At 46.7% G+C, this 144,179-nt stretch overlaps 7 protein-coding genes and 2 pseudogenes across 8 annotated transcripts; 5 read left to right on the top strand and 4 right to left on the bottom strand.

Moving 5' to 3' along the window:
• The first annotated feature begins 14,377 nt into the window (after window positions 1-14,377).
• On the top strand, window positions 14,378-15,313 carry LOC140897368 (olfactory receptor 51G2-like). Its single transcript, XM_073309964.2, has one exon. It carries the CDS (start codon window positions 14,378-14,380, stop codon window positions 15,311-15,313), a length of 936 nt encoding a protein of 311 aa, XP_073166065.1.
• Window positions 15,314-27,795: 12,482 nt separating this feature from the next.
• Window positions 27,796-28,799, bottom strand: LOC140905605 (olfactory receptor 51G2-like; annotated as a pseudogene).
• Window positions 28,800-42,072: 13,273 nt separating this feature from the next.
• On the top strand, window positions 42,073-43,008 carry LOC140897410 (olfactory receptor 51G2-like). The gene has a single exon (XM_078849328.1). The coding sequence runs from the start codon at window positions 42,073-42,075 to the stop codon at window positions 43,006-43,008; it is 936 nt and encodes a 311-aa protein (XP_078705454.1).
• A 6,330-nt stretch (window positions 43,009-49,338) lies between these two features.
• Window positions 49,339-50,274, bottom strand: LOC140897462 (olfactory receptor 51G2-like). The gene has a single exon (XM_073310218.1). The coding sequence runs from the start codon at window positions 50,272-50,274 to the stop codon at window positions 49,339-49,341; it is 936 nt and encodes a 311-aa protein (XP_073166319.1).
• A 17,835-nt stretch (window positions 50,275-68,109) lies between these two features.
• Window positions 68,110-75,284, top strand: LOC140897546 (olfactory receptor 51G2). 2 transcript variants are annotated; one of them, XM_078849349.1, is made up of 2 exons: window positions 68,110-68,143; window positions 74,380-75,284. In XM_078849349.1, exons 1-2 carry the CDS (start codon window positions 68,110-68,112, stop codon window positions 75,282-75,284), a joined length of 939 nt encoding a protein of 312 aa, XP_078705475.1. The 2 variants fall into 2 exon arrangements, with proteins under 2 accessions (XP_078705475.1, XP_073166424.2); XM_073310323.2 differs by lacking the exon at window positions 68,110-68,143 and having other exon boundaries at window positions 74,349-75,284.
• Window positions 75,285-89,863: 14,579 nt separating this feature from the next.
• On the bottom strand, window positions 89,864-90,730 carry LOC144929549 (olfactory receptor 51G2-like). Its single transcript, XM_078849381.1, has one exon. It carries the CDS (start codon window positions 90,728-90,730, stop codon window positions 89,864-89,866), a length of 867 nt encoding a protein of 288 aa, XP_078705507.1.
• A 20,239-nt stretch (window positions 90,731-110,969) lies between these two features.
• On the top strand, window positions 110,970-111,905 carry LOC140897603 (olfactory receptor 51G2-like). The gene has a single exon (XM_073310447.1). It carries the CDS (start codon window positions 110,970-110,972, stop codon window positions 111,903-111,905), a length of 936 nt encoding a protein of 311 aa, XP_073166548.1.
• Window positions 111,906-125,862: 13,957 nt separating this feature from the next.
• LOC140897652 (olfactory receptor 51G2-like) lies at window positions 125,863-126,798 on the bottom strand. Its single transcript, XM_078849409.1, has one exon. It carries the CDS (start codon window positions 126,796-126,798, stop codon window positions 125,863-125,865), a length of 936 nt encoding a protein of 311 aa, XP_078705535.1.
• A 16,954-nt stretch (window positions 126,799-143,752) lies between these two features.
• LOC144930136 (olfactory receptor 51G2-like) overlaps window positions 143,753-144,179 on the top strand; it is a 922-nt pseudogene continuing 495 nt past the window's right edge.

Below are 144,179 nucleotides of genomic sequence, written 5' to 3' on the forward strand. Positions count from 1 at the left end.
CTCAAAGCAGGACCAACACCAACTAAATCATCCCAGCCATGGTTTTGTCAATCCAGGCCTTAAAAACCCCTAAGGAAGGAGATTCCACCACCTCCCTAGGTAACCCATTCCAGAGCTTCATCACCCTCCTAGTGAACTAGTGTTTCCTAATATCCAACCTAGACCTCCCCCACTGCAACTTGAGACCATTGCTTCTTTTTCTGTCAGCTGCCACCACTGACAACAGCCGAGCTCCATCCTCTTTGGAACCCCCATTCAGGTAGTTGAAGGCTGCTATCAAATCCCCCCTCACTCTTCTCTTCTGCAGACTAAATAACCCCAGTTCCTTCAGCCTCTCTCAGTAAGGCATGTGCCCCAGCCCCCTAATCATTTTCATTGCTCTCCGCTGGACTATCTCCAATTTGTTCACATCCCTTCTGTAGTGGGGGGAACCAAAACTGGACGCAATACTCCAGACGTGGCCTGACCAGTGATGAATAGAGAGGAATAATCACCTCCATCTGCTGGCAATGCTCCTACTAATACAGCCCAATATGCTGTTCTCCTTCTTGGCAACAAGGGAACACTGCTGACTCATATCCAGCTTCTCATCCCCTGTAACCCCCAGGTACTTTTCTACAAAACTGCTGCTTAGCCAGTCGATCCCCAGCCTGTAGTAATGCCTGGGATTCTTCCTTACTAAGTACAGGACTCTGCACTTGTCCTTGTTGAGACTCATCAGATTTCTTTTGGCCCAATCCTCCAATTTGTCTAGGTCACTCTGGGCCCTATCCCTACCCTCCAGCGTATCTACCTCTCCCGAAGCTTCTTGTCATCTGCAAACTTGCTGAGGGTGCAATTCATCCCATCATCCAGATCTTTAATAAAGATGTTGAAAAAAACCTGCCCCAGGACCAACTCTTGGGGCATTCCGCTTTCTACTGGCTGCCAACTAGACATCGAGCCGTTGATCACTATCCATTGAGCTGGACAATCTAGCCAACTTTCTATCCACTTTATAGTCCATTCATCCAATCCATACTTCTTTAACTTTCTGACAAGAATTCTGTGGGAGAACATATCAAAAGCTTTGCTAAAGTCAAGGAATAACACTTCCACTGCTTTCTCCATATCCACAGAGCCAGTTATCTCATCATAGAAGGCAATCAGGTTGGTCAGAATTGACTTGTCCTTGGTGAATCCATGTTGACTATTCCTGATTAGCTTACTCTCCTCCGAGTGCTTCAAAATGGATTCCTACAGGACCTGCTCCATGATTTTGCCAGGGACTGAAGTGATGCTCACCAGTCTGTACTTCCCCGGGTTCTCTTTCTTCACTTTTTTTTAAATATGGCAGTATATTTGCCTTTTTCTAATCATCCGGGACCTCCCCCAATCGCCACGAATTTTCAGAGATAATGGCCAATGGCCACTTCATGGAGTCAACAAGCTGGTGGACAAGGGGCATTCAGTGGATATAGTGTCCTGAGTTTTACCAGGGTCCCTCAACGAGGAGTCCTTGTGGCACCTCAGAGACTAACAAATTTATTTGGGCATAAGCTTTTATGGGCTAAAACCCACTTCATCAGATGCCTGGAGTGAAAAATACAGTAAGCAGAATATATATCAAAGCACATGAAAGTTGCCTTACCAAGTGGGGGGGGGGGGTCAGTACTAACGAGCCAATTCAATTAAGGTGGAAGAGTTCTATTCTCAACAGTTGACAAGAAGGGGTGAATACCAAGGGAAGAAAAATGCTAATGAGGCCAGTGGAATCAGGGTGGCCCATTTCCAACAGTTGACAAGAAGGACAATTCTTTGTGTAGGGTATTTCTTTTCATGGATTGGTAACTGGTTAAAAGATAGGAAAAAAGGGTAGGAATAAATAGGTTCAGAATGGAGAGAGGTGGTGTCCCCCAGGGGTCTGTCCTGGGACCAGTCCTATTCAACATCTTCATAAATGATCTGGAAAAAGGGGTAAAGGGTGAGGTGATAAAATTTGCAGATGATACCAAGCAGCTCAATACAGTTAAGTCCCAAGCAGACTGCGAAGCACTTCTGAATGATTTCACAAAATTGCATGACTGGGCAACAAAATGGCAGATGAAATTCAATGGTGATAAATGCAAAGTAATGCACACTGGAAAACATAATCCCAACTACACATATAAGATGTTGGAGACTAAATTAGCTGTTACCACTAAAGAAAGAGATCCTGGAGTAATTGTTCTGTGAAAACACCCACACAATGTGCAGCAGCAGTCAAAAAAAATGATATCAAAATGTTGAGACTCATGAAGAAAAGAAGAGATAATAAGACAGAAAATATAAATCCATGGTATGCCCACAACTTGAATACTGTGTGCAAATGTGGTTACCCTATCTCAAAAAAGATATATTGGAATTGGAAAATGTTCAGAAAAGGGCAAGAAAAAGGAATAGGTGAATGGAACCGCTGCCGTGTGAGGAGAGATTAATAAGGTTGGGACTTTTCAGCTGGAAAAGAGATGACTAAGGGGGGTATGACAGAGGTCTATAAAATCATGACTGGCATGGAAAAAGTAGATAAGGAAGTGTTATTTACTCCTTCTCATAACACAAGACCTAGGTGGCAGCAAATGAAATCAATAGGCAGCAGGTTTAAAACAAACAAAAGAAGTATTTTCTTTCACATAACACACAGTCAACCTGTGGAACTCCTTGCCAGACGATGTCGTGAAGGCCAGGACAATAACAGGGTTCAAAAAAGAACGAGATAAATTCATGGAGGATAGGTCTATCAATGGATATTGACCAGGATTGGTAGAGATGGTATCCCTAGCCTTCTTTTGCCAGAAGCTGGGAATTGGGAGACAGGAGATGGGTCACCTGATGATTATCTGTTCCATGCACCGCTACAGGCTGGGGACCGACTGGCTAAGCATAAATTCTGCAGAAAAGGATCTGGGGATTACAGTGGACAAGAAGCTGGATATGAGTCAACAGTGTACCCTTATAGCCAAGAAGGCCAACTGACTATTGGGCTTTATTAGTCGGAGCATTGCGAGGAGACCGAGGGAAGTGATTATTCCCCTCTATTTGGCACTGGTAAGACCACACCTGGAGTATTGCCTCCAGTTTTGGTCCCCCCACTACAGAAGGGAAGTGGACAAATTGGAGAGTGTCCAGAGGAGGGCAATGAAAATGATTAGGGGGCTGGGGCACATGACTTATGAGGAGAGGCAGAGGGAACTGGGATTATTTAGTCTGCAGAAGAGAAGAGTGAGGGGGGATATGATAGCAGCCTTCGAATACCTGAAGAGCGGTTCCAAAGACAATGGAGCTCGGTTGTTCTCAGTGGTGGCAGCTGACAGAACAAAGAGCAATGGTCTCAAGTTGCAGTGGGGGAGGTCTAGGTTGAATATTAGGAAACACTATTTCACTAGGAGGAAGCTGAAGCACTGGCATGGGTTACCTTGGGAGGTGGTAGAATCTCCATCCTTGGAGGTTTTTAAGGCCCGGCTTGACAAAGCCCTGGCTGGCATGATTTAGTTGGTGTTGGTCCTGCTTTGAGCAGGGGAGTGGACAAGACAAAACTCCTGAATCTCTTCCAACCCCAATATTCTATGATAATTCTCACAGATTGGTGAGCCATATTTTCCCTTTACAAAAAACATGTTTACTCTTCCTCCCCAAATTATATTCACCTAAATGTTTGACAATTTTGTTCTTTACTATTGCTGCAACCAGTTTGCCCACTTCTGAAAGTAGTCTTACCAGCCTGTAATTGCTTAGATCACCCCTGAAGCCCTTTTTAAGAATTGCCATCAAAATTAGCTACCCTCCAGTCTTTTGGTACAGAAGCTAAGTGATAGGTTCCAAACCATAGTTCATAGTTCTGCAATATCACATTTGAGTGTGTGGTAGGGTGCCCATTGGTCCCATTCTGGCTTGTACAGTCCCTTAGTTAAGTCCTGTCACAGCTGACCTGACATTTTTTTTCCAAAGAGGCTTTTGTCCCATATGCTCTTGCTGCCTTTGTAAGCACTAACAGGAGAAACGTCCATTCCGGTCAAAACGGTGGGGAGCAGAGGAATGTTTGTTGGAGACGAATGGAGATGCCAGCTCCCCGTATGGGTAGGGCTGGAGGCAGGGTTCCAGCCACCGCTGACAAGACAGGGTTCCAGCCACAGGAGACAGCCTTGCACAGGAGGGGACAGGGGTGGCCTCTGGCGAGCAGCTGGGTGTCTGCTGTTTTCTCCTTAGGAAATATGGTAACCCTAAAGAACTGCCCAATGTGGGAGTGCTGCCACCCAGGGGTGTATCCTATAGCACAAGGGACAGAGGCTGATGCTGGGCTGGAAAACAGACACCGTAAATAACTGAGATTCAAACTGAAATGTTCCCTTTCACCCATTTATTCAGGAGGAGTTTTCATAGGAAAAGGATCATTTTTCTCTGAAAGCTCAGCTGCCATGATGCTGCCCAGCTGCAGCTTCCTGGAACCCCAAGACAAATTGGAGGCTTTTCACCTGCCTGATCCTTATAACGTCAATGAAGGTTGCACTGACAGAGTCTCGGGCTGCACTCTGGGTATGGAAATGTCAGAACCTCCTGACCAGTCTGTGGCTGGGGTACTGTGCCCCTCAGCTACTCTCCCCAGCCCTCCCATCTCTGTGCAGTCCCCTCCACCCTGTACCATACCCCTTCAGCAGATCCTGTGTCAGTGGCTGCTGTGACAGGCCTGGTAGCAGATCTCTGATGAACCTGTGCTAGCAGGGACCTGAAGAGGGTCCTAGAGCAGTTGTGGAGGCCCAGAGACTGTGGTGGGTGGGCCTGTCTACCAGTGGATCACTGAGATCTGTGCCTAACTTTTGGGGATCCCTGGAGGCTGGGTTCTCCTTTTCATTCCTCAGGGAGAAGGGAAGGAAAGCTCTCCACAGACCAATCTGAGGGAAATTTCCCTGTACTGAGCCTTGTGGAATCTCCCGTCCATGGCCTGCACCCTGGGTTTGTAATGCAGGAAAGGGGGCTGACGGGGAGAAATCAGGTCCCATATTATTATTCTATTTTAGTTTATTTCAGCACCATCACACCTCTGGCAGCATCATCAGTGCCACTTGGCCACCCCGAGGTAGCCATGTGACTAATCGGAACCATATGAAGAGTGATGACCAGGAGTGGATTAACCACGGAAGAAACCGTGTGGTGACATGGGTCCCCCAACAACAGGAGGGGCTCACAAAATGCAGGAGAAATCTCATCTAACAACGTGTCCCCAAGTCCTGGCTGGTGGCGTAGCAGGGCTCAGGCAGGCAGCCTGCTTGCATGCTATGGATGGTGGTCCCATGCCACGCCCAGTAGCAGCCGACTGCTGGCACGTCTCTGTGCACCCCTGAAGTAGGGTGGGAGGTGTGATGGTGCCCCCCATAAGGCTTCATGGAAATATGCTTATAAATATATATGACATAACTTGAATATATTCTATGCCATGTATGCCATGTAATATATCTATGTTAAGGTAATAATCTACTGAATCTATTAATCCTATTTGTATGCATGTCTCATTTCTGTATTCGAAGTTATGAATATTGGCCTTGTACTGGCTTGATTTCTAAATAACCTTAGTCGAGCATTTGGTCAGTCCCTGAGAAAGGAATTCGCAAAGTTAAGTGCCCAATCAAGAAGCATTTAAGGAACAATGCATCTTGGAAGGCTCCAGTCCAAATAAGAAGTCTTCCTGGAGATATTCAAGATGCCATGTGGGCAATGGCTACTGCCTGTAAAAACTGAGAGTCACGCATGGACCTGTGACTGGCCCAGGTGACTCCAGAACTCCATCTTGGAGCTGGACTGTGCATATGCTAGAGGAGGGGGTCTCCACCCACAAGAGAAAGTCTAGTTAAGCCCATGGGAGTCTCCTCCATTTTGTATTCAGCTGGCTAAGGACATAGCGTCTCCACCCCAAAGGATACTTGAATGAAACTGGAATAAAGGACAGTAACTACAGGGGCTGTGAGAGCTTCCTGGACCCAGACGAGAAGGAGGCTGGTCTGTAAAAGAGAGCTTTTGGGAACTGCTGAGGTTTTTGTCTGTATTCTGTTTGATTCGACACAGACTTGCCTATTTTATTTTATTTTGCTTGGTAATTCACTTTGTTCTGTCTGTTACTACTTGGAACCACTTAAATCCTACTTTCTGTATTTAATAAGATCACTTTTTACTTATTAATTAACCCAGAGTATGTATTAATACCTGGGGTGCGGGGAGCAAACAGATGTGCATATCTCTCTATCAGTGTTATAGAGGGCAAACAATTTATGAGTTTACACTGTAAAATCATAAATGGTGGGCATCTGAGTGCGAAAGGCAGGAACACTTCTGTAAGCTTCATTCAGTTGGCGTCCAGCTGTTAGGGGACATGGTTCAGCCCTGGGTCTGGGTTTGCAGCTGGCTATCAGATTTGTCTCAGACCAGACCAGGCAGGGCACTGAAGCCCTCAGCTGCCAGGGCAAGAAAGCAGGAGCAGAAGTCATCTTGGCACATCAGGTGACAGCTCTCAGGGGGTTTCTGAGATCCAACCTGCCACAGGAGGCATTTCTATGTGCTCCCCTGCCCCACAGACCCACTCCCCCGCTCCCCTCCAGGGGCACACAGAGATGTTCCAGCAACCTCACAGCAGGCCGGGGTGTAACGATGTTGTCTCTGCCGGGACTCAACTGAGAGTGTCAATTCGGGACAAATTGCTTCGAGCAGAGCAGTCACAGCCCAAATCTGGAGGTCCTTTACATCTAAGGCACGCCAAACCAGCAAACAGAGAGGACTTTGGTTTTACCCCACTGGCTAACCTAAAGTCACACAAGCAATTCCCTTAGACACTCCAGTTTCCCAGTATCACCTCCAGTGCCACTCATTATGAGGGTGAATGGTTATGAAAACCAATGCCCCAGTAAAAGAAAAAAGGTTCCCCCAACCCCAAAGGAACAAGCCCCAGACCCAGGCCAATATGCAAATCAGATCTTACCCACAAATCACGCTGTTGCCAATCCTTTCGAATCTAAAACCTAAAGGTTTATGCATAAAAAGAAAGAAATTCATAGATAAGAGATAAAATTGGTTGAATGGAATCAATTACAGACAGTTCTTGGTTCAGGCTTGCAGCAGTGATGGAATAAACTGCAGGTTCATGTTAGGATATAGATATTCAGGCCTGTCTGTAAAGGCCTATACTCTAAGAATTTAGGTGTATTCTTATCACTTGGCTAGTGATAGAGGTATAAAAGAAAGAATCAAGATCACTGTCTGCTGGTGTAAGGGCCTTCTCTTACTGTGACAGTCTGAGGCCCTGTTCTTAGGCTCAGGCCTTTGGCTAAGCAGCAGAGGCAGCCATAAGCTGGGAAGCGAACGGTCACATCCTCACATTCCAAACTAGTCACATTGAAATAAGGTGCTATTGGGCTGTTAGGCACTATCAGGACAGGATTGTATTCCTATCACCTCCAGGGAAAGGGAAGTGCCTAGAAAATGTAAAAGGAAACTTAGTTTGATAGCATCCTGTCTGGCAAGAACTCACTTATCAATAGCTGGGATGTGAAATCCTCACTTCTGCATTGTTTTGTCATTATAGTTCCCACTTTGCTGTTGTTTGTCTGTATAATCTCTGTCTGGTTCTGTGATTGTTCCTGTCTGCTGTATAATTAATTTTGCTGGGTGTAAACTAATTGAGGTGGTGGGATATAATTGGTTACATAATCATGTTACAATATGTTAGGATTGGTTAGTTAAATTTCAGGAAAATGATTGGTTAAGGTATAGCTAAGCAGAACTCAAGTTTTACTATATAATCTGTAGTCAATGAGGAAGTGACGGGGTGTGGGTGGGGGTGGGCATGGGCATGTGGGTGTGTGAGATGGGAACAGGGAATGGGGGTAAGAAAATTGGAATCATGTTTTGCTAAAGGGGGAGATGGGAACAGGGAATGGGGATAAGAAAATTGGAATCATGTTTTGCTAAAAGGGGGAAATGGGAACAGGGAATGGGAGTAAGGAAGTTGGAATCATGTTTGGCTAAGGGCAGGAATGGGAACAGGGACACAGGTGTAAGGCTTTGTGGTGTCAGAGCTGGGAAGGAGGATACTAAGGAAGGAAACTGGAATCATGCTTGCTGGAAGTTCACCCCAATAAACATCGAATTGTTTGCACCTTTGGACTTCGGGTATTGTTGCTCTCTGTTCATGCGAGAAGGACCAGGGAAGTAAGTGGGTGAAGGAATAAGCCCCCTAACAGTTCACATCAAGTCTCTGGAGTCCATCCACAGCTGGGATGGGTCTTTCAGTCCATTCTTCAGAGCTTCAGTTTGTAGCACAGTTCCTCCAGAGGCAAGAAGCAGGATTGAAGACAAAATGGAGGAATTTCCAAGGCCTTTTATATTCTCTGCCATGTAGAAGGACACCCCTTTGTTCTTACTGTGGAAATCACAGCAGCAAGATGGAGTTTGGAGTCACATGTCCATGCATGACTCAGTTCTTTGCAGGCCAGTGCCATTGTTTACATGATAGTTTGAACGTTCCCAGCAAAATTCAGATGTGCTTTGGAGTCTCTCAAAGTCAATTGTGAGTTAAGTGTTTCTTGATTGGGCACTTAGTCTGCAGAGTCCCTTCTCAAGAAGCTGACCAAATGCTTCACTTATGCGACACATTGAGACACAAGTACATAGCCAATATTCATAACTTCAACTACAAAATGATACACACATACAGATAGCATAATCCTAACCAGCAAATCATAACCTTTTCATAGACCCCTCATATGTCAACTTTTGGACAATATTTGCTGCAAATATATAACAGTGGCTGCAACAATGATCTATACGGTCACAGTTTATGTCAATAATATCACAAAGGGAGATGGCGGCTCCCTCCCCACTCTGCTTCCCTCTCTCTACCCCACTCCGAGAAGTGGCGGGCATCTCCCTCTAGCCCCTGTGGGGGGTGTCACTCTGTGCTGCCCTCACCCCGAGCGCAAACTCCACAGCTCCTGTTGGCCAGGAACATCTGCCAGTGGAAGCTACTGGGGTGGCGCCTGCCGCCAACTGCCCCCTCCCCGCCCCGCCCGGCCTAGAAGCTGCTGCCAGAGGGGTGTGAATACCAATCACTTTGGGAGCTGCGCCACCCGAGGTAAGTGCTACGCCCCTGACCCCCTCCTGCACCGCGAAGCCCTGGCCCAGCCCAGAACCCACACCCGTCACCCAAACGTCCTCCCAGAGCCCGGCCCCCCACCCCATTCCACACCACAACCCCATTCCCCAGAGCCTGACCCCCTCAAACTTCCTCCCAGAGCCTGACCCCCTCACGGCCTCCCACACTCCAACCCCCTGCCCCAGCCCAGAACCCACACCCAAACTTCCTCCCAGAACCTGTCTCCCCACAACCGCTCCCATACCCCAACCCCCTGCCCCAGGCCAGAGCCTGCACTACGCACTGAAACATGCTCCCAGAACCTGACCCCTCACACCCCTCCCTTACCCCAACCCTCTGCCCCAGGCCAAAGCCTGCACCCCGCACCCAAACAACCTCCCGGAGCCCAACCCCCACACCCCTTCCCACACCCCAACCCCCTTCCCTAGGCCAGAGCCTGCACCCTGCACCCAAAGGTCCTCCCGGAGCCCAACTCCCACACCCCAACCCCCTGCCTCAGCCCAGAAACTGCACCCCGCACCCAAAGGCCCTCCCGGAGCCCAACCCCCACACCCCTTCCCAAACCCCAACCCCCTGCCTCAGCCCAGAAACTGCACCCCGCACCCAAATGACCTCCCGGAGCCCAACCCCCACACCCTTTCCCACACCCCAACCCCCTGCCTCAGCCCAGAAACTGCACCCAAACTTTTTCCCAGAACCTGACTCCCCACACCCCCTCCCATACCCTAACTCCCTTCCCTAGGCCAGAGCCTTCACCCTGCACCCACACGCCCTCCCACACCAATGAAGGTACCTCACCCCCTCCCTGCGCCAATCAAGCTACCTCACTTTATTTTCATTTACTTCCTATTACTTATAACAGAGGAGGAGGAGGAAGAAAAACAGAATGAAAAATGGGAGGGGCAGATAAGAGAGAATGTTCTTTTCTTGGCTGGGTCCCAAAGGGGGGGACCCAAAGATAAAGCGACGCATGGGGGGCCCCACTAACTCTATGTCCCCCACTGGTAACGACAAGCCCAGATTCCAGGAATAGGGCCTTTGACAGGGCTGGAGCTGCCGTCCAGTTGGGCAGCATCACCGGGCGTCCCCTGTGAATTGGCCTCCGGCAGTTTGCCATTGGTCACGCCAGGGGTTAAAGCTGGTGCGTACAAAGCCAGGCAGCTGACATTCCCTGATGGCCAAGAGGCCCCCGAGGGACTGTGCCGGCAGGCTTCATAAAGACAGTTGCCTCCCAATCTGAACAGAGACTGCCTGCTGCTGATGCAAACGCTCCGATGACTCCTTGTCCTTTAGGGTGAAGACCTCAGGTGTCAGCGGCTCCCTTCTAGCAGGAACTGGGTACGTTGGCAGGTTTCACTATCTTTAAAACGTGAAGTGGAGGGGAAAGGCTGGAAACTGTTTCCATTGGCAGATGTTCTGTGCAGTGGCAGAGGACACAGCGGGGCTGTCGGGTGACTCAGTGAGGGATTTGGAAGACAGGCAGCGTTAGGCAGCTTGGGAACCGTGCTCCATGGTGGGCTCTTCAAGCTACACAGAAATCTGACATTCACGGTGAGCTCAGACTATGACAATTCCCATGCACCGCATCAGGATTTCTCAGTGGATGCTATTTCTAGAAGTGCCATGTGCTCTGGGCCCGATCCTGACTGATCTCGATCAGTGACTGAGCGAGAGGAGATCCCACCGATTATCAGTGACTAGTTCCCAAATCACCTCAGGTTTCTTTGCTCCTGGAATTTTATTCAGCAAATGCATTTTGAAAGGTTTTATTGTCTGGCTCGATAGTGAACGCCGGAATTCAGAGCTGCGTTGCTCTGTGGTAACAGGTCCGATAGGGTGTATGTCTGTTTCCTGAATGGCTGTTTCTAGAATCTCTGCCCTGTAGAAACCCCATAGAGTTACAGGGCTCCCGGCATCTCTGTCCTCTCTCTGGTTTCCTAGTGCCATTTTCAAAGATTTTACTCTTTGGCTCAATTGTGAATGCAGGAATTCAGAGCTGCAGATTCTCCGTGCACAGGCTGCAGACTGACAAAACAGAACCTGAAGAGACCCAGTCAGCTATTAACCTAGGGACAGGGGAGCTACTAGACTTTTGTTTGCTGACAAGCGACTGAATGAGGGTTGAGACACTGCGATCTTTTCAGATTCTGAAGAAATCCAGATGACAGACGCTCCATTTTAAGTCCCACTGTATCCTGAGAAATCAAAGAATATTAGGGTTGGAAGAGACCTCAGGAGGTCATCTAGTCCAATCCCCTCCTCAAAGCAGGACCAATCCCCAACTATATCATGCCAGCCAAGGCTTTGTCAAGCCTGACCTTTAAAACCTCTAAGGAAGGAGATTCCATCACCTCGCTAGGTAACTCATGCCACTGCTTTACCACCCTCCTCGTGAAACATTGTGTGTATGAAAGTACAGATGTGTAAATGTTATGCCAAAACTTCTCATTGTAATACAAATATTACAAATCAAACTTTCATGACATTCCTGTGTATTGAAAGCCAGCAGTAGAGTTGTTGGAATCTCTACAGGAAAGAGTAGTGGAAACTATACTGCTTAATGGCTTTTGCTTTAGAAAGTATTTTGGAAATACTCCACATACTGTTTGCAATGGGTTTCTGCTATGGACTCTTTGTTCAGTGAACAGTTGTCTGACAGTGTCTCCTGGTAACTGACCAAAAGATGTTTCTAACACTTACATTCAGGGTCATGAACACAATCCCTCTGCAAATCTCTGTTCCAGCAGTAGAGAGCTGAGGTGCAGGAAAGAGGAGTGTTATAGGGGTTGTATGAAATTTACAAATATCACCTCTTACATGAGCATGGCAGAAGTAACTTGGACACTCGACTGGATATGAGAGGAAACCTAGTGTTTGCACGGCGTCAGATGTTGGTGACGCCAACTCCTCCCCCATCCAGCTGAAGTAACTGTCCATGTTAGCTTATAACTTGCCAGATAACTACAATCCCTTGCATGGGGAGAGGATGCAGGTCCTATGAGGATTAAGAGAAGGCTGTAGGATGATCCAAATCTCTGGATTCAGGCAACACTATTCAGGCAAAACACTTCAGCTTCTCTTGGAGGGATTCTTAGGGCTCACATTGTATCACCAGGAGCATTTGGTAAGGGAAAGTTAATAGATCCCAGTTCTGATCAAATTTACACATTTAAATCTGGAATGATGCAGTTGAAGTCTCTATTATTGAATTAAGATCCTGGCCCTAAGAATTTATCCCATGTATCTTAAGAGAGTGGCATAATTTGGACTCTCAGGAGGTAAAAAAAAATTATATATAATGTCACCCTTCTGCCAATCAGAGTTGGCAGCAACAAGGGCCAGGTTCAGTATCTAGGGGTTCCATTCCAATAACACAATGCAAAACCGGCTCAAGCCCCACCCAGTGACCTGGGACAAATATATACCACCCCCTCTAGCAAGCACAGAGTCTGAGTGTATCAAAAAGCCTTTTAATAACAGAGAGAAATAAAGTGGCATTATGTTGGGGAAACACCACCAATAGGATTCATAACACAACCCATGAACAAAAAACCCACCCCAAGCAAATTGGGGCGTGTCCTTTCCCTTTGGTTCTTGAGTCCAGCAACCCAAAATCACCCAAAGTCCCAAAAGTCCAAGAACCCAAAAGTCTCTGTCCCTGGTGAGGGCAGTCCCAGAGTTTGAATGTTTATCTGCAGAGTTTTACCTCCCAACCTGGGTGGAGACGTGGGTGGGAGGGGGGTTAAGAGGCACCTTAAGTAGTCCAAAGCTGATTGCCCCACCTCTCCATGGGGCTCTGCTCTGCCAGCCACCCCCATGAGCTGCTCCAGACATCCAACAAACTGCTCTGCTCCACCAGCCGCTCTCCTCTGCCAACCAGCCGTCCCACAAACTGCTTTGCGATATATTTTCAGGCTCCCCCACTACTTAACACAACGCTCAGTGATTTCAGCTCTTTGTAAGTTTAGCTCTTTTGTGGTTTCAGCTTGTAGTAGGGGAACCTCAATGCTTGTACACCATTAGTCCAAAACGAATTCAGCTTAACAGCCTGTAACTAGACTCCTAATAGAATCATAATTAGCTCTGATAGTCTACAATAGAAAGAAAAGGAGGCACAATCAGCATGTAATACCCTCACTACAAAGACCCATACAACCAAGTATTAACACCTGTCCCAATCCTCTCTCCAGTCACTGGGTTTTGGAACCCATGACCCTTGTCTAGCGAGTGCTGCTTAGTTGATGGTGAGTCACTCCATCATAACAAAAGGCCAAGTACAGTTCCACTGTCCTTGATTCACATAATCAGGATAATAACAGTTTATTCCTGCCCCAATAACAGAGAAACTGGGGCTCTTAGAGCAGCCAAAGTGACCACTAGGCAGGGTGGGTGTGCCTATGCAAATGAGATCAGCCACTGAAGTTCTTTTCCACAACACACCATGACTCGCCACCAGATGTCAGGGTAGAGCTCATTCTGACTCTGCTTACATATATATAGATATAGATATAGATATAGATATAGATAGATAGATAATGAGGCAATGAAACACGTTTATGAATGGCTTCTATGCAGGGCAGATAAATACAATGACCTTTTTCACCATGCACTTTCCATGTGTTTACACAAATGTCATGATACAATGGGCCACACTCAGAAGTTAAGAGCCAGAAAGGGTGTCTCTTCGAAGGTCACAATTGTAAAATAACAGCATTCAAGTAGGCTGCGGAACTCAAAGCCACAAGATATCAGTGGGGCCAAGAGCTTAGACCCTTTCAAAGAGTGACTGGGTGTGTATATGGGTAACAAGAATATACAATTCCAGTGTTGAGGATTGTTTTAAAAAGTCTTGGAAGGGCACACAACCTTCCTGATTTATACCACAAAATATGTCTTACTTGTGGGTGTCGAGGGAAACTTTTCCTGGGAGCAGGTTGTCTCATAGCTGCCTATTATAGGGCTTCTTCCACCTTCCACTGAAGCACCGAGAACTGGTCACTGGATACTGAGCTAGATGGACTGCAGGTCCAGTCTGGCAGTGCCTATCTTCTCCACCATGGTGTAAATCCAAGACTATGTTTTTGCTGATCTTCCTTGAGCTCCTGGGAGACTCTAGGTTTGCACAGAGAGCAGAATGATGTCTCATTAAATATCACTTTGTCACCTGTACTTTTTCCTTTCAGGAAGGAAAGTCCAAAACTCTTGGGACCTGTCCTGTACATTATGTCAGCTGTCAATGACACCAAACTCAATTCTGCAATGTTCCTTCTCACCGGGATACCTGGGCAGGAAGAGGTCCATCTCTGGATCTCTATCCCCTTCTGCTTCATTTATGTTTTTTCAATATTGGGAAATTCAACCATTCTGTTCATTATAAAAATAAATCCAAGCCTTCATGAGCCCATGTACATTTTCCTTTCTATGTTGGCAGTCACAGATCTTGGCTTATCGATATCCACCATACCAACAATACTGGGTATATACTTGTTTAACTCTAGGGAGATCAGCCTCGATGCCTGTTTTGCCCAGCTGTTCTTCATCCACTCATTTGCAATGATTGAATCCTCCATACTCTTGTTGATGGCGTTAGACCGCTTTATCGCAATCTCTAACCCACTGAGATATGCTTCCATCTTAACCCTGCCGAGAATATTCAAGATGGGACTGGTATGCGTCCTAAGAGGGGTGGCCGTATCATTCCCATTCCCCTTTCTCCTGAAACAGTTCCAATACTATCGAGTCAATATCCTCTCCCATTCCTACTGCCTGCACCAGGATGTCATGAAGCTGGCTTGTTCGGATATCACAGTCAACTACATCTATGGCTTGTTTCTTACAGTCTCCACGGTGGGGTTGGATTCACTGCCCATCTTCCTCTCTTATGTGATGATCCTCAAAACGGTGCTGAGTGTTGCATCCCACACGGAGTGCCTCAGGGCCCTGAACACCTGCGTCTCCCACCTCTGTGCCGTCCTGCTCTTCTACACACCAGATGTTGGCTTAGCTTTGATACACAGATTGGGGAAGGGCTCTTTTCCCTTACTACAGATTGTCCTGGGCTACATCTACCTCCTCGTCCCGCCCCTGATCAACCCAATCGTGTACAGTGTGACAAGCAAACACCTTCGTGGGAGGATAATCAGAGTGTTCGTCAAGTGAAAGGTCAATGCTGGCTCCCATGCTGATGACCTGGGAGATGAAAAACATGTGCCACCTATTTCTTGTTGGACCCTTACATCTGAGACGACATGAGCTACTGATCTCCAGTCTGTAGAGAGAGGTTCAGACAGTGTTTAAGGCCTGGAGCAATGGGAGAGGGGCTGTTGAGGAAGGACAGCTCACTGCGGGATGGAGACCAAGGCAGTCAGCAGCATTTACAAAGGGCTTTTCTGCACTGCCAAGTTTTGTGAATGAAACTTATGTCGACATGAAAAAATTGACAAAAGCAAAGTAACCAAAGCGAGTCTACATTTGCTCCCTCTGTCAACAGATTGTGTCCACATTCGGGGCACCATTGTCGGGGGCGATGCATTGTGAGTATGTATCCCACAGTGCCTGGTGACACCATTCTGACCTTAAAAGAAAAGGAGTATTTGTGGCACATTAGAGCCTAACCAATTTATTTGAGCATAAGCTTTCATGAGCTGCAGCTCACGTGAGCTGTAGCTCATGAAAGCTTATGCTCAAATAAATTGGTTAGGCTCTAAGGTGCCGCAAGTACTCCTTTTCTTTTTGCAAATGCAGACTAACAAGGCTGCTACTCTGAAACCTATCATTCTGATGTTGCACCCTATAATGCTTTCTGGAAATATGCTCATGAATGTAAATATGACATAACTGGAATATGTTTGGTTCTACCTATGACATGAAACATATCCCTGTAAATGTTGTGATCTCCTGAATATAATCATCCTATTTGTATGCATGTGTCATTATTGTGTTTGAAGTTATGAATAGTGGCTGTGTACTTGTTTGATTTTAAGTAGCCTTCGTAAGGCATTTGGTCAGCTTCTTAAGAAAGGAATTTGCAAGAGCCCAATCAAGAAACACTTAATTGACAATGGAACCTTGGAAGACTCCAATCCACATAAGAAGTCTACTTGTGACGTTCAAAGTAGCATGTGTACAATGGCTGCCACCTGTAAAGTTCTGAGTCATGCATGGACATGTGACTTGCCCATTTCACTCGAAAACTGCAGGTTTTAGCTGGATTCTGCATAGGAGAGAGAAGGGGTTTCCACCCATGAGAGAAAATCTATTTAAGCCTGGGGGAGACCACTCCATTTTGTCTTCAGCTGGCTCAAGAGATAGCCTTTCCACCCCCAAAAGAATACCTGAAATAAAATGCAACAAAGGACAGGAACCAGAGGGGTGTGAGTGATTGCTGGACCCAGACTAGAAGGAGGCTAGTCTGTCAAAGAAACTTACTGGAATATCTCTGAGGTTGAGATTTCATCCTTAATCATTTTCTTATTGTACTAGGTTTAGACTTGTGTGCTTTATTATATTTTGCTTGGTAATTCACATTGTTCTCTCTGTTATTACTTGGAACCACGTAAATCCTACTTTTGGTATTTCATAAATCCACTGTTAACTTATTAATTAACCCAGATTATGTATTAATACCTGGTGGGGGGGGGTATTTGAAATACAGATATATAGTCCATGTTGATAACTTCAGGTACAAAAATGAAACATGCACACAAATAGGATAATAATATTCAGCAAATCCTAACTTTTCCAGTGACACATCACAAGACATATCTTATAGAAGATGCAACATAATTGTGTCATAATCATGTCATAATCATACCACTATCATCATATGGGATGTAGTGTCACAACCTCCTTTACTGACCCCTCGATGTGGGACTCAATTTGTTTCCTAAAAAGAGGGACTCGGGTGTGGGAAACTCCCTCACATCCTCTGCAGTGAACACCAATGCAAATAATTCATTTAGCCTCTCCACAATGGCCTCATCTTCCTTGAGTGTTCCTTTAGCACCTCAGTCATCCAGTGGCCCCACTCATTCTTTAGCAGGCTTCCTGCTTCTGAGGTAATTTAAAAAATTGTTCCTAATTTTTATGACTTTTCCTAGTTTCCCTTCACATTTTTTGAACTTCTTGCGCAGTATTGCTGAGCCCAATTCAAAAACTATGAGCCACACCCCAGAAAATCATCACATGGTTCAAAATAATGAGATTTAGAAGTATAGTTATGAGAGCACCGTTACGCCACAGACCTCCAGACATAACAGTGACTAGCTCGCAGAGCCACTTGGTACCTGATACACAACTCAGTCTCTCCCCTTCTTCACAAAATGGGGAAGAGATGGCCAGCCCTCTGTGGAGATAGAGGTGGTTAGGGACTATTTAGAAAAGCTGGACATGCACAAGTCCATGGGGCCGGACGAGTTGCATCCGAGAGTGCTGAAGGAATTGGTGGCTGTGATTGCAGAGCCATTGGCCATTATCTTTGAAAACTCGTAGCGAACCGGGGAAGTCCCGTATGACTGGAAAAAGGCTAATGTAGTGCCAATCTTTAAAAAAGGGAAGAAGGAGGATCCTGGGAACTACAGGCCAGTCAGCCTCACCTCAGTCCCTGGAAAAATCATGGAGCAGGTCCTCAAAGAATCAATCCTGACGCACTTGCATGAGAGGAAAGTGATCAGGAACAGCCAGCATGGATTCACCAAGGGAAGGTCATGCCTGACTAATCTAATCGCCTTTTATGATGAGATTACTGGTTCTGTGGATGAAGGGAAAGCAGTGGATGTATTGTTTCTTGACTTTAGCAAAGCTTTTGACACGGTCTCCCATAGTATTCTTGTCAGCAAGTTAAGGAAGTATGGGCTGGATGAATGCACTATAAGGTGGGTAGAAAGCTGGATAGATTGTCGGCCTCAACAGGTAATGATCAATGGCTCCATGTCTAGTTGGCAGCCGGTATCAAGTGGAGTGCCCCAAGGGTTGGTCCTGGGGCCGGTTTTGTTCAATATCTTCATAAATGATCTGGAGGATGGTGTGGATTGCACTCTCAGCAAATTTGCGGATGATACTAAACTGGGAGGAGTGGTAGATACGCTGGAGGGGAGGGATAGGATACAGAAGGACCTAGACAAATTGGAGGATTGGGCCAAAAGAAATCTGATGAGGTTCAATAAGGATAAGTGCAGGGTCCTGCACTTAGGATGGAAGAATCCAATGCACTGCTACAGACTAGGGACCGAATGGCTAGGCAGCAGTTCTGCGGAAAAGGACCTAGGGGTGACAGTGGACGAGAAGCTGGATATGAGTCAGCAGTGTGCCCTTGTTGCCAAGAAGGCCAATGGCATTTTGGGATGTATAAGTAGGGGCATAGTGAGCAGATCGAGGGACGTGATCGTTCCCCTGTATTCGACATTGGTGAGGCCTCATCTGGACTACTGTGTCCAGTTTTGGGCCCCACACTACAAGAAGGATGTGGATAAATTGGAGAGAGTCCAGCGAAGGGCAACAAAAATGATTAGGGGTCTAGAACACATGACTTATGAGGAGAGGGTGAGGGAGCTGGGATTGTTTAGCCTGCAGAAGAGAAGAATAAGGGGGGATTTGATAGCTGCTTTCAACTACCTGAAAGGGGGTTCCAAAGAGGATGGCTCTAGACTGTTCTCAATGGTAGCAGATGACAGAACGAGGAGTAATGGTCTCAAGTTGCAGTGGGGGAGGTTTAGACTGGATATTAGGAAAAACTTTTTCACTAAGAGGGTGGTGAAACACTGGAATGTGTTACCTAGGAAGGTGGTAGAATCTCCTTCCTTAGAGGTTTTTAAGGTCAGGCTTGACAAAGCCCTGGCTGGGATGATTTAACTGGGAATTGGTCCTCCTTCGAGCAGGGGGTTCTACTAGATGACCTTCAGGGGTCCCTTCCAACCCTGATATTCTATGATTCTATGATTCAGCCATGAGACATACAAACACTGGGTAAGCAAGGCTATGTACATTCTGAATAGAAAGAGGCATGACCCAAATACAGCTACAACTCTCTGTTGGACCCAAACAACCCCTTCCCCCTGATCCAGCTACCCCCAAACTGGGTGATAATGGAAATTTGGATGCAGAGTGTGAGGTCTATCACCAGCACTAGAGCGGCTCTCACTGATCATGGAGCAGGTGGGGGTCAAGAACAAAGTGAGGGGCAGCCCAGCAGGGCTCTGTTTGCCCAGGCAACACTCTCCACATCCTTCACTCTCTGAAACCACGTCCTGATTCTCCCTCTTACTGCCGAGCTGCAGGAGGGGCCCAGATCTCCCTCATCAAAAGGCGCTGTGCTAATGACAGACTTCATCACCACGGGGTGTTGGGAAGAGTTCAGGTTCTCCACCCAATACTCCAAATCGTCCTTAAGAGGCATAGAGCTGAAATCTCTCTAAAGCTCTTAACTCCAGCCCCAATTATCGTAGCATCCGAGCGCCTGTCAATCTGTGATATATTTATCAGTACAACACCCCGTGCGGCAGGGCAGAGCTACGAACACCACTGGGCAGATCCCAAAGCCAGAAGGCACCACTGCTATCTCGTAGTCTGACCGCCTTTACAGCACATGGCAGAGACCTGCACCAAAATAAGCTCTAGAGCAGTGCTGTTAGAACTACATCCTGACTTCATGTAACAATTGTCAGTGACGGCAAATCTACTACGGCCCTCGGTAAATTCATCCAATGCTTAACTACTCTCATTGTTAGAAAATATTACACCTTAGTTCCAGTTTGAATGTGTCTAGCTTCGACTTCCAGCCACTGGACCCTGTTATAACTTTTTCTGGTAGATTGAAGAGCCCAATGTTAAATATATGGTCCACATGCAGGCACTTACAGATGGTGATTAAATCACCCCTTAACCTACTCTTCCTGATGCTAAATACATTGAGCTCCTTCAGTCTATCACTCTAAGCCCTGGTCTAAACTAGGATTTGACGTCAAATTTAGCAGCATTAATTCGATTTAACCCTGCACCGTCCACACAATGAAGCCCTTTTTTTCCACTTAAAGGGCTATTAAAATTGATTTCCTTAGTCCGACACTGACAAGGGGATTAGTGCTGAAATCGGCCTTGCTGGGTCGAATTTGGGGTATTGTGGATGCAATTAGACGGCATTGGCCTCCGGGAGCTATCCCAGAGTGCTCCATTGTGTCCGCTCTGGACAGCACTCTCAACTCTGATGCACTGGCCAGGTAGACAGGAAAAGGCCCGCAAACATTTGAATTTCAATTTCTGGTTTGGACAGCATGGCAAGCTGCGTGTGAGTACAGAGCTCATCAGCAGAGGTGACCATGATGGAGTCCCAGAATTGCAAAAGAGCTCCAACATGGATTGAATGGGAGGTACGGGATCTGATTGCTGTATCGGGAGAGGAATCTGTGCTATCAGAACTCCGTTCCAGTTTTTGAAACGCCAAAACATTTGTCAAAATCTCCCAGGGCATGAAGGACAGAAGATATAACAAGGGCCCGAAGCAGTGCCGCGTGAAACTTAAGGATCTGAGGCAAGCCTACCAGAAAACCAGAGAGGCAAACGGCCGCTCAGGGTCAGAGCCCCAAACATGCCACTTCTATGATGAGCTGCATGCCATTTTAGGGGGTTCAGACACCACTACCCCAGCCATGTTGTTTGACTCCTTCAATGGAGATGGAGGCAACACGGAATCAGGTTTTGGGGACAAGAAAGATGATGATGATGATGAAGTTGTAGATAGCTCACAGCAAGCAAGTGGAGAAACCAGTTTTCCCAACAGCCAGGAACAGTTTCTCACCCTGGACCTGGAGCCAGTAGCCCCAGAACCCACCCAAGGCTGCCTCCCAGACCCGCCAGGCACAGAAGGGACCTCTGGTTAGTGTACATTTTAAACTACTATACATGGTTTAAAAGCAAGCATGTTTAATGATTAATTTGCCCTGGCCTTTGCGGCTCTCCTGGATGTACTCCCAAAGCCTTTGAAAAAGTTTCTGGGGAGGGCAGCCTTATTCCTTCCACCATCGTAGGACACTTTACCACACCAAGCCAGTAGCACCTACTCGGGAATCATTGTAGAACAAAGCATTGCAGGGTATGTTTGCTGGCATTCAAACAAAATCCGTTCTTTATCTCTCTTTGTTATCCTCTGGAGAGTGATATCATTCATGGTCACCTGGTTGAAATATGGTGCTTTTCTTAAGGGGACATTCAGAGGTGCCCGTTCCTGCTGGGCTGTTTGCCTGTGGCTGAACATAAATGTTCCCTGCTGTTAGCCACGGGGAGGGGGGCAGGGGAAGCGGCTAGCCACGCACTGGTGGGAGGCAAAATGCGACCTTGGAATGGAAGCACATGTGCTGTGCATGTAATGTTAACAGCAAGGTTTACCCTGAAAGAGTGTACCCCTTGTTCTATAAAATGTGTCTTTTTAAATACCACTGTCCCTTTTTTTTCTCCACCATCTGCATGTGTTTCAGGGTTCACAGGATCTTCTCCTTCCCAGAGGCTAGTGAAGAGTAGAAGGTGAAAAAACACACTTGTGATGAAATGTTCTCTGAGCTCATGCTGTCCTCCCACACTGACAGAGCACAGACGAATGCATGGAGGCAGACGATGTCAGAGTGCAGGAAAGCACAATATGACCAGGAGGAGAGATGGCGGGCTGAGGAGAGTAAGTGGCTGCCTGAAGAGAGGGCTGAAGCTGAAAGATGGTGGCAGCATGACGAGAGGAGGCAGGATTCAATGCTGAGGCTGCTGGAGGATCAAACTAATATGCTCCAGCGTATGGCTGAGCTGCAGAAAAGGCAGCAGGTGCACAGACCGCCACTACAGCCCCTCTGTAACCAACCGCCCTCCTCCCCAAGTTCCATAGCCTCCTCACCCAGATGCCGAAGAATGCGGTGAGGGAGCCTCCGGCCACCCAGCCACTCCACCCCAGAGGATTGCCCAAGCAACAGAAGCCTGGCATTCAATAAGTTTTAAAGTTTTAAACTTTTAAAGTGCTGTGTGTCCTTGTCCTTCCCTCCTCCACCACCCCTCCCGGTGCTTCCCTCCTTCACCACCCCTCCCAGGCTACCTTGGCAGTTATCCCCCAATTTGTGTGATGAATTAATAAAGAATGCATAAAAGTGAAGCAACAATGTCATTATTGCCTCTGAAAGCGGTGATCGAACGAAGGAGGGCAGGGTGGTTAGCTTACAGCGAAGAAGAGTGAACCAAGGGGCAGGAGGTTTCATCAAGGAGAAACAAACAGAACTTTCACACCACAGCCTGGACTGTCATAAAACTGGTTTTCAAAGCTTCTCTGATGTGCACCGTGCCCTCCTGTGCTCTTCGAACCGCCCTGGTGTCTGGCTGCACGTAACCAGCGGCTAGGCGATTTGCCTCAACCTTCCACTCCACCATGAACGTCTACCCCTTACTCTAACAGATATTGTGGAGCATACAGTAAGCAGTAATAACAGTGGGAAGATTGGTTTCGCTGAGGTCTAACCCAGTCAGTAAACTGCGCCAGCTCGCTTTTAAACATTCTACCACCATTTTGCACTTTCACAGGCTGTAGTTGAACAGCTCCTGACTACTGTCCAGGCTGCCTGTGTACGGCTTCATGAGCCAGGGCATTAAGGGGTAGGCTGGGTCCCCAAGGATAACTATAGGCATTTCAACATCCCCAACGGTTATTTTCTGGTCTGGGAAGAAAGTCCCTTCCTGCAATTTTTGAAACAGACCAGAGTTCCTGAAGATGCGAGTGTCATGTACCTTTCCCGGCCATCCCACGTTGATGTTGATGAAACGTCCCTTGTGATCCACCAGTGCTTACAGCACCGTTGAAAAGTACCCCTTGCGGTTTATGTACTCGCCAGCTTGGTGCTCAGGTGCCAAGATAGGGATATGGGTTCCGTCTATAGCCCCACCACCGTTAGGGAATCCCATTGCAGCAAAGCCATCCAGTATGACCTGCACATTTGCCAAAGTCACTACCCTTGATATCAGCAGATCTTTGATTTGTTGTCTACTTGCATCATAGCAGACTCCACAGTAGATTTGCCCACTCCAAATTGACTCCCAACTGACCGGTAGCTGTCTGGCGTTGCAAGTTTCCACAGGGCTATTGCCACTCGCTTCTCAACCGTGAGGGCTGCTCTCATCTTGGTATTCATGCACTTCCGGGCAGGGGAAAGCAAGTCACAAAGTTCCATGAAAGTGCCTTACGCATGCAAAAGTTTCATAGCCACTGGGAATCTTCCCAGACCTGCAACCCCATGCGGTCCCACCACTCTGTGCTTGTTTCCCAGGCCCAGAATCGGCGTTCCACAGCATGAACCTGCCCCATTAGCACTGTGATGACTGCATTGCCAGGACCCATGCTTTGAGAGAAGTCTGTGTCCATGTCCGCAACACTCTCGTCACCGTGCTGACGTCACCTATTCGCCCGGTTTCGCTTTGCAGGTTCTGGTGCTGCATATACTGCTGGATAATGCACGTGGTGTTTAATGTGCTCCTAATTGCCAAAGTGATCTGAGTGGGCTCCATGCTTGCCGTAGTGTGGCGTCTGCACAGGTAACTCAGGAAAAAAGGCGTGAAACAATTGTCTGCCATTGCTTTCAGTTCATTCTCATGGTTCTTCTCTGAACTGTCTTCAATTTATCAATGTCTTTCTTGAACTGTAGACAAATGAACTGGACACAACATTACAGCAGTGGTTGCACCAGTGCCAAATATAGAGGAAAAATAACCTTTGCTCAAACTCGAGATTCCCTTGCTTGTACATCCTGGATTGCACTAGTTTTTTCATTCTTAGTGTCACACTAGGAGCTCATGTTCAGCTGATTAACCACTGTGACCCTCCAAGTCTTTTTGAGGATCACTGCTTCCCATTTATGAAACCCCCATCTAATAGGGATGGCTAGCATCCCTTCTTCCTAGATGTACACCTTTACATTGAGCCGGATTAAAACTCATATTGCAGAGGACCAGATGGACTAAGTGAGTTGCCCAAAGTCACAGAAGAAGTCTTTGGAAGAGCATGGAACTGAAGCCACTTCTTAGTAGCCCCAGGTTCGCACTTTAACCCTGAACCATCCTTCCTCTCTGGGGCAAGTGACTGAGTGGGGGCAGCTGGCAGCTCAGCATGCTGCGATTACCAGAAACTCATGCAATTACACTCCTGTGACAACACTCAACAGGAACCCAAGAACAATTCCTTTTCCAGACAATAAGGCTGAGTCATGCTTTCTCCTGAATCTCCTGAGGGACAGATCCATTGGCCAGGGCACAGAGCAGGGTCTTAGTGGACAAGCAATTCCACAGGAGCTCCAAGTGGGACTCAGAATGGGCTAATGTGATCCATAGGGACATGAGACTGGAAGGGACCTCCTGGGTCAATGAGCCCAGTCCCCTTTTATGGCAGGCGAGCCTGACATATCACCCAGTGCATAAACCTGTCAAACTCTATCTTCAAACGTTGTTTCCCCACCTTTCTGTTGGGCAGCAGTTTCAGAACCTCCCTACTCTAATGCTCAGAAACCAGCTTCTCATTTCCAGCCTCAGTTTGCTTTTGGCCAGTTTCTTCTCATTTGTTCTTGTACCAATGGTGTCCTTTAGCTTCAGGAGCTTGGCTCCCTTCCTGGTGTTTCCCCCTTCCCCGACCCGATGTATTTATAGAGCAATCTGATCCCCATGCAGCCCGCATTGTCTTATGCTGAACCAGCCAAATTCTTCCAGTCTCCTCCAAAAGCTGGGACCTCCATTGCCCTGACCATCCTAGGAGCCCTTCTTTGCACCTGTTCCAGTCTGAATTCGTCTTTCTGTAATACGCATGACCAGAATTTTACATAGTTTGCCAGAGGAAGTCTAACCAGTGTCTGTTATAAGGAAACTACTACTTCCCTATCTCGCCTCACACATTCTAGGGTCTCATTTGCTTTGTTCACTCCTGCAGCACACTGGCACACATATTTTTGACTGTGTTGTCATTAACCAGGGGAACAAACTCTCAAAGGACGTTGTGGATTCTCCTGATGTCTCCAAACCAATATTACATGCCTTCCTAAAAGATACGCTTTAGAGAAACAGAAGTGATACTTTAGTCAGATACAAGTCATTGGGCTTAATATGGGAGTAAACTGGGAGAAAGTCTCCAGGAGGTCAGATTCGATAATCTAATGGTCCCTTCTTTCCTTAACTTCTAGAAACCTATCATTTATTCTCTTGAGTGAATTTCTATTTTGGATGCAACTGAAGAAAGTTGCTATTCTGAATGTTTACAATCACTCAACAAGAATATATACTGGCCTAGAAGACTCAAGACTGTAACAGTGAAACAAGGATATATGTTCTCTTTACCCTGTAAACAAGATCCTTTCCTGTCATGAGAGGAATCTCACAATGTAATAATAACAGGTGTGGAGAAAGTGCACAGGGATATGTTATTTACTCCTTCTCATAACACAAGAACTAGGGTCACCAAATGAAACTAATAGGCAGCAGGTTTAAAACAACAAAAGGAAGTATCTCTTTATACAACGCAGCCACCCTATGGAACTCCTTGCCAGAGGATTTAGTGAAGGCCATGATTATAACAGGGATCAAAAAAGAACTAGGTAAATTAGTGGAGGAGAGGTCCTTCAATGCCTATTAGCCAGGATGGGCAGGGATGGTATATCTCGCTTATGTTTCCCAGAAGATGGCAATGGACGACAGGAGAAGGATCACTTGATGATTCCCTGTTCCGTTCATTCCCTCTGGGGCACCTGGCATTGGCCACTATTGGAAGACAGGACACTGGGTTAGATGAAACATTTGTCTGACCCACTATGGCTGTTCTTGGATCCTGATGTTTTTAATTGTCCCACTGTGTGAGCTGGGAACAACATCCCATCGATGATAAAAGCTTATCACCCAGCAGCACTGAATGGACACTTGACACTCTTACTTGTGACCAGAGCTATACAGTCACTCCCAGCCTCCTTGAAATGAGGAGCTTTAGTAGCAAACAGAACTGCCCCAACTTACATTCTTTTGGGAAGACAAGAAGCTCTTGGGACCCAGCCTAGTTTCCCTGTGGCTCTTAGAGCATCGTCCCATCTGTCTTCCTTTTCGGTTGGAAGCAACCTTTGCTGAAACCTGTGTGAGCCTAGGCGCAGCCACCATAGTGCTCAGCCTCGTCTGTGTTACAGGGCCGAGGTGTGAAGCTGACCTTTGCCCTCAGACTGCTTTCTCTCAACCAGACAATCAAAGAGGAGGCCCCCGAGGCCATTGATCCATAGTTTGGTAGTGAGACCCATTTAGCCTCAATGGCTTACAATCACTGGTTCTGTGACTGTGCTGAACCTCCCTGGGACACTCCAACATTTCCCTCAGAAATCCACTACTTAACCTTCACTGTCACCCCCACATCTGCCACAGACACTAAGGGGCTGGAGTCATGGGGCTTCCCAGAAGCCAGCTGTCACAGGAGGCTGAGGTAAGAGGCCTTTTATAGACAAATGTCAGAGGTGTTGCTCTGTGGAACCCTGACACCACCCTGATCTTAGGGTCTCAGAGTATCAAACTGCATCGAATGTATTTATCCTCCCACCACCGCTGGGAGGCAGGGCAAGGCTATTATCCACCTGTGCAGAGATATGCAATAGCTTGTCCACAGTCACGCATGGCCTGGGAATCAAACGCAGCTGTCTAGAGTTGCAGAGCCGTGCCCAGACAACAGGACCAGCCTTCCAGACACCTGAGTGGTGACAAGCCTGGTTGCATTCTCTGCTGCACCAGCAGACCTCCCCGCTGCGCTGTATAGAGTGTGGATGGCCATGGGCCAGTTACAGGGGTTTTATTCACTGGCCTGTTTTCTCCCTCCCTCAGCAGAGTTTAGAGCAGCCTAGGGCCTGGGATGACATCTGCCCGTTGGTAACAACTTCGAAGAGCACAGCCCACTATGGCCAAGCCCTGAGGATGTAAACATCCCAGAGTGCCTCTTGGGGTCTGAGGTGGCCCTGAAGGAACCCTGTCTATCCCTCTATGGTCCTTGCAATCACTTACTGTCGGCCTCGGATACTTAAAACAAGAGCCCTCTTTGTGGGGTTGCATTTATTTAGTCTTCTCCAAAACACAAGGTCTCTTACCCTCCAGCCCCAGCCTTCTCCTGCACTCAGGATCACCCCCACGGTCCTGATTACTGCAGTCAGCATTGGTTCAGACCCTACTCTCCTTTTTCCCCTGAAGCCCTATCCTCTGACCTATATCTTCTCACAAAGCCCACCCTCTTGCTCCTCCACTTTCCCCAAGGCTCTGCCTCTGAGCCAGGCCAGAGTCGGGCCATTTCAAGAGCTGCCCTGGCTGCAAAGGTTGCTGTGGGGAGCCCAAGACTCTCCACATTCCCTGACTTGTACATCCTGGGGGATAAAATGTAGAGGGTGTAGGGCACCTCACAGTGGCTCTGGTTCCCTGTGCAACTCTAAGCAAGGTGTGACTCTGGCAAAGGGGGCAGAGTCTTGGGTAAAGGGGAATAGGAGAGGTGTGGTCTTTGGAGAAGAGATGGGGCAGAGGAAAGGGCTTTGTGGGAAGAGGATCCAGGATGGAATTCGTGGCCATGCCCATCGCTCAACTTTTTCCTCCCCCATGTCACCAGCACTGGAGCCAGGTGATGAACTGACCCTTCACTGGACAAATGCCCTGATCATCCTCTCACACAGGTGTTTGCTTTTCACACTGTACACAATTGGGTTCATCAGGGGCGGGACCAGCAGGCAGATGTAACCCAGGATAATCTGAAGCAAGTAAGTAGAGCTATTTCCAAATCTGTGTATCAAAGACAGGCCAATGTCTGATATGTAGAAGAGCACGACAGCGCAGAGATGGGAGACACAGGTGTTCAGGGCCCTGAGGCACTCTCTGTGGGATGCGATACTCAGCACTGTTTTGAGGATCATCACATAAGAGAGGAAGAGTGGTGGGTGAAATTCTGTGGCCTGCATTGTGCAGGAAGTCAGACTAGATGATCATAATGGTCCCTTCTGACCTAAATATCTATGAATCTATGAATCTATAAGATGAGGAACGAGTCCAACCCAACCATGATGACTTTAACAAACAAGCCATAGATGCTGTTCACTGAGGTGTCTGAACAAGCCGCCTTCATGATGTCCGGGTGCAGGCAGTAGGAATGGGAGAGGACATTGTCTCGACAGTATCAGAATCGTTTCAGGAGAATGGGGAGTGGGAGTATTAGGGCCACCGATCTTACCACAGCCACCAGGCCCATCTTGGATATTCTCGGTGGAGTTAAGATGGAGGTATATCTCTGTGCGTTATAAATTGCGATGAAGCGGTCAAAGGCCATCAACAAGAGGACAAAGGACTCAATTTTTGAAAGTGAGTGGATGAGGAACATCTGGGCAAAACAGGCCTCGTGGCTGATTCTCCTAGAGTTAAACAAGTATATGCCCAGTATCGTTGGTATGGTGACAATGGATAAGGCAAGGTCTGTGACGGCCAACATGGAAAGGAAAATGTACATGGGCTCACGGAGTCTTGGATCTGTGTTTATAATGCACAGAATGACTGAATTTCCTACGATTGAAAGAACATACATGAAGCAGAAGGGGATAGAGATCCAGAGGTGAATGTCTTCCAGCCCAGGTATCCTGGTGAGAAGGAACATTACAGAGTTGAATTTAGTGTCATTGACACTGACACAATGGACTGGGCAGGTCTGGGGACTTTGGACTTTTCTTCCTGAAAAGAAATAGAACAGGAGACTAGGTGATAGTTAGCGAGAAATCTTTCTGCTCTCAGTGCAAGTCAAGAGATTCTCAGGACCTCAAGGGAAAATCAGCAAAAACATTGTCATGGATTTATGCCCCCAATAGGAAGGTAGGCACTGCCAGACTGGATCAGACCGACAGTCTTTCTAGCCAAGTCTCCAGTAGGCATTACGAGATGCTGCAAAGGAAGGTGGAAGAAGCCCTGCAATAGGGACCTAAGGGATACTCTGATCCCAGGGAAAGTTTCTCCCTGACGTCCACTAGTTAGACATATTTTGTCATGTAAATCAGGAAGGTTTAGAATACTTACATCTGTAGTATGCAAGGTCTTGGAGAAAATTTTGAAGTTAAGGACATTGAAGTCAATGGTAAATGGGACAAAATACAACATGGTTTTACAAAAGGTAGATCGTGCCAAACCAACCTGATCTCCTTCTTTGAGAAAGTAACACATTTTTTAGACAAAGGAAACTCAGTGGATCTAATTTACCTAGATTTCAGTAAGGCGTTTGATACCGTGCCACATAGGGAATTATTAGCTAAATTGGATAAGATGGGGATCAATAGGAAAATTGAAAGGTGGATAAGGAATTGGTTAAAGGGGAGACTACAAAGGGTCCTACTGAAAGATGAACTGTCAGGCTGGAGGGAGGTTACCAGTGGAGTTCCTCAAGGATGGGTTTGGGGACCAATCTTATTTAACCTTTTTATTACTGACCTTGGCACAAAAAGTGGGAGTGTGCTAATAAAGTTTGTGGATGATACAAAAATGGGAGGTATTGTCAATTTAGAGAAGGACGGGGATATCCTATGGGAGGATCTGTATAACCTTGTAAACTGGAGTAATAGTAATAGGATGAAATTGAATAGTGAGAAATGTAGGGTCATGCATTTAGGGATTAATAACAAGAATTTTTGTTACAAGCTGGGGACTCATCAATTAGAAGTAACGGAGAAGGAGAAGGACCTTGAAGTTTTGGTTGATCATAGGATGACTATGAGCCGCCAATATCATATGGCCGTGAAAAAAGCTCACGGGATCTTGGGATGCATCAGGAGAGGTATTTCCAGTAGGGATAAGGAGGTTTTAGTATCGTTATACAAGGCACTGGTGAGACCTCACCTGGAATACTGTGTGAAGTTCTGGTCACCCATGTTTAAGAAGGATGAATTCAAACTGGAACAGGTACAGAGAAAGGCTACTAGGATGATCCGAGGAATGGAAAACTTGTCTTATGAAAGGAGACTCAAGGAGCTTGGCTTCTTTCGCCTAACTAAAAGAAGGTTGAGGGGAGATATGATTGCTCTCTATAAATATATCAGAGGGATAAATACCGGAGAGGGAGAAGAATTATTTAAGATCAGTACCAATGTGGACCCAAGAACAAATGGATATAACTGGTCACCAGGAAGTTTAGACTTGAAATTAGACAAAGGTTTCTAACCATCAGAGGAGTAAAGTTTTGGAATAGCCTTCCAAGGGAAGTAGTGGGGGCAAAAGGTCTGTCTGGCTTTAAGATTAAACTCGATAAGTTTATGGAGGAGATGGTATGATGGGATAGCATGCTTTTGGTAATTAAATATTCATGGTAAATAGACCCAATGGCCTGTGATGGGATATTAGATTGGGTGGGATCTGAGAAACCCAGGAAAGAATTTTCTATAGTACCTGGCTGGTGAATCTTGCTCTTATGCTCAGGGTTTAGCTGATCACCATGTTTGGGGTCAGGAAGGAATTTTCCTCCAGGTCAGATTGGAAGAGGCCCTGGAGGTTTTTCACCTTCCTCTACAGCATGGGGCACAGGTCACTTGCTGGAGGATTCTCTGCTCCTTGATGTCTTTAAACCACGATTTGAGGACTTCGATAGCTCAGACATAGGTGAGAGGTTTTTTGCAGGAGTGGTGAGTGAAATTCTGTGGCCTACATTGTGCAGGAGGTCACACGAGATGATCATAATTGTCCCTTTTGACCTAAATATCTATGAATCTAAGCCATTTTTTTCAAAAATACTCAGTACTGTAATAAATGTTAAATTTTCTGAATAGAGAGGGATAACGAGTGGTGTTCCCCAAGGGTCAGTCCTACGACCAATCTTATTCAACTTCTTTATAAATGATCTGGAGAAAGGGGTAAACAGTGAGGTGGCAAAGTTTGCAGATGGGACTTACAGTGGGACTTAAAATATAGGGATTGTCATCTCGATTTCTTCAGAATCTGAAAAGATCAGTGTCTCCGCCCTCATTCAGTCCCTTGTCAGCAACCAGAAGGCGAGAAGCTCCTCTGTCCCTGGGTCAATAGCTGACTGGTTCTCCTCAGGTTCTCTTCTGTCAGTCTGTAGCCCATATCCAGAGTGGTAACAAGCCTTGGAGTCAGGATAGAAAATATTCATTCCCTGAGCTCTGACTCACTCGTACATAGTAACCCCAGCACCGGTTATTCATCCATGATGAGGGTTTGCAGGAAGTGGATTTGAAAGTCAAATGCATGAGTATTCATGGAAATGGAACTTCATTTCCCATGTGAAAGTAGTTCATTGCTCTCTTTCTCGCTTGCACTTTGACTGTCTCTGTCCTGTATTCATAAACTATGTGGCATCTGGGAACAGCATTGTGACAGACATGGAGCTGAGCTGCCATAATGAATGTGTATGTTAAACCCAGTTCTTGGGATGTTTGCTGCAGAGCTATACTGTGTAAACATTTGGGATGTTTATATTATGGCTCTATTGGGTGAAACCAATATGGATCTTCCTAGTTTCATAGCAGGCTGCTGGAAAACAAGCAAGAAGGGAAGCAATAGCTCAGGAAAAGCCATCACTCAGTCCCCACCCCAGGGAGGTCAAGAGAAGCTAGAAGCTGGGAAGAGCCCGTTTCTGAGTTCCAGCCGCATTCCACAGCTTGTTTTGCCAGTTCTGTCAGTCTGTCCAGAGGTGGGGCAGCTGTTGTGAGAATCTCTTCAGACTGACAGGCACAGACACTGCTGGGAAGTCTGAAGGTCCTCAGCCTGTCTGGGTCCCCGTCAGAGCAGAAGGACTTGGGGTCAGAGATCTGTACAGATTGCTGTTTTAAAACCCTCTGATTCACCCATGTTCCACTTTCTTCCTGCTGTTCGGATTCAACAGTATTTTGGTTCTTGAAGGCTGGCTGGTCACTCGTCTCACCACTGGACACAGACTCCCAGAAGGGAGAACCACAGACACTCGGACCCGCTCGCCAAGCACAGTCGACCCACAGTGTGTTGTAGCCCAGAGCCTAGTCTGAGGGTGGGAGAATCGTGGAATTCCACCCCATGAGAGGGAAGACTACAAGGCCTGACATCTGGCACTCAAAGACCAGAGCGGGGACAGAGATACTGGTAGCCCTGTAACTCTGAGGGATAGCTACAGTATAGAAATGCTGGAGCCCCCAGCCAGTCAGAAAATGGAAATATGCCCTAACATTTTGTGGGTGAGGAATGAAATTTGGGCATAGGAGGAAGGATTTCCAGCAATTTGCCCAAAAAAGAGGTGACCCACCTCGACAGAGTACTCCATTTTCTATTCTTACTTATTCAATTTCTACTCTATCTCTCTCTATCTATTCTATCGATCTGCAATGACTGCTACTATTATTAGGCTATACTTGTTCTTCTTAAACTTTAAGTTTCAAAGGAAATAGGCGAAGCTTGGTTTCCCTAAGTTTTTATTCTTTGTTAATTAGGTTTTGATTTTAAGTTTAAGTTAGTCAAGTAAACCCTAAGTTCGCTTCAATAGCTCATAGAATATGTGTCTTCTACTCACTGCATCCCTCACTCAAGAATTGAGAAACCTGAACCGCAAAGCTGTTCCTGTGTCTCTTACCACCAGGTTATCAAGGAAGGGTGTGAGTATATTAACCAAAGCTTTGTTGCATATAATACCATATTATCAAATGTATCTTTTGAATAGCAGTAATGCAATTGTAACTTTGAAACTCTGAGTATTGACTTACTATTATTGATTTTAAGAAAAAGTCTTTAAGGCTATATCTGTCTCAGCGTGAGCTTCCTGTCATACCCCAAGAATCCTTTGTAAATTCTGTGGAGCCTGATTTAGAACAAGAACTTTTATCTTCTGATCAAACAGATTGGCAAGCCTAAAATCCATACTATTAATATTTGTAATTAATTAGTATTAATATTATTAATCAAATTAAATTAAATTACATTAAATTAAAATTGAGCAGATGTGGGGGAGGGGTTCCCAAGCTATCTAGCGCTGTCTGCCCTTCAGCCCCCTCACTGAGTCACCCCGACAGCCCCGCTGAGTCCTCTGCCGCAGAACATCTGCCAATGGAAACAGTTTCCAGCCTTCCTCTTCACTTCACGTTTTAAAGACATTGAAACCTGCCAATGTACCCAGTTCCTGCTCGGCGTGGAGCTGCTGACACCAGAGGTCTTCACCCAAAAGGACACGGAGTCATCGGAGAGGTGGCACAGGCGGCAGGCAGTCTCAGGGATGCAGGTGTCTTTATGAAGCATGGCAGCACAGTCACCTGGGGGCCACTTGGCCATCAGGGAACCTCAGCTGCTTGGTTTCATGCGCATCAGCTTTAACCCCGTCATGGCCAATGGCAAACTGCAGGAGGCCAAATCACAGGGGATTTGTGGAGATGCTACCCAACTGGACTGCAGTGCCCGCCCTGCTGCAGGCTCTGCTCCTGGACTCCGGGCTTGTCATCACTGTTTATCCCTGAGTGCTGAGTACTCAGCCCTGGTGAGGCCACACCTGGTGTATTGTGCCCTTGTAGCCAAGAAGGCCAAGGACCATTGGGCTTTATTAGTCAGAGCATTGCCAGCAGATCAAGGGAAGTGATTATTCCCCTCTATTCGGCACTGGTGAGACTGCACCTGGAGTACGGCCTCCAGTTTTGGTCCCCCCACTACAGAAGGGAAGTGGACAAATTGAAGAGTGTCCAGAGGAGGGCAATGAAAATTATCAGGGGGCTGGGGCACATGACTTATGAGGAGAGGCTGAGGGAACTGGGGTTATTTAGTCTGGAGAAGAGAAGAGAAGAGAAGAGAAGAGAAGAGAAGAGAAGAGAAGAGAAGAGAAGAGAAGAGAAGAGAAGAGAAGAGTGAGGGGGCATTTGATAGCAGCCTTCAACTACCTGAAGGGGGGTTCCAAACAGGATGGAGCTCGGCTGTTCTCAGTGGTGGCAGCTGACAGAACAAGAAGGAATGGTCTCAAGTTGCAGTTGGGGAGGTCTAGGTTGGATATTAGTAAACACTATTTCACTCGGAGGGAGGTAAAGCACTGGCATGGGTTACCTAGAGAGGTGGTGGAATCTCCATCCTTGGAGGTTTTTAAGGCCTGGCTTGACAAAGCCCTGGCTGGCATGATTTAGTTGGTGTTGGTCCAGCTTTGAGCAGGGGATTGTCTAGACAACCTCCTGAGTCTCTTCCAACCCTAATATTCTATGAGTCTATGATAATTCTCATAGATTGGTGAGGCATGATTTCCCTTTACAAAACACATGTTGACTCTTCCTCCCCAAATTATATTCATCTAAATGTCTAACAATTTTGTTCTTTACTACAGTTTCAACCAGTTTGCCCACTTCTGAAATTAGTCTTACCAGCCTGTAATTGCTTAGATCACCCCTGAAGCCCTTTTTAAAAATTGCCATCAAAATTAGCTACCCTCCAGTCTTTTGGTACAGAGGCTAAGTGATAGGTTCCAAACCATTGTTAATAGTTCTGCAATTTCACATCTGAGTGTGTGGTAGGGTGCCCATTGGTCCCGTTTTGGCTTGTACAGTCCCTTAGTTAAGTCCTGTCACAGCTGACCTGACATTTTTTTCCCAAAGTGGCTTTTGTCCTGTATGCTCTTGCTGACTTCGAAAGTGCTAACAGGAGAAACGTCTGTTCCTGTCAAAACGGTGGGGAGCAGAGGAATGTTCGTTGGAGACGAATGGAGACGCCAGCTCCCCGCATGGGGTAGGCAGAGTTGGAGGCAGGGAGGCAGGGTTCCAGCCACAGGAGACAGCCTTGCACAGGAAGGGACGGGGGTGGCCTCTGGCGAGCAGCTGGGTGTCTGCTGTTTTCACCTTAGGAAATATGGTCACCCTAAAGGACTGCCCAATGTGGGAGTGCTGCCACCCTGGGGTGTATCCTATAGCACAAAGGAGAGAGGCTGAAGCTGGGCTGGAAAACAGACACCGTAAATAACTGAGATTCAAACTGAAATGTTCCCCTTTCATCCATTTATTCAGGAGGAGTTTTCATAGGAAACGGATCATTTTTCTATGAAAAAGCTCAGCTGCCATGATGCTGCCCAGCTGCAGCTTCCTGGAACCCCAAGAGAAATTGGAGGCTTTTCACCTGCCTGGTCCTTATAACGTCAATGAAGGTTGCACTGACAGAGTCTCGGGCTGCACTCTGGGTATGGAAATGTCAGAACCTCCTGACCAGTCTATGGCTGGGGTATTGTGCCCCTCAGCTATTCTCCCCAGCCCTCCCATCTCTGTGCAGCCCCCTCCACCCTGTACAACCCCTTCAGCGGATCCTGCGGGCAGTGGCTGCTCTGACACGCCCTGGTAGCACAGGAAGAAGGGAAGGAAAGCCCTCCACAGACCAATCCGATGGAAATTTCCTTGTACGGAGCCTTGTTTGGAATTTCCCTTCCATGGCCTGCACCCTGGGTTTGTAATGCAGGAAAGGGGACTGACGGGGAGAAATCAGGTCCCATATTATTATTCTATTTTAGTTTATTTCAGCACCATCACACCTCTGGCAGCATCATCAGTACCACTTGGCCACCCCGAGGTAGGCATGTGACTAATCGGAACCATATGAAGAGTGATGACCAGGAGTGCATTAACCATGAAACAAACCGTGTGGTGACATGGATCCCGCAACAACAGGAGGGGATCACAAAATGCAGGAGAAATCTCATCTGACAACCTGTCCCCGAGTCCTGGCTGGACGCACAGCAGGCCTCAGACAGGCAGCCTGCTTGCATGCTGTGGTTGGTGGCTCCATGGCAAGCCCAGTAGCAGCCGACTGCTGGCACGTCTCTGTGCACCCCTGGAGTGGAGTGGGAGATCTGACGGTGCCCCCCTTAAGACTTTATGGAAATATGCTTATAAATATATATGACATAACTTGAATATATTCTATGCTATGTATGCCATGTAATATATCTATGTTAAGGTAATAATCTACTGAATCTATTAATCCTATTTGTATGCATGTCTCATTTCTGTATTCGAAGTTATCAATATTGGCCTTGTACTGGCTTGATTTCTAAATAACCTTAGTAGAGCATTTGGTCAGTCCCTGGAGAAAGGAATTCGCAAAGTTAAGTGCCCAATCAAGAAGCATTTAAGGAACAATGCATCTTGGAAGGCTCCAGTCCAAATAAGAAGTCTTCCTGGAGATATTCAAGATGCCATGTGGGCCATGGCTACTGCCTGTAAAAACTGAGAGTCACGCATGGACCTGTGACTGGCCCAGGTGACTCCAGAACTCCATCTTGGAGCTGGACTGTGCATATGCTAGAGGAGGGGGTCTCCACCCACAAGAGAAAGTCTAGTTAAGCCCATGGGAGTCTCCTCCATTTTGTATTCAGCTGGCTAAGGACATAGCGTCTCCACCCCAAAGGATACTTGAATGAAACTGGAATAAAGGACAGTAACTACAGGGGCTGTGAGAGCTTCCTGGACCCAGACGAGAAGGAGGCTGGTCTGTAAAAGAGAGCTTTTGGGAACTGCTGAGGTTTTTGTCTGTATTCTGTTTGATTCGACACAGACTTGCCTATTTTATTTTATTTTGCTTGGTAATTCACTTTTTTCTGTCTGTTACTACTTGGAACCACTTAAATCCTACTTTCTGTATTTAATAAGATCACTTTTTACTTACTAATTAACCCAGAGTATGTATTAATACCTGGGGGCGGGGGCAAACAGCTGTACATATCTGTTCATCAGTGTTTAAGAGGGCAAACAATCTATGAATTTACCCTGTATAAGCTTTATACAGGGTAAAGCGGATTTTTTTAGGGTTTGGTCCCCATTGGAACTTGGGCATCTGAGTGTTAAAGGCAGGAACACGTCTTAAATTGCTTTCAGATAAGCCTACAGCTGTTAGGGGATGTAATTCAGGCCTGGGTCTGAGTTTGCAGCTGGCTAGGAGGTTTGGCTCAAACTATGCAGGGCACTGAAGTCCTCAGCTGCCAGGGCAGGAAAGCAGGAGCAGAAGTCGACTTGGCACATCAGGTGGCACCTCTCAGGGGGTTTCTGTGATCCAACCCGTCACAGGAGGCATTTCTATGTGTTCCCCTGCCCCGCAGACCCACTCCCCCGCTCCCCTCCAGGGGCACACAGAGATTTCCAGCAGCCGCACAGCAGGCCGGGGTGTAACGATGTTGTCTCTGCCAGGACTCAACTGAGAGTGTCAATTCGGGACAAATTGCTTCGAGCAGAGCAGTCACAGCCCAAATCTGGAGGTCCTTTACATATAAGGCACGCCGAACCAGCAAACAGAGAGGACTTTGGTTTTACCCCACTGGCTAACCTGAAGTCACACAAGCAATTCCCTTAGACACTCCAGTTTCCCAGTATCACCACCAGTGCCACTTATTATGGGAGTGAATGGTTATGAAAAATAATGCTCCCGTAAAAGAAAAAAAGGTTCCCCCGATCCCAAAGGAACAAGCCTCAGACCCAGGTCAATATACAAGTCAGATCTTACCCACAAACCACGCTGTTGCCAATTCTTTAGAATCTAAAATCTATAGATTTATTCATAAAAAAAATTCATAGATAAGAGCTAAAATTGATAAAATGGAATCAATTACAGACAGTTCTTGGTTCAGGCTTGCAGCAGTGATGGAATAAACTGCAGGTTCACATCAAGTCTCTGGAGTCCATCCACAGCTGGGATGGGTCTTTCAGTCCATTCTTCAGAGCTTCAGTTTGTAGCACAGTTCCTCCAGAGGCAAGAAGCAGGATTGAAGACAAAATGGAGGAATTTCCAGGGCCTTTTATATTCTCTGCCATGTAGAAGGACACCCCTTTGTTCTTACTGTGGAAATCACAGCAGCAAGATGGAGTTTGGAGTCACATGTCCATGCATGACTCAGTTCTTTGCAGGCCAATGCCATTGTTTACATGATAGTTTGAACGTTCCCAGCAAAACTCAGATGTGCTTCGGAGTCCCTCAAAGTCCATTGTGAGTTAAGTGTTTCTTGATTGGGCACTTAGTCTGCAGAGTCCCTTCTCAAGAAGCAGACCAAATGCTTCACTTATGCGACACATTGAGATACAAGTACATAGCCAATATTCATAACTTCAACTACAAAATGATACACACATACAGATAGCATAATCCTAACCAGCAAATCATAACCTTTTCATAGACCCCTCATATGACAACCTTTGTACAATATTTGCTGCAAATATATAACAGTGGTTGCAACAATGATCTATATGGTCACAGTTTATGTCAATAATATCACACAGGGCGACGGCAGCTCCCTCCCCACTCTGCCTCTTTCCATCCATCCCGCTCCCAGAAGTGGCGGGTATGTCCCTCCAGCCCCTGGGGGTGGGCGGGTGTCACTGTGTGCTGCCCTCACCACGAGCACAGACTTCACAGCTCCTATTGGCCTGGAACATCTGCCATTGGGAGCTACTGGGGTGGCGCCTGCCGCCAACCGCCCCAGCCTAGAAGCTGCTGCCAGGGGGGTGTGAATGCCAGTCACTTTGGGAGCCGCGCCACCCGAGGTAAGTGCCACGCTCCTGACCCCCTCCCGCACCGCGAGGCCCTGGCCCAGCCCAGAACCCACACCCGTCACCCAAACTTCCTCCCAGAGCCCGTTCCCCCACCCCATTCCACACCACAGCCCCGTTCCCCAGCCCAGAGCCCGCACCACTACCGCACCCAAACTTCTTCAGAGCCCACACTCCTCACCCACTCCTGCACCCCCAGCCCCTGCCACAGCCCAGATCCTGCACCCAAACATCCTCCCAGAACCCGACCCCCCACGCCCCCTCCCATACCCCAACCCCCTAACCCAGGCCAGAGCCTGCACACTGCACCCACCCCCCCCCCATACCCCAAACCCCTGCCCCAGGCCAGACCCTGCACTCCGCACTCAAACGTCCTCCCAGAACCTGAGCCCTCGCACACCCCGTCCCATACCTCAACCCCCTGCCCCAGGCCAAAGCCTGACCCCACACCCAAACATCCTCCCGGAGACCAACCCCTACACCTCTTCCCACACCCCAACCCCCTGCCCCAGGTCAGAGCCTGCACCCTGCACCCACACCCCCTCCCACACCCCCACCCCCTGTGCCAATCAAGCTACCTCACTTTATTTTCATTTACTTCTTATTACTTATAACAGAGGAGGAGGAGGAAGAAAAACAGAATGAAAAATGGGAGGGGCAGGTAAGAGAGAATGTTCTTTTCTTGGCTGGGTCCCAAACGGGGGGAGGACCCAAAGATAAAGCGACGCATGGGGGGCCCAACTAACTCTATGTCCCCCACTGGTAACAACAAGCCCGGATTCCAGGAATAGAGCCTGTGGCAGGGCTGGAGCTGCCGTCCAGTTGGGCAGCATCACTGGGCGTCCCCTGTGAATTGGCCTCCGGCAGTTTGCCATTGGTCATGCCAGGGGTTAAAGCTGCTGCGTACAAAGCCAGGCAGCTGACATTCCCTGATGGCCAAGAGGCCCCCGAGGGACTGTGCCGGCAGGCTTCATAAAGACAGTTGCCTCCCTATCTGAACAGAGACTGCCTGCTGCTGATGCAAACGCTCCGATGACTCCTTGTCCTTTAGGGTGAAGACCTCGGGTGTCAGCGGCTCCCTTCTAGCAGGAATTGGGTATGTTGGCAGGTTTCACTGACTTTAAAACATGAAGTGGAGGGGAAAGGCTGGAAGCTGTTTCCATTGGCAGATGTTCTGTGCAGTGGCAGAGGACACAGCGGGGCTGTCGGGTGACTCAGTGAGGGGTTTGGAAGACAGGCAACGCTAGGAAGCTTGGGAACCGTGCTCCACGGTGGGCTATTCAAGCTACACAGAAATCTGACATTCAAAGTGAGCTCAGACTATGACAATTCCCATGCCCTACATCAGGATTTCTCAAGGGGTCCTATTTCTAGAGATGCCGTGTGCTCTGGGCCCAGTCCTGCCTGGGGCTCAGTGAGAGGAGATCCCAACGATTATCAGTGACTAGTTCCCAAATCACCTCAGGTTTATTTGCTCCTGGAATTTTATTCAGCAAATGCATTTTGAAAGGTTTTATTGTCTGGCTCACTTGTGAATGCAGGAATTCAGAGCTGCAGATTCCCCGGGTACAGGCTGCAGACTGACAGAACTGAACCTGAGGAGACCCAGTCAGCTATTAACCAAGGGACAGGGGAGCTACTAGACTTTTATTTGCTGACAAGCGACTGAATGAGGGTTGAGACACTGCAATCTTTTCAGATTCTGAAGAAATCCAGATGACAGATGCCCAATTTTAAGTCCCACTGTATCCTCAGAAATCATAGAATATTAGGGTTGGAAGAGACCTCAGGAGGTCATCTAGTCCCATCCCTGCTCAAAGCAGGACCAATCCCCAACTAAATCATGCCAGCCAGGGCTTTGTCAAGCCTGACCTTTAAAACCTCTAAGGAAGGAGATTCTACCACCTCCCTAGGTAACCCATGCCAGTGCTTTACCACCCTCCTCGTGAAACATTGTGTGTATGAAAGTACAGATGTGTAAATGTTATGCTAAAACTTCTCATTGTAATACAGATATTACAAATCAAACTGACCAGAAGCTGTTTCTAACACTTACATTCAGGGTCATGTACACAATCCCTCTGCAAATCTCTCTTTCAGTAGTAGAGAGCTGAGGTGCAGGAAAGAGGAGTGTTATAGGGGTTGTATGAAATTTACAAATATCACCTCTTACCTGAGCATGGAAGAAGTAACTTGGACACTTGATTGGATATTAGGGGAATCCTAGTGTTTGCACACGTCACCCATGTCTGACGCCAACCCCTCCCCCATCCAGCAGAAGTAACTGTCCATGTTAGCTTATAACTTGCCAGATAACTACAATCCCTTGCATGGGGAGAGGATGCAGGTCCTATGAGGATGAAGAGAAGGCTGTAGGAAGATCCACATCTCTGGATTCAGGCAACACTATTCAGGCAAAGCACTTCAGCTTCTCTTGGAGGGATTCTTGGGGCTCAGATTGTATTACCGGAAGCATTTGGTAAGGGAAAGTTGATAGTTCCCAGTTCTGATCAAATTTACACATTTAAATCAAGAGTGATACATTTGAAGTCACTATTATTGAAGTAAGATCCTGGCCCTAAGAATTTATCCCATGTACCTTAAGAGACAGTGGCATAATTTGGACTCTCAGGAGGTGAAAATATATACAATATATATATATATATATATATATATATATATATATATATATATATATATATATATATATATATATATATATATATATATAATAAGGCAATGAAACACGTTTATGAATAGCTTCTATGCAGGGCAGATAAATACAATGACCATTTTCACCATGGACTTACCATGTGTTTCCATACATGTCATGATACAATGGGCCATACTGATTTAAGTTAAGAGCCAGAAGGGGTGTCTGTGCGAAGGTCACAACTGTAAAATAACAGCGTTCAATTAGGCTGCAGAACTCATAGCCACAAGCTATCAATGAGGCAAAGAGTTTAGACCCTTTCAAAGAGTGACTGGGTGTGTATATGGGTAACAAGAAAATACAATTCCAGTATTGAGAATTGTTTTAAAAAGTTTTGGAAGTGCCCACAAACTTCTTGATTTATATCACAAAATATGTCTTACTAGTGGGTGTCGAGGGAACCTTCTCCTGGGAGCAGGTCATCTCATAGCTGCCTATTATAGGGCTTCTTCCACCTTCCACTGAAGCATCGAGAACTGGTCACTGGATACTGAGCTAGATGGACTGCAGGTCCAGTCTGGCAGTGCCTATCTTCTTATCTGTGGTGTAAATCCAAGACTATGTTTTTGCTGATCTTCCTTGAGATACTGGGAGTCTCTAGGATTCCACAGAGAGCAGAATGATGTCTCATTAAATATCACCTTGTCACTGTTGTTTTTCCTTTCAGGAAGGAAAGTCCAAAACTCCTGGGACCTGTCCTGTACATTATGTCAGCTGTCAATGACACCAAACTCAACTCTGCAATGTTCCTTCTCACTGGGATACCTGGGCAGGAAGAGGCCCATCTCTGGATCTCTATCGCCTTCTGCTTCATTTATGTTTTTTCAATATTGGGAAATTCAACCATTCTCTTCATTATAAAAACAGATCCAAGCCTCCATGAGCCCATGTACATTTTCCTTTCCATATTAGCCTTCACGGACCTTGGCTTATCGATATCCACCACACCGACAATACTGGGTGTGTACTTGTTTAACTCTAGGGAGGTTAGCCTCGATGCCTGTTTTGCCCAGCTGTTCTTCATCCACTCATTTGCAATCATTGAATCCTCCATACTCTTGTTGATGGCATTTGACCGCTTTGTAGCAATCTCTAACCCACTGAGATATGCTTCCATCTTAACCCTGCCGAGAATATTCAAGATGGGACTGGTATGTGTGCTAAGAGGGGTGGCCGTATCATCCCCATTCCCCTTTCTCCTGAAACGGTTCCAATACTGTCGAGTCAATGTCCTCTCCCATTCCTACTGCCTGCACCAGGATGTCATGACGCTGGCTTGTTCGGATATCACAGTCAACTACATCTATGGCTTGTTTCTTATGGTCTCCATCATGGGGTTGGATTCACTGCTCATCTTCCTCTCTTATGTGATGATCCTCAAAACGGTGCTGAGTGTTGCATCCCACTCGGAGTGCCTCAGGGCCCTGAACACCTGCGTCTCGCACCTCTGTGCCATCCTACTCTTCTACACACCAGAGATCGGCTTGTCTTTGATACACAGATTGGGGAAGGGCTCTTCTCCCTTACTACAGATTGTCTTGGGCTACATCTACCTCGTCGTCCCTCCCCTGATGAACCCGATCGTGTACAGTGTGAATAGCAAACACCTTCGTGGGAGGATAATCAGAGTGTTTGTCAAGTGAAAGGTCAATGCTGGCTCCAGTGCTGCTGACCTGGGAGATGAAAAACATGGGCCACCTATTCCTTGCTGGACCCTTACATCTGACACAACATGAGCTACTGATCTCCAGGCTGTAGAGAGAGGTTCAGACAGTGTTTAAGGTCTGGAGCAATGGTAGAGGGGCTGGTGAGGGAGGACAGCTCACTGGGGGATGGAGACCAAGGCAGTCAGCAGCATTTACAAAGGGCTTGTCTACACTATCAAGTTTTGTCAATGAAACTTATGTTGACACGAAAAAAGCAAAGTCGCCAAAGCGAGTCTACATTTGCTCCCTCTCTCAACAGATTGTGTCCACATTTGGGGCACCATTGTCGACAGCGTGAGCGATGCACTGTGAGTATGTATCCCAGAGTGCTTGGTGGCACCATTCTGATGTTTCCCCTATAATTATTTCTGGAAATATGCTCATGAATGTAAATATACATAACTGGATTATGTTTGATTCTATGTATGCCATGTAAGACAGCCCTGTAAAGGTTATGATCTACTGAACATATTCATCCTATTTGTATGCATGTGTCATTATTGTGTTTGAAGTTATGAATAGTGGCTGTGTACTTGTTTGATTTTAAGTAGCATTAGTAAGGCATTTGGTTAGCTTCTTAAGAAAGGAATTTGCAAGTTAAGTGCCCAATCAAGAAACACTTAATTGAGAATGGAACCTTGGAAAACTCCAATCAACATAAGAAGTCTACTTGTGATGTTCAAGGTAGCATGTGAACAATGGCTGCCACCTGTAAAGATCTGAGTCATGCATGGACATGTGAATGGCCCAGGTGACTCCAACACTGCAGCTTGCAGCTGGATTCTGCATAGGAGAGAGACGGGGTTTCCACGCACAAGAGAAAATCTATTTAAGGCTGTGGGAGACCCCTCCATTTTGTCTTCAGCTGGCTCAAGAGGTAGCCTTTCCACTCCCAAAGGATACCTGAAAGAAACTGCAACAAAGGACAGGAACCACAGGCGTGTGAGTGATTGCTGGACCCAGACTAGAAGGAGGCTAGTCTGTCAAAGAAACTTACTGGAACATCTCTGAGGGTGAGATTTCATCTGTAATCATTTGCTTACTGTACTAGGTTTAGACTTGCATGCTTTGTTTTATTTTGCTTGGTAATTCTCTTTGTTCTCTCTGTTATTACTTGGAACCACTTAAATCCTACTTTCTGTATTTCTTAAAATCACTGTTAATTTACTAATTAACCCAGATTATGTATTAATACCTGCTGGGGGCGGGTATTTGAAATACAGATTTATAGTCCATGTTGATAACTTCAGGTAGAAAAATGAAACATGCACACAAATAGGATAATAATATTCAGCAAATCCTAACATTTCCAGTGACACATCACAAGACCTATCTTATACCAGATGCATCATAATTATGTCATAATCATGTCATAATCATACCACTATCATCAATATGGGGTGTAGCATCACAATCTCCTTTACTGACACCTCGATGTGGGACTCAATTTGTCTCCTAAAAAGAGGGACTCAGGTGTGGGAATCTCCCTCACATCCTCTGCAGTGAACACCAATGCAAAGAATTCATTTAGCCTCTCCGTAATGGCCTCATCTTCCTTCAGTGCTCTTTTAGCACCTCAGTCATGCAGTGCCCCCGGTCATGGTTCCTTCCCCACTCTGAACTCTAGGGTACAGATGTGGGGACCTGCAGGAAAGCCTCCTAAGCTTACTTTTACCAGCTTAGGTTAAAACTTCCCCAAGGTAGAAACTATTTTACACTTGGACTTCCACTGGCGCCACCAAACTTTATCTGGGTTCCTGAAAAAACCTAGTTTGGAAACGTCTTTGCCCCCAAAATCCTCCCACCCCTTGCACCCCACTTCCTGGGGAAGGTTTGGTAAAAATCCTCACCAATTTGCATAGGTGACAATAGATCCAAACCCTTGGATCTGAGAACAATGAAAAAGGCATTCAGTTTCCTTACAAGAAGACTTTTAATAGAAGTAAAAAGAAAAGAATTACCTCTGTAAAATCAGGATGGTAAATACCTTACAGGGTATTTAGATTCAAAACATAGAGAATCCCTCTAGGCAAAACCTTAAATTACAAAAAAGACACACAGACAGGAATATTCATTCTATTCAGCACAGCTATTTTCTCAGCCATTTCAAGAAATCATAATCTAACACATACCTAGCTAGATTACGTAATAAATTTGAAGACTCCATTCCTGTTCTATCCCCAGCCAAAGCACGATACAGACAGACACAGACCCTTTGTTTTTCTCCCTCCTCCCAGCTTTTGAAAGTATCTTGTCTCCTCATTGGTCATTTTGGTCAGGTGCCAGCGAGGTTACCTTTAGCTTCTTAACCCTTTACAGGTGAGAGGATTTTTCCTGTGGCCAGGAGGGATTTTAAAGGGGTTTACCCTTCCCTTTATATTTATGACAGCCCCACTCATTGTTTGACAGGCTTCCTGCTTCTGAGGTACTTTAAAAAATTGTTCCTAATTTTTATGACTTTTCCTAGTTTCCCTTCACATCTTTTGAACTACTTGCGCAGTATTGCCAAGCCCAATTCAAAAACTATGAGCCACAACCCAGAAAATCATCACATGGTTCAAAATAATGAGATTTAAAAATATACTTAGGAGAGCCCCGTTACACCACAGACCTCCGGAGATTACAGTGACTCGCTCGCAGAGCCACTTGGTACCTGAGGCACAACTCACTCTCTCCCCTTCTTCAGCCAAGAGACATGCAATCACTTGTTCAGCAAGGCTATGTACATTCTGAATAGAAAGAGGCGTGACCCAAATCCAGCTACAACTCTCTGTTGGACCCAAACAACTTCCTCCCCCTGATCCAGCTACCCTCAAACTGGGTGATAATGGAAATTTGGATGCAGAGTGTGAGGTCTATCACCAGCACTAGAGCGGCTCTCACTGATCATGGAGCAGGTGAGGGTCAGGAACAAAGTGAGGGGCAGCCCCGCAGGGCTCTGTTTGCCGAGGCAACACTCTCCACATCCTTCACTCTGAAACCACGTCCTGATTCTCCCTCTTACTGCCGAGCTGCAGGAGGGGCCCAGAACTCCCTCATCAAAAGGTGCTGTCTAATGACAGGCTTGTCTTATGCTGAACCAGCCGAATTCTTCCAGTTTCCTCCGAAAGAAAGGCCCTCCTTTGCCCTGACCATCCTAGGAGCCCTTCTTTGCACCTGTTCCAGTCTGAATTCTTCTTTCTGTAATACGCGTGACCAGAATTTTACATAGTTTGCCAGAGGAAGTGACCAGTGTCTGTTATAAGGATCTTACTACTTCCCTATCTCGCCTCACACATTCTAGGATCTCATTTGCTTTGTTCACTCCTGCAGCACACTGGTGGCCCACAGTCATCCTGGGACTGACTAATACAGCCTCCTCGGTCACTTCCAACTTACCTTTGGCTGTATAAACTGGCACGTAGTGAGTCGAACTCGGGAAGATTCAGAACTGACTTGATAATAGTCTACCAGCCCTTTTACAGGAATGAAATACCAGGTACTAAAGGGCTCTTTAACCTTGCCGGAAAAAGTATAACAAGGACCAGTGGCTGGAAACTGAAGCCTGAGAAATTAAATTTGGAAATGAGACACACATATTTTTGACTGTGTTGGTCATTAACCAGGGGAACAAACTCTCAAAGGACGTTGTGGATTCTCCTGATATCTCCAAACCAATATTACATGCCTTCCTAAAAGATACGCTTTAGAGGAACAGAAGTGATACTTTAGTCAGATACAAGTCATTGGGCTCAATATGGGGGTAAACTGGGAGAAAGTGTCCAGGAGATCAGACTCGATAATCTAATGGTCCCTTCTTTCCTTAACTTCTATAAATCTTTCATTTATTGTCTTGAGTGAATTTCTATTTTGGATGCAACTGAAGAAAGTTGCTATTCTGAATGCTTCCAATCACTCAACAAGAATATATGCTGGCCTAGAAGGCTCAAGACTTTCACAGTGAAACCATTATTTATGGACTCTTTATGCTGTAAACCAGATCCTTTCCTATCATGAGAGGAATCTCACAATGTAATAATAACAGGTGTGGAGAAAGTACACAGGGATATGTTATTTACTTCTTCTCATAACACAAGAACTAGGGTCACCAAATGAAACTAATAGGCAGCAGGTTTAAAACAACAAAAGGAAGTATTTCTTCACACAATACACAGCCACCCTATGGAACTCCTTGCCAGAGGATTTAGTGAAGGCCACGATTATAACAGGGATCGAAAAAGAACTAGATAAATTAGTGGAGGAGAGGTCCTTCAATGCCTATTAGCCAGGATGGGCAGGGATGCTTATGTTTCCCAGAGCTGGCAGTGGACGACAGGAGAAGGATCACTTGATGATTCCCTATTCTGTTCATTCCCTCTGGGGCACCTGGCATTGGCCACTATTGGAAGACAGGACACTGGGTTAGATGAAACATTTGTCTGACCCACTATGGCTGTTCTTGAATTCTGATGTTTTTAATTGTCCCACTGTTTGAGCTGGGAACAACATCCCATCGATGATAAAAGCTTATCACCCAGCAGCACTGAATGGACACTTGACACTCTTACTTGTGACCAGAGCTACATAGTCACCCCCAGCCTCCTTGAAATGAGGAGCTTTAGTAGCAAACAGAACTGGCCCAACTTACATTCTTTTGGGAAGACAAGAAGCTCTTGGGACCCAGCCTAGTCTCCCTGTGGCTCTTAGAGCATCGTCCCATCTGTCTTTCCTTTTCGGTTGGAAGCAACCTTTGCTGAAACCTGTATGAGCCTGGGCACAGCAACCATAGTGCTCAGCCGCGTCTGTGTTACAGGGCCTAGGTGTGAAGCTGACCTTTGCCCTCAGACTGCTTTCTCTCAACCAGACAATCAAAGAGAAGGCCCCCATGGCCATTGATCCACAGTTTGGCAGTGAGACCCATTTAGCCTCAATGGCTTACAGTCACTGATTCTGTGACTGTGCTGAACCTCCCTGGGACACTCCAACATTTCCCTCAGAAATCCACTACTTAACTTTCACTGTCACCCCCACATCTGCCACAGACACTAAGGGGCTGGAGTCATGGGGCTTCCCAGAAGCCAGCTCTCACAGGAGGTTGTGGTAAGAGGCCTTTTATAGACAAAGGTCAGAGGTGTTGCTCTGTGGAACCCTGACACAGACCTGATCTTAGGGTCTCAGAGTATCGAACTGCATCGGATGTATATATCCTTCCACCACCGCTGTGAGGCAGGGCAAGGATATTATCCACCTGTGCAGAGATATCCAATGGCTTGTCCACAGTCACACATGGCCTGGGAATCAAACGCAGCTGTCTGGAGTTGCAGAGCCGTGCCCAGACAACAGGACCAGCCTTCCAAACACCTGAGTGGTGACAAGCCTGGTTGCATATTCTGCTGTGCCAGCAGATCTCCTCTCTGCGCTGTATAGAGTGGGCATGGCCATGGGCCTGTTTCAGGGGTTTGATTCACTGGCCTGTTTTCTCCCTGACTCAGCACAGTTTACAGCAGCCTGGGGGCTGGGATGACATCTTCCCGTTGGTAATGACTTCAAAGAGCACAGCCCACTTTGGCCAAGTCCCTGTGGATGGAAAAACCCCAGAATTCCCCCTTGGCGTCTGAGGTGGCCCTGCAGGAACCCTGCCCATCCCTCTACGGTCCTTACAATCACTTACTGTCAGCCTCGGACACTTAAAACAAGAGCCCCCTTTGTGGGGTTGCATTTCTTTAGTCTTCTCCAAAACACAACATCTCTCACCCTCCAGCCCCAGCCTTCTCCTGCACTCAGGATCACCCCCACGGTCCTGATTACTGCAGTCAGCATTGGTTCAGACCCTACTCCCCTTTTTCCCCTGAAGCCCTATCCTCTGACCTATATCTTCTCACTAAGCACAGCCTCTTGCTCCTCCAGTTTCCCCAAGGCTCTGCCTCTGAGCCAAGCCAGAGTCGGGCTACTTTCAGAGTTGGCCTGGGAGCAAAGGTTGCGGTGGGGAGCCCAAGACTCTCCACATTCCCTGACTTGTACATCCTGGGGGATAAAATGTAGAGGGTGTAGGGCACCTCACAGTGGCTCTGGCTCCCTGTGCAACTCTTAGCAAGGCGTGACTCTGGCTAAGGGGGCAGAGTCTCGGGTAAAGGGGAATAGGAGAGGTGTGGTCTTCAGAGAAGAGATGGGGCAGAGAAAAGGGCTTCATGGGCAGAGGATCCAAGATGGAATTCATGGCCATGCCCATCGCTCGTGTTTTTCCTCCCCCATGTCACCAGCACTGGAGCCAGGTGATGAACTGACCCTTCACTTGACAAATGCCCTGATTATCCTCTCACGCAGGTGTTTGCTTTTCACACTGTACACGATTGGGTTCATCAGGGGCGGGACCAGCAGGTAGATGTAGCCCAGGATAATCTGAAGCAAGTGAGTAGAGCTATTTCCAAATCTGTGTATCAAAGACAGGCCAATGTCGGATATGTAGAAGAGCACGACAGCACAGAGATGGGAGACACAGGTGTTCAGGGCCCTGAGGCACTCGCTGTGGGATGCGATACTCAGCACTGTTTTGAGGATCATCACATAAGAGAGGAAGATGAGGAACGAGTCCAACCCAACCGTGATGACTTTCACAAACAAGCCATAGATGCTGTTCACTGAGAAGTCTGAACAAGCCGCCTTCATGATGTCCTGGTGTAGGCAGTAGGAATGGGAGAGGACGTTGTCTCGACAGTATCGGAACTGTTTCAGGAGAATGGGGAGTGGGAGTATTAGGGCCACCGATCTCACCACAGCCAACAGGCCCATCTTGGATATTCTCGGTGGAGTTAAGATGGAGGTATATCTCAGTGGGTTACAAATTGCTATGAAGCGGTCAAAGGCCATCAACAAGAGGACAAAGGACTCAATTTTTGAAAGCGAGTGGATGAAGAACATCTGGGCAAAACAGGCCTCGAGGCTGATTCTCCTAGAGTTAAACAAGTATATGCCCAGTATCGTCGGTATGGTGGTTATGGATAAGGCAAGGTCTGTGACGGCCAACATGGAAAGGAAAATGTACATGGGCTCATGGAGGCTTGGATCTGTTTTTATAATGAACAGAATGACTGAATTTCCTATGATTGAAAGAATATACATGAAGCAGAAGGGGATTGAGATCCAGAGGTGGATGTCTTCCAGCCCACGTATCCCGGTGAGAAGGAACATTACAGAGTTGAATTTAGTGTCATTGACAGCTGACATAATGTATTGGGCAGTTCTGGGGACTTTTGAACTTTTCTTCCTGAAAAGAAATAGAACAGGAGACTAGGTGATAGTTAGCGAGACACCTTTCTGCTCTCAATGCAAGTCGAGAGATTCTCAGGACCTCAAGGGAAAATCAGCAAAAATGTTGTCTTGGATTTATGCCCCCAATAGGAAGGTAGGCACTGCCAGACTGGATCAGACCTACAGTCTGTCTAGCCAAGTCTCCAGTAGGCATTATGAGATGCTGCAAAGGAAGATGGAAAAAGCCCTGCAATAGCGAACTAAGAGATACTCTGATCCCAGGGTAAGTTTCTTCCTGACATCCACTAGTTAGACATATTTTGTCATGTAAATCAGGAAGGTGTAGAATACTTACATCTGTAGTATGCAAGGCCTCGGAGAAAATTTTGAAGGAGAAGATAGTTAAGAACATTGAAGTCAATGGTAAATGGGACAAAATACAACATGGTTTTACAAAAGGTAGATCGTGCCAAACCAACCTGATCTCCTTCTTTGAGAAAGTAACACACTTTTTTAGACAAAGGAAACGCAGTGGATCTAATTTACCTAGATTTCAGTGAGGCGTTTGATACCGTGCCACATAGGGAATTATTAGCTAAATTGGATAAGATGGGGATCAATAGGAAACTTGAAAGGTGGATAAGGAATTGGTTAAAGAGGAGACTACAATGGGTCCTACTGAAAGGTGAACTGTCAGGCTGGAGGGAGGTTACCAGTGGAGTTCCTCAAGGATGGGTTTGGGGACCAATCTTATTTAACCTTTTTATTACTGACCTTGGCACAAAAAGTGGGAGTGTGCTAATAAAGTTTGCGGATGATAGAAAGCTGGGAGGTATTGCCAATTTAGAGAAGGACAGGGATATCCTACAGGAGGATCTGGATGACCTTGTAAACTGGAGTAATAGTAATAGGATGAAATTGAATAGTGAGAAGTGTACGGTCATGCATTTAGGGATTAATAACAAGAATTTTCGTTGTAAGCCGGAGACGCATCAATTAGAAGTAACGGAGGATGAAAAGGACCTTGGAGTATTGGTTGATCATAGGAGGACTATGAGCCGCCAATGTGATATGGCCGTGAAAAAAGCTCATGCGGTCTTGGGATGCATCAGGACAGGTATTTCTAATAGGGAAAAGGAGGTTTTAGTATCGTTATACAAGGCAGTGGTGAGACCTCACCTGGAATACTGTGTGCAGTTCTGGTCTCCCATGTTTAAGAAGGATGAATTCAAACTGGAACAGGTACAGAGAAGGGCTCCTACGATGATCCGAGGAATGGAAAACTTGTCTTATGAAAGGAGACTCAAAGAGCTTGGCTTCTTTCGCCTAACTAAGAGAAGGTTGAAGGGAGATATGATTGCTCTCTATACATATATCAGAGGGATAAATACCGGAGAGGGAGAGGAATTATTTAAGCTCAGTACCAATGTGGACACAAGAACAAATGGATATAAACTGGTCACCAGGCAGTTTAGACAAAAATTAGATGAAGGTTTCTAACCATCAGAGGAGTAAAGTTTAGAATAGCCTTCCAAGGGAAGTAGTGGGGGCAAAAGATCTATCTGGCTTTAAGATTAAACTTGATACATTTATGGAGGAGATGGTATGATGGGATAACGTGGTTTTGGTAATTAAATATTCATGGTAAATAGACCCACTGGCCTGTGATGGGATATTAGATTGGGTGGGATCTGAGATACCCAGGAAAGAATTTCCTGTAGAATCTGGCTGGTGAATCTTGCCCATATCCTCAGGGTTTAGCTGACCGCCATGTTTGGGGTCGGGAAGGAATTTTCCTCCAGGTCAGATTGGAAGAGGCCCTGGAGGTTTTTCACCTTCCTCTGTAGCATGGGGCACGGGTCACTTTCTGGAGGATTCTCTGCTTCTTGAAGTCTTTAAACCACGATTTGATGACTTCAATAGCTCAGATATAGGTGAGAGGTTTTTTCTGTGGCCTGTGTTCTGCAGGAGGTCAGACTAGATCATCATAATGGTCCCTTCTGACTGAAATATCTATGAATCTAAGACATTTTTTTCAAAAATTCTCAGTACTGTTATAAATGTTAAATGTTCATAATGGGGAGGGGTAACGAGTGGTGTTCCCCAAGGGTCAGTCCTATGACCAATCCTATTCAACTTCTTCAGAAATGATCTGGAGAAAGGGGTAAACAGTGAGGTGGCAAAGTTTGCAGATGATACTAAACTGCTCAAGATAGTTAAGACCAAACCAGACTGTGAAGAACTTCAAAAAGATCTCACAAAAATAAGTGATTGGGCAACAAAACGGCAAATGAAATTTAAGGTGGATAAATGCAAAGTAATGCACATTGGAAAAAATATCCCCAAGTCCACGCAGTGTGCAGCGGCAGTCAAAAAAAAAAAAGCCAACGGGATGTTAGGAATCATTAGAAAAGGGATAGAGAATAAGATGAAGAAAATCTTATTGCCCTTATATAAATCCCGGGTGCACCCACATCTTGAATACTGTGCATAGATATGGTCTCCTCATCTCAAAAAAGATATACTGGCATTAGAAAAGGTTCAGAAAAGGGAACTAAAATGATTAGGGGTTTGGAATGGGTCCCATATGAGAAGATATTAAAGGGGCTAGGCCTGTTCAGCTTGGAAAAGAGGAGACTGTGGAGAAAGTGAAAAAGGAAACGTTATTTACTTGCTCCCATAACATAAGAACAAGGAGCCACTAAATGAAATTAATGGTCAGCAGGTTTAAAACAAAGAAAAGGAAGTTCTTCTTCACTCAGTCAACCTGTGGAACTCCTTGCCTGAGGAGCTTGTGAAGGCTGGGACTATAACACGGTTTAAAAGAGAACTGTATCCATTCATGGAGGATAACTCCATTAATGGCGATTAGCCAGGATGGGTAAGGAATGGTGTCCCTAGCCTCTGTTTGTCAGAGGGTGGAGATGGATGGCAGGAGAGAGATCACTTGATCGTTACCAGTTCGGTTCACTCCCTCTGGGGCACCTGGCATTGGCCACTGTTGGTAGACAGGATACTGGGCTGGATGGACCTTTGGTCTGACCTAGTAAGGCCATTCCTATGTTCTTATGTAATTGGATTTCCTGATTACCCATTTAAACATCCCATCCCTCTTTGAAGCCTTAGACGTTCTTGGCCACATTGATATCTTGTGGCTGCGAGTTCCATAGCCTACTTGAGCACTATGTGATTTTACAATTCTGACCTTCATACAGACACTCTTTCTGGCCACACACTTCTGAGTTGGCCCATTGTATCATGATGCCCATAAACACATGGCAAGTGCATGGCGAAGATGGTCATTTTATTTATCTGCCCTGCATTGAAGCTATTTATAAACGTGTTTCATTGCCTCACGGATATACATTTTATTTTCTCCACTCCTGAGACTTCAAATTATTCCACTCTCTCTTTCCAGCACATGGGATAAATTCTTAGTGCCAGGTTCTTAATTCAATAATCGTGACTTCTACTGGGTTGCTCCAGATTTCATGTGTAAATTCAGTCAGAACCGGGCTCTGTTAACTTTCCCTTACCATACGCTCTCAGAGATACACTCTGATCCCCAAGAATCCCCCCACGGGAAGCTGAAGTGCTTTGCCTGGCCAATGTTAACTGAAGCCTGAGCATTCGATCTTCCTCACAGGACCTGCATCCTGTCCCCATGGTCGGGTCTATAGATACTTGGCAAGTTACAAGCTAACACACGCAGTTACTTCAGCTGGGTGGGAGAGGAATTGGCGTCACAAATGGGTGAATATGCAAACACTACATTTGCACTAATACCCATTCACACATCTGTAGTTTAGCACACACCTGTCAACCCATTCCTTCCCCTCTGATCTTCTTTCAGGGATGATTTCTCAGCTTACAGTGGGACTTAAAATGCACGGTTTGTCAACTGGATTTCTTCAGAATCTGAAAAGATCGCAGTGTCTCAGTCCTCATTCAATACCTTGTCAGCAAACAGAAGCCGAGTAGCTCCTCTGTCCCTGGGTTAATAGCTGACTGGTTCTCCTCAGGTTTTCTTCTGTCAGTCTGTAGCCCATATCCAGAGTGGTAACAAGCCTTGGAGTCAGGATAGAAAATATTTATTCCCTGAGCTCTGACTCACTCGTACATCGTAACCCCAGCACCGGTTATTCATCCACGATGAGTGTTTGCAGGAAGTGGATTTGAAAGTCAAATGCATGAGTATTCATGGAAATGGAACTTATTTCCCACATGAAAGTAGTCTATTGCTCTCTCTCTCTCACTTGCACTTTGACTGTCTCTATCCTGTATTCATAAACTATGTGTCATCTGGGAACAGCATTGTGACAGACATGGAGCTGAGCTGCCATAATGAATGTGTATGTTAAACCCAGTGCTTGGGATGGTTTCAGAGTAGCAGCCGTGTTAGTCTGTATTCACAAAAAGAAAAGGAGGACTTGTGGCACCTTAGAGACTAACCAATTTATTTGAGCATAAGCTATCGTGAGCTACAGCTCACTTCATCGGATGCATAAAAGTGGAAAATGCAGTGAGGATGTTTTTATACACACAGATCATGACAAAATGAGTGTTTATCACTTCTAAAGGTTTTCTCTCCCCCCACCCCACTCTCCTGCTGGTAATAGCTTATCTAAAGTGATCACTCTTCTTACAATGTGTGTGATAATCAAGGTGGGCCATTTCCAGCACAAATCCAGGGTTTTACAAGAACGTCTGAGGAAGGCGGGGGGAGTAGGAAAAAACAAGGGGAAATAGATTACCTTGCATAATGACTTAGCCATTCCCAGTCTCTATTCAAGCCTAAGTTAATTGTATCCAATTTGCAAATGAATTCCAATTCAGCAGTCTCTCGCTGGAGTCTGGATTTGAAGTTTTTCTGTTGTAATATCGCAACATTCATGTCTGTAATCGCGTGAGCAGAGAGATTGAAGTGTTCTCCGATTGGTTTATGAATGTTATAATTCTTGACATCTGATTTGTGTCCATTTATTCTTTTACGTAGAGACTGTCCAGTTTGCCCAATGTACATGGCAGAGGGGCATTGCTGGCACATGATGGCATATATCACATTGGTAGATGTGCAGGTGAATGAGCCTCTGATTGTGTGGCTGATGTTATTAGGCCCTATGAAGGTGTCCCCTGAATAGATATGTGGGATAGATTTTCTTTGTTAGGCTTGTCCTGTAGTAGGTGACTTCTGAGTACTCTTCTGGCTCTGTCAATCTGTTTCTTCACTTCAGCAGGTGGGTATTGTAATTGTAAGAATGCTTGATAGAGATCTTGTAGGTGTTTGTCTCTGTCTTAGGGGTTGGAGCAAATGCAGTTGTATCGTAGAGCTTGGCTGTAGACAATGGATCGTGTGGTGTGGTCAGGGTGAAAGCTGGAGGCATGTAGGTGGGAATAGCGGTCAGTAGGTTTCCGGTATAGGGTGGTGTTTATGTGACCATCGCTTATTAGCACTATAGTGTCCAGGAAGTGGATCTGTTGTGTGGACTGGACCAGGCTGAGGTTGATGGTGGGATGGAAATTGTTGAAATCATGGTGGAATTCCTCAAGAGCTTCTTTTCCATGGGTCCAGATGATGAAGATGTCATCAATATAGCGCAAGTAGAGTCGGGGTATTAGGGGACGAGAGCTGAGGAAGCATTGTTCTAAGTCAGCCATAAAAATGTTTGCATACTGTGGGGGTACCCGCATGGCCTAACAAAGAAAATAACAGAACGCCACTCGCCATCACCTCAGCCCCCAACTAAAACCTCTCCAAGGCATAATCAAGGATCTACAAGTTATCCTGAAGGACGACCCATCACTCTCACAAATCTTGGGAGACAGGCCAGTCCTTGCCTACAGACAGCCCGCAAACTGAAGCAAATACTCACCAGCAACTATATACCACACAACAGAACCACTAACCCAGGAACCTATCCTTGCAACAAAGCCCGTTGCCAACTGTGCCCACATATCTATTCGGGGACACTGTTAGGATATAGATATTCAGGCCTGTGTGCAAAGGCCTGTACTTTAAGAATTTAGGTGTATTCTTATCACTTGGCTAGTTATAGAGGTATAAAAGAAAGAATCAAAATCACTGTCTGCCAGTGTAAGGGCCTTCTCTTACTGTGACAGTCTGAGGCCCTGTTCTTAGGCTAAGGCCTTTGGCTAAGCAGCAGAGGCAGCCATAAGCTGGGAAGCGACCGGTCACCTCCTCACATTCCAAACTAGTCACATTGAAATAAGGTGCTATTGGGCTGTTAGGATACAATCCTGTCCTGATAATGCCTATCACCTCCAGAGAAAGGGAAGTGCCTAGAAAATATAAAAGGAAACTTAGTTTGATAGCATCCTGTCTGGCAAGAACTCACTTATCGACAGCTGGGATGTGAAATCCTCACTTCGGTATTGTTTTGTCATTATAGTTCCCACTTTGCTATTGTTTGTCTATATAATCTCTGTCTGGTTCTGTGATTGTGCCTGTTTGCTGTATAATTAATTTTGCTGGGTGTAAACTAATTAAGGTGGTGGGATATAATTGGTTACGTGGTCATGTTACAATACGTTAGGATTCGTTAGTTAAATTTCAGGAAAATGATGGCTTAAGGTATATCTAAGAGGAACTCAAGTTTTACTATATAGTCTGCAGTCAATCAGGAAGTGCGGGCGGGGGTGAGAAGGGGAAATGGGAACAGGGAATGGGGGTAAGGAAATTGGAATCATGTTTTGCTAAAGAGGGGAAATGGGAACAGGGAATGGGAGTAAGGAAGTTGGAATCATGTTTGGCTAAGGGCAGGAATGGGAACAGGGACACAGGTGTACGACTCTGTGGTGTCAGAGATGGGAAGGGGGACACTAAGGAAGGAAACGGGAATCATGCTTGCTGGAAGTTCACCCCAATAAACATCAAATTGTTTGCACATTTGGACTTCGGGTATTGTTGCTCTCTGTTCATGCGAGAAGGACCAGGGAAGTAAGTGGGTGAAGGAATAAGCCCCCTGACAGACACCATCACAAGGCCTAATCACATCAGCCACACAATCAGAGGCTCGTTCACCTGCACATCTACCAATGTGATATATGCCATCATGTGCCAGCAATGCCCCTCTGCCATGTACATTGGGCAAACTGGACAGTCTCTACGTAAAAGAATAAATGGACACAAATCAGATGTCAAGAATTATAACATTCATAAACCAGTCGGAGAACACTTCAATCTCTCTGCTCACGTGATTACAGACATGAACGTTGCGATATTACAACACAAAAACTTCAAATCCAGACTCCAGTGAGAGACTGCTGAATTGGAATTCATTTGCAAATTGGATACAATTAACTTAGGCTTGAATAGAGACTGAGAGTGGCTAAGTCATTATGCAAGGTAATCTATTTCCCCTTGTTTTTTCCTACTCCCCCCCGCCTTCCTCAGACGTTCTTGTAAAACCCTGGATTTGTGCTGGAAATGGCCCACCTTGATTATCATACACATTGTAAGAAGAGTGATCACTTTAGATAAACTATTACCAGCAGGAGAGTGGGGTGGGGGGAGAGAAAACCTTTTGAAGTGATAAACACCAATTTTGTCATGATCTGTGTGTATAAAAACATCCTCACTGCATTTTCCACTTTTATGCATCCGATGAAGTGAGCTGTAGCTCACAAAAGCTTATGCTCAAATAAATTGGTTAGTCTCTAAGCTGCCACAAGTACTCCTTTTCTTTTAGTTCTTGGGATGTTTGCTGTAGAGCAATATTGGGTTAACATTTGGGATGTTAATATTATGGCTCTATTGGGTGAAACCAACATGGATCTTCCTAGTTTCATAGCAGGCTACTGGAAAACAAGCAAGAAGGGAAGCAATAGCTCAAGAAAAGACATTGCTCAGCCACCACCCCAGGGAGGTCAAGAGAGAACACAGAAGCTACAAGCTGGGAAGAGCCCGTTTCTGAGTTCCAGCCGCATTCCACAGCTTGTTTTGCCAGTTCTGTCAGTCTGTCCAGAGGTGGGGCAGCTGTTGTGAGAATCTCTTCAGACTGACAGGCGCAGACACTGCTGGGAAGTCTGAAGTTCCTCGGCCTGCCTGGGTCCCCGTCAGAGCAAAAGGGCTTGGGGTCAGAGATCTGTACAGATTGCTGTTTTAAAACCCTCTGGTTCTCCCATGTTCCACTTTCTTCCTGCTGTTCGGATTCAACAGTATTTTGGTTCTCGAAGGCTGGCTGGTCTCTCATCTCACCACTGGTCACAGACTCCCAGAAGGGAGAACCACAGACACTCGGACCTGCTCGCCAAGCACAGTCAACCGCAGTGTGCTGTAGCTCAGAGCCTAGTCTGAGGGTGGGAGAATCGTGGGATTCCACCCCATGAGAGGGAAGACTACAAGGCCTGATATCTGGCACTCAAAGACCAGAGCGGGGACAGAGATACTGTAAGCCCTGTAAAAAGAAAAGGAGGACTTGTGGCACCTTAGAGACTAACCAATTTATTAGTTTATTATTATTGCTCTAATAAATTGGTTAGTCTCTAAGGTGCCGCAAGTCCTCCTTTTCTTTTTGCGAATACAGACTAACACGGCTGTTACTCTGAAACCTGTAAGCCCTGTAACTCTGAGGGGTAGCTACAGTGTAGAAATGCTGGAGCCGTCAGACAGTCAGGAAATGGAAATATAATAAAACCTTTGAAAATGCATTTGATGGTTACATTTCTCTGCAAAAGTAAACCTGTGTAGCTTATAGGACTAAACTGCTTGCGTATATATATATATATATATATATATATATATATATATGTCTTTTCTTATAGGTCAAGTATTTGATGTACTGTAATAGGTTTATAGATTTATATTCAAGTACGTTTGGCTGTAATGCAAGAGACCTACAAGCCATATCCTCTATGTTAATGTAAGGCAAAATTAGTATATCTATATGAAGACCTTTTACCCAGAAAAGTAAAGTTGACCTATACTTTGTTACCTAAATAGATAAAAACCCACGCGTATGTCTATGACCTTTTTTCTAGACCTATAGACAGTGGAGAATGGCATAGGGGTTTTTTCAATGTTGTACCCACAGACTTAACAGGTACACCACAGGGAAACTTATGTGCAGATGTACCTGTCATCAATACACACAAACATACAAGCCTATGGGGTAAGAGTACCCTAACATTTTGTGGGGGAGGAATTAAATATGGGCATAGGAGGAAGGACTTCCAGCAATTTGCCCAAAAAAGAGGTGACCCACCTCGACAGAGTACTCCATTTTCTATTCTTACTTATTCAATTTCTGCTCTATATCTCTCTATCTATTCTATCAGTCTACGATTACTGCTACTATTAGTAGGCTCTACTTGTTCTTCTTAAACTTTAAGTTTCAAAGGAAATAGGCGAAGCTTGGTTTCCCTAAGTTTTTATTCTTTGTTTATTAGATTTTGATTTTAAGTTTAAGTTAGTCAAGTAAACCCTAAGTTTGCTTCAATAGCTCGTAGCATTTGTGTCTTCTACGCACTGCATCCCTCACTCAAGAATTGAGAAACCTGAACTGCAAGGCTGTTCCTGTGTCTCTTACCATCAGGCTATCAAGGAAGTGTGTGAGTATATTAACCAAAGCTTTGTTGCATATAATACCACATTATCATATGTATCTTCTGAATAGCAGTAATGCAATTGTAACTTTCAGAGTAACAGCCGTGTAAGTCTGTATTCGCAAAAAGAAAAGGAGGACTTGTGGCACCTTAGAGACTAACCAATTTATTTGAGCATGAGGTTTCGTGAGCTACAGCTCACTTCATTGGATGCATTGGTTAGTCTCTAAGGTGCCACAACTACTCCTTTTTTAATTGTAACTTTGAAACTCTGAGTATTTTACCATTGACTTACTATTATTGATTTTAATAAAAAGTCTTTAAGGCTGTATCTGTCTCAGCGTGAGCTTCCCATCATACCCTGAAGGTCCTTTGTAAATTCTGTGGAGCCTGATTTGGGACAAGAACTTTTATCTTCTGATCAAACAGATTGGCAAACCTAAAATCCATACTATTGATATTTGTAATTAATTAGTATTAATATTATTAATCAAATTACATTACATTAAAATTGAGGAATTATATTAATATTATTCGTGCACCCTAAATCAGGCTACAAGTGAGATGATTTGGGAACGAGTCACTGGTCTTCGTGGGGTTTCTTCTCACTCAGCCCCTGGCAGAATCGTCCCAGAGCACACGGCACCTGTAGAAATGGGACCCCTTGAAAAATCCTGACTTGGGGCATCGGGGTTTGAACACTTTGAAGTTGCTTTCAATGTGAGACTTCTGTGTTGCTTGAATAGTCCACCATGAACAATGAGCAGGTGTAGGGGAGGGGTTCCCAAGCTACCTAGTGCTGCCTGCCCTTCAGCCCCCTCACTGAGTCACCCTGACAGCCCTGCTGAGTCCTCTGCCGCTGCACAGAACATCTGCCAATGGAAAGAGCTTCCAGCCTTTCCCCTTCACTTCACGTTTTAAAGACAGTGAAACCTGCCAACGTACCCAGTTCCTGCACGGCGTGGAGCTGCTGACACCAGAGATCTTCACCCAAAAGGACACGGAGTCATCAGAGAGGTGGCACAGGCAGCAGGCAGTCTCTGTTCAGATGGGGAGGCAGGTGTCTTTATGAAGCGTGCCGGCACAGTCCCCTGGGAGCCACTTGGCCATCAGGGAACCTCAGCTGCTTGGTTTCATGCACATCGGATTTAACCCCGTCATGGCCAATGGCAAAGTGCAGGAGGCCAAATCACAGGGGATTTGTGGAGATGCTACCCAACTGGACTGCAGTGCCCGCCCTGCTGCAGGCTCTGCTCCTGGACTTTGGGCTTGTCATCACTGTTTATGGTTCCAATTAGTTGCTCGAGGGCAGCTGAGCGGTAACAATGATCATAGAATCACAGAACCATAGAAGATTTGGGTTGGAAGGAACCTCTGAACGTCATCTAGTCCTATCCCCTGCTCAAAGCAGGACCAACACCAACTAAATCATCCCAGCCATGGTTTTGTCAATCCAGGCCTTAAAAACCCCTAAGGAAGGAGATTCCACCACCTCCCTAGGTAACCCATTCCAGAGCTTCATCACCCTCCTAGTGAACTAGTGTTTCCTAATATCCAACCTAGATCTCCCCCACTGCAACTTGAGACCATTGCTTCTTTTTCTGTCAGCTGCCACCACTGACAACAGCCGAGCTCCATCCTCTTTGGAACCCCCATTCAGGTAGTTGAAGGCTGCTATCAAATCCCCCCTCACTCTTCTCTTCTGCAGACTAAATAACCCCAGTTCCTTCAGCCTCTCTCAGTAAGGCATGTGCCCCAGCCCCCTAATCATTTTCATTGCTCTCCGCTGGACTATCTCCAATTTGTTCACATCCCTTCTGTAGTGGGGGGAACCAAAACTGGACGCAATACTCCAGACGTGGCCTGACCAGTGATGAATAGAGAGGAATAATCACCTCCATCTGCTGGCAATGCTCCTACTAATACAGCCCAATATGCTGTTGTCCTTCTTGGCAACAAGGGCACACTGCTGACTCATATCCAGCTTCTCATCCGCTGTAACCCCCAGGTACTTTTCTACAGAACTGCTGCTTAGCCAGTCGACCCCCAGCCTGTAGTAGTGCCTGGGATTCTTCCTTACTAAGTACAGGACTCTGCACTTGTCCTTGTTGAGACTCATCAGATTTCTTTTGGCCCAATCCTCCAATTTGTCTAGGTCACTCTGGGCCCTATCCCTACCCTCTAGCGTATCTACCTCTCCCGAAGCTTCTTGTCATCTGCAAACTTGCTGAGGGTGCAATTCATCCCATCATCCAGATCTTTAATAAAGATGTTGAAAAAAACCTGCCCCAGGACCAACTCTTGGGGCATTCCGCTTTCTACTGGCTGCCAACTAGACATCGAGCCGTTGATCACTATCCATTGAGCCGGACAATCTAGCCACCTTTCTATCCACTTTATAGTCCATTCATCCAATCCATACTTCTTTAACTTTCTGACAAGAATTCTGTGGGAGAACGTTATCAAAAGCTTTGCTAAAGTCAAGGAATAACACGTCCACTGCTTTCTCCATATCCACAGAGCCAGTTATATCATCATAGCAGGCAATCAGGTTGGTCAGAATTGACTTGTCCTTGGTGAATCCATGTTGACTATTCCTGATCAGCTTCCTCTCCTCCGAGTGCTTCAAAATGGATTCCTACAGGACCTGCTCCATGATTTTGCCAGGGACTGAAGTGATGCTCACCAGTCTGTACTTCCCCGGGTTCTCTTTCTTCACTTTTTTTTAAATATGGCAGTATATTTGCCTTTTTCTAATCATCCGGGACCTCCCCCAATCGCCACGAATTTTCAGAGATAATGGCCAATGGCCACTTCATGGAGTCAACAAGCTGGTGGACAAGGGGCATTCAGTGGATATAGTGTCCTGAGTTTTACCAGGGTCCCTCAACGAGGAGTCCTTGTGGCACCTTAGAGACTAACAAATTTATTTGGGCATAAGCTTTTATGGGCTAAAACCCACTTCATCAGATGCCTGGAGCGAAAAATACAGTAAGCAGAATATATATCAAAGCACATGAAAGTTGCCTTACCAAGTGTGGGGGGGTCAGTACTAACGAGCCAATTCAATTAAGGTGGAAGAGTTCTATTCTCAACAGTTGACAAGAAGGGGTGAATACCAAGGGAAGAAAAATGCTAATGAGGCCAGTGGAATCAGGGTGGCCCATTTCCAACAGTTGACAAGAGGGAAAATTCTTTGTGTAGGGAATTTCTTCTCATGGATTGGTAACTGGTTAAAAGATAGGAAAAAAGGGTAGGAATAAATAGGTTCAGAATGGAGAGAGGTGGTGTCCCCCAGGGGTCTGTCCTGGGACCAGTCCTATTCAACATCTTCATAAATGATCTGGAAAAAGGGGTAAAGGGTGAGGTGATAAAATTTGCAGATGATACCAAGCAGCTCAATACAGTTAAGTCCCAAGCAGACTGCGAAGCACTTCTGAATGATTTCACAAAATTGCATGACTGGGCAACAAAATGGCAGATGAAATTCAATGGTGATAAATGCAAAGTAATGCACACTGGAAAACATAATCCCAACTACACATATAAGATGTTGGAGACTAAATTAGCTGTTACCACTAAAGAAAGAGATCCTGGAGTAATTGTTCTGTGAAAACACCCACACAATGTGCAGCAGCAGTCAAAAAAATGATATCAAAATGTTGAGACTCATGAAGAAAAGGAGAGATAATAAGACAGAAAAAATAAATCCATGGTATGCCCACAACTTGAATACTGTGTGCAAATGTGGTTACCCTATCTCAAAAAAATATATTGGAATTGGAAAAGGTTCAGAAAAGGGCAAGAAAAAGGAATAGGTGAATGGAACCGCTGCCGTGTGAGGAGAGATTAATAAGGTTGGGACTTTTCAGCTGGAAAAGAGACGACTAAGGGGGGTATGACAGAGGTCTATAAAATCATGACTGGCATGGAAAAAGTAGATAAGGAAGTGTTATTTACTCCTTCTCATAACACAAGACCTAGGTGGCAGCAAATGAAATCAATAGGCAGCAGGTTTAAAACAAACAAAAGAAGTATTTTCTTTCACATAACACACAGTCAACCTGTGGAACTCCTTGCCAGACGATGTCGTGAAGGCCAGGACAATAACAGGGTTCAAAAAAGAACGAGATAAATTCATGGAGGATAGGTCTATCAATGGATATTGACCAGGATTGGTAGGGATGGTGTCCCTAGCCTTCTTTTGCCAGAAGCTGGGACTTGGGAGACAGGAGATGGGTCACCTGATGATTATCTGTTCCATGCACCGCTACAGGCTGGGGACCGACTGGCTAAGCATAAATTCTGCAGAAAAGGATCTGGGGATTACAGTGGACGAGAAGCTGGATATGAGTCAACAGTGTACCCTTATAGCCAAGAAGGCCAACTGACTATTGGGCTTTATTAGTCGGAGCATTGCGAGGAGACCGAGGGAAGTGATTATTCCCCTCTATTTGGCACTGGTAAGACCACACCTGGAGTATTGCCTCCAGTTTTGGTCCCCCCACTACAGAAGGGAAGTGGACAAATTGGAGAGTGTCCAGAGGAGGGCAATGAAAATGATTAGGGGGCTGGGGCACATGACTTATGAGGAGAGGCAGAGGGAACTGGGGTTATTTAGTCTGCAGAAGAGAAGAGTGAGGGGGGATATGATAGCAGCCTTCGAATACCTGAAGAGCGGTTCCAAAGACAATGAAGCTCGGTTGTTCTCAGTGGTGGCAGCTGACAGAACAAAGAGCAATGGTCTCAAGTTGCAGTGGGGGAGGTCTAGGTTGAATATTAGGAAACAATATTTCACTAGGAGGGAGCTGAAGCACTGGCATGGGTTACCTTGGGAGGTGGTGGAATCTCCATCCTTGGAGGTTTTTAAGGCCCGGCTTGACAAAGCCCTGGCTGGCATGATTTAGTTGGTGTTGGTCCTGCTTTGAGCAGGGGAGTGGACAAGACCAAACTCCTGAATCTCTTCCAACCCTAATATTCTATGATTCTATGATAATTCTCACAGATTGGTGAGCCATATTTTCCCTTTACAAAAAAACGTGTTTACTCTTCCTCCCCAAATTATATTCACCTAAATGTTTGACAATTTTGTTCTTTACTATTGCTGCAACCAGTTTGCCCACTTCTGAAATTACTCTTACCAGCCTGTAATTGCTTAGATCACCCCTGAAGCCCTTTTTAAGAATTGCCATCAAAATTAGCTACCCTCCAGTCTTTTGGTACAGAAGCTAAGTGATAGGTTCCAAACCATAGTTCATAGTTCTGCAATATCACATTTGAGTGTGTGGTAGGGTGCCCATTAGTCCCGTTTTGGCTTGTACAGTCCCTTAGTTAAGTCCTGTCACAGCTGACCTGACATTTTTTTTCCAAAAGAGGCTTTTGTCCCATATGCTCTTGCTGACTTCGTAAGCACTAACAGGAGAAACGTCTGTTCCTGTCAAAACGGTGGGGAGCAGAGGAATGTTCGTTGGAGACGAATGGAGATGCCAGCTCCCCGTATCGGTAGGGCTGGAGGCAGGGTTCCAGCCACCGCTGACAAGACAGGGTTCCAGCCACAGGAGACAGCCTTGCACAGGAGGGGACAGGGGTGGCCTCTGGCGAGCAGCTGGGTGTCTGCTGTTTTCTCCTTAGGAAATATGGTAACCCTAAAGGACTGCCCAATGTGGGAGTGCTGCCACCCAGGGGTGTATCCTATAGCACAAGGGAGAGAGGCTGATGCTGGGCTGGAAAACAGACACCGTAAATAACTGAGATTCAAACTGAAATGTTCCCTTTCACCCATTTATTCAGGAGGAGTTTTCATAGGAAAAGGATCATTTTTCTCTGAAAGCTCAGCTGCCATGATGCTGCCCAGCTGCAGCTTCCTGGAACCCCAAGAGAAATTGGAGGCTTTTCATCTGCCTGGTCCTTATAACGTCAATGAAGGTTGCACTGACAGAGTCTTGGGCTGCACTCTGGGTATGGAAATGTCAGAACCTCCTGACCAGTCTGGGGCTGGGGTACTGTGCCCCTCAGCTACTCTCCCCAGCCCTCCCATCTCTGTGCAGTCCCCTCCACCCTGTACCATACCCCTTCAGCAGATCCTGTGTCAGTGGCTGCTGTGACAGGCCTGGTAGCAGATCTCTGATGAACCTGTGCTAGCAGGAAGCTGAAGAGGGTCCTAGAGCAGTTGTGGAGGCCCAGAGACTGTGGTGGGTGGGCCTGTCTACCAGTGGATCACTGAGATCTGTGCCTAACTTTTGGGGATCCCTGGAGGCTGGGTCCTCCTTTTCATTCCTCAGGGAGAAGGGAAGGAAAGTTCTCCACAGACCAATCTGAGGGAAATTTCCCTGTACTGAGCCTTGTGGAATCTCCCATCCATGGCCTGCACCCTGGGTTTGTAATGCAGGAAAGGGGGCTGACGGGGAGAAATCAGGTCCCATATTATTATTCTATTTTAGTTTATTTCAGCACCATCACACCTCTGGCAGCATCATCAGTGCCACTTGGCCACCCCGAGGTAGCCATGTGACTAATCGGAACCATATGAAGAGTGATGACCAGGAGTGGATTAACCACGGAACAAACCGTGTGGTGACATGGGTCCCCCAACAACAGGAGGGGCTCACAAAATGCAGGAGAAATCTCATCTAACAACGTGTCCCCAAGTCCTGGCTGGTGGCGTAGCAGGGCTCAGGCAGGCAGCCTGCTTGCATGCTATGGATGGTGGTCCCATGCCACGCCCAGTAGCAGCCGACTGCTGGCATGTCTCTGTGCACCCCTGAAGTAGGGTGGGAGGTGTGACGGTGCCCCCCATAAGGCTTCATGGAAATATGCTTATAAATATATATGACATAACTTGAATATATTCTATGCCATGTATGCCATGTAATATATCCTTGTTAAGGTAATAATTTACTGAATCTATTAATCCTATTGGTATGCATGTCTCATTTCTGTATTCGAAGTTATGAATATTGGCCTTGTACTGGCTTGATTTCTAAATAACCTTAGTAGAGCATTTGGTCAGTCCCTGGAGAAAGGAATTCGCAAAGTTAAGTGCCCAATCAAGAAGCATTTAAGGAACAATGCATCTTGGAAGGCTCCAGTCCAAATAAGAAGTCTTCCTGGAGATATTCAAGATGCCATGTGGGCAATGGCTACTGCCTGTAAAAACTGAGAGTCACGCATGGACATGTAATTGGCCCAGGTGACTCCAGAACTCCAATTTGGAGCTGGACTGTGCATATGCTAGAGGATGGGGTCTCCACACACAAGAGAAAGTCTAGTTAAGCCCATGGGAGACTCCTCCATTTTGTATTCAGCTGGCTAAGGACATAGCGTCTCCACCCCAAAGGATACTTGAATGAAACTGGAATAAAGGACAGTAACTACAGGGGCTGTGAGAGCTTCCTGGACCCAGACGAGAAGGAGGCTGGTCTGTAAAAGAGAGCTTTTGGGAACTGCTGAGGTTTTTGTCTGTATTCTGTTTGATTCGACACAGACTTGCCTATTTTATTTTATTTTGCTTGGTAATTCACTTTGTTCTGTCTGTTACTACTTGGAACCACTTAAATCCTACTTTCTGTATTTAATAAGATCACTTTTTACTTATTAATTAACCCAGAGTATGTATTAATACCTGGGGTGCGGGGAGCAAACAGATGTGCATATCTCTCTATCAGTGTTATAGAGGGCAAACAATTTATGAGTTTACACTGTAAAATCATAAATGGTGGGCATCTGAGTGTTAAAGGCAGGAACACTTCTGTAAGCTTCATTCAGTTAGGCGTCCAGCTGTTAGGGGACGTGGTTCAGGCCTGGGTCTGGGTTTGCAGCTGGCTATCAGGTTTGGCTCAGACCAGACCAGGCAGGGCACTGAAGCCCTCAGCTGCCAGGGCAGGAAAGCAGGAGCAGAAGTCATCTTGGCACATCAGGTAAGGCATGCCAAACCAGCCAAACAGAGAAGACTTTGGTTTTACCCCACTGGCTAACCAGAAGTCACACAAGCAATTCCCTTAGACACTCCAGTTTCCCAGTATCACCTCCAGTGCCACTCATTATGAGGGTGAATGGTTATGAAAACCAATGCCCCAGTAAAAGAAAAAAGGTTCCCCCAACCCCAAAGGAACAAGCCCCAGACCCAGGTCAATATGCAAATCAGATCTTACCCACAAATCACGCTGTTGCCAATCCTTTGGAATCTAAAACCTAAAGGTTTATGCATAAAAAGAAAGAAATTCATAGATAAGAGCTAAAATTGGTTGAATGGAATCAATTACAGACAGTTCTTGGTTCAGGCTTGCAGCAGTGATGGAATAAACTGCAGGTTCACATCAAGTCTCTGGAGTCCATCCACAGCTGGGATGGGTCTTTCAGTCCATTCTTCAGAGCTTCAGTTTGTAGCACAGTTCCTCCAGAGGCAAGAAGCAGGATTGAAGACAAAATGGAGGAATTTCCAAGGCCTTTTATATTCTCTGCCATGTGGAAGGACACCCCTTTGTTCTTACTGTGGAAATCACAGCAGCAAGATGGAGTTTGGAGTCACATGTCCATGCATGACTCAGTTCTTTGCAGGCCAGTGCCATTGTTTACATGATAGTTTGAACGTTCCCAGCAAAATTCAGATGTGCTTTGGAGTCTCTCAAAGTCAATTGTGAGTTAAGTGTTTCTTGATTGGGCACTTAGTCTGCAGAGTCCCTTCTCAAGAAGCTGACCAAATGCTTCACTTATGCGACACATTGAGACACAAGTACATAGCCAATATTCATAACTTCAACTACAAAATGATAAACACATACAGATAGCATAATCCTAACCAGCAAATCATAACCTTTTCATAGACCCCTCATATGTCAACTTTTGGACAATATTTGCTGCAAATATATAACAGTGGCTGCAACAATGATCTATACGGTCACAGTTTATGTCAATAATATCACAAAGGGCGATGGCGGCTCCCTCCCCACTCTGCTTCCCTCTCTCTACCCCACTCCGAGAAGTGGCGGGCATCTCCCTCTAGCCCCTGTGGGGGGTGTCACTCTGTGCTGCCCTCACCCCGAGCGCAAACTCCACAGCTCCTGTTGGCCAGGAACATCTGCCAGTGGAAGCTACTGGGGTGGCGCCTGCCGCCAACTGCCCCCTCCCCCCCCGCCCGGCCTAGAAGCTGCTGCCAGAGGGGTGTGAATACCAATCACTTTGGGAGCTGCGCCACCCGAGGTAAGTGCTACGCCCCTGACCCCCTCCTGCACCGCGAGGCCCTGGCCCAGCCCAGAACCCACACCCGTCACCCAAACGTCCTCCCAGAGCCCGGCCCCCCACCCCATTCCACACCACAACCCCATTCCCCAGAGCCTGACCCCCTCAAACTTCCTCCCAGAGCCTGACCCCCTCACGGCCTCCCACACTCCAACCCCCTGCCCCAGCCCAGAACCCACACCCAAACTTCCTCCCAGAACCTGTCTCCCCACAACCGCTCCCATACCCCAACCCCCTGCCCCAGGCCAGAGCCTGCACTACGCACTGAAACATGCTCCCAGAACCTGACCCCTCACACCCCTCCCTTACCCCAACCCTCTGCCCCAGGCCAGAGCCTGCACTACGCACCCAAACAACCTCCCGGAGCCCAACCCCCACACCCCTTCCCACACCCCAACCCCCTTCCCTAGGCCAGAGCCTGCACCCTGCACCCAAAGGTCCTCCCGCAGCCCAACTCCCACACCCCAACCCCCTGCCTCAGCCCAGAAACTGCACCCCGCACCCAAAGGCCCTCCCGGAGCCCAACCCCCACACCCCTTCCCAAACCCCAACCCCCTGCCTCAGCCCAGAAACTGCACCCCGCACCCAAACGACCTCCCGGACCCCAACCCCCACACCCTTTCCCACACCCCAACCCCCTGCCTCAGCCCAGAAACTGCACCCAAACTTTTTCCCAGAACCTGACTCCCCACACCCCCTCCCATACCCTAACCCCCTTCCCTAGGCCAGAGCCTTCACCCTGCACCCACACCCCCTCCCACACCAATCAAGGTACCTCACCCGCTCCCTGCGCCAATCAAGCTACCTCACTTTATTTTCATTTACTTCCTATTACTTACAACAGAGGAGGAGGAGGAAGAAAAACAGAATGAAAAATGGGAGGGGCAGATAAGAGAGAATGTTCTTTTCTTGGCTGGGTCCCAAAGGGGAGGACCCAAAGATAAAGCGACGCATGGGGGGCCCCACTAACTCTATGTCCCCCACTGGTAACAACAAGCCCGGATTCCAGGAATAGAGCCTGTGGCAGGGCTGGAGCTGCCGTCCAGTTGGGCAGCATCACCGGGTGTCCCCTGTGAATTGGCCTCCGGCAGTTTGCCATTGGTCATGCCAGGGGTTAAACTGGTGCGTACAAAGCCAGGCAGCTGACATTCCCTGTTGGCCAAGAGGCCCCCGAGGGACTGTGCCGGCAGGCTTCATAAAGACAGTTGCCTCCCTCTCTGAACAGAGACTGCCTGCTGCTGATGCAAACGCTCCGATGACTCCTTGTCCTTTAGGGTGAAGACCTCGGGTGTCAGCGGCTCCCTTCTAGCAGGAATTGGGTACGTTGGTAGGTTTCACTGACTTTAAAACATGAAGTGGAGGGGAAAGGCTGGAAGCTGTTTCCATTGGCAGATGTTCTGTGCAGTGGCAGAGGACACAGCGGGGCTGTCGGGTGACTCAGTGAGGGGTTTGGAAGACAGGCAACGCTAGGAAGCTTGGGAACCGTGCTCCACGGTGGGCTGTTCAAGCTACACAGAAATCTGACATTCAACGTGAGCTCAGACTATAACAATTCCCATGCCCTGCATCAGGATTTCTCAAGGGATCCTATTTCTAGAGATGCCGTGTGCTCTGGGCCCGATCCTGCCTGGGGCTCAGTGAGAGGATATCCCACCGATTATCAGTGACTAGTTCCCAAATCACCTCAGGTTTATTTGCTCCTGGAATTTTATTCAGCAAATGCATTTTGAAAGGTTTTATTGTCTGGCTCGATTGTGAACGCCGGAATTCAGAGCTGCGTTGCTCTGTGGTAACAGGTCCGATAGGGTGTATGTCTGTTTCCTGAATGGCTGTTTCTAGAATCTCTGCCCTGTAGAAACCCCTCAGAGTTACAGGGCTCCCGGCATCTCTGCCCTCTCTCTGGTTTCCTAGTGCCATTTTCAAAGATTTTAATCTTTGGCTCAGTTGTGAATGCAGGAATTCAGAGCTGCAGATTCTCCGTGCACAGGCTGCAGACTGACAAAACAGAACCTGAAGAGACCCAGTCAGCTATTAACCTAGGGACAGGGGAGCTACTAGACTTTTGTTTGCTGACAAGCGACTGAATGAGGGTTGAGACACTGCGATCTTTTCAGATTCTGAAGAAATCCAGATGACAGATGCTCCATTTTAAGTCCCACTGTATCCTGAGAAATCAAAGAATATTAGGGTTGGAAGAGACCTCAGGAGGTCATCTAGTCCAATCCCCTCCTCAAAGCAGGACCAATCCCCAACTAAATCATGCCAGCCAAGGCTTTATCAAGCCTGACCTTTAAAACCTCTAAGGAAGGAGATTCCATCACCTCGCTAGGTAACCCATGCCAGTGCTTTACCACCCTCCTCGTGAAACATTGTGTGTATGAAAGTACAGATGTGTAAATGTTATGCCAAAACTTCTCATCGTAATACAAATATTACAAATCAAACTTTCATGACATTCCTGTGTATTGAAAGCCAGCAGTAGAGTTGTTGGAATCTCTACAGGAAAGAGTAGTGGAAACTTTACTGCTTAATGGCTTTTGCTTTAGAAAGTATTTCGGAAATACTCCACATACTGGTTGCAATGGGTTTCTGCTATGGACTCTTTGTTCAGTGAACAGTTGTCTGACAGTGTCTCCTGGTAACTGACCAAAAGATGTTTCTAACACTTATATTCAGGGTCATGAACACAATCCCTCTGCAAATCTCTGTTTCAGCAGTAGAGAGCTGAGGTGCAGGAAAGAGCAGTGTTATAGAGGTTGTATGAAATTTACAAATATCACCTCTTACATGAGCATGGCAGAAGTAACTTGGACACTCGACTGGATACGAGGGGAAACCTAGTGTTTGCACGGTGTCAGACGTGGGTGACGCCAACTACTCCCCCATCCAGCTGAAGTAACTCTCCATGTTAGCTTATAACTTGCCAGATAACTACAATCCCTTGCATGGGGAGAGGATGCAGGTCCTATGAGGATGAAGAGAAGGCTGTAGGATGATCCAAATCTCTGGATTCAGGCAACACTATTCAGGCAAAGCACTTCAGCTTCTCTTGGAGGGATTTTTGGGGCTCAGCTTGTATCACCGGGAGCATTTGATAAGGGAAAGTTCATAGTTCCCAGTTCTGATCAAATTTACACATTTAAATCAAGAGTGATACAGTTGAAGTCACTATTATTGAATTAAGATCCTGGCCCTAAGAATTTATCCCATGTACCTTAAGAGACAGTGGCATAATTTGGACTCTCAGGAGGTAAAAAAATTATATATAATGTCACCCTTCTGCCAATCAGAGTTGGCAGCAACAAGGGCCAGGTTCAGTATCTAGGGGTTCCATTCCAATAACACAATGCAAAACCGGGTCAAGCCCCACCCAGTGACCTGGGACAAATATATACCACCCCCTCTAGCAAGCACAGAGTCTGAGTGTATCAAAAAGCCTTTTAATAACAGAGAGAAATAAAGTGGCATTATGTTGGGCAAACACCACCAATAGGATTCGTAACACAACCCATGAACAAAAAACCCACCCCAAGCAAATTGAGGCGTGTCCTTTCCCTTTGGTTCTTGAGTCCAGCAACCCAAAATCACCCAAAGTCCCAAAAGTCCAAGAACCCAAAAGTCTCTGTCCCTGGTGAGGGCAGTCCCAGAGTTTGAAAGTTTATCTGCAGAGTTTTACCTCCCAACCTGGGTGGAGACGTGGGTGGGAGGGGGGTTAAGAGGCACCTTAAGTAGTCCAAAGCTGATTGCCCCACCTCTCCATGGGACTCCGCTCTGCCAGCTGCCCCCATGAGCTGCTCCAGGCATCCGACAACCTGCTCCACTCCATCAGCTGCTCTGCTCTGCCAACCAGCCATCCCGCAACCTGCTTTGCAAAATATTTTCAGGCTCCCCCACTACTTAACGCAACACTCAGTGATTTCAGCTCTTTGTAAGTTTAGCTTTTTTGTGGTTTCAGCTTGTAGTAGGGGAAACTCAGGGCTCGTACACTATCAGTCCAAAACGAATTCAGCTTAACAGCCTGTAATTAGACTGCTAATAGAATCATAATTAGGTCTGATAGTCCACAGTAGAGAGAAAAGGAGACACAACTGGCATGTAATACCCTCACTACAAAGACCCATACAACCAAGTATTAACACCTGACCCAATCCTCTCTCCAGTCACTGGGTTTTGGAACCCATGACCCTTGCCTAGCGAGTGCTGCTTAGTTGATGATGAGTCCCTCCATCATAACAAAAGGCCAAGAACAGTTCCACTGTCCTTGATTCACATAATCAGGATAATAACAGTTTATTCCTGCCCCAATAACAGAGAAACTGGGGCTCTTAGAGCAGCCAAAGTGACCACTAGGCAGGGTGGGTGTGCCTATGCAAATGAGATCAGCCACTGAAGTTCTTTTCCACAACACACCATGACTCGCCACCAGATGTCAGGGTAGAGCTCATTCTGACTCTGCTTACATATAGATAGATAGATAGATAGATAGATAGATAGATAGATAGATAGATAGATAGATAGATAGATAGATAGATAGATAGATAGATAGATAGATAGATAGATAATGAGGGAATGAAACACATTTATGAATGGCTTCTATGCAGGGCAGATAAATACAACGACCTTTTTCACCATGCACTTTCCATGTGTTTACACAAATGTCATGATACAATGGGCCATACTCAGAAATTAAGAGCCAGAAAGGGTGTCTCTGCGAAGGTCACAATTGTAAAATAACAGCATTCAAGTAGGCTGCGGAACTCAAAGCCACAAGATATCAGTGAGGCCAAGAGCTTAGACGTTTTCAAAGAGTGACTAGGTGTGTATATGGGTAACAAGAATATACAATTCCAGTGTTGAGGATTGTTTTAAAAAGTCTTGGAAGGGCACACAACCTTCCTGATTTATACCACAAAATATGTCTTACTAGTGGGTATCGAGGGAACCTTTTCCTGGGAGCAGGTTGTCTCATAGCTGCCTATTATAGGGCTTCTTCCACCTTCCACTGAAGCACCGAGAACTGGTCACTGGATACTGAGCTAGATGGACTGCAGGTCCAGTCTGGCAGTGCCTATCTTCTTCACCATGGTGTAAATCCAAGACTATGTTTTTGCTGATCTTCCTTGAGCTCCTGGGAGTCTCTAGGATTGCACAGAGAGCAGAATGATGTCTCATTAAATATCACCTTGTCACCTGTTCTTTTTCCTTTCAGGAAGGAAAGTCCAAAACTCTTGGGACCTCCCGTGTACAGTATGTCAGATGTCAATGACACCAAACTCAACTCTGCAATGTTCCTTCTCACCAGGATACCTGGGCAGGAAGATGCCCATCTCTGGATCTCTATCCCCTTCTGCTTCATTTATGTTTTTTCTATATTGGGAAATTCAACCATTCTGTTCATTATAAAAATAGATCCAAGCCTTCATGAGCCCATGTACATTTTCCTTTCAATGTTGGCCGTCACAGATCTTGGCTTATCGATATCCACCATACCGACAATACTGGGTATATACTTGTTTAACTCTAGGGAGATCAGCCTCGATGCCTGTTTCGCTCAGATGTTTTTCATCCACTCATTTGCAATGATTGAATCCTCCATACTCTTGCTGATGGCGTTTGACCGCTTTGTTGCAGTCTCTAAACCACTGAGATATGCTTCCATCTTAACCCTGCCGAGAATATTCAAGATGGGACTGGCATGCGTGCTAAGAGGGGTGACCGTATCATTCCCATTCCCCTTTCTTCTGAAACGGTTCCAATACTGTCGAGTCAATGTCCTCTCCCATTCCTACTGCCTGCACCAGGATGTCATGAAGCTGGCTTGTTCGGATATCACAGTCAACTACATCTATGGCTTGTTTCTTACAGTCTCCACGGTGGGGTTGGATTCACTGCCCATCTTCCTCTCTTATGTGATGATCCTCAAAACGGTGCTGAGTGTTGCATCCCACACGGAGTGCCTCAGGGCCCTTAACACCTGCGTCTCCCACCTCTGTGCCGTCCTGCTCTTCTACACACCAGATATTGGCTTAGCTTTGATACACAGATTGGGGAAGGGCTCTTCTCCCTTACTACAGATTGACTTGGGCTACATCTACCTGCTCGTCCCACCCCTGATGAACCCAATCGTGTACAGTGTGACAAGTAAACACCTTCGTGGGAGGATAATCAGAGTGTTCCTCAAGTGAAAGGTCAATGGTGTCTCCCATGCTGCTGACCCGGGAGATGAAAAACATGGGCCACCTATTCCTTGTTGGACCCTTACATCTGAGACGACATGAGCTACTGATCTCCAGTCTGTAGAGAGAGGTTCAGACAGTGTTTAAGGCCTGGAGCAATGGGAGAGGGGCTGGTGAGGAAGGACAGCTAACTGTGGGATGGAGACCAAGGCAGTCAGCAGCATTTACAAAGGGCTTTTCTACACTGCCAAGTTTTGTCAATGAAACTTATGTCAACATGAAAAAATTGACAAAAGCAAAGTCACCAAAGCGAGTCTACATTTGCTCCCTCTGTCAACAGATTGTGTCCACATTCGGGGCACCATTGTCGGGGGCGATGCATTGTGAATATGTATCCCACAGTGCCTGGTGACACCATTCTGACCTTAAAACAAAAGGAGTACTTGTGGCACCTTAGAGCCTAACCAATTTATTTGAGCATAAGCTTTCATGAGCTGCAGCTTACGTGAGCTGTAGCTCATGAAAGCTTATGCTCAAATAAATTGGTTAGTCTCTAAGGTGCCACAAGTACTCCTTTTCTTTTTGCAAATACAGACTAACAAGGCTGCTACTCTGAAACCTATCATTCTGACGTTGCACCCTATAATGCTTTCTGGAAATATGCTCATGAATGTAAATATGACATAACTGGAATATGTTTGGTTCTACCTATGACATGAAACATATCCCTGTAAAGGTTGTGATCTCCTGAATATATTCATCCTATTTGTATGCATGTGTCATTATTGTGTTTGAAGTTATGAATAGTGGCTGTGTACTTATTTGATTTTAAGTAGCCTTCGTAAGGCATTGTTCAGCTTCTTAAGAAAGGAATTTGCAAGAGCCCAATCAAGAAACACTTAATTGACAATGGAACCTTGGAAGACTCCAATCCACATAAGAAGTCTACTTGTGACGTTCAAGGTAGCATGTGGACAATGGCTGCCACCTGTAAAGTTCTGAGTCATGCATGGACATGTGACTTGCCCATGTGACTCGAAAACTGCAGCTTTTAGCTGGATTCTGCATAGGAGAGAGAAGGGGTTTCCACCCACGAGAGAAAATCTATTTAAGCCTGGGGGAGACCCCTCCATTTTGTCTTGGCTCAAGAGATAGCCTTTCCACCCCCAAAAGAATACCTGAAATAAACTTTAACAAAGGACAGGAACCACAGGGGTGTGAGTGATTGCTGGACCCAGACTAGAAGGAGGCTAGTCTGTCAAAAAAACTTACTGGAATATCTCTGAGGTTGAGATTTCATCCTTAATCATTTTCTTATTGTACTAGGTTTAGACTTGCATGCTTTATTTTATTTTGCTTGGTAATTCACTTTGTTCTCTCTGTTATTACTTGGAACCACTTAAATCCTACTTTTGGTATTTCATAAAGTCACTGTTAACTTATTAATTAACCCAGATTATGTATTAATACCTGGTGGGGGGTATTTGAAATACAGATATATAGTCCATGTTGATAACTTCAGGTACAAAAATGAAACATGCACACAAATAGGATAATAATATTCAGCAAATCCTAACTTTTCCAGTGACACATCACAAGACATATCTTATAGAAGATGCAACATAATTGTGTCATAATCATGTCATAATCATACCACTATCATCATATGGGATGTAGTGTCACAACCTCCTTTATTGATCCCTCGATGTGGGACTCAATTTGTCTCCTAAAAAGAGGGACTCGGGTGTGGGAAACTCCCTCACATCCTCTGCAGTGAACATTAATGCAAATAATTCATTTAGCCTCTCCACAATGGCCTCATCTTCCTTGAGTGCTCCTTTAGCACCTCAGTCATCCAGTGGCCCCACTCATTCTTTGGCAGGCTTCCTGCTTCTGAGGTACTTTAAAAAATTGTTCCTAATTTTTATGACTTTTCCTAGTTTCCCTTCACATCTTTTGAACTACTTGCGCAGTATTGCCGAGCCCAATTCAAAAACTATGAGCCACACCCCAGAAAATCATCACATGGTTCAAAATAATGAGATTTAGAAGTATAGTTATGAGAGCCCCGTTACGCCACAGAGCTCCGGACATAACAGTGACTAGCTCGCAGAGCCACTTGGTACCTGATACACAACTCAGTCTCTCCCCTTCTTCAGCCATGAGAAATACAAACACTGGGTAAGCAAGGCTCAGTACATTCTGAATAGAAAGAGACATGACCCAAATCCAGCTACAACTCTCTGTTGGACCCAAACAACCCCTTCCCCCTGATCCAGCTACCCCCAAACTGGGTGATAATTGAAATTTGGATGCAGAGTGTGAGGTCTATCACCAGCGCTAGAGCGGCTCTCACTGATCATGGAGCAGGTGGGGGTCAGGAACAAAGTGAGGGGCAGCCCCGCAGGGCTCTGTTTGCCGAGGCAACACTCTCCACATCCTTCACTCTCTGCAACCACGTCCTGATTCTCCCTCTTACTGCCGAGCTGCAGGAGGGGCCCAGATCTCCCTCATCAAAAGGTGCTGTGCTAATGACAGGCTTCATCACCACGGGGTGTTGGGAAGAGTACAGGTTCTCCACCCAATACTCCAAATCGTCCTTAAGAGGTAAAGAGCTGAAATCTCTCTAAAGCTCTTAGCTCCGGCCCCAATTATTGTAGCATCCGAGCGCCTGTCAATCTGTGACATATTTATCAGTACAACACCCCGTGCGGCAGGGCAGAGCTACGAACACCACTGGGCAGATCCCAAAGCCAGAAGGCACCACTGCAATCTCGTAGTCTGACCGCCTTTACAGCACATGGCAGAGACCTGCACCAAAATAAGTCCTTGAGCAGAGCTGTTAGAACTACATCCTGACTTCATGTAACAATTGTCAGTGACGGCAAATCTACTATGGCCCTCGGTAAATTCATCCAATGCTTAACTACTCTCATTGTTAGAAAATATTACACCTTAGTTCCAGTTTGAATGTGTCTAGCTTCGACATCCAGCCACTGGATCCTGTTATAACTTTCTCTGGTAGATTGAAGAGCCCAATGTTAAATATATGGTCCACATGCAGGCACTTACAGATGGTGATTAAATCACCCCTTAACCTACAGCTAAATACATTCAGCTCCTTCAGTCTATCACTCTAAGCCCTGGTCTAAACAAGGAGTTGAGGTCAAATTTAGCAGCATTAATTCGATTTAACCCTGCACCATCCACACAATGAAGCCCTTTTTTTCCACTTAAAGGGCTCTTAAAATTGATTTCCTTACTCCACCACTGACAAGGGGATTAGTGCTGAAATCGGCCTTACTGGGTCGAATTTGGCGTATTGTGCATGCAATTAGATGGCATTGGCCTCCGGGAGCTACCCCAGAGTGCTCCATTGTGTCCGCTCTGGACAGCACTCTCAACTCTGATGCACTGGCCAGGTAGACAGGAAAAGGCCCGCAAACATTGGAATTTCAATTTCCGGTTTGGACAGCATGGCAAGCTGCATGTGAGTACAGAGCTCATCAGCAGAGCTGACCATGCAGAGCTCATCAGCAGAGGTGACCATGATGGAGTCCCAGAATTGCAAAAGAGCTCCAGCATGGACTGAATGGGAGGTACGGGATCTGATTGCTGTATCGGGAGAGGAAACTGTGCTATCAGAACTCCGTTCCAGTTTTTGAAACGCCAAAACATTTGTCAAAATCTCCCAGGGCATGAAGGACAGAGGACACAACAAGGGCCAGAAGCAGTGCCGCGTGAAACTTAAGGAACTGAGGCAAGGTATCGTTGCGGAGAGTGGACCAGATGATATGTCTGGGGCGAGAAAGCAGAAGGAGACTCCACTGGTTGGAAGGCATGAGATGCGCTGTCCTGAGGTTGGGGGTTCCACGACCACCACCCCCAAGAGGAGAAGGCGGGTGGTGGTGGTCGGGGACTCTCTCCTCCGGGGGACTGAGTCATCTATCTGCTGCCCTGACCGGGAAAACCGAGAAGTCTGCTGCTTGCCAGGGGCTAAGATTCGTGATGTGACGGAGAGACTGCCGAGACTCATCAAGCCCTTGGATCGCTACCCCTTCCTGCTTCTCCACGTGGGCACCAATGATACTGCCAAGAATGACCTTGAGCGGATCACTGCGGACTATGTGGCTCTAGGAAGAAGAATAAAGGAGTTGGAGGCGCAAGTGGTGTTCTCGTCCATCCTCCCCGTGGAAAGAAAAGGCCTAGGTAGGGAGCGTCGAATCGTGGAAGTCAACGAATGGCTACGCAGATGGTGTCGGAGAGAAGGCTTTGGTTTCTTTGACCATGGGATGGTGTTCCATGAAGGAGGAGTGCTGGGTAGAGACGGGCTCCATCTTACGAAGAGAGGGAAGAGCATCTTTGCCAGCAGGCTGGCTAACCTAGTGAGGAGGGCTTTAAACTAGGTTCACCGGGGGAAGGAGACCAAAGCCCTGAGGTAAGTGGGAAAGCGGGATACCGGGAGGAAGCACAGGCAGGAATGTCTGTGAGGGGAGGGCTCCTGCCTCATACTGGCAATGAGGGGCGATCAACAGGTTATCTCAAGTGCTTATATACAAATGCACAAAGCCTTGGAAACAAGCAGGGAGAACTGGAGGTCCTGGTGATGTCAAGGAACTATGACGTGATCGGAATAACAGAGACTTGGTGGGATAACTCATATGACTGGAGTACTGTCATGGATGGTTATAAACTGTTCAGGAACGACAGGCAGGGCAGAAAAGGTTGGGGAGTAGCACTGTATGTAAGGGAGCAGTATGACTGCTCAGAGCTCCGGTACGAAACTGCAGAAAAACCTGAGTGTCTCTGGATTAAGTTTAGAAGTGTGTGCAACAAGAGTGATGTAGTGGTGGGAGTCTGCTATAGACCACCGGACCAGGGGGATGAGGTGGATGAGGCTTTCTTCCGGCAGCTCACGGAAGCTACTAGATCGCATGCCCTGATTCTCATGGGTGACTTTAATTTTCCTGATATCTGCTGGGAGAGCAATACAGCGGTGCATAGACAATCCAGGAAGTTTTTGGAAAGCGTAGGGGACAATTTCCTGGCGCAAGTGCTAGAGGAGCCAACTAGGGGGGGGTGCTTTTCTTGACCTGCTGCTCACAAACCGGGTAGAATTAGTGGGGGAAGCAAAAGTGGATGGGAATCTGGGAGGCAGTGACCATGAGTTGGTTGAGTTCAGGATCCTGACGCAGGGAAGAAAGGTAAGCAGCAGGATACGGACCCTGGACTTCAGGAAAGCAGACTTCAACTCCCTCAGGGAACGGATGGCCAGGATCCCCTGGGGGACTAACTTGAAGGGGAAAGGAGTCCAGGAGAGTTGGCTGTATTTCAAGGAATCCCTGTTGAGGTTACAGGGACAAACCATCCCGATGAGTCGAAAGAATAGTAAATATGGCAGGCGACCAACTTGGCTTAATGGTGAAATCCTAGCGGATCTTAAACATAAAAAAGAAGCTTACAAGAAGTGGAAGGTTGGACATATGACCAGGGAAGAGTATAAAAATATTGCTCGGGCATGTAGGAATGTTATCAGGAGGGCCAAATCGCACCTGGAGCTGCAGCTAGCCAGAGATGTCAAGAGTAACAAGAAGGGTTTCTTCAGGTATGTTGGCAACAAGAAGAAAGCCAAGGAATGTGTGGGCCCCTTACTGAATGAGGGAGGCAACCTAGTGACAGAGGATGTGGAAAAAGCTAATGTACTCAATGCTTTTTTTGCCTCTGTTTTCACTAACAAGGTCAGCTCCCAGACTGCTGCGCTGGGCATCACAAAATGCGGAAGAGATGGCCAGCCCTCTGTGGAGATAGAGGCGGTTAGGGACTATTTTGAAAAGCTGGACGTGCACAAGTCCATGGGGCCGGACGAGTTGCATCCGAGAGTGCTGAAGGAATTGGCGGCTGTGATTGCAGAGCCACTGGCCATTATCTTTGAAAACTCGTGGCGAACCGGGGAAGTCCCGGATGACTGGAAAAAGGCTAATGTAGTGCCAATCTTTAAAAAAGGGAAGAAGGAAGATCCTGGGAACTACAGGCCAGTCAGCCTCACCTCAGTCCCTGGAAAAATCATGGAGCAGGTCCTCAAAGAATCAATCCTGAAGCACTTGCATGAGATGAAAGTGATCAGGAACAGCCAGCATGGATTCACCAAGGGAAGGTCATGCCTGACTAATCTAATCGCCTTTTATGATGAGATTACTGGTTCTGTGGATGAAGGGAAAGCAGTGGATGTATTGTTTCTTGACTTTAGCAAAGCTTTTGACACGGTCTCCCATAGTATTCTTGTCAGCAAGTTAAGGAAGTATGGGCTGGATGAATGCACTATAAGGTGGGTAGAAAGCTGGCTAAATTGTCGGGCTCAACGGGTAGTGATCAATGGCTCCATGTCTAGTTGGCAGCCGGTATCAAGTGGAGTGCCCCAAGGGTCGGTCCTGGGGCCGGTTTTATTCAATATCTTCATAAATGATCTGGAGGATGGTGTGGATTGCACTCTCAGCAAATTTGCGGATGATACTAAACTGGGAGGAGTGGTAGATACGCTGGAGGGGAGGGATAGGATACAGAAGGACCTAGACCAATTGGAAGATTGGGCCAAAAGGAATCTGATGAGGTTCAATAAGGATAAGTGCAGGGTCCTGCACTTAGGACGGAAGAACCCAATGCACAGCTACAGACTAGGGACCGAATGGCTAGGCAGCAGTTCTGCAGAAAAGGACCTAGGGGTGACAGTGGACGAGAAGCTGGATATGAGTCAGCAGTGTGCCCTTGTTGCCAAGAAGGCCAATGGCATTTTGGGATGTATAAGTAGGGGCATAGCGAGCAGATCGAGGGACGTGATCGTTCCCCTCTATTCGACATTGGTGAGGCCTCATCTGGAGTACTGTGTCCAGTTTTGGGCCCCACACTTCAAGAAGGATGTGGATAAATTGGAGAGAGTCCAGCGAAGGGCAACAAAAATGATTAGGGGACTGGAACACATGAGTTATGAGGAGAGGCTGAGGGAGCTGGGATTGTTTAGCCTGCAGAAGAGAAGAATGAGGGGGGATTTGATAGCTGCTTTCAACTACCTGAAAGGGGGTTCCAAAGAGGATGGCTCTAGACTGTTCTCAATGGTAGCAGATGACAGAACGAGGAGTAATGGTCTCAAGTTGCAGTGGGGGAGGTTTAGATTGGATATTAGGAAAAACTTTTTCACTAAGAGGGTGGTGAAACACTGGAATGCGTTACCTAGGGAGGTGGTAGAATCTCCTTCCTTAGAGGTTTTTAAGGTCAGGCTTGACAAAGCCCTGGCTGGGATGATTTAACTGGGAGTTGGTCCTGCTTTGAGCAGGGGATTGGACTAGATGACCTTCTGGGGTCCCTTCCAACCCTGATATTCTATGATTCTATGATTCTAAGCCTACCAGAAAACCAGAGAGGCAAACGGCCGCTCCGGGTCAAAGCCCCAAACATGCCACTTCTATGATGAGCTGCATGCCATTTTAGGGGGTTCAGACTCCACTACCCCAGCCTTGTTGTTTGACTCCTTCAAAGGAGATGGAGGCAACACAAAATCAGGTTTTGGGGACAAGAAAGATGATGATGAGGATGAAGTTGTAGATAGCTCACAGCAAGCAAGCAGAGAAACCAGTTTTCCCAACAGCCAGGAACAGTTTCTCACCCTGGACCTGGAGCCAGTAGCCCCAGAACCCACCCAAGGCTGCCTCCCAGACCCGCCAGGCACAGAAGGGACCTCTGGTGAGTGTACCTTTTAAACTACTATACATGGTTTAAAAGAAAGCATGTTTAATGATTAATTTGCCCCGGTCTTTGCGGCTCTCCTGGATGTACTCCCAAAGCCTTTGCAAAAGGTTTCTGGGAGGGCAGCCTTATTCCGTCCACCATGGTAGGACACTTTACCACACCAAGCCAGTAGCACCTACTCGGGAATCATTGTAGAACAAAGCATTGCAGGGTATGTTTGCTGGCATTAAAACAACATCCTTTCTTTATCTCTCTGTGTTATCCTCAGGAGAGTGATATCATTCATGGTCACCTGGTTGAAATAGGCTGCTTTTCTTAAGGGGACATTCAGAGGTGCCCGTTCCTGCTGGGCTCTTTGCCTGTGGCTGAACATAAATGGTCCCCTCTGTTTGCCATGGGGAGGGGGGCAGGGGAAGCGGCTAGCCACACACTGGTGGGAGGCAAAATGCGACCTTGAAATGGAATGGAATGTTAACAGCAAAGTTTACCCTGAAAGAGTGTACCCATTGTTCTATAAAATGTGTCTTTTTAAATACCACTGTCCCTTTTTTTTTCTCCACCAGCTGCATGTGTTTCAAGGATCACAGGATCTTCTCCTTCCCAGAGGCTAGTGAAGAGTAGAAGGTGAAAAAAACACACTTGTAATGAAATGTTCTCTGAGCTCATGCTGTCCTCCCACACTGACAGAGCACAGACAAATGCGTGGAGGCAGACGATTTCAGAGTGCAGGAAAGCACAATATGACCAGGAGGAGAGATGGCGGGCTGAGGAGAGTAAGTGGCTGGCTGAAGAGAGGGCTGAAGCTGAAAGGTGGCAGCAGCATGACGAGAGGAGGCAGGATTCAATGCTGAGGCTGCTGGAGGATCAAACTAATATGCTCCAGCGTATGGCTGAGCTGCAGGAAAGGCAGCAGGAGCACAGACCGCCACTACAGCCCCTGTGTAACCAACCGCCCTCCTCCCCAAGTTCCATAGCCTCCTCACCCAGATGCAGAAGAATGCGGTGGAGGAGCCTCCGGCCACCCAGCCACTCCACCCCAGAGGATTGCCCAAGCAACAGAAGCCTGGCATTCAATAAGTTTTAAAGTTTTAAACTTTTAAAGTGCTGTGTGTCCTTGTCCTTCCCTCCTCCACCACCCCTCCCGGTGCTTCCCTCCTCCACCACCCCTCCCAGGCTACCTTGGCAGTTATCCCCCTATTTGTGTGATGAATTAATAAAGAATGCATAAAAGTGAAGCAACAATGTCATTATTGCCTCTGAAAGCGGTGATCGAACGAAGGAGGACAGGGTGGTTAGCTTACAGCGAAGAAGAGTGAACCAAGGGGCAGGAGGTTTCATCAAGGAGAAACAAACAGAACTTTCACACCACAGCCTGGACAGTCATAAAACTGGTTTTCAAAGCTTCTCTGATGTGCACCGTGCCCTCCTGTGCTCTTCGAAACGCCCTGGTGTCTGGCTGCATGTAACCAGCGGCTAGGCAATTTGCCTCAACCTCCCACTCCACCATAAACGTCTCCCCCTTACTCTCACAGATATTGTGGAGCACACAGTAAGCAGTAATAACAGTGGGAAGATTGGTTTCGCTGAGGTCTAACTCAGTCAGTAAACTGCGTCAGCTCGCTTTTAAACATTCTACCACCATTTTGCATTTGCTCAGCCTGTAGTTGAACAGCTCCTGACTACTGTCCAGGCTGCCTGTGTACGGCTTCATGAGCCAGGGCATTAAGGAGTAGGCTGGGTCCCCAAGGATAACTATAGGCATTTCAACATCCCCAACGGTTATTTTCTGGTCTGGGAAGAAAGTCCCTTCCTGCAGCTTTTGAAATAGACCAGAGTTCCTGAAGATGCGAGCGTCATGTACCTTTCCCGGCCATCCCACGTTGATGTTGATGAAACGTCCCTTGAGATCCACCAGTGCTTACAGCACCATTGAAAAGTACCCCTTGTGGTTCATGTATTCGCCAGCTTGGTGCTCAGGTGCCAAGATAGGGATATGGGTTCCGTCTATTGCCCCACCACCGTTAGGGAATCCCATTGCAGCAAAGCCATCCTCTATGACCTGCACATTTGCCATTGTCACTACCCTTGATATCAGGAGATCTTTGATTGTGTTGGCTTCTTGCATCACAGCAACCCCCACAGTAGATTTGCCCACTCCAAATTGATTCCCAACTGACCGGTAGCTGTCTGGCGTTGCAAGTTTCCACAGGGCTATTGCCACTCGCTTCTCAACTGTGAGGGCTGCTCTCATCTTGGTATTCATGCACTTCCGGGCAGGGGAAAGCAAGTCACAAAGTTCCATGAAAGTGCCTTACGCATGCAAAAGTTTCATAGCCACTGGGAATCGTCCCAAACCTGCAACCCCATGCGGTCCCACCAGTCTGTGCTTGTTTCCCAGGCCCAGAATCGGCGTTCCACAGCATGAACCTGCCCCATTAGCACCGTGATGACTGCATTGCCAGGACCCATGCTTTGAGAGAAATCTGTGTCCATGTCCGCAACACTCTCGTCACCGTGCTGACGTCACCTATTCGCCCGGTTTCGCTTTGGCAGGTTCTGGTGCTGCATATACTGCTGGATAATGCGCGTGGTGTTTAATGTGCTCCTAATTGCCAAAGTGATCTGAGTGGGCTCCATGCTTGCCGTAGTCTGGTGTCTGCACAGGTAACTCAGGAAAAAAGGCGTGAAACAATTGTCTGCCATTGCTTTCAGTTCATTCTCATGGTTCTTCTCTGAACTGTCTTCAATTTATCAATGTCTTTCTTGAACTGTAGACAAATGAACTAGACACAACATTACAGCAGTGGTTGCACCAGTGCCAAATATAGAGGAAAAATAACCTTTGCTCAAACTCGAGATTCCCTTGCTTGTACATCCTGGATTGCACTAGCTTTTTCATTCTTAGTGTCACACTAGGAGCTCATGTTCAGCTGATTAACCACTGTGACCCCCCCAAGTCTTTTTGAGGATCACTGATTCCCAGTTATGAAACCCCCATCTAATAGGGATGGCTAGCATCCCTTCTTCCTAGATGTACACCTTTACATTGAGCTGGATTAAAACTCATATTGCAGAGGCACAGATGGACTAAGTGAGTTGCACAACGTCACAGAAGAAGTCTTTGGAAGAGCATGGAACTGAAGCCACTTCTTAGGAGCCCCGGGTTCGCACTTTAACCCTGAACCATCCTTCATCTCTGGGGCAAGTGACTGAGTGGGGGCAGCTGGCAGCTCAGCATGCTGCGATTACCAGAAACTCATGCAATTACACTCCTGTGACAACACTAAACAGGAACCCAAGAACAATTCCTTTTCCAGACAATAAGGCTGAGTCATGCTTTCTCCTGAATCTCCTGAGGGACAAAACCATCGGCCAGGGCACAGAGCACGGTCAAAGTGGACAAGCAATTCCACAGGAGCTCTCAGTGGGACTCAGAATGGGCTAATGTGATCCATAGGGACATGAGACTGGAAGGGATCTCCTGGGTCAATGAGCCCAGTCCCCTTTTATGGCAGGCGACCCCGCCATATCACCCAGTGCATAAACCTGTCAAACTCTATCTTCAAATGTTGTCTCCCCACCTTTCTGTTGGGCAGCAGTTTCAGAACCTCCCTACTCTAATGCTCAGAAACCAACTTCTCATTTCCAGCCTCAGTTTGCTTTTGGCCAGTTTCTTCTCATTTGTTCTTGTACCAATGGTGTCCTTTAGCTTCAGGAGCTTGGCTCCCTTCCTGGTGTTTCCCCCTTTCCCGACCCGATGTATTTATAGAGCAATCTGATCCCCATGCAGCCTGCATTGTCTTATGCTGAACCAGCCAAATTCTTCCAGTCTCCTCCAAAAGCTGGGCCCTCCATTGCCCTGACCATCCTAGGAGCCCTTCTTTGCACCTGTTCCAGTCTGAATTCTTCTTTCTGTAATACACGTGACCAGAATTTTACATAGTTTGCCAGAGGAAGTCTGACCAGTGTCTGTTATAAGGATCCTACTAATTCCCTATCTCGCCTCTCACATTCTAGGATCTCATTTGCTTTGTTCACTCCTGCAGCACACAGGCACACATATTTTTGACTGTGTTGGTCATTAACCAGGGGAACAAACTCTCAAAGGACGTTGTGGATTCTCCTGATGTCTCCAAACCAATATTACATGCCTTCCTAAAAGATACGCTTTAGAGGAACAGAAGTGATACTTTAGTCAGATACAAGTCATTGGGCTCATATGGGGGTAAACTGGGAGAAAGTCTCCAGGAGGTCAGATTCGATAATCTAATGGTCCCTTCTTTCCTTAACTTCTAGAAACCTATTATTTATTCTCTTGAGTGAATTTCTATTTTGGATGCAACTGAAGAAAGTTGCTATTCTGAATGCTTACAATCACTCAACAAGAATATATGCTGGCCTAGAAGACTCAAGACTATAACAGTGAAACAAGGATATATGTTCTCTTTACCCTGTAAACCAGATCCTTTCCTGTCGTGAGAGGAATCTCACAATTTAATCATGATGGGTGTGGAGAAAGTACACAGGGATATGTTATTTATTCCTTCTCATAACACAAGAACTAGGGTCACCAAATGAAACTAATAGGCAGCAGATTTAAAACAACAAAAGAAAGTATCTCTTTATACAATGCACAGCCACCCTATGGAACTCCTTGCCAGAGGATTTAGTGAAGGCCAGGATTATAACAGGGATCAAAAAAGAACTAGATAAATTAGTGGAGGAGAGGTCCTATATCCCTATTAGCCAGGATGGGCAGGGATGGTATATCTCGCTTATGTTTCCCAGAAGATGGCAATGGACGACAGGAGAAGGATCACTTGATGATTCCCTGTTCCGTTCATTCCCTCTGGGGCACCTGGCATTGGCCACTATTGGAAGACAGGACACTGGGTTAGATGGAACATTTGTCTGACCCACTATGGCTGTTCTTGGATCCTGATGTTTTTAATTGTCCCACTGTGTGAGCTGGGAACAACATCCCATCGATGATAAAAGCTTATCACCCAGCAGCACTGAATGGTCACATGAGACTCTTACTTTGACCAGACCTATACAGTCACTCCCAGCCTCCTTGAAATGAGGAGCTTTAGTAGCAAACAGAACTGGCCCAACTTACATTCTTTTGGGAAGACCAACTTACATTCTTTTGGGAAGACAAGACGCTCTTGGGACCCAGCCTAGTTTCCCTGTGGCTCTTAGAGCATCGTCCCATCTGTCTTTCCTTTTCGGGAGGAAGCAGCCTTTGCTGAAACCTGTATGAGCCTGGGCGTAACCACCATAGTGCTCAGCCTCTTCTTTGTTACAGGGCCTAGTTGTGAAGCTGGCCTTTGCCCTCAGACTGCTTTCTCTCAACCAGACAATCAAAGAGGAGGCCCCCGAGGCCATTGATCCATAGTTTGGTAGTGAGACCCATTTAGCCTCAATGGCTTACAATCACTGGTTCTGTGACTGTGCTGAACCTCCCTATGACACTCCAACATTTCCCTCAGAAATCCACCACTTAACCTTCACTGTCACCCCCACATCTGCCACAGATACTAAGGGGCTGGAGTCATGGGGCTTCCCAGAAGCCAGCTCTCACAGGAGGCTGAGTAAGAGGCCTTTTATAGACGAATATCAGAGGTGTTGCTCTGTGGAACCCTGACACAGGCCTGATCTTAGGGTCTCAGAGTATCGAACTGCATCGAATGTATTTATCCTCCCACCACTGCTGTGAGGCAGGGCAAGGCTATTATCCACCTGTGCAGAGATATGAAATAGCTTGTCCACAGTCACGCATGGCCTGGGAATCAAACCCAGCTGTCTGGAGTTTCAGAGCCGTGCCCAGACAACAGGACCAGCCTTCCAGACACCTGAGTGTTGACAGGCCTGGTTGCATTCTCTGCTGCACCAGCAGACCTCCCCACTGCGCTGTATAGAGTGTGGATGGCCATGGGCCAGTTACAGGGGTTTTATTCACTGGCCTGTTTTCTCCCTCTCTCAGCAGAGTTTAGAGCAGCCTGGGGGCTCGGATGACATCTGCCCATTGGTAACAACTTCGAAGAGCACAGCCCACTATGGCCAAGCCCTGTGGATGGAACCACCCCAGAGTGCCTCTTGGGGTCTGAGGTGGCCCTGAAGGAACCCTGCCCATCCCTCTATGGTCCTTGCAATCACTTACTGTCAGCCTCAGATACTTAAAACAAGAGCCCCCTTTGTGGGGTTGCATTTCTTTAGTCTTCTCCAAAACACAACATCTCTTACCCTCCAGCCCCAGCCTTATCCTGCACTCAGGATCACCCCCACGGTCCTGATTACTACAGTCAGCGTTGGTTCAGACCCTACTCCCCTTTTTCCCCTGAAGCCCTATCCTCTGACCTATATATTCTCACAAAGCCCACCCTCTTGCTCCTCCACTTTCCCCAAGGCTCTGCCTCTGAGCCAGGCCAGAGTCGGGCAATTTCAAGAGCTGCCCTGGCTGCAAAGGTTGCTGTGGGGAGCCCAAGACTCTCCACATTCCCTGATTTGTACATCCTGGGGGATAAAATGTAGCGGGTGTAGGGCACCTCATAGTGGCTCTGGTTCGCTGTGTAACTCTAAGCAAGGCCTGACTCTGGCTAAGGGGGCAGAGTCTCGGGTAAAGGGGAATAGGAGAGGTGTGGTCTTTGGAGAAGAGATGGGGCAGAGGAAAGGGCTTCATGGGCAGAGGATCCAGGATGAAATTCGTGGCCATGCCCATCACTCCTGTTTTTCCTCCCCCATGTCACCAGCACTGGAGCCAGGTGATGAACTGACCCTTCACTTGACAAATGCCCTGATTATCCTCTCACGCAGGTGTTTGCTTTTCACACTGTACACAATAGGGTTCATCGGGGCGGGGCCAGCAGGTAGATGTAACCCAGGATAAACTGAAGCAAGTAAGTAGAGCTATTTCCAAATCTGTGTGTCAAAGACAGGCCAATGTCTGATATGTAGAAGAGCACGACAGCGCAGAAATGGGAGACACAGGTGTTCAGGGCCCTGAGACACTCTCTGTGGGATGCGATACTCAGCACTGTTTTGAGGATCATCACATAAGAGAGGAAGATGAGGAACGAGTCCAATCCATCTGTCATGACTTTAACAAACAAGCCATAGATGCTGTTCACTGAGGTGTCTGAACAAGCCGCCTTCATGATGTCCGGGTGCAGGCAGTAGGAATGGGAGAGGACATTATCTCGACAGTATGGGAATCGTTTAAGGAGAATGGGTAGTGGGAGTATTAGGGCCACCGATCTCACCACAGCCAACAGGCCCATCTTGGATATTCTCGGTGGAGTTAAGATGGAGGTATATCTCAGTGGGTTACAAATTGCGGTGAAGCGGTCAAAGGCCATCAACAAGAGGACAAAGGACTCAATTTTTGAAAGCGAGTGGATGAAGAACATCTGGGCAAAACAGGCCTCGAGGCTGATTCTCCTAAAGTTAAACAAGTATATGCCCAGTATCGTCGGTATAGTAGTTATGGATAAGGCAAGGTCTGTGACGGCCAACATGAAAAGGAAAATGTACATGGGCTCATGGAGGCTTGGATCTGTTTTTATAATGAACAGAATGACTGAATTTCCTACAATTGAAAGAACATACATGAAACAGAAGGGGATAGAGATCCAGAGGTGGATGTCTTCCAGCCCAGGTATCCTGGTGAGAAGGAACATTACAGAGTTGAATTTAGTGTCATTGACAGCTGACATAATATACTGGGCACATCTGGGGAGTTTTAAACTTTTCTTCCTGAAAAGAAATAGAAGAGTAGACTAGGTGATAGTTAGCGAGAAATCTTTCTGCTCTCAGTGCAAGTCGAGGGATTCTCAGGACCTCAAGGGAAAATCAGCAAAAATATTGTCTTGTATTTATGCCCCCAATAGGAAGGTAGGCACTGCCAGACTGGATCAGACCTACAGTCTGTCTAGCCAAGTCTCCAGTAGGCATTACGAAATGCTGCAAAGGAAGGTGAAAGAAGCCCTGCAATAGCGAACTAAGAAATACTCTGATCCCAGGGAAAGTTTCTCCCTGACATCCACTAGTTAGACATATTTTGTCATGTAAATCAGGAAGGTTTAGAATACTTACATCTGTAGTATGCAAGGTCTTGGAGAACATTTTGAAGGAGAAGGTAGTTAAGGACATTGAAGTCAATGGCAAATGGGACAAAATACAACATGGTTTTAGAAATGGTAGATCGTGCCAAACCAACCTGATCTCCTTCTTTGAGAAAGTAACACATTTTTTAGACAAAGGAAATGTAGTGGATCTAATTTATCTAGATTTCAGTAAGGCGTTTGATACCGTGCCACATAGGGAATTATTAGTTAAATTGGATAAGATGGGGATCAATAGGAAAATTGGAAGGTGGATAAGGAATTGGTTAAAGGGGAGACTACAACGGGTCCTACTGAAAGGTGAACTGTCACGCTGGAGGGAGGTTACCAGTGGAGTTCCTCAAGGATGGGTTTGAGGACCAATCTTATTTAACCTTTTTATTACTGACCTTGGCACAAAAAGTGGAAGTGTGCTAATAAAGTTTGCAGATGATAGAAAGCTGGGAGGTATTGCCAATTTAGAGAAGGACAGGTATATCCTACAGGAGGATCTGGATGACCTTGTAAACTGGAGTAATAGTAATAGGATGAAATTGAATAGTGAGACGTGTAAGGTCATGCATTTAGGGATTAATAACAAGAATTTTCGTTATAAGCTGGGGACTCATCAATTAGAAGTAACGGAGGAGGAGAAGTCCTTGAAGTTTTGGTTGATCATAGGATGACTATGAGCCACCAATATCATATGGCTGTGAAAAAAGCTCATGCTGTGGTTTATTAAAATTACAGCAGTTCCAAGTTAGGGTCCAGGAGGCTGAAATGTAAACAAGTCAAATGAATGAGTATTCATGGAAATGGAACTTCATTTCCCACGTGAAAGTAGTTCATTGCTCTCTCTCTCTCTCTCGCTTGCACTTTGACTGTCTCCGTCCTGTATTCATAAAATAAGTGGCATCTGGGAACAGCATTGTGACAGACATGGAGCTGAGTTGCCATAATGAATGTGTATGTTAAACCCAGTTCTTGGGATGTTTGCTGCAGAGCTATACTGTGTTAACATTTGGGATATTTAAGTTATGGCTCTATTGGGTGAAACCAATATGGATCTTCCTAGTTTCATAGCAGGCTGCTGGAAAACAAGCAAGAAGGGAAGCAATAGCTCAGAAAAAGCCATTGCTCAGCCACCACCCCAGGGAGGTCAAGAGAGAACACAGAAGCTAGAAGCTGGGAAGAGCCCGTTTCTGAGTTCCAGCCACATTCCACAGCTTGTTTTGCCAGTTCTGTCAGTCTGTCCAGAGGTGGGGCAGCTGTTGTGAGAATCTCTTCAGTCTGACAGGTACAGACACTGTTGGGAAGTCTGAAGGCCCTCAGCCTGCCTGGGTCCCTGTCAGAGCAGAAGGGCTTGGGGTCAGAGATCTGTACAGATTGCTGTTTTAAAACCCTCTGATTCTCCCATGTTCCACTTTCTTCCTGCTGTTCGGATTCAACAGTATTTTGGTTCTCGAAGGCTGGCTGGTCAATCGACTCACCACTGGACACAGATTCCCAGAGGGGAGAACCACAGACACTCGGACCTGCTCGCCAAGCACAGTCGACCCGCAGTGTGTTATAGCCCAGAGCCTAGTCTGAGGGTGGGAGAATCGTGGGATTCCACCCCATGAGAGGGAAGACTACAAGGCCTGATATCTGGCATTAAAAGACCAGAGAGGGGACAGAGATACTGGTAGCCCTGTAACTCTGAGGGATAGCTACTGTATAGAAATGCTGGAGCCCCCAGCCAGTCAGGAAATGGAAATATGCCCTAACATTTTGTGGGTGAGGAATGAAATTTGGGCATAGGAGGAAGGATTTCCAGCAGTTTGCCCAAAAAAGAGGTGACCCACCTCGACAGAGTACTCCATTTTCTATTCTTACTTATTCAATTTCTACTCTCTCTCTCTCTATCTATTCTATCGATCTGCAATGACTGCTACTATCATTAGGCTATACTTCTTCTTTTTAAACTTTAAGTTTCAAAGGAAATAGGCGAAGCTTGGTTTCCCTAAGTTTTTATTCTTTGTTTATTAGGTTTTGATTTTAAGTTTAAGTTAGTTAAGTAAACCCTAAGTTCGCTTCAATAGCTCATAGAATATGTGTCTTCTACGCACTGCATCCCTCACTCAAGAATTGAGAAACCTAAACTGCAAGGCTGTTCCTGTGTCTCTTACCACCAGGTTATCAAGGAAGGGTGTGAGTATATTAAGCAAAGATTTGTTGCATATAATACCATATTATCAAATGTATCTTTTGAATAGCAGTAATGCAATTGTAACTTTGAAACTCTGAGTATTTTACCATTGACTTACTGTTATTGATTTTAAGAAAAAGTCTTTAAGGCTATATCTGTCTCAGCCTGAGCTTCCTGTCATACCCCAAGAATCCCTTGTAAATTCTGTGGAGCCTGATTTAGAACAAGAACTTTTATCTTCTGATCAAACAGATTGGCAAGCCTAAAATCCATACTATTAATATTTGTAATTAATTAGTATTAATATTATTAATCAAATTAAATTAAATTACATTAAATTAAAATTGAGCAGATGTGGGGGAGGGGTTCCCAAGCTATCTAGCGCTGTCTGCCCTTCAGCCCCCTCACTGAGTCACCCCGACAGCCCCGCTGAGTCCTCTGCCGCAGAACATCTGCCAATGGAAACAGTTTCCAGCCTTTCCTCTTCACTTCACATTTTAAAGACATTGAAACCTGCCAACGTACCCAGTTCCTGCACGGCGTGGAGCTGCCGACACCAGAGGTCTTCACCCAAAAGGACATGGAGTCATCGGAGGGGTGGAACAGGCAGCAGACAGTCTCTGTTCAGACAGGGAGGCAGGTGTCTTTATGAAGCATGGCAGCACAGTCCCCTGGGGGCCACTTGGCCATCAGGGAACCTCAGCTGCTTGGTTTCATGAGCACCAACTTTAACCCCATCATGGCCAATGGCAAAGTGCAGGAGGCCAAATCACAGGGGATTTGTGGAGATGCTACCCAACTGGACTGCAGGCCAGCCCTGCTGCAGGCTCTGCTCCTGGATTCCGGGCTTGTCATCACTGTTTATGGTTCCAGTTAGTCTCAAGGCTACCTCGGGGGCAGCTGAGCGGTAACGATGATCATAGAATCATAGAATCACAGAAGATTCAGGTGGAAGGGACCTCTGAACTTCATCTAGTCCTATCCCCTACTCAAAGCAGGACCAACACCAACTAAATCATCCCAGCCAGTGCTTTGTTAAGACGGGCCTTAAAAACCTCCAAGGATGGAGATTCCACCACCTCCCTAGGTAACCCATTCCGGTGCTTCACCTCCCTCCTAGTAAAACAGTGTTTCCCAATATCCAACCTAGACCTCCACCACTGCAACTTGAGACCATTGCTCCTTGTTCTGTCAGCTGCCACCACTGAGAATAGCTGAGCTCCATCCTCTTTGGAACCCCCATTCAGGTAGTTGAAAGGTGGTATAATTCCCCCTTCAAATCCCCACCTCTGCAGGTAAAATATGTCCAGTTCATTTGGCCTCTTCTCAGAGGTCATGTGCCCCAGACCCCTAATTATTTTCTTTGCCCTCCACTGGACTATCTCCAATTTGTTCACATCCCTTCTGTAGTGGTGGGAACCAAAACTGGACGCAATACTCCAGACGTGGCCTCACCAGTGATGAATAGAGAGGAATAATCACCTCCCTCTGCTTGAAATGCTCCTACTAATACAGCCCAATATGCCATTGTCCTTCTTGGCAACAAGGGCACATGGCTGACTCATATCCAGCTTCTCATCCCCTGTAACCCCCAGGTTCTTTTTCGCAAAATTGCTGCTTAGCCAGTCGGTCCCTAGCCTGTAGCGGTGCCTGGGATTCCTCCTTACTAAGTACAGGACTCTGCATTTGTCCTTGTTTAGCCTCATTAGATTTCTTTTGGCCCAATCCTGCAATTTGTCTAGGTCACTATGGGCCCTATCCCTACCCTCCAGCATATCTACCTCTCCCGAATCTTATTGTCATCGAGACATCGAGCCGTTGATCACTATCCATTGAGCCGGACAATCTATCCACCTGATAGACCATTCATCCAATCTTTACTTCTTTAGCTTGCTGACAAGAATACTGTGGGAGAACATATCAAAAGATTTGCTAAAGTCAAGGAATAACACGTCCACTGCTTTCCCCATATCCACAGAGCCAGTTATCTCATCCTAAAAGGCAATCAGTTTAGTCAGAATTGACTTGCCCTTGGTGAATCCATGTTGACTGTTCCTGATTACCTTCCTCTCCTCCAAGTGCTTCAAAATGGATTCCTGCAGGACCTGCTCCATGATTTTGCCAGGGACTGAAGTGATGCTGACCGGTCTGTAGTTCCCCGGGTTCTCTTTCTTCCCTTTTTTAAGTACGGGCACTTTATTTGCCTTTTTCTAATCATCCGGGACCTCCCCCAATCGCCACGAATTTTCAGAGATAATGGCCAATGGCCATTTCATGGGGTCAACAAGCTGGTGGACAAGTGGCATTCAGTGGATATAGTATCCTGAGTTTTATCACGGTCCCTCAGCAAAGATTCTTAAGCAAATTAAGATGTCAGGGGATAAGAGGAAAAACAACAAGGAGTCCTTGTGGCACCTTAGAGACTAACAAATTTATTTGGGCATTAGCTTTTATGGGCTAAAACCCACTTCATCAGATGCATGGAGTGAAAAATACAGTAAGCAGAATATATATCAAAGCACATGGAAAGATGGGAGCTGCCTTACCAAGTGTGTGGGGGTCAGTGCTAACGAGCCAATTCAATTAAGGTGGAAGTGTTCTATTCTCAACAGTTGACAAGAAGGGGTGAATTCCAAGGGAAGGAAAATGCTGATGAGGCCAGTGGAATCAGGGTGGCCCATTTCCAACAGCTGACAAGAAGGAAAATTACTATGTGTAGGGAATTTCTTCTCATGGATTGGTAACTGGTTAAAAGATAGGAAACAAAGGTAGGGATAAATAGTTTCAGAATGGAAAGAGGTAAATAGTGGGGTCCCTCGGGGATCTGTACTCGGACCAGTCCTATTCAACATATTCATAAATGATCTGGAAAAACTGGTAAAGAGTGAGATGGTAAAATTTGCAGATGATACAAAATAGCTCAACATAGTTAAGTCCCAAGCATACTGCAAAGCACTTCTGAATGATTTCACAAAATTGCATAACTAGGCAACAAAATGGCAGATGAAATTCAATGCTGATAAATGCAAAGTTATGCACACTGGAAAACATAATCTCAACTACACATATAAGATGTTGGAGACTAAATTAGCTGTTACCACTAAAGAAAGAGATCTTGGAGTAATTCTGAAGAGTTCCCTGAAAACATCCACTCAATGTGCAGCAACAGTCAAAAAAAAAACATATCAAAATGTTGAGAATCATGAAGAAAAGGATAGATAATAAGACAGAAAATATAAATCCATGGTATGCCCACATCTTGAATACTGTGTGTAGATGTGGTTACCCTATCTCAAAAAAGATATATTGGAATTGGAAAAGGTTCAGAAAAGGGCAAGAAAAAGGAATAGGTGAATGGAATGGGTGTCATGTGAGGAGAGATTAATAAGACTGGGACTTTTCAGCTGGAAAAGAGACGACTAAGGGGGGTATGACAGAGGTCTATAAAATCATGACTGGCATGGAAAAAGTAGGTATTTACTCCTTCTCATAACACAAGAACTAGGTGGCAGCAAATGAAATCAATAGGCAGCAGGTTTAAAACAAACAAAAGAAGTATTTTCTTTCACATAACACACAGTCAACCTGTGGAACTCCTTGCCAGAGGATGTCATGAAGGCCAGGACAATAACAGGGTTCATAAAAGAACTAGATAAATTCATGGAGGATAGGTCTATCAATGGATATTGACCAGGATTGGTAGAGATGGTATCCCTAGCCTTCTTTTGCCAGAAGCTGGGAATTGGGAGACAGGAGATGGGTCACCTGATGATTATCTGTTCCATGCACCGCTACAGGCTGGGGACCGACTGGCTAAGCATAAATTCTGCAGAAAAGGATCTGGGGATTACAGTGGACGAGAAGCTGGATATGAGTCAACAGTGTATCCTTGTAGCCAAGAAGGCCAACTGACTATTGGGCTTTATTAGTCGGAGCATTGCGAGGAGACAGAGGGAAGTGATTATTCCCCTCTATTTGGCACTGGTGAGACCACACCTGGAGTATTGCCTCCAGTTTTGGTCCCCCCACTGCAGAAGGGAAGTGGACAAATTGGAGAGTGTCCAGAGGAGGGCAATGAAAATGATTAGGGGGCTGGGGCACATGACTTATGAGGAGAGGCAGAGGGAACTGGGGTTATTTAGTCTGCAGAAGAGAAGAGTGAGGGGGGATATGATAGCAGCCTTCGAATACCTGAAGAGCAGTTCCAAAGAGGATGGAGCTCAGTTGTTCTCAGTGGTGGCAGCTGACAGAACAAAGAGCAATGGTCTCAAGTTGCAGTGGGGGAGGTCTAGGTTGAATATTAGGAAACACTATTTCACTAGGAGGGAGCTGAAGTACTGACATGGGTTACCTTGGGAGGTGGTGGAATCTCCATCCTTGGAGGTTTTTAAGGCCTGGCTTGACAAAGCCCTGGCTGGCATGATTTAGTTGGTGTTGGTCCTGCTTTGAACAGGCTAGTGGACAAGACCAAACTCCTGAATCTCTTCCAACCCTAATATTCTATGATTCTATGATAATTCTCACAGATTGGTGAGCCATATTTTCCCTTTACAAAAAACATGTTTACTCTTCCTCCCCAAATTATATTCACCTAAATGTTTGACAATTTTGTTCTTCACTATTGCTGCAACCAGTTTGCCCACTTCTGAAATTACTCTTACCAGCCTGTAATTGCTTAGATCACCCCTGAAGCCCTTTTTAAGAATTGCCATCAAAATTAGCTACCCTCCAGTCTTTTGGTACAGAAGCTAAGTGATAGGTTCCAAACCATAGTTCATAGTTCTGCAATATCACATCTGAGTGTGTGGTAGGGTACCCATTGGTCCCGTTTTGGCTTGTACAGACCCTTAGTTAAGTCCTGTCACAGCTGACCTGACATTTTTTTTCCAAAAGAGGCTTTTCTCCCACATGCTCTTGCTGATGTTGTAAGTGCTAACAGGAAAAATGTCTGTTCCTGTAAAAGCAGTGGGGAGCAGAGGAATGTTCATTGGAGACAAATTGAGATGTAAGCTCCCTGTATGGGGTAGGCAGAGCTGGAGGCAGGGACGCAGGGTTCCAGCCACAGGAGTCAGCCTTGCACAGGAGGGGACGGGAGTGGCCTCTGGCGAGCAGCTGGGTTTCTCCTGTTTTCTCCTTATGAAATATGGTCACCCTAAAGGACTGCCCAGTGTGGGAGTGCTGCCACCCAGGGCTGTGGTCCTATAGCACAAGGGACAGAGGCTGATGATGGGCTGGAAAACAGACACCATAAATAACTGAGATTCAAACTGACAGGTTTCAGAGTAACAGCCATGTTAGTCTTTATTCACAAAAAGAAAAGGAGTATTTGTGGCACCTTAGAGACTAACCAATTTATTTGAGCATAAGGTTTCGTCATGACAGCTTATGCTCAAACAAATTGGTTAGTCTCTAAGGTGCCACAAGTACTCCTTTTCTTTTTGAGATTCAAACTGAAATGTTCCCCTTTCACCCATTTATTCAGGAGGAGTTTTCATAGGAAACAGATTATTTTTCTCTGAAAGCTCAGCTGCCATGATGCTGCCCAGCTGCAACTGCCTGGATCCCCAAGAGAAGTCGGAGGCTTTTCATCTGCCTGGTCCTTATAACATCAGTGAAGGTTGCACTGACGGAGTCTATGGCTGCACAGTGGGTATGGAAATGTCAGAACCTTCTGAACAGTCTATGGCTGGGGTATTGTACCCCTCAGCTACTCTACCCAGGCTTCCCATCTCTGTGCAGTCCTCTCCACCCTGTACAAGGCCCCTTCAGCAGATCCTGCGGAACCATATGAAGAGTGATGACCAGGCGTGGATTAGCCATGAAACAAACATGGGTACCCCAACAACAGGTAGGGCTCACAAAATGCAGGAGAAATCTCATCTGACAACCTGTCCCCGAGTCCTGGCTGGAGGCATAGCAGGCCTCAGGCAGGCAGCCTGCTTGCATGCTGTGGATGGTGGCCCCATGCCACGCCCAGTAGCAGCCGACTGCTGGCACGTCTCTGTGCACCCCTGGAGTGGGGTGGGAGATGTGACGGTGCCACCTATAAAGCTTTATGGAAATATGCTTATAAATATATATATAAAACACAGCTGGAATATGTTCTATGCTACATATGCCATGTAACATATCTATGTTAAGGTTATGATCTACTGAATCTATTAATCCTATTTGTATGCATGTCTCATTTCTGCATTGTAAGTTATGAATATTGACCGTGTACTGGCTTGATTTCTAAATAACCTTAGTAGAGCATTTGGTCAGTCCCTGAAGAAAGGAATTCGCAAAGTTAAGTGCCCAATCAAGAAGCATGTAAGGAACAATGCTTCCTGGAAGGCTTCAATCCACAGAAGAAGTCTTCCTGGAGACATTCAAGATGCCATATGGGCATTGGCTTCTGCCTGTCAAAACAGTGAGTCATGCTTGGACATGTGACTGGCTTGGGTGACTCCAGAACTCCATCTTGGAGCTGGACTTTGCATAAGAGAGAGGAGGGGGTCTCCACCCTCAAGAGAAAGTCTAGTTAAGCCCGTGGGAGACCCCTCCATTTTATCTTCAGCTGGCTCAAGAGATAGCCTTTCCACCCCTCAGGGATACCTGAAAGAAACTGGAACAAAGGACAGGAACTACAGGGGCTCTGAGCGCTTGCTGGACCCAGACTAGAAGGAGGCTAGTCTGTAACAGAGAGTTTTCTGGAGCTGGTGAGGTTGTTATCTGTATTCAGTTTGATTCGACATAGACTTGCCTCTTTTCATAGAATCATAGAATATCAGGGTTGGAAGGGACCTCAGGAGGTCATCTAGTCCAACCCCCTGCTCAAAGCAGGATCAATCCCCAATTTTTGCCCCAGATCCCTAAATGGCACCCTCAAGGATTGAACTCACAACCCTGGGTTTAGCAGGCCAATGCTCAAACCACTGAGCTATCCCTCCCCCCCTAATCCCTCCAGCCAGCACATCTGTGCACCTGCGACATGAGACGGCCCAGAAGCGTCTAGTCCCCTTTTGAAATGCCATGCCTTCGGAGCACGGGACCCAGAAGAGGGGCTCGGAGAGTTCAGAAGGGCTCCGAGGCACAAGTGAATTCCCATGGCTGGGACAGATGATTTTCACTCCACATTCCCCTCCGGACCCCCTAGCGGGGATGGCATGTAACACATGGCTGGTGCAGCAGGCCTGCAATACAGAGCTCTGACACATCCACACCACCATTTGTCCAGGGAAGGCAAAAATAATTTAGATGCCAGTTTAGGGAAATGCCAGACATGGGCGAGTAACTGATACCCACTCACATTCATAGAAAAGCAGGAATGCAAAATCCCGAGCGTGATGAAGCGAGATGAAGGCAGCTGGGCCAGCTTGACATGGCTGTTGGCAGGGACAGCTTGGATGTAACTCATGCTGTACAAACTCTGCGACGTACGTCCCGAAAAGCGAGGCCTGTTTGAATATAATATTAGGCTGCCCAACGGCGTAAGTGGCCTTCCCAGAATTAACACAGCTGCCTCCGTGAGAGCCTTAGACAAATGGACTGTGTTCTGGGGCCTGAGAAGCCGGTGGGGGAACCTTCCCTGGCTACTTCCCTTTCGCTGACTGAACTCTGCCAGTTTTCATTATGCTCCTGGTGTGTAAACTGCACAGCCAAACAGCTGACTCAGCTGCTGGTGGTTTTAACAGGACCTGACACAGAACCAGAGAAGTGCAGGACTGGAAGGGACCTTGAGAGGTCGTCTAGTTCAGCCCACAGCACTGAGGTAGTCCTATGTAATAACCAGACCATCCCTGGCAGGTGTTTGTGGACATATCAAATGGTTTTCCGGGGCTCACATGCAAAAGGAAAAACCCAGCAGCATCTGGCTCTCAGGGAAGACTTGAGCTTGACCAACCCAGGGGGAATAACATGTGCTACCCCACCCCAGCCCAGAGCTGCAAGCCCCCGCTGCCACATGGGCATGGAGGGGCTGGATGGCAGCAGGACTGTAGAGGCAGGTTAGTTTTCTTGTCCACCCCAACAGACTCTCCAGTCCGGGAGGAATTCCACGCTGGAGACCAAGCAAGAATGTGTTTGCAGGTGTAGCTTAAACTGCAGAAGTGAAGTTCTCGACCTCAGAGGACATACAGGACATGTGCTATTGACCTGGGACCAAAGGAGCGCCCCTCCAGACAGGATGGCTGTCCGGGTACACCCGGCAGCCTGGGACCGAAGGGAGCGCCCCTCCGGACGGGACCGCTGTCCGGGTACACCCTGTCACGGAGTCCCCAGGCGATGCTCTGGAACTGCTCCCTACGAAGCCAGGCAGGACTCTGGGGAAGTCTCCTCTCTGGGAGCAGCCTGCCTGCAGGACACACAGCTCACACAGCTTCCACCTTCCTGGGTCTGACCTCAGAACGTTCAGCATCCTCTGCACCTCCCTGCGCTTCCCACAGCGAGTCCGCCCAGGCAGGGTCCTGGGGAAGCCAGAGGGTCCTGCCCCCCTACTCCACAGTCAGACGGGACTCTCAGCCAGCCAGTAAAACAGAGGTTTATTAGATGACAGGAACATGGTCTAACACAGAGCTTGTAGGTACACAGAACAGGACCCCTCAGCCGGGTCCATTTTGGGGGGCAGTGAGCCAAACAACCACGTCTGCACTTCACTCCATGTCCCAGCCAGCCCCAAACTGAAACTCCCACTCCAGCCCCTCCTCTTCTGGGCTTTGTCTCTTTCCCGGGCCAGGAGGGCACCTGATTCCTTTGTTCTCCAACCCTTTAGCTCTCACCTTGCAGGGGGGAAGGGCCAGGCCATCAGCTGCCAGGAAACAGGGTGTCGGCCATTCTCTGTGTCCAGACTCCTGCACACACCTGCCCTCTAGGGCTCTGCAACTATCATACACCTTTATCCCACCCCATAGATACTTAAGAACTGCATAGGGGAAACTGAGGCACCCCCACACTATTCAGAGGAAACATTAAAAACAGTCCCGCTTTGTCACATCTCTCCCCCTTTGAGACCGAACTGAGTGGGGTCACTTTAGCCGGTGACTGGGGAAGTTGGAACCCACCAAAGTTCTCATGAATGACCCAGCATCTCTTCCGTTCCTTGGTGGGAGTTACACCAAGCCCTTCCAGTTTCACGCCCTCCCTTAGGTCGTGGGTGGTCGATAGTACTCGCATGCCGCATGTGGGAAGGTTTATGTGGCCTGTGCCCTTTTGCCACCCCAAAACCGCCGGGGGTCAAACTGGGATCGGGTCTTCTCCCAGCGCTCCTGTCTGTAGGCCTGCAATGTGGGTTCTCTTGGTTAAGAGCCCCCATCTTGATCTAGGCCACATACTGTTCACTTACAGAACCAGCATGGAGACATCCCTTTCTCAGCAACCTTGTCTCCCCAACAAGCTGGCCAAACACAGCCACTTGGTTATAGGACTGTTTAACTTTCTTAACAGCTTTCACTCCATCTGAGACCTTCTCAAAATTATCCACACTGGATCTTTCAACAGGAAAGTCAGTAGATCCATTCACAACAGAAAATTTCCGGCTGTTAGGAACTGAAACTTTCTTGATTAAATCACTTTCACACCCTTCAGTTGCAGTAAACTGCTTGCAAAGACTCCATGAGGATTCCTTTCCCGAAGGCTTTTCTATGCAACAATTCACCCCTCACAGAAATTCTGCCCTTACCCTCTTTACCTAGGGCTTGCTCGAGAGGAACACTTTCCTGAGCAACAACAGACTCTTTCTGGGTCTCACGTACATCCAGAATCACCTCTGGCCCATCAGGTGGATTCCTACACAATCCCCTTTCAGGCAAACTTACAGACTCCCTAGATAAAAGGTTGGAAGCATTCTCCTTCCCTTCGCCACACACAAGTTCCGGAATCTTTTCCTTCTTGCTACAGGTTTCCACACCCTCAGTAGGTAACACAATCAAATCACCTTTCTGCTCTCCTTGTGCCCTGGCTAGGATCTCACCCTGATTAGACAGAGTTGCTGCACCCTTTCCCAATCACACACTAGCAACAGGCAAAATACAAGCACCAGAATTGTCTGGGCTCTGGGATTTTACATAGACACGAACGGGATGCGACCTAGTTACAGGGCCATTCTCCCGAGCAGACACAAACTTAGGACCTTCCCTTCCTGGGGTTTAGCTGAATCCAGAACCAGCTCTGAGACAACTGCGCGACCCTCAGCCATCACAGGCTGAAAGGCCCCTTCTGTCTGCTCCACAGACAAAGAAGAGCCGGACACACTTTCTCCTTTCCCAGACACACAGCTTGGGAGCTCATTCCCCTTCTCCCAGCACACAGGGCTGGTCACAGACAACTGCTTGGAGATCAGGGTAGCTCCCTCCATAGGCAAGTCAATACCCCTGACAGACACAGGCACGTTTCCTTCACTGTCCCAATTCTCCACCCAGCTAACAGGTAAGGTCCAGGGACACTCCTCTTCCACTCTCCTCGCCTTCCCACCCTGCTGACTAGACACAGCCATCAGCTCACAAGGCTGCCTAGGCTCATCCAGACTTTCCTTACCCAGCACCTTGCCACTCCCAACAGATCCCCTGCCCTGCCTGTGTCTCCCCCACTCAGCTGGGGTCTCAGCTCCCACTGTGCTCAGTGCTGCCCTTGCTGTCCCAGGGGAGTAGGCAGCAAGCTCACTGCTTTCCTCACTGCATCAGAGCCAGCCTGAGCCCCCTAAGCCCCCCTCTCCAGTGTGTAAGGGGGTGGAGAGCATCTCTCTGTCCCACACAGCCCCAGGGGTCTGGTTACAGGCAGGCAGGTAACCTGAGCCTAGCAGCTCCTGCCTGCTGCCAGCCAGGTCATCTGCATTTTCACTGACCATTTCTGTCTCCGCCGATTGGTTCCCTGGATTCAAATTCAAACCCTCGGCAGTTACAGGAGCAAGGCCTGGATCCTGTCCCAAAGAGACACAGTCCCCCCACAACAGGGTCTCACAGCTGGTGTCCTGGAGAACCCCAACAGCCAGCCAGCCCTACCCCTCCTGGGTCTGTACAGGGATCTGGGCCACAGGCAGGGCGAGGGGCTTCGTCCTGGGACCCTCACCCAGCTCACACAGCCCCTCAGCCTCTGGGGCTGCACCACCCAGGGCCTGACAACAGTCCTCTCTGTCCCAGGGTCTCGACACCCCAGGAATGTCTCCCCATTGACCATTATATTATTTTGCTTGGTAATTCACTTTGTTCTGTCTGTTACTACTTGGAATCACTTAAATCCTACTTTCTTTATTTAATAAAATCACTTTTTACTTATTAATTAACCCAGAGTATGTATTAATAGCTGGGGGGGGCAAACAGCTGCGCATATCTCTCTATCAGTGTTTAAGAGGGCGAACAATTTATGATTTTACCCTGTATAAGCTTTATACAGAGTAAAACGGATTTGTTTAGGGTTTGGACCCCATTGGGACTTGGGCATCTGACTGTAAAAGGCAGGATCACTTCTGTAAGGTGCTTTCAGTTAAGCCTACAGCTGTTAGGGGATGTAGTTCAGGCCTGAGTCTGGGCGTGCAGCAGGCTAGCGGGTTTGGCTCAAACCAGGCAGGGCACTGAAGTCCTCAGCTGCCAGGGTAGGAAAGCAGGAGCAGAAGTCGTCTTGGCACATCAGGTGGCAGCTCTCGGGGGTTTCTGTGATCCAACCCGTCACAGGAGGCATTTCTATGTGCTCCCCCTGCCCCGCAGACCCACTCCCCCGCTCCCCTCCAGGAGCACACAGAGATGTTCCAGCAGCCGCACAGCAGGCCGGGGTGTAACGATGTTGTCTCTGGCGGGACTCAACTGAGAGTGTCAATTCAGGACAAATTGCTTTGAGCAGGGCAGTCACAGCCCAAAGCTGGGGTCCTTTACATCTAAGGCATGCCAAACCAGCCAAACAGAGAAGACTTTGGTTTTACCCCACTGCGTAACCAGAAGTCACACAAGCAATTCCCTTAGACACTCCAGTTTCCCAGTATCATCACCAGTGCCACTCGTTATGGGGGTGAATGGTTATGAAAACCAATGCCCCCGTAAAAGAAAAAAGGTTCCCCGATCCCAAAGGACCAAGCCCAAGACCCAGGTCAACATACAAGTCAGACCTTACCCACAAATCACGCTGTTGCCAATTCTTTAGAAACTAAAACCTAAAGGTCTATTCATAAAAAGAAAGAAATATATAGATGAGAGCTAAAATTGGTAAAATGGAATCAGTTAGAGACAAAGTTCTTGGTTTAGCCTTGCAGCAGTGATGGAATAAACTGCAGGTTCAAATCAAGTCTCTGGAGTCCATCCACAGCTGGGATGGGTCATTCAGTCCATTCTTCAGAGCTTCAGTTTGTAGCACAGTTCCTCCAGAGGCAAGAAGCAGGATTGAAGACAAAATGGAGGAATTTCCAAGGCCTTTTATATTCTCTGCCATGTAGAAGGACACCCCTTTGTTCTTACTGTGGAAATCACAGCAGCAAGATGGAGTTTGGAGTCACATGTCCATGCATGACTCAGTTCTTTGCAGGCCAATGCCATTGTTCACATGATAGTTTGAACGTTCCCAGCAAAACTCCGGAGTGGTTTGGAGTCTCCCGAAGTCCATTGTGAGTTAAAAGTGTTTCTTGATTGGGCCCTTAATCTGCAGAGTCCCTTCTCAAGAAGCTGCCAAATGCTTCACTTATGCTATTCATTGAGATTCAAGTACAAAGCCAATATTCATAACTTCAACTACAAAACGATACACACATACAGATAGCATAATCAGAACCAGCAAATCATAACCTTTTCATAGACACCTCATATGTCAACCTTTGTACAATATTTGCCGCAAATATATAACAGTGGTTGCAACAATGATCTATACGGTCACAGTTTATGTCAATAATATCACACAGGGCGACGGCGGCTCCGTCCGCACTCTTCCTCCCTCCCTCCACCCCACTCCCAAAAGTGGTGGGCATGTCCCTCCAGCCCCTGGGGGAAGAGAGGTGTCACGGTGTGCTGCCCTCACACCGAGCACAAACTCCACAGCTCCTATTGGCCAGGAACTGCTGCCAATGGGAGCTTCTGGTGTGGTGCTTGCCCCCCCACCCCCCGAAATAGAAGCTGCTGTCAGAGGGGTGTGAATGCCAATCACTTTAAGAGCTGCACCACCCGAGGTAAATGCCACTCCCCTGACCCCCTCCCACTTCTCAAGACCCTGGACCAGCCCAGAACCCACACCTATCACCCAAACTTCCTCCCAGAGCCCGTCCCCCCACCCCATTCCACACCACAACCCTGTTCCCCAGCCAAGAGCCCGCACCACTACCGCACCCAAACTTCTTCCGAGCCCACACTCCTCACCCATTCCTGCACCCCCAGCCCCTGCCCAGCCCAGATCCTGCACCCAAACATCCTCCCAGAACCCGACCTCCCACACCCCCTCCCATACCCCAGCCCTCTGCCGCAGGCCAGACCCTGCACTCCGCACTCAAATGTCCTCCTAGAACCTGAGCCCTCGCACCCCTCCCACACCACAACTCCCAGCCCCACACCAGAGCTTGTACCCCAAGCCCTTGACCCAGCCCAGATCCTGCACCCAAACATCCTCCCATACTCCAACCCCCTGCCCCAGGCCAGAGCCTGCATTCTGCACACAAACGTCTCCCAGAACCTGACCCCTCGCACCTCTCCCACACCCCAAATCCCTGCCCCAGCCCAGAGCCTGCACTCCTACCCCCTGCCCCAGCCCAGAACCCACACCCAAACTTCCTCCCAGAACCTGACCCCCACACCCCCTCCCACACCCCAACCCCCTGCACCAATCAAGGTACCTCACTTTATTTTCATTTACTTCCTATTATTTATAATAGAGGAGGAGGAGGAAGAAAAACAGAATGAAAAATGGGAGGGGCAGATAAGAGAGAATGTTCTTTTCTTGGCTGGGTCCCAAAGGGGGGAACCCAAAAATAAAGCGACGCATGGGAGGCCCCACTAACTCTATGACCCCCACTGGTAACGACAAGCCCGGATTCCAGGAATAGAGCCTGTGGCAGGGCTGGAGCTGCCGTCCAGTTGGGCAGCATCACCGGGCATCCCCTGTGAATTGGCCTCTGGCAGTTTGCCATTGGTCACGCCAGGGGTTAAAGCTGCTGCGTACAAAGCCAGGCAGCTGACATTCCCTGATGGCCAAGTGGCCCTGAGGGACTGTGCCGGCAGGCTTCATAAAGACAGTTGCCTCCCTCTCTGAACAGAGACTGCCTGCTGCTGATGCAAACGCTCCGATGACTCCTTGTCCTTTAGGGTGAAAACCTCGGGTGTCAGCGTCTCCCCTTCTAGCAGGAATTGGGTACGTTGGCAGGTTTCACTATCTTTAAAACGTGAAGTGGAGGGGAAAGGCTGGAAACTGTTTCCATTGGCAGATGTTCTGTGCAGTGGCAGAGGACACAGCTGGGCTGTCAGGGTGAGGGGTTTGGAAGACAGGCAACGCTAGGCAGCTTGGGAACCGTGCTCCATGGTGGGCTGTTCAAGCTACACAGAAATCTGACATTCAAAGTGAGCTCAGACTATGACAATTCCCATGCCCTGCATCAGGAGTTCTCAAGGGGTTCTATGTCTAGGGTGTATGTCTGTTTCCTGAATGGCTGAGGGCTCTAGAATCTCTGCCCTGTAGAAACCCCTCAGAGTTACAGGGCTCCCGGCATCTCTGGCCTCTCTCTGGATTCCTAGTGCCATTTTCAAAATTTTACTCTCTGGCTTAATTGTGAATGCAGGAATTCAGAGCTGCAGATTCTCCGGGTACAGGCTACAGACTGACAGAACAGAACCTGAGGAGACCTAGTCAGCTGTGAACCCAGGGACAGGGAAGCTACTAGACTTTTGTTTGCTGACAAGCGACTGAATGAGGGTTGAGAAACTGCTATCTTTTCAGATTCTGAAGAAATCCAGATGACAGACGCTCCATTTTAAGTCCCACTGTATCCTGAGAAATCAAAGAGTATCAAAGTTGGAAGAGACCTCAGGAGGTCATGTAGTCCAATCCCCTGCTCAAAGCAGGACCAATCCCCAACTAAATCATCCCAGCCAAGGCTTTGTCAAGCCTGACCTTTAAAACCTCAAAGCATGGAGATTCCACCACCTCCCTAGGTAACCCATGCCAGTGCTTCATCACCCTCCTCGTGAAACATTGTGTGTATTAAAGGACAGATGTGCAAATGTTATATCAAAACTTCTCATTGTAAGACAAATATTACAAATCAAACTTTCATGACATGCCTGTATTTTGAAAGCCAGCAGTAGAATTGTTGGAATCTCCACAGGAAAGAGTAGTGGAAACTTTACTGCTTAATGGCTTTTGCATTAGAAAGTATTTCAGAAATACTCCACATACTGGTTGCAAAGGGTTTCTGCTATGAGCTCTTTGTTCAGTGAACAGCTGTATGATACTGTCTCCTGGTAACTGACTAGAAGCTGTTTCTAACACTTACATTCAAGGTCATGAACACAATACCTCTGCAAATCTCTGTTTCAGTAGTAGAGAGCTGAGGTGCAGGAAAGAGGAGTGTTATAGGGGTTGTATGAAATTTACAAATATCACCTCTTACATGGGCATGGCAGAAGTAACTTGGACACTCGATTGGATATTAGGGGAATCCTAGTGTTTGCACACGTCACCCATGTCTGACGCCAACCCCTCCCACATCCAGCTGAAGTAACTGTCCATGTTAGTTTATAACTTGCCAGATAACTACAATCCCTTGCATGGGGAGAGGATGAAGGTCCTATGAGGATGAAGAGAAGGCTGGAGGATGATCCACATCTCTGGATTCAGGCAACACTATTCAGGCAAAGCACTTCAGGTTCTCTTGGAGGGATTCTTGGGGATCAGATTGTATCACCGGGAGCATTTGGTAAGGGAAAGTTGATAGTTCCCAGTTCTGATCAAATTTACACATTTAAATAGAGAGTGATGTAGTTGAAGTCACTATTACTGAATTAAGATCCTGGCCCTAAGAACTTGTCCCATGTACCTTAAGAGACAGTGGCATATTTTGGACTCTCGGGAAGTGAAAATATATATAATATACATAAATATATATAATGATACAATGAAACAGGTTTATCAATAGCTTCTATGAAGGGCAGATAAATACAATGAGCATTTTCAACATGCACTTGCCATGTTTCCACACATGTCATGATACAATGGGCCATACTCATAAGTTAAGAGCCAGAAAAGGTGTCTGTGGGAAGGTGTCAAGGTTCCTCCCCCACTCTGAACTCTAGGGTACAGATGTGGGGACCTGCATGAAAAACCTCCTAAGCTTATCTTTACCAGCTTAGGTCAAAACTTCCCCAAGGTACAAAATATTCCACCCTTTGTCCTTGGATTGGCCGCTACCACCACCAGACTAATACTGGTTACTGGGGAAGAGCTGTTTGGACGTGTCTTTCCCCCCAAAATACTTCCCAAAACCTTGCACCCCACTTCCTGGACAAGGTTTGGTAAAAAGCCTCACCAAGTTGCCTAGGTGACTACAGACCCAGACCCTTGGATCTTAAGAACAATGAACAATCCTTCCAACACTTGCAACCCCCCTTTTCCTGGGAAATGTTGGATAAAAAGCCTCACCAATTTGCATAGGTGACCACAGACCCAAACCCTTGGATCTGAGAACAATGAAAAAGCATTCAGTTTTCTTACAAGAAGACTTTTAATAAAAATAGAAGTAAATAGAAATAAAGAAATCCCCCCTGTAAAATCAGGATGGTAGATACCTTACAGGGTAATTAGATTCAAAAACACAAAGAACCCCTCTAGGCAAAACCTTAACTTACAAAAAAGATACACAGACAGAAATAGTTATTCTATTCAGCACAGTTCTTTTCTCAGCCATTTAAAGAAATCATAATCTAACACGTACCTAGCTAGATTACTTACTAAAAGTTCTAAGACTCCATTCCTGGTGTATCCCCGGCAAAGACAGAATATAGACAGACCCACAGACCCTTTGTTTCTCTCCCTCCTGCCAGCTTTTGAAAGTATCTTGTCTCCTCATTGGTCATTTTGGTCAGGTGCCAGCGAGGTTACCTTTAGCTTCTTAACCCTTTACAGGTGAGAGGAGCTTTCCCCTGGCCAGGAGGGATTTCAAAGGGGTTTACCCTTCCCTTTATATTTATGACAGAAGGTCACAATTGTAAAATAATAGTGTTCAAGTAGGCTGCGGAGCACAAAGCCACAAGATATCAATGGGGCCAAGAGCTTAGAACCTTTCAAAGACTGACTGGGTGTGTATATTGGTAACCAGAATATAGAATTCCAGTACTGAGGATTGTTTTTAAAAGTCTTGGAAGGACCCACAACCTTCCTGATTTATACCAAAAAATATGTCTTACTAGTGGGTGTCGAGGGAACCTTCTCCTGGGAGCAGGTCATTTCATAGCTGCCTATTATAGGGCTTCTTCCACTTTCCACTGAAGCATCCAGAACTGGCCACTGTATACTGAGCTAGATGAACTGCAGGTCCAGTCTCGCAGTGCCTATCTTCTTATCTGTGGTATAAATCCAAGACTATGTTTTTGCTGATATTCCTTGAGCTACTGGGAGCCTCTAAAATTGCACAGAGAGCAGAATGATGTTTCATTAAATACCACCTTGTCACCTGTTCTTTTTCCTTTCAGGAAGGAAAGTCCAAAACTCTTGGGACCTCCCATGTACAGTATGTCAGATGTCAATGACACCAGACTCAAATCTGCAATGTTCCTTCTCACCGGGATACCTGGGCAGGAAGACGTCCATCTCTGGATCGCTATCCCCTTCTGCTTCATTTATGTTTTTTCAATATTGGGAAATGCAACCATTCTGTTCATTATAAAAACAGATCCAAGCCTCCATGAGCCCATGTACATTTTACTTTCCATGTTGGCCATCACGGACCTTGGCTTATCGATATCCACCACACCGACAATACTGGGTATGTACTTGTTTAACTCTAGGGAGATCAGCCTCGATGCTTGTTTTGCCCAGGTGTTCTTCATCCACTCATTTGCAATCATTGAATCCTCCATACTCTTGTTGATGGCGTTTGACCACTTTGTCGCGACTTCTAACCCACTGAGATATGCTTCCATCTTAACCCTGCCGAGGATATTCAAGATGGGACTGGTATGTGTGCTACGAGGGGTGGCTGTATCATTCCCATTCCCCTTTCTCCTGAAACGGTTCCAATACTGTCGAGTCAATGTCCTCTCCCATTCCTACTGCCTGCATCAGGATGTCATGAAGCTGGCTTGTTCGGATATCACAGTCAACTACATCTATGGCTTGTTTCTTACGGTCTCCATCGTGGGGTTGGATTCACTGCTCATCTTCCTCTCTTATGTGATGATCCTCAAAACGGTGCTGAGTGTTGCATCCCACACGGAGTGCCTCAGGGCCCTGAACACCTGCGTCTCCCACCTCTGTGCCGTCCTGCTCTTCTACACACCAGATATTGGCTTGTCTTTGATACACAGATTGGGGAAAGTCTCTTCTCCCTTACTACAGTTTGTCCTGGGCTACATCTACCTGCTCGTCCCGCCCCTGATGAACCCAGTCGTGTACAGTGTGAAAAGCAAACATCTTCGTGGGAGGATAATCAGAGTATTTGTCAAGTGAAAGGTCAATGTTGGCTCCAGTGCTGCTGACCTGGGAGATGAAAGACATGGGCCACCTATTCTTTGCTGGACCCTTACATCTGAGACGACATGAGCTACTGATCTCCAGTCTGTAGGGAGAGGTTCACACAGTATTTAAGGTCTGGAGCAATGGGAGAGGGGCTGGTGAGGAAGGACAGCTCACTGCGGGATGGAAACCAAGGCAGTCAGCAGCATTTACAAAGGGCTTGTCTACACTGCCAAGTTTTGTCAATGAAACTTATGTTGACACGAAAAAATCGACAAAAGCAAAGTCGCCAAAGCGAGTCTACATTTGCTCCCTCTGTCAACAGATTGTGTCCACATTCGGGGCACCATTCTCGACAGCGTGAGCGATGCACTGTGAGAATGCATTCCACAGTACCTGGGGACACCATTCTGACGTTGCACCCTATAATGCTTTCTGGAAGTATGCTCATGAATGTAAATATGACATAACTGGAATGTTTGATTCTATCTATGCCATGTAACATATCCCTGTAAAGGTTCTGATCTACTGAATATATTCATCCTATTTGTATGCATGTGTCATTATTGTGTTTGAAGTTATGAATAGTGGCTGTGTACTTGTTTGATTTTAAGTAGCCTACGTAAGGCATTTGGTCAGCTTCTTAAGAAAGGAATTTGCAAGTTGAGTGCACAATCAAGAAACACTTAATTGACAATGGAACCTTGGAAGATTCCAATCCACATAAAAAGTCTACTTATGATTTTCAAGGTAGCATGTGAACAATGGCTGCCACCTGTAAAGTTTTGAGTCTTGCATGGACATGTGACTTGCCCATATGACTCCAAAAGTGCAGCTTTTAGCTGGATTCTGCATAGGAGAGAGAAGGAGTTTCCACCCACAAGAGAAAATCTATTTAAGCCTGGTGGAGACCCTTCCATTTTGTCTTCAGCTGGCTCAAGAGATAGCCTTTCCACCCCCAAAGAATACCTGAAAGAAACTGGAACAAAGAACAATAACCACAGGGGTGTGAGTGATTGCTGGACCCAGACTAGAAGGAGGCTAGTCTGTCAAAGAAACTTACTGGAACATCTCTGAGGTTGAGATTTCATCCTTAATCATTTTCTTATTGTACTAGGTTTAGACTTGCGTGCTTTATTTTATTTTGCTTGGCAATTCACTTAAATCCTACTTTCTCTATGTAATAATATCACTTATTACTTATTAATTAACTAATAAATAATTAATACCCAGATTATGTATTAATACCTGGTGGGATGGAAACAGCTTTGCACATCTCTCTATCAGTGTTATAGAGGGTGAACAATTTATGAGTTTACCTGTATAAGCTTTATACAGGATAAAACGGATTTATTTAGGGTTTGGACCCCATTGGAAGTTGGGCATCTGAGTGTTAAAGACAAGAACACGTCTGTAAGCTGCTTCCAATTGAGCTTACAGCTGTTAGGCTATGTGGTTCAGACCTGGGTCTGGGTGTGTAGCAGGCTAGTGGGTTTGGCTCAAACCAGGCAGGGCACTAACATCCTAAGGTGACTGGGCAAAAAAGCAGGAGCAGAAGTAGTCTTGGCACATCAGGTGGCAAGCCCCAGGGGGTTTCTGTGATCCAACCCATCACAGCACATATGATATGTTAAAGCAGGATTCCTAAGTTCATACCCTTTTAAACTTAATGGTACACCACAACTTGGATAAACCCAAAATAACTGGTTAGGACAGAAGGGTGGCTGAAATTCTCACAGGAAGGCTAAGCGTTTCTACGGTCCAGTGTCTTGCTTTTTCATTGTTGTACCTGAAAGGCTAGTTGTTGGTGTTACCCAGAGTAAGCACATTTGAAATACAGATATATAGTCCGTATTGATAACTTCAGGTACAAAAATGAAACATGCACACAAATAGAATAATAATATTCAGCAAATCCTAACTTTTCCAGTGACACATCACAAGACATATCTTATACCAGATGCAACATAATTATGTCATAATCATGTCATAATCACATCACTATCATGAATATGGGGTGTAGCGTCACAACCTCCTTTACTGACACCTCGATGTGGGACTCAATTTGTCTTCTAAAAAGAGGGACTCTGGTGTACTAATCTCCCTCACATCCTCTGCAGTGAACACCAATGCAAAGAATTCATTTAGCCTCTCCGTAATGGCCTCATCTTCCTTGAGTGCTCCTTTAGCACCTCAGTCATCCAGTGGCCCCACTCATTCTTTGGCAGGCTTCCTGCTTCTGATGTACTTTAAAAAATTGTTCCTAATTTTTATGACTTTTCCTAGTTTCCCTTCACATCTTTTGAACTACTTGTGCTGTATTGCCGAGCCCAATTCAAAAACTATGAGCCACACCCCAGAAAATCATGAGATGGTTCAAAATAATGAGATTTAAAAATATACTTATGAGAGCCCCCGACTGTAAGTAACAGAGTTACTCCACAGAGCTCCGGACATAACAGTGACTGGCTCGCACAGCCACTTGGTACTTGAGACACAACTCAGTCTCGCCCCTTCTTCAGCCGTGAGACATGCAAACACTGCGTAAGCAAGGCTCTGTACATTCTGAATAGAAAGAGGCATGACCCAAATCCAGCTACAACTCTCTGTTGGACCGAAGTAACCGCCTCCTCCTGATCCAGCTACCTGCAAACTGGGTGATAATGACGCAATGTGACGGAGAGACTGCCGAGACTCATCAAGCCCTCGGATCGCTACCCCTTCCTGCTTCTCCACGTGGGCACCAATGATACTGCCAAGAATGACCTTGAGCGGATCACTGCGGACTACGTGGCTCTGGGAAGAAGGATAAAGGAGTTTGAGGTGCAAGTGGTGTTCTCGTCCATCCTCCCCATGGAAGGAAAAGGCCAGGGTAGGGACAGTCGAATCGTGGAAGTCAACGAATGGCTACGGAGGTGGTGTCAGAGAGAAGGCTTTGGGTTCTTTGACCATGGGATGGTGTTCCATGAAGGAGGAGTGCTGGGCAGAGACAGGCTCCATCTTACAAAGAGAGGGAAGAGCATCTTTGCGAGCAGGCTCGCTAACCTAGTGAGGAGGACTTTAAACTAGGTTCACCGGGGGAAGGAGACCAAAGCCCTGAGGTAAGTGGGAAAGCGGGATACCGGGAGGAAGCACAGGCAGGAACGTCTGTGAGGGGAGGGCTCCTACCTCATACTGAGAATGAGGGGCGATCAGATCAGCAGGTTATCTCAAGTGCCTATATATAAATGCACAAAGCCTTGGAAACAAGCAGGGAGAACTGGAGGTCCTGGTGATGTCAAGGAATTATGACGTGATTGGAATAACAGAGACTTGGTGGGATAACTCACATGACTGGAGTACTGTCATGGATGGTTATAAACTGTTCAGGAAGGACAAGCAGGGCAGAAAAGGTGAGGGAGTAGCACTGTATGTAAGGGAGCAGTATGACTGCTCAGAGCTCCGGTACGAAACTGCAGAAAAACCTGAGTGTCTCTGGATTAAGTTTAGAAGTGTGAGCAACAAGAGTGATGTAGTGGTGGGAGTCTGCTATAGACCACAGGACCAGGGGGATGAGGTGGATGAGGCTTTCTTCCAGCAACTCGCAGAAGCTACTAGATCGCACGTCCTGGTTCTCATGGGCGACCTTAATCTTCCTGATATCTGCTGGGAGAGCACTACAGCGGTGCATAGACAATCCAAGAAGTTTTTGGAAAATGTAGGGGACAATTTCCTGGTGCAAGTGATGGAGGAACCAACTAGGGGGAGAGCTTTTCTTGACCTACTACTCAGAAACCAAGAAGAATTAGTAGGGGAAGCAAAAGTGGATGGGAATCTGGGAGGCAGTGACCATGAGTTGGTTGAGTTCAGGATCCTGACACAAGGAAGAAAGGTAAGCAGCAGAATTCGACCCTGGACTTCAGGAAAGCAGACTTCAACTCCCTCAGGGAACTGATGGGTAGGATCCCCTGGGGGAATAACATGAAGGGGAAAGGAGTCCAGGAGAGCTGGCTGTATTTCAAGGAATCCCTATTGAGGTTACAGGGACAAACCATCCCAATGTGTCGAAAGAATAGTAAATATGACAGGCGACCAGCTTGCCTTAACGGTGAAGTCCTTGCGGACCTTAAACATAAAAAAGAAGCTTACAAGAAGTGGAAGATTGGACAAATGACCAGGGAAGAGTATAAAAATATTGCTCGGGCATGTAGGAATGAAATCAGGAGGGCCAAATCACAGCTGGAGCTGCAGCTAGCAAGAGATGTTAAGAGTAACAAGAAGGGTTTCTTCAGGTATGTTGGCAACAAGAAGAAAGCCAAGGAAAGTGTGGGCCCCTTACTGAATGAGGGAGGCAACCTAGTGACAGAGGATGTGGAAAAAGCTAATGTACTCAATGCTTTTTTTGCCTCTGTCTTCACGAACAAGGTCATCACAGCATGGGGAGTAGGTGGCCAGCCCTCTGTGGAGAAAGAGGTGGTTAGAGACTATTTAGAAAAGCTGGACATGCACAAGTCCATGGGGCCGGACGTGTTGCATCCGAGAGTGCTGAAGGAATTGGCGGCTGTGATTGCAGAGCCATTGGCCATTATATTTGAAAACTCGTGGCGAACGGGGGAAGTCCGGGATGACTGGAAAAAGGCTAATGTAGTGCCAATCTTTAAAAAAGGGAAGAAGGAGGATCCTGGGAACTACAGGCCAGTCAGCCTCACCTCAGTCCCCGGAAAAATCATGGAGCAGGTCCTCAAGGAATCAATCCTGAAGCACTTAGAGGAGAGGAAAGTGATCGGGAACAGTCAGCATGGATTCACCAAGGGAAGGTCATGCCTGACTAATCTAATCGCCTTCTATGATGAGATTACTAGTTCTGTGGATGAAGGAAAAGCAGTGGATGTATTGTATCTTGACTTTAGCAAAGCTTTTGACACGGTCTCCCACAGTATTCTTGTCAGCAAGTTAAAGAAGTATGGGCCGGATGAATGCACTATAAGGTGGGTAGAAAGTTGGCTAGATTGTCGGGCTCAACGGGTAGTAATCAATGGCTCCATGTCTAGTTGGCAACCGGTATCAAGTGGAGTGCCCCAAGGGTTGGTCCTGGGGCCGCTTTTGTTCAATATCTTCATAAATGATCTGGAGGATGGTGTGGATTGCACTCTCAGCAAATTTGCGGATGATACTAAACTAGGAGGAGTGGTAGATACTCTGGAGGGCAGGGATAGGATACAGAGGGACCTAGACAAATTGGAGGAGTGGGCCAAAAGAAATCTGATGAGGTTCAATAAGGATAAGTGCAGGGTCCTGCACTTAGGACGGAATAACCCAATGCACCGCTACAGACTAGGGACCGAATGGCTAGGCAGCAGTTCTGCGGAAAAGGACCTAGGGGTGACAGTGAATGAGAAGCTGGATATGAGCCAACAGTGTGCCCTTGTTGCCAAGAAGGCCAATGGCATTTGGGGATGTATAAGTAGGGGCATAGCAGCAGATCGAGGGACGTGATCATTCCCCTCTATTCGACATTTGTGAGGCCTGATCTGGAGTACTGTGTCCAGTTTTGGGCCCCACACTACAAGAAGGATGTGGATAAATTGGAGAGAGTCCAGCGAAGGGCAGCAAAGATGATTAGGGGTCTGGAACACATGACTTATGAGGAGAGGCTGAGGGAACTGGGATTGTTTAGTTTGCAGAAGATAAGAGTGAGGGGGGATTTGATAGCTGCTTTCAACTACCTGAGAGGTGGTTCCAAAGGGGATGGTTCTAGACTATTCTCAGTGGTAGAAGAGGACAGGACAAGGAGTAATGGTCTCAAGTTGCAGTGTGGGGGGTTTAGGTTGGATATTAGGAAAATCTTTTTCATTAGGAGGGTGGTGAAACACTGGAATGTGTTACGTAGGGAGGTGGTAGAATCTCCTTCCTTAGAAGTTTTTAAGGTCAGGCTTGACAAAGCCCTGGCTGGGATGATTTAATTGGGGATTGGTCCTGCTTTGAGCAGGGGGTTGGAGTAGATGACCTCCTGAGGTCCCTTCCAACTCTGATATTCCATGATTCTATGATTCTAATGGAAATTTGGATGCAGAGTGTGAGGTCTATCACCAGCACTAGAGCGGCTCTCACTGACCATGGAGTAGGTGGCAGTCAGGAACAAAGTGAGGGGCAGCCCAGCAGGGCTCTGTCTGCCCAGGAAACACTCTCCACATCCTTCACTCTCTGAAACCACGTTCTGCCAAGTTGCAGGAGGGGCCCAGAAATCCCTCATCAAAAGGTGCTGTGCTAATGACAGGCCTCATCACCACGGGGTGTTGAGAAGAGTTGAGGTTCTCCACCCAATACTCCAAATCATCGTTAGGAGGCATAGAGCTGAAATCTCTCTAAAGCTCTTAGCTCTGGCCCCAATTATTGTAGCATCTGAGCGCCTGTCAATCTTTATTTATTTATCATATTTATCAGTACAACACCCCGTGCGGCAGGGCGGAGCTAATAACACCACTGGGCAGATCCCAAAGCCAGAAGACACCACTGCTATCTTGTAGTCTGACCGCCTTTACAGCACATGGCAGAGACCTGCACCAAAATAAGTCCTTGAGCAGTGCTGTTAGAACTACATCCTGACTTTAGCAGCATTAATTCGATTTAACCCTGCACCCGTCCACACAAAGAAGCCCTTTTTTTCCACTTAAAGGGCTCTTAAATCTGATTTCCTTACTCCACCCCTGACAAGGGGATTAGTGCTGAAATCGGCCTTGCTGGGTCGAATTTGGGGTATTGTGGATGCAATTAGATGGTATTGGCCTCCGGGAGCTATCCCAGAGTACTCCATTGTGACCGCTCTGGACAGCACTCTCAACTCAGATGCACTGGCCAGGTAGACAGGAAAAGGCCTGCAAACATTTGAATTTCAATTTCCCGTTTGGACAGCGTGGCAAGCTGCAAGTGAGTGCAGAGCTCATCAGCAGAGGTGACCATGATGGAGTCCCAGAATCACAAAAGAGCTCCAGCATGGACCGAACGGGAGGTACGGTATCTGATTGCTGTATGGTTAGAGGAATCTGTGCTATCAGAACTCCGTTCCAGTTTTTGAAATGCCAAAACCTTCGTCAACATCTCCCAGGGCATGAAGGACAGAGGCCATAACAGGGACCCGAAGCAGCGCCGCGTGAAACTTAAGGAACTGAGGCAATCCTACCAGAAAACCAAAGAGGCAAACGGCCACTCAGGTTCAGAGTCCCAAAAATGCCGCTTCAATGATGAGCTGCATGCCATTTTAGGGGGTTCAGACACCACGACCCCAGTCTTGTTGTTTGACTCCTTCAATGGAGATGGAGGCAACATGGAATCAGGTTTGGGGGACAAGGAAGATGATGATGATGAAGTTGTAGATAGCTCACAGCATGCAAGCGGAGAAACCGGTTTTCCTAACAGCCAGGAACTGTTTCTCACCCTGGACCTGGAGCCAGTAGCCCCTGAACCCACACAAGGCTGCCTCCCAAACCTGCCACGCACAGAAGGAACCTCTGGTGAGTGTACCTTTTAAACTACTATACATGGTTTAAAAGCAAGCATGTTCAATGATTAATTTGCCCTGGCCTTTGCAGATCTCCTGGATGTACTCCCAAAGCCTTTGCAAAAGGTTTCTGGGGAGGGCAGCCTTATTCCATCCACCATGGTAGGACACTTTACCACACCAGGCCAGTAGCACCTACTTGGGAATCATTGCAGAACAAAGCATTGCAGGGTATGTTTGCTGGCATTCAAACAACAGCCGTTCTTTATCTCTCTTTGTTATCCTCTGGAGAGTGATATCGTTCATGATCACCTGGTTGAAATAGGGTGCTTTTCTTAAGGGAACATTCAAAGGTGCCCGTTCCCCCTGGGCTCTTTGCCTGTGTCTAAACAGAAATGTTCCCCACTGTTAGCCACGGGGATGCGGGAGGGGGAGGGGGCTAGCCATGCGCTGGTGGGAGGCAAAATGCGACCTTGGAATGGAAGCACATGTGCTGTGTATGTAATGTTAACAGCAAGGTTTACCATGAAAGAGTGTACCCATTGTTCTATAAAATGTGTCTTTTTAAATACCACTGTCCATTTTTTTCTCCACCAGCTGCATGTGTTTCAAGGATCACAGGATCTTCTCCTTCCCAGAGGCTAGTGAAGAGTAGAAGGCGAAAAAAAAAACCACACTCGTGATGAAATGTTCTCTGAGCTCATGCTGTCCTCCCACACTGACAGAGCACAGACGAATGTGTGGAGGCAGAGTCCAGGAAAGCACAATATGACCAGGAGGAGAGATGGTGGGCTAAGGAGAGTAAGTGGCGGGCTGAAGATAGGGCTGAAGCTGAAAGGTGGCGGCAGCATGATGAGAGGAGGCAGGATTCAATGCTGAGGCTGCTGGAGGATCAAACTAATATGCTCCAGTGTATGGCTGAGCTGCAGGAAAGGCAGCAGGAGCACAGACTGCCTCTACAGCCCCTGTGTAACCAACAGCCCTCCTCCCCAAGTTCCATAATCTCCTCATCCAGATGCCAAAGAATGCGGTGGGGGAGCCTCCAGCCACCCAGCCACTCCACCCCAGAGGAATTCCCAAGCAACAGAAGCCTGGCATTCAATAAGTTTTAAAGTTTTATACTTTTAAAGTGCTGTGTGTCCTTGTCCTTCCCTCCTCCACCACCCCTCTCGGTGCTTCCCTCCTCCACCACCCCTCCCAGGCTACATTGGCAGTTATCCCCCTATTTGTGTGATGAATTAATAAAGAATGCATGAATGTGAAGCAACAATGTCTTTATTGCCTCTGGAAGCGGTGATCGAAGGAAGGAGGGCAGGGTGGTTAGCTTACAGCGAAGAAGAGTGAACCAAGGGGCAGGGGGTTTCATCAAGGAGAAACAAACAGAACTTTCACACCGCAGCCTGGACAGTCATGAAACTGGTTTTCAAAGCTTCTCTGATGTGCACCGTGCCCTCCTGTGCTCTTCGAACCGCTCTGGTGTCTGGCTGCACGTAACCAGCGGCCAGGCGATTTGCCTCAACTTCCCTCTCCACCATAAACGTCTCCCTCTTACTCTCACAGATATTGTGGAGCACACAGTAAGCAGTAGTAACAGTGGGAAGATTGGTTTCGCTGAGGTCTAACCCAGTCAGTAAACTGCACCAGCGCGCTTTTAAATATCCAAATTCACATTCTACCACCATTTTGCGCTTGCTCAGCCTGTACTTGAACAGCTCCTGACTACTGTCCAGGCTGCCTGTGTACGGCTTCATGAGCCAGGGCATTAAGGGGTAGGCTGGGTCCCCAAGGATAACTATAGGCATTTCAACATCCCCAACAGTTATTTTCTGGTCTGGGAAGAAAGTCCTGCAGCTTTTGAAACAGACCAGAGTTCCTGAAGATGCGAGCGTCATGTACCTTGGTGCAGTGGTGAAACGTCCCTTGAGATCCACCAGTGCTTACAGCACCATTGAAAAGTACACCTTGTGGTTCATGAACTTGCAGGCTTGGTGCTCTGGTGCCGAGATAGGTATATGGGTTCCGTCTATCGCCCCACCACAGTTAGGGAATCCCATTGCTGCAAAGCCATCCTCTATGACCTGCACATTTGCCACGGCCACTACCCTTGATATCAGCAGATCTTTGATTGTGTTGGCTACTTGCATCACAGCAGCCCCCACAGTAGATCTGCCCACGCCAAGTTGATTCTCAACTGACCGGTAGCTGTCTGTCATTGCAAGCTTCCACAGGGCTATTGTCACTCGCTTCTCAACTGTGAGGGCTGCTCTCATCTTGGTATTCATGCGCTTCATGGCAGGGGAAAGCAAATTACAAAGTTCCATGAAAGTGCCTTACGCATGCAAAAGTTTCATAGCCACTGGGAATCGTCCCAGACCTGCAACCCCATGCGGTCCCACCAGTCTGTGCTTGTTTCCCGGGCCCAGAATTGGCGTTCCACAGCATGAACCTGTCCCATTAGCACCGTGATGACTGCATTGCCAGGGCCCATGCTTTGAGAGAATTCTGCGTCCATGTCCGCATCACTCTCGTCACTGTGCTGACGTCACCTATTCGCCCGGTTTCGCTTTGGCAGGTTCTGGTGCTGCATATACTGCTGGATAATGCACGTGGTGTTTAATGTGCTCCTAATTGCCAAAGTGATCTGAGCCATTGCTGCCATTGTCTGCCATTGTCAGCCATTGTCTGCCATTGCTTTCAGTTCATTCTCATGGTTCTTCTCTCAACTGTCTTCAATTTATCAATGTCTTTCTTGAACTGTAGACAAATGAACTGGACACAACATCACAGCAGTGGTTGCACCAGTACCAAATATAGAGGAAAAATAACCTTTGCTCAAACTTGAGATTCCCTTGCTTGTACATCCTGGATTGCACAAGCTTTTTCATTCTTAGTGTCACACTAGGAGTTCGTGTTCAGCTGATTAACCACTCTGACCCCCCAAGTCTTTTTCAGGATCACTGCTTCCCAGTTATGAAACCGCCATCTAAGAGGGATGGCTAGCATCCCTTCTTCCTCGATGTACACCTTTATACTGAGCCGGATTAAAACACATATTGCAGAGGCACAGATGGACTGAGTTGCCCAAAGTCACAGAAGAAGACTTTGGAAAAGCACGGAACTGAAGCCACTTCTTCAGAGCCCCGGATTCGCACTTTAACCCTGAACCATCCTTCATCTCTGGGGCAAGTGACTGAGTGGGGGCAGCTGGCAGCTCAGCATGCTGCGATTACCAGAAACTCACGCAATTACACTCCTGTGACAACACTAAACAGGAACCCAAGAACAATTCCTTTTCCAGACAATAAGGCTGAGTCATGCATTATCCTGAATCTCCTGAGGGACAGATCCATTGGCCAGGGCACAGAGCACGGTCATAGTGGACAAGCAATTCCACAGGAGCTCCCAGTGGGACTCAGAATGGGCTAATGTGATCCATAGGGACATGAGACTGGAAGGGACCTCCTGGGTCAATGAGCCCAGTCCCCTTTTATGGCAGGCAACCCCACCATATCACCCAGTGCATAAACCTGTCAAAATCTATCTTCAAACATTGTTTCCCCCCCTTTCTGTTTGGCAGCTATTTGAGAACCTCCCTACTCTAATGCTCAGAAACCAACTTCTCATTTCCAGCCTCGGTTTGCTCTTGGCTAGTTTGTCCTCATTTGTTCTTGTGCCTACTACTTCCCTATCTCGCTTCACATGTTCTAGGATCTCATATGTTTTGTTCACTCCTGCAGCACACTGGCACATGTATTTTTGACTGTGTTGGTCATTAACCAGGGGAACAAACTCTCAAAGGACGTTGTGGATTCTCCTGATGTCTCCAAACCAATATTACATGCCTTCCTAAAAGATACGCTTTAGAGGAACAGAAGTGATACTTCAGTCAGATACAAGTCTTTGGGCTCAATATGGGGGTAAACTGGGAGAAAGTCTCCAGGAGGTTAGACTCGATAATCTAATGGTCCCTTCTTTCCTCAACTTCTATAAATCTTTCATTTATTGTCTTGAGTGAATTTCTATTTTGGATGCAACTGAAGAAAGTTGCTATTCTGAATGCTTCCAATCACTCAACAAGAATATATGCTGGCCTAGAAGACTCAAGATTGTCACAGTGAAACCAGGATTTATGGACTCTTTACCCTGTAAACCAGATCCTTTCCTGTCATGAGAGGAATCTCACAATTTAATCATGATGGGTGTGGAGAAAGTACACAGGGAAGTGTTATTTACTCCTTCTCATAACACAAGAACTAGGGTCACCAATTGAAACTAATAGGCAGCAGGTTTAATACAGCAAAAGGAAGTATCTCTTCACACAACGCACAGCCACCCTATGGAACTCCTTGCCAGAGGAATTAGTGAAGGCCAGGATTATAACAGGGATCAAAAAAGAACTAGATAAATTAGTGGAGGAGAGGTCCTAAATGCCTATTTCCCAGGATGGGCAGGGATGGTATTTCTCTCTTATGTTTCCGAGAAGCTGGCAATGGACGACAGGAGAAGGACCACTTGATGATTCCCTGTTCTGTTCATTCCCTCTGGGGCACCTGGCATTGGCCACTATTGGAAGACAGGATACTGAGTTAAATGGAACATTTGTCTGACCCACTATGGCTGTTCTTGGATTCTGATGTTTTTAATTGTCCCACCGTTTGATCTGGGAACAACATGCCATCGATGATAAAAGCTTATCACCCAGCAGCACTGAATGGACACTTGACACTCTTACTTCTGACCAGAGCTATACAGTCACTCCCAGCCTCCTTGAAATGAGGAGCTTTAGTAGCAAACAGAACTGGCCCAACTTACATTCTTTTGGGAAGACCAACTTACATTCTTTTGGGAAGACAAGAAGCTCTTGGGACCCAGCCTAGTTTCCCTGTGGCTCTTAGAGCATCACCCCATGTGTCTTTCCTTTTCGGTTGGAAGCAGCCTTTGCTGAAACCTGTGTGAGCCTAGGCGCAGCCACCATAGTACTCAGCAGCATCTGTGTTACAGGGCCTAGGTGTGAAGCTGACCTTTGCCCTCAGACTGCTTTCTCTCAACCAGACAATCAAAGAGGAGGCCTCTGTGGCCTTGATCCATAGTTTGGCAGTGAGACCCATTTAGCCTCAATGGCTTACAATCACTGGTTCTGTGACTGTGCTGAACCTCCCTGGGACACTCCAACATTTTCCTCAGAAATCCACTACTTAACCTTCACTGTCACCCCCACATCTGCCACAGACACTAAGGGGCTGGAGTCATGGGGCTTCCCAGAAGACAGCTGCCACAGGAGGCTGCGATAAGAGGCCTTTTATAGACAAATGTCAGAGGTGTTGCTCTGTGGAAACCTGACACAGCCCTGATCTTAAGGTCTCAGAGTATCGAACTGCATCGAATGTATTTATCCTCCCACCACCGCTGTGAGGCAGGGCAAGGCTATTATCCACCTGTGCAGAGATATCCAATGGCTTGGCCAGAGTCATGCATGGCCTGGGAATCAAACCCAGCTGTCTGGAGTTGCAGAGCCATGCCCAGACAACAGGACCAGCCTTCCAGACACCTGAGTGTTGACAGGCCTGGTTGCATTCTCTGCTGCGCCAGCTGACCTCCCCCCTGAGCTGTATAGAGTGGGCATGGCTATGGGTCAGTTAAAGAGGTTTGATTCACTGACCTGTTTTCTCCCTGCCTCAGCAGAGTTTAGAGCAGCCTAGGGGCTTGGATGACATCTGCCCATTGGTAACGACTTCAAAGAGCACAGCCCACTTTGGCCAAGTCCCTGCGGATGGAACCACCCCAGAATGCCACCTTGGAGTCTGAGGTGCCCCTGCAGGAACCCTGCCCATCCCTCTATGGTCCTTGCAATCACTTACTGTCAGCCTCGGATATTTAAAACAAGAGCCCCCTTTGTGGGGTTGCATTTATTTAGTCTTCGCCAAAACACAAGGTCTCTTAACCTCCAGCCCAGCCTTCTCCTGCACTCAGGATCAACCCCACGGTCCTGATTACTGCTGTCAGTGTTGGTTCAGACCCTACTCCCCTTTTTCCCCTGAAGCCCGGTCCTCTGCCTCATATCTTCTCACTAAGCCCACCCTTTTTCTCCTCCACTTTCCCCAAGGCTCTGCCTCTGAGCCAGGCCAGAATCGGGCCATTTCAAGAGCTGCCCTGGGAGCAAAGGTTGTTGTGGGGAGCCCAAGACTCTCCACATTCCCTGACTTGTACATCCTGGGGGATAAAATGTAGAGGGTGTAGGTCACCGCACAGTGGCTCTGTTTCCCTGTGCAACTCTTAGAAAGGCCTGACTCTGGCTAAGGGGGCAGAGTCTCAGATAAAGGGGAATAGGAGAGGTGTTATCTTCAGAGAAGAGATGGGGCAGAGGAAAGGACTTCATGGGAAGAGGATCCAGGATGGAATTTGTGCCCGTGCCCATCGCTCATCTTTTTCCTCCCCCATGTCACCAGCACTGGAGCCAGGTGATGAACTGACCCTTCACTTGACAAATGCCCTGATTATCCTCTCACGAAGGTGTTTGCTTTTCACACTGTACACAATTGGGTTCATCAGGGGCGGGACCAGCAGGTAGATGTAGCCCAGGATAATCTGAAGCAAGTGAGTAGAGCTATTTCCAAATCTGTGTATCAAAGACAGGCCAATGTCTGATATGTAGAAGAGCACGACAGCGCAGAAATGGGAGACACAGGTGTTCAGGGCCCTGAGGCACTCTCTGTGGGATGCAATACTCAGCACTGTTTTGAGGATCATCACATAAGAGAGGAAGATGAGGAACGAGTCCAATCCATCTGTCATGACTTTAACAAACAAGCCATAGATGCTGTTCACTGAGGTGTCTGAACAAGCCGCCTTCATGATGTCCGGGTGCAGGCAGTAGGAATGGGAGAGGACATTGTCTCGACAGGATTGGAACCATTTCAGGAGAATGGGGAGTGGGAGTATTAGGGCCACCGATCTCACCACAGCCACCAGGCCCATCTTGGATATTCTCGGTGGAGTTAAGATGGAGGTATATCTCAGTGGGTTACAAATTGCGGTGAAGCGGACAAAGGCCATCAACAAGAGGACAAAGGACTCAATTTTTGAAAGCGAGTGGATGAAGAACATCTGGGCAAAACAGGCCTCGAGGCTGATTCTCCTAGAGTTAAACAAGTATATGCCCAGTATCGTCGGTATGGTGGTTATGGATAAGGCAAGGTCTGTGATGGCCAACATGGAAAGGAAAATGTACATGGGCTTATGGAGGCTTGGATCTGTTTTTATAATGAACAGAATGACTGAATTTCCTACAATTGAAAGAACATACATGAAGCAGAAGGGGATAGAGATCCAGAGGTGGATGTCTTCCAGCCCAGGTATCCTGGTGAGAAGGAACATTACAGAGTTGAATTTAGTGTCATTGACAGCTGACATAATGTACTGGGCAGATCTGGGGAGTTTTAAACTTTTCTTCCTGAAAAAGAAATAGAAGAGAAGACTAGGTGATAGTTAGCGAGAAATCTTTCTGCTCTCAGTGCAAGTCGAGGGATTCTCAGGACCTCAAGAGAAAATCAGCAAAAACATTGTCTTGTATTTATGCCCCCAATAGGAAGGTAGGCACTGCCAGACTGGATCAGACCTACAGTCTGTCTAGCCAAGTCTCCAGTAGGCATTACGAGATGCTGCAAAGGAAGGTGAAAGAAGCCCTGCAATAGAGAACTAAGAGATACTCTGATCCCAGGGAAAGTTTCTCCCTGACATCCACTAGTTAGACATATTTTGTCACGTAAATCAGGAAGGTTTAGAATACTTACATCTGTAGTATGTAAGGTCTTGGAGAACATTTTGAAGGAGAAGGTAGTTAAGGACATTGAAGTCAATGGCAAATGGGACAAAATACAACATGGTTTTAGAAATGGTAGATCGTGCCAAACCAACCTGATCTCCTTCTTTGAGAAAGTAACACATTTTTTAGACAAAGGAAACGTAGTGGATCTAATTTACCTAGATTTCAGTAAGGCGTTTGATACCGTGCTACATAGGGAATTATTAGTTAAATTGGATAAGATGGGGATCAATAGGAAAATTGGAAGGTGGATAAGGAATTGGTTAAAGGGGAGACTACAACGGGTCCTACTGAAAGGTGAACTGTCACGCTGGAGGGAGGTTACCAGTGGAGTTCCTCAAGGATGGGTTTGGGGACCAATCTTATTTAACCTTTTTATTACTGACCTTGGCACAAAAAGTGGGAGTGTGCTAATAAAGTTTGCAGATGATAGAAAGCTGGGAGGTACTGCCAATTTAGAGAAGGACAGGGATATCCTACAGGAGGATCTGGATGACCTTGTAAACTGGAGTAATAGTAATAGGATGAAATTGAATAGTGAGACATTTAAGGTCATGCATTTAGGGATTAATAACAAGAATTTTCGTTATAAGCTGGAGACGCATCAATTAGAAGTAACGGAGGAGGAGAAGGACCTTGGAGTATTGGTTGATCATGGGAAGACTATGAGCCGCCAATGTGATATGGCCATGAAAAAAGCCCATGCGGTCTTGGGATGCATCAGGAGAGGTATTTTCAGTAGGGATAAGGAGGTTTTAGTACCGTTATACAAGGCACTGGTGAGACTTCACCTGGAGTACTGTGTGCAGTTCTGGTCTCCCATGTTTAAGAAGGATGAATTCAAACTGGAACAGGTACAAGGAAGGACTACTAGGATGATCCGAGGAATGGAAAACTTGTCTTATGAAAGGAGACTCAAGGAGCTTGGCTTCTTTCGCCTAACTAAAAGAAGGTTGAGGGGAGTTATGATTGTTCTCTATAAATATATCAGACGGATAAATACCAGAGACGGAGAGGAATTATTTAGGCTCAGTACCAATGTGGACACAAAAACAAATGGATATAAACTGGCCTCCAGGAAGTTTAGACTTGAAATTAGACGAAGGTTTCTAACCATCAGATAAGTAAAGTTTTGGAATAGCCTTCAAAGGGAAGCAGTGGGGGCAAAAGATCTGTCTGGCTTTAAGATTAAACTCGATAAGTTTATGGAGGAGATGGTCTGATGGGATAATATGGTTTTGGTATTTAAATATTCATGGTAAATAGATCCAATGGCCTGTGATGGGATATTAGATGGGGTGGGATCTGAGATACCCAGGAAAGAATTTCCTGTAGTATCTGGCTGGTGAATCTTGCCCTTATGCTCAGGGTTTAGCTGATCACCATATTTGGGGTCGGGAAGGAATTTTCCTCCAGGTCAAATTGGAAGAGGCCCTGGAGGTTTTTCACCTTCCTCTGTAGCATGGGGCAAGGGTCACTTGCTGGGGGATTCTCTGCTCCTTGAAGTCTTTAAACCATGATTTGAGGACTTCAATAGCTCAGACATAGGTGAGAGGTTTTTTGCAGGAGTGGTGGGTGAAATTCTGTGGTCTGCGTTGTGCAGAGGTCAGACGAGATGATCATAATGGTCCCTTCTGACCTAAATATCTATGAATCTAAGACATTTTTTTCAAAAATTCTCAGTACTGTAATAAATGTTAAATTTTCAGAATGGAGATGGGAAACTAGTGGTATTCCCCGAGGGTCAGTCCTACAACCAATCCTATTCAACTTCTTCATAAATGATATGGAGAAAGGGGTAAACAGTGAGGTGGCAAAATTTGCAGATGATACTAAACTGCTCAAGATACTTAAGACCATACTAGACTGTGAAGAACTTCAAACAGATCTCACAAAACTAAGTGATTGGGCAACAAAACGGCAAATGAAATTTAAGGTGGATAAATGCAAAGTAATGCACATTGGAAAAAATATCCCCAAGTCCACATACTGTGCAGCGGCTGTCAAAAAAAGCAAACGGGATGTGAGGAATCAATAAAAAAGGGACAGAGAATAAGATGGAGAATATCTTATTGACCTTATATAAATCCCGGGTGCACCCACATCTTGGATACTGCACACAGATATGGTCCCCTCATCTCAAAAAAGATATACTGGCATTAGAAAAGGTTCAGAAAAGGGCAACTAAAATGATTAGGGGTTTGGAACGAGTCCCATATGAGAAGAGATTAAAGAGGCTAGGCCTTTTCAGCTTGGAAAAGAGGAGACTGTGGAGAAAGTGAAAAAAGGAAATGTTATTTACTTGCTCCCATGATATAAGAACTAGGAGCCACCAAATTAAATTAATGGGCAGCAGGTTTAAAACAAAGAAAAGGAAGTTCTTCTTCACTAAGTCAACCTGTGGAACTCCTTGCCTGAGGAGCTTGTGAAGTCTGGATATATGCAGGGTATAAAAGAGAACTGGATCCATTCATGGAGGTTAAGTCCATTAACCTCCATTAAGTCCATTAATGGCGATTAGCCAGGATGGGTAAGGAATGGTGTCCCTAGCCTCTGTTTGTCAGAGGGTGGAGATGGATGGCAGGAGAGAGATCACTTGATCGTTACCTGTTCGGTTCACTCCCTCTGGGGCAACTGGCATTGGCCACTGTTGGTAGACAGGATACTGGGCTGGATGGACCTTTGGTCTGACCCAGGAAGGCCATTCCTATGTTCTTATGTAATTGGATTTCCTGATTACCCATTTAAACATCTCATCCCTCTTTGAAGCCTGAGACGTTCTTGGCCACATTGATATCTTGTGGCTGCGAGTTCCATAGCCTACTTGAGCACTATGTGATTTCACAATTCTGACCTTCATACAGACACTCTTTCTGGTCACACACTTCTGAGTTGGCCCATTGTATCATGATGCCCATAAACACAAGGCAAGTGCATGGCGAAGACGGTCATTTTATTTATCTGCCCTGCATTGGAGATATTTATAAACATGTTTCATTGCGTCACGGATATACTTTTTATTTTCTCCACTGCTGAGACTTCAAATTATTCCACTCTCTCTTTCCAGCACATGGGATAAATTCTTAGTGCCAGGTTCTTAATTCAATAATCGTGACTTCTACTGGGTTGCTCCAGATTTACATGTGTAAATTCAGTCAGAACCGGGCTCCGTTAACTTTCCCTTACCATATGCTCCCGGTGATACACTCTGACCCACAAGAATCCCCCCAAGGGAAGCTGAAGTGCTTTGCCTGGCCAATGTTAACTGAAGCCTGAGCATTCGATCTTCCTCACAGGACCTGCATCCTCTCCCGATGCTCGGGTCTATAGATACTTGGCAAGTTACAAGCTTACACAGGCAGTTACTTCAGCTGGGCAGGAGAGGAATTGGCATCACAAATGGGTGAATATGCAAACACTACTTTTGCACTAATACCCATTTACACATCTGTAGTTTAGCACACACCTGTCAACCCATTCCTTCCCCTCTGATCTTCTTTCAGGGATGATTTCTTAGCTTACAGTGGGACTTAAAATGCACGGTTTGTCATCTGGATTTCTTCAGAATCTGAAAAGATCGCAGTGTCTCAGCTCTCATTCAGTCCCTTGTCAGCAAACAGAAGTCTAATAGCTGCTCTGTCCCTGGGTTAATAGCTGACTGGTTCTCCTCAGGTTTTCTTCTGTCAGTCTGTAGCCCATATCCAGAGTGGTAACAAGCCTTGGAGTCAGGATAGAAAATATTCATTCCCTGAGCTCTGACTCACTCGTACCTCATAACCCCAGCACCGGTTATGCATCCACGATGAGGGTTTGCAGGAAGTGGATTTGAAAGTCAAATGCATGAGTATTCATGGAAATGGAACTTCATTTCCCATATGAAAGTAGTTAATTGCTCTCTTTCTCGCTTGCACTTTGACTGTCTCTGTCCTGTATTCATAAACTATGTGTCATCTGGGAACAGCATTGTGACAGACATGGAGCTGAGCTGCCATAATGAATGTGTATGTTAAACCCAGTTCTTGGGATGTTTGCTGCAGAGCTATATTGAGTTAACATTTGTGATGTTTATATAATGGCTCTATTGGGTGAAACCAATATGGATCTTCCTAGTTTCATAGCAGGCCTCTGGAAAACAAGCAAGAAGGGAAGCAATAGCTCAGGAAAAGCCATCGCTCAGTCACCACCCCAGGGAGGTCAAGAAAAACAAAAAAGCTACAAACTGGGAAGAGCCCAGCCGCATTCAACAGCTTGTTTTGCCAGTTCTGTCAGTCTGTCCAGAGGTGGGCAGCTGTTGTGAGAATCTCTTCAGACTGACAGGCACAGACACCGTTGGGAAGTCTGAAGGCCCTCAGCCTGTCTGGGTACCCTTCAGAGCAGAAAGGCTTGGGTTCAGAGATCTGTACAGATTGCTGTTTTAAAACCCTCTGATTCTCCCATGTTCCACTTTCTTCCTGCTTTTCGGATTCAACAGTATTTTGGTTCTCAAAGGCTGGCTGGTCTCTCATCTCACCACTGGTCACAGACTCCCGCAGTGTGTTGTAGCCCAGAGCCTAGTCTGAGGGTGGGAGAATCGTGGGATTCCACCGCATGAAAGGGAAGACTACAAGGCCTGACATCTGGCATTCAAAGACCAGAGCGGGGACAGAGATACTGGAAGCCCTGTAACTCTGAGGGGTAGCTAAAGTGTAGAAATGCTGGAGCCCCCATCCAGTCAGGAAATGGAAATATGCCCTAACATTTTGTGGGTGAGGAATGAAATTTGGGCATAGGAGGAAGGATTTCCAGCACTTTGCCCAAAAAAGAGGTGACCCACCTCGACAGAGTACTCCATTTTCTATTCTTACTTATTCTATTTCTACTCTATCTCTCTCTATCTATTCTATTGATCTGCAATGACTGCTATTATCATTAGGCTATACTTGTTCTTCTTAAACTTTAAGTTTCAAAGGAAATAGGTGAAGCTTGGTTTCCCTAAGTTTTTATTCTTTGTTTATTAAATTTTGATTTTAAGTTTAAGTTAGTCAAGTAAACCCTAAGTTCGCTTCAATTCAATTGTAACTTTGAAACTCTGAGTATTTTACCATTGACTTACTATTATTGATTTTAAGAAAAAGTCTTTAAGGCTATATCTGTCTCAGCATGAGCTTCCCGTCATACCCCGAGGGTCCTTTGTAAATTCTGTGGAGCCTGATTTAAAACCTGCCAACATACCCAGTTCCTGCTCGGCGTGGAGCTGCTGACACCAGAGGTCTTCATCCAAAAGGACACGGAGTCATCGGAGAGGTGGCACAGGCAGCAGGCAGTCTCTGTTCAGACGGGGAGACAGGTGTCTTTATGAAGATGCCGGCACAGTCCCCTGGGGGCCACTTGGCCAACAGGGAACCTCAGCTGCTTGGTTTCATGCGCATCAGCTTTAACCCCATCATGGCCAATGGCAAACTGCAGGAGGCCAAATCACAGGGGATTTGTGGAGATGCTACCCAACTGGACTGCAGGCCAGCCCTGCTGCAGGCTCTGCTCCTGGACTCCAGGCTTGTCATCACTGTTTATGCTTCCAATTAGTCTCAAGGCTACCTCGAGGGCAGCTGAGCAGTAACAATGATCATAGAATCATAGAATCACAGAAGATTCGGTTGGAAGGGACCTCTGAACTTCATCTAGTCCTATCCCCTGCTCAAAGCAGGACCAACACCAACTAAATCATCCCAGCCAGGGCTTTGTTAAGACGGGCCTTAAAAACCTCCAAGGATGGAGATTCCACCACCTCCCTAGGTAACCCATGCCAGTGCTTCACCTCCCTCCTAGTAAACCAGTGTTTCCCAATATCCAACCTAGACCTCCCCCACTGAAATTTGAGACCATTGCTCCTTGTTCTGTCAGCTGCCACCACTGACAACAGCCGAGCCCCATCCTCTTTGGAACCCCCCTTCAGGTAGTTGAAATGTCGTATAAAGTCCCCCTTCAAATCCCCACCTCTGCAGGTAAAATATGTCCAGTTCATTTGGCCTCTCCTCAGAGGTTATGTGCCCCAGACCCCCTAATCATTTTCTTTGCTCTCCACTGGACTATCTTCAATTTGTCCACATCCCTTCTGTAGTGGGGGGAACCAAAACTGGATGCAATACTCCAGACGTGGCCTCACCAGTGATGAATAGAGAGGAATAATCAATTCCATCTGCTGGCAATGCTCCTACTAATACAGCCCAATATGCCATTGTCCTTCTTGGCAACAAGGGCACACTGCTGACTCATATCCAGCTTCTTGTCCGCTGTAACCCCCAGGTTCTTTTCTGCAGAATTGCTGCTTAGCAAGTCGGTCCCCAGCCTGTAGCGGTGCCTGGGATTCCTCCTTACTAAGTACAGGACTCTGCACTTGTCCTTGTTTAGACTCATCAGATTTCTTTTGGCCCAATCCTCCAATTTGTGTAGGTCACTCTGGGCCCTATCCCTACTCTCCAGCGTATCTACCTCTCCCGAAGCTTATTGTCATCTGCAAACTTGCTGAGGGTGCAATTCGTCCCATCATCCAGATCTTTGATAAAGATGTTGAACAAAACCTGCCCCAGGACCGACTCTTGGAGCATTCCGCTTGCTACTGGCTGCCAACTAGACATTGAGCCATTGATCAATATCCATTGAGCCGGACAATCTAGCCACCTTTCTATCCACTTTATAGTCCATTCATCCAATCCATACTTCTTTAACTTTCTGACAAGAATTCTGTGGGAGAACGTATCAAAAGCTTTGCTAAAGTCAAGGAATAACACGTCCACTGCTTTCTCCATATCCACAGAGCCAGTTATCTCATCAGAGAAGGCAATCAGTTTGGTCAGAATGGACTTGCCTTTGGTGAATCCATGTTGACTGTTCCTGATTACCTTCCTCTCCTCCAAGTGTTTCAGAATGGTTTCCTGCAGCACCTGCTCCATGATTTTGCCAGGGACTGAAGTGATGCTGACCAGTCTGTAGTTCCCCGGGTTCTCTTTCTTCCCTTTTTTAAGTACGGGCACTATATTTGCCTTTTTCCAATCATCCGGGACCTCCCCCAATCGCACGAATTTTCAGAGATAATGGCCAATGGCCATATCATGGGGTCAACAAGCTGCTGGACAAGGGGCATTCAGTGGATATAGTGTCCTGAGTTTTATCACAGTCCCTCAGCAAAGATTCTTAAGCAAATTAAGATGTCAGGGGATAAGAGGAAAAACAACAAGGAGTCCTTGTGGCACCTTAGAGACTAACAAATTTATTTGGGCATAAGCTTTTGTGGGCTAAAACCCACTTCATCAGATGCCTGGAGTGAAATATACAGCAAGCAGAATATATATCAAAGCACATGAAAAGATGGGAATTGCCTTACCAAGTGCGGGGGGGTGGGTCAGTGCTAACGAGCCAATTCAATTAAGGTGGAAGTGTTCTGTTCTCAACAGTTGACAAGAAGGGGTGAATACCAAGGGAAGGAAAATGCTAATGAGGCCAGTGGAATCAGGGTGACCCATTTCCAACAGCTGACAAGAAGGAAAATTACTTTGTGTAGGGAATTTCTTCTCATGGATTGGTAACTGGTTAAAAGACAGAAAACAAAGGGTAGAGATAAATAGTCAGTTTCAGAATGGAGAGAGGTAAATAGTGGTGTCCCCCGGGGTGTCTGTCCTGGGACCAGTCCTATTCAACATATTCATAAATGATCTGGAAAAACGGGTGAAGAGTGAGGTGGTAAAATTTGCAGATGATACAAAACAGCTCAACATAGTTAAGTCCCAAGCAGACTGCACAGCACTTCTGAATGATTTCACAAAATTGCATAACTAGGCAACAAAATGGCAGATGAAATTCAATGGTGATAAATGCAAAGTAATGCACACTGGAAAACATAATCTCAACTACACATATAAGATGTTGGAGTCTAAATTAGCTGTTACCACTAAAGAAAGAGGTCTTGGAGTAATTCCCTGAAAACATCCACTCAATGTGCAGCAGCAGTGAAAAAAAATCATATCAAAATGTTGAGAATCATGAAGAAAAGGAGAGATAATAAGACAGAAAATATAAATCCATGGTATGCCCACATCTTGAATACTGTGCAGATGTGGTTACCCTATCTCAAAAAAGATATATTGGAATTGGAAAAGGTTCAGAAAAGGGCAAGAAAAAGGAATAGGTGAATGAAACGGCTGCCATGTGAGGAGAGATTAATAAGACTGGGACTTTTCAGCTGGAAAAGAGACGACTAAGGGGGGTATGACAGAGGTCTATAAAATCATGACTGGCATGGAAAAAGTAGGTAAGGAAGTGTTATTTACTCCTTCTCATAACACAAGAAGTGGTTGGCACCAAATGAAATCAATAAGCAGCAGGTTTAAAACAAACAAAAGTAAGTATTTTTTCACATAACACACAGTCAACCTGTGGAACTCCTTGCCAGAGGATGTCATGAAGGCCAGGACAATAACAGAGTTCATAAAAGAAATAGATAAATTCATGGAGGATAGGTCTACTAATGGATATTAACCAAGATTGGTAGGGATGGTGTCCCTAGCCTCCTTTTGCCAGAAGCTGGGAATTGGGAGACAGGAGATGGGTCACTTGATGATTATCTGTTCCATGCACCGCTACAGGCGGGGGACCGACTGGCTAAGCATCAAGTCTGCAGAAAAAGATCTAGGGATTACAGGAGGGCAATGAAAATGATTGGGGGCTGGGGCACATGACTTATGAGGAGAGGTTGAGGGCAACTGGGGTTATTTAGTTTGCAGAAGAGAAGAGTGAGGTGGGATTTGATAGCAGCCTTCAACTAGCTGAAGGGGGGTTCCAAAGAGGATACAGCTAGGTTGTTCTCAGTGGTGGAAGCTGACAGAACAAGGAGCAATGGTCTCAAGTTGCAGTGGGGGACGACTGGGTTGGATATTAGGAAACACTATTTCTCTAGGAGGGAGGTGAAGCACTGGCATGGGTTACCTAGGGAGGTGGTGGAATCTCCATCCTTGGAGGATTTTAAGGCCCGGCTTGACAAAGCCTTGGCTGGGATGATTTAGTTGGTGTTGGTCCTGCTTTCAGCAGGGGACTGGACTAGACAACCTCCTGAGTCTCTTCCAACCCTAATACTCTATGATTCTATCATAATTCTCGTAGATTGGTGAGTCATGATTTCCCTTTACAAAAACCATGTTGACTCTTCCCCCCAAAATTATATTCATCTCTATGTCTGACAATTTTGTTCTTTACTATAGTTTTAACCAGTTTGCCCACAACTGAAATTAGTCTTACCAGCCTGTAATTGCTGGGATCACCTCTAAAGCCCTTTCTAAAAATTGGCGTCAAAATTAGCTACCCTCCAGTCTTTTGGTACAGAAGCTAAGTGATCGGTTCCAAACCATAGCTGTAGTTCCGTAATTTCACATCTGAGTGTGTGGTAGAGTGCCCATTGGTGCCATTTTGGCTTGTACAGTCCCTTAATTAAGTCCTGTCACAGCTGACCTGATATTTTTTTCCAAAAGAGGCTTTTCTCCCACATGCTCTTGCTGACTTTGTAAGTGATAACAGGAGAAATGTCCGTTCCTGTCAAAGCAGTGGGGAGCAGAGGAATGTTCGCTGGAGACGAATGGAGATGCCCGCTCCCCGCATGGGGTAGGCAGAGCTGGAGGCAGGGTTCCAGCCACAGGTGACAAGACAGGGCTCCAGCCTCAGGAGACAGCCTTGCACAGAAGTGGCGAGGGTGGACTCATGCGAGAATCTGGGTGTCTCCTGTTTTCTCCTTAGGAAATATGGTCACCGTAAAGGACTGCCCAGTGTGGGAGTGCTGCCACCCAGGGCTGTGGTCCTAAAGCACAAGGGACAGAGGATCATGCTTTGATGGAAAACAGACACCGTAAATAACTGAGATTCAAACTGAAATGTTCCCCTTTCACCCATTTATTCAGGAGGAGTTTTCATAGGAAACGGATCATTTTTCTCTGAAAGCTCAGCTGCCATGGTGCTGCCCAGCTGCAGCTGCCTGGATCCCCAAGAGCAGTTGGAGGCTTTTCATCTGCCTGGTCCTTATAACGTCAATGAAGGTTCCACTGATGGAGTCTATGGCTGCACAGTGGGTATGGAAATGTCAGAACCTTCTGAATAGTCTATGGCTGGGGTACTGTGCCCCTCAGCTACTCTACCCAGCCTTCCTATCTCTGTGCAGTCCTCTCCACCCTGTACAAGGCTCCTTCAGCAGATCCTGCGGAACCATATGAAGAGTGATGACCAGGAGTGGATTAACCATGAAACAAACCGTGTGGTGACATGGGTCCCCCAACAACAGGAGGGGCTCACAAAATACAGGAGAAATCTCATCTGACAACCTGTCCCCGAGTCCTGGCTGGAGGCGTAGCAGGCCTCAGACAGGCAGCCTGCTTGCATGCTGTGGCTGGTGGCCCCATGCCATGCCCAGGAGCAACCAACTGCTGGCACGTCTCTGTGCACCCCTGGAATGGGGTGGGAGGTGTGACGGTGCCCCCCATAAGGCTTTATGGAAATATGCTTATAAATATATATGATATAACTTGAATATGTTCCATGCAACATATGCCATGTAATATATCTATGTAAAGGTTATGATCTACTGAATCTATTAATCCTATTTGTATGCATGTCTCATTTCTGCATTGGAAGTTATGAATATTGGCTGTGTACTGGCTTGATTTCTAAATAGCCTTACTATAGCATTTGGTCAGTCCCTGAAGAAAGGAATTCGCAAACTTAAGTGCCCAATCAAGAAGCATTTAAGGAACAATGCATCTTGGAAGGCTCCAATCCGCAGAAGAAGTCTTCCTGGAGACATTCAAGATGCCATGTGGGCAATGGTTTCTGCCTGTCAAAACAGTGAGTCATGCTTGGACATGTGACTGGCCCGGGTGAATCCAGAACTCCATCTTGGAGCTGGACTGTGCATATGCTAGAGGAGGGGGTCTCCACCCTCAAGAGAAAGTCGAGTTAAGCCCGTGGGAGACCCCACCTTTTTATCTTCAGCGGGCTCAAGAGATAGCCTTTCCATCCCCCAAGGATACCCGAAAGAAACTGGAACAAAAGACAGTAACTACAGGGGCTGTGAGCGCTTGCTGGACCCAGACTAGAAGGAGGCTAGTCTGTAAAAGAGAGTTTTCTGGAGCTGGTGAGGTTGTTATCTGTATTCAGTTTGATTCGACATAGACTTGCCTCTTTTATATTATTTTGCTTGGTAATTCACTTTGTTCTGTCTGTTACTACTTGGAATCACTTAAATCCTACTTTCTTTATTTAATAAAATCACTTTTTACTTATTAATTAACCCAGAGTATGTATTAATAGCTGGGGGGGGGCAAACAGCTGTGCATATCTCTCTATCAGTGTTATAGAGGGCGAACAATTTATGATTTTACCCTGTATGAGCTTTATACAGGGTAAAATGGATTTGTTTAGGGTTTGGACCCCATTGGGACTTGGGCATCTGAGTGTTAAAGGCAGGATCACTTCTGTAAGGTGCTTTCAGTTAAGCCTACAGCTGTTAGGGGATGTATTTCAGGCCTGAGTCTGGGCGTGCAGCAGGCTAGCGGGTTTGGCTCAAACCAGGCAGGGCACTGAAGTCCTCAGCTGCCAGGGTAGGAAAGCAGGAGCAGAAGTCGTCTTAGCACATCAGGTGGCAGCTCTCAGGGGGTTTCTGTGAACCAACCCAACACAGGAGACATTTCTATGTGCTCCCCCTGCCCCGCAGACCCACTCCCCGCTCCCCTCCAGGGGCACACAGAGATGTTCCAGCAGCCGCACAGCAGGCCGGGCTGTAACAATGTTGTCTCTGGCGGGACTCAACTGAGAGTGTCAATTCGGAACAAATTGCTTCGAGCAGGGCAGTCACAGCCCAAATCTGGGGGTCCTTTACATCTAAGGCACGCCAAATCAGCAAACAGAGAGGACTTTGGTTTTACTCCACTGGCTAACCAGAAGTCACACAAGCAATTCCCTTAGACACTCCAGTTTCCCAGTATCACCACCGGTGCCACTCGTTATGGGGGTGAATGGTTATGAAAACCAATGCCCCAGTAAAAGAAAAAAAGTTCCCCCGATCCCAAAGGGCCAAGCCCAAGACCCAGGTCATAATACAAGTCAGATCTTACCCACAAATCACGCTGTTGCCAATTCTTTAGAAACTAAAACCTAAAGGTTTATTCATAAAAAGAAAGAAATATATAGATGAGAGCTAAAATTGGTAAAATGGAATCAATTACAGACAGTTCTTGGTTCAGCCTTTGCAGCAGTGATGGAATAAACTGCAGGTTCAAATCAAGTCTCTGGAGTCCATTCACAGCTGGGATGGGTCATTCAGTCCATTCTTCAGAGCTTCAGTTTGTAGCACAGTTCCTCCAGAGGCAAGAAGCAGGACTGAAGACAAAATGGAGGAATTTCCAGGGCCTTTTATATTCTCTGCCATGTGGAAGGACACTCCTCTGTTCTTAATGTGGAAATCACAGCAGCAAGATGGAGTTTGGAGTCACATCCATGCATGACTCAGTTCTTTGCAGGCCAATGCCATTGTTTACATGATAGTTTGAACATTCCCAGCAAAACTCAGATGTGCTTTGGAGTCTCCCAAAGTCCATTGTCAGTTAAGTGTTTCTTGATTGGGCCCTTAATCTGCAGAGTCCCTTCTCAAGAAGCTGACTAAATGCTTCACTTATGCGACACATTGAGATACAAGTACATAGCCAATATTCATAACTTCAACTACAAAATGATACACACATACAGATAGCATAATCCTAACCAGCAAATCATAACCTTTTCATAGACACCTCATATATCAACTCTTGTACAATATTTGCTGCAAATATATAACAGTGGTTGCAACAATGATCTATACGGTCACAGTTTATGTCAATAATATCAAAAAGGGCGACGGCGGCTCCCTCCCCACTCTGCCTCCCTCCCTCTACTCCACTCCCAGAAGTGGCGGGCATGTCCCTCCAGCCCCTGGGGCCGGGGGGTGTCACTCTGTGCTGCCCTCACCCCGAGCGCTAAATCCACAGCTCCTATTGGCCAGGAACATCTGCCAGTGGGAGCTACTGGGGTGGCTCTAGCCGCCAACCACCCCCCCCCCGGCCTAGAAGCTGCTGCCAGTGGGGTGTGAATACCAATCACTTTGGGAGCCGCGCCACCCTAGGTAAGTGCCATGCCCCTGACCACCTCCCGCACCGCAAGGCCCTGGCCAAGCCAAGAACCCACACCCATCACCCAATCTTCCTCCCAGAGCCCGAACCCCTCATGGCCTCCCATAACCCAACCCCCTGCCGCAGGCCAGAGCCTGCACTCCAACCCCCTGCCCCAGTCCAGAACTCACACCCAAACTTTCTCCTAGAACCTGACTCCCCACACTCCCTCCCATACCCCAACCCTCTGCCCCAGGCCAAAGCCTGCACCCCGCACCCAAACAACCTCCCGCAGCCCAACCCCCACACCCATTCCCACACCCCAACCCCCTGCCTCAGCCCAGAAACTGCACCCTGCACCCAAACGATCTCCCAGAGCCCAACCCCCACACCGCTTCCCACACCCCAACCCCCTGCGCCAATCAAGGTACCTCACTTTATTTTCATTTACTTCCTATTACTTATAATAGAGGAGGAGGAGGAAGAAAAACAGAATGAAAAATGGGAGGGGCAGATAAGAGAGAATGTTCTTTTCTTGGCTGGGTCCCAAAGGGGGGACCCAAAGATAAAGCGACGCATGGGGGGCCCCACTAACTCTATGTCCCCCACTGGTAACGACAAGCCCGGATTCCAGGAATAGAGCCTGTGGCAGGGCTGGAGCTGCCGTCCAGTTGGGCAGCATCACCGGGCGTCCCCTGTGAATTGGCCTCCGGCAGTTTGCCATTGGTCACACCAGGGGTTAAAGCTGATGCGTACAAAGCCAGGCAGCTGACATTCCCTGATGGCCAAGAGGCCCCCGAGGGACTGTGCCGGCAGGCTTCATAAAGACAGTTGCCTCCCTCTCTGAACAGAGACTGCCTGCTGCTGATGCAAACGCTCCGATGACTCCTTGTCCCTTAGGGTGAAGACCTCGGGTGTCAGCGGCTCCCCTTCTAGCAGGAATTGGGTATGTTGGCAGGTTTCACTATCTTTAAAACGTGAAGTGGAGGGGAAAGGCTGGAAGCTGTTTCCATTGGCAGATGTTCTGTGCAGTGGCAGAGGACACAGCGGGGCTGTCGGGTGACTCAGTGAGGGCTTTGGAAGACAGGCAGCATTAGGCAGCTTGGGAACTGTGCTCCACGGTGGGCTCTTCAAGCTACACAGAAATCTGACATTCAAAGTGACCTCAGGCTATGACAATTCCCATGCCCTGCATCAGGATTTCTCAAGGGGTCCTATTTCTAGAGGTGCCGTATGCTCTGGGCCCGATCCTGCCTGGGGCTCAGCGAGAGGAGATCCCACCGATTATCAGTGACTAGTTCCCAAATCACCTCAGGTTTCTTTGCTCCTGGAATTTTATTCAGCAAATGCATTTTGAAAGGTTTTATTGTCTGGCTCAATTGTGAACGCAGGAATTCAGAGCTGCAGATGCTCCGGGTACAGGCTACAGACTGACAGAACAGAACCTGAGGAGACCCAGTCAACTGTGAACCCACGGACAGGGGAGCTATTAGACTTTTGCTTGCTGACAAGCGACTGAATGAGGGTTGAGACACTGTGATCTTTTCAGATTCTGAAGAAATCCAGATGAAAGACGCTCCATTTTAAGTCCCATTGTATCCTGAGAAATCATAGAATATTATGGTTGGAAGAGTCCTCAGGAGGTCATCTAGTCCCAGCCCCTGCTCAAAGCAGGACCAATTCCCAACTAAATCATCCCAGCCAAGGCTTTGTCAAGCCTGACCTTTAAAACCTCTAAGGAAGGAGATTCCATCACCTCCCTAGGTAACCCATGCCAGTGCTTCATCACCTTCCTCGTGAAACATTGTGTGTATTAAAGGACAGATGTGCAAATGTTATATCAAAACTTGGCATTGTAATACAAATATTACAAATCAAACTTTCATGACATGCCTGTATATTGATAGCCAGCAGTAGAATTGTTGGAATCTCCACAGGAAAGAGTAGTGGAAACTTTACTGCTTAATGGCTTTTGCATTAGAAAATATTTCGGAAATACTCCACATACTGGTTGTAACGGGTTTCTGCTATGAACTCTTTGTTCAGTGAACAGTTTTATAATACTGTCTCCTGGTTAACTGACCAGAAGCTGTTTCTAACACTTACATTCAGGGTCATGTACACACTCCCTCTGCAAATCTCTCTTTCAGTAGTACAAAGCTCAGGTGCAGGAAAGAGAAGTGTTATAGAGGTTGTATGAAATTTACAAATATCACCTCTTACATGAGCATGGCAGAAGTAACTTGGACACTTGATTGGATATTAGGAGAATCCTAGTGTTTGCACACGTCACCCATGTCTGACGCCAACCCCTCCCCCATCCAGCTGAAGTAACTGTCCATGTTAGCTTATAACTTGCCAGATAACTACAATCCCTTGCATGGGGAAAGGATGCAGGTCCTATGAGGATGAAGAGGAGGCTGTAGGATGATCCACATCTCTGGATTCAGACAACACTATTCAGGCAAAGCACTTCAGCTTCTCTTGGAGGGATTCTTGGGGCTCAGATTGTATCACCGGGAGCATTTGGTAAGGGAAAGTTGATAGTTCCCAGTTCTGATCAAATTTACACATTGAAATCAAGAGTGATGCAGTTGAAGTCACTATTATTGAATTAAGATCCTGGCCCTAAGAATTTATCCCATGTACCTTAAGAGACAGTGGCATAATTTGGACTCTCAGGAAGTGAAAAAATATATAATGAGGCATTGAAACACGTTTATGAATAGCTTCCATGCAGGGCAGATAAATACAATGACCATTTTCACCATGCACTTGCCATATGTTTCCACACATGTCATGATACAATGGGCCATACTCAGAAGTTAAGAGCCAGAAAGGGTGTCTCTGCGAAGGTCACAACTGTAAAATAACAGCGTTCAAGTAGGCTGCAGAACTCAAAGCCACAAGACATCAATGGGGCCAAGAGCTTAGAAACTTTCAAAGACTGACTGGGTGTGTATATGGGTAACCAGAAAATACAATTCCAGTACTGAGGATTGTTTTTAAAAGTCTAGGAAGGGCCCACAACCTTCCTGATTTATACCAAAAAATATGTCTTACTAGTGGGTGTCAAGGGAACCTTTTCCTGGGAGCAGGTCATCTCATAGCTGCCTATTACAGGGCTTCTTGCACCTTCCACTGAAGCATCGAGAACTGGTCACTGGATACTAAGCTAGATGGACTGCAGGTCCAGTCTGGCAGTGCCTATCTTCTTAACCATGGTGTAATACCAAGACTATGTTTTTGCTGATCTTCCTTGAGCTCCTGGGAGTCTCTAGGATTGCACAGAGAGCAGAATGATGTCTCATTAAATATCACCTTGTCAACTGTTCTTTTTCCTTTCAGGAAGGAAAGTCCAAAACTCTTGGGACCTCCCGTGTACATTATGTCAGCTGTCAATGACACCAAACTCAACTCTGCAATGTTCCTTCTCACTGGCATAACTGGGGAGGAAGAGGCCCATCTCTGGATCTCTATCCCCTTCTGCTTCATTTATGTTTTTTCAATATTGGGAAATTCAACCATTCTCTTCATTATAAAAACAGATCCAAGCCTCCATGAGCCCATGTACATTTTACTTTCCATGTTGGCTGTCACGGACCTTGGCTTATCGATATCCACCACACCGACTCTAGGCTTAACTCTAGGGAGATCAGCCTCAATGCCTGTTTTGCCCAGCTGTTCTTCATCCACTCACTTGCAATGATTGAATCCTCCATACTCTTTTTGATGGCGTTTGACCGCTTTGTTGCAATCTCTAACCCACTGAGAAATGCTTCCATCTTAACCCTGCCGAGGATATTCAAGATGGG

Source organism: Lepidochelys kempii, chromosome 1, assembly GCF_965140285.1.
Source record: "Lepidochelys kempii isolate rLepKem1 chromosome 1, rLepKem1.hap1, whole genome shotgun sequence".
Classification (NCBI taxonomy): Eukaryota; Metazoa; Chordata; order Testudines; family Cheloniidae; genus Lepidochelys; species Lepidochelys kempii.

Coding starts and splice junctions, on each gene's coding strand:
- LOC140897410 (XM_078849328.1), top strand. CDS start 42,073: ATGTCAGCTGTCAATGACACCAAACTCAACTCTGCAATGTTCCTTCTC.
- LOC140897462 (XM_073310218.1), bottom strand. CDS start 50,274: ATGTCAGCTGTCAATGACACTAAATTCAACTCTGTAATGTTCCTTCTC.
- LOC140897546 (XM_078849349.1), top strand. CDS start 68,110: ATGGAATCAATTACAGACAGTTCTTGGTTCAGGC. Junction 68,144..74,379: donor AGACAGTTCTTGGTTCAGGC/TTGCAGCAGTGA, acceptor CCAAACTCAACT/CTGCAATGTTCCTTCTCACC.
- LOC140897368 (XM_073309964.2), top strand. CDS start 14,378: ATGTCAGCTGTCAATGACACCAAACTCAATTCTGCAATGTTCCTTCTC.
- LOC140897652 (XM_078849409.1), bottom strand. CDS start 126,798: ATGTCAGCTGTCAATGACACTAAATTCAACTCTGTAATGTTCCTTCTC.
- LOC144929549 (XM_078849381.1), bottom strand. CDS start 90,730: ATGTCAGCTGTCAATGACACTAAATTCAACTCTGTAATGTTCCTTCTC.
- LOC140897603 (XM_073310447.1), top strand. CDS start 110,970: ATGTCAGATGTCAATGACACCAGACTCAAATCTGCAATGTTCCTTCTC.